At 50.6% G+C, this 144,179-nt stretch overlaps 1 protein-coding gene across 1 annotated transcript; it reads left to right on the top strand.

Annotated features, from left to right (window-relative positions):
• Nucleotides 1-66,351: 66,351 nt before the first annotated feature.
• naglu (N-acetylglucosaminidase, alpha) lies at nt 66,352-123,098 on the top strand. Its single transcript, XM_072249258.1, has 6 exons — nt 66,352-66,767; nt 83,552-83,699; nt 89,896-90,042; nt 105,736-105,821; nt 109,753-110,009; nt 118,365-123,098. Exons 1-6 carry the CDS (start codon nt 66,352-66,354, stop codon nt 119,567-119,569), a joined length of 2,259 nt encoding a protein of 752 aa, XP_072105359.1. The 3' UTR covers nt 119,570-123,098.
• Nucleotides 123,099-144,179: the final 21,081 nt, after the last annotated feature.

The raw sequence follows: 144,179 nt of genomic DNA, 5'->3' as shown, positions 1-144,179 counted from the left end.
ACCCTAATACCCCAACTCTCAGACCCTCACCCACCCCAATACCCCGACTCCCAGATCATCTCGCCCACCCCAATACCCAGACTCTCAGATCATCTCTTCCACCCTAATACCCCAACTCTCAGACCCTCACCCACCCCAATACCCGACTCCCAGATCATCTCGCCCACCCCAATACCCAGACTCTCAGATCATCGCCCACCCCCGAGACCCCGACTCCCAGATCATCTCACCCACCCCCGAGACCCCGACTCTCAGATCATCTCGCCCACCCCAATACCCAGACTCTCAGATCATCTCTTCCACCCTAATACCCCAACTCTCAGACCCTCACCCACCCCAATACCCCAACTCTCAGACCCTCACCCACCCCAATACCCCGACTCCCAGATCATCTCGCCCACCCCAATACCGACTCCCAGATCATCGCCCACCCCGAGACCCCGACTCCCAGATCATCTCGCCCACCCCCGAGACCCCGACTCTCAGATCATCTCGCCCACCCCAATACCCCAACTCCCAGACCCTCGCTCACCCAATACCCCGACTCCCAGATCATCTCGCCCACCCCAATACCCCGACTCCCAGATCATCTCCCCCACCCCAATACCCAGACTCTCAGATCATCGCCCACCCCGAGACCCTGACTCCCAGATCATCTCCCCCACCCCAATACCCAGACTCTCAGATCATCTCGCCCACCCCAATACCCCGACTCCCAGATCATCTCGCCCACCCCAATACCCCGACTCCCAGATCATCTCGCCCACCCCAATACCCCAACTCCCAGATCATCTCCGCCACCCCAATACCCCGACTCCCAGATCATCTCGCCCATCCCAATACCCCGACTCCCAGATCATCTCGTCCACCCCAATACGCCGACTCTCAGATCATCTCGTCCACCCCAATACCCCGACTCCCAGATCATCTCGCCCACCCCAATACCACGACTCCCAGATCATCTCGCCCACCCCAATACCCCGACTCCCAGATCATCTCGCCCACCCCAATACCCCGACTCCCAGATCATCGCCCACCCCCGAGACCCCGACTCCCAGATCATCTCCCCCACCCCAATACCCAGACTCTCCAGATCATCTCGCCCACCCCAATACCCAGACACTCAGATCATCGCCCACCCCAATACCCCGACTCCCAGATCATCTCGCCCACCCCAATACCCCGACTCCCAGATCATCTCCCCCACCCAATACCCCGACTCCCAGATCATCGCCCACCCCCGAGACCCCGACTCTCAGATCATCTCACCCATCCCAATACCCCGACTCCCAGATCATCTCCCCCACCCCAATACCCAGACTCTCAGATCATCGCCACCCCGAGACCCCGACTCCCAGATCATCTCCCCCACCCCAATACCCAGACTCTCAGATCATCTCGCCCACCCCAATACCCCGACTCCCAGATCATCTCGCCCACCCCAATACCCCGACTCCCAGATCATCTCGCCCACCCCAATACCCCGACTCCCAGATCATCTCCCCCACCCCAATACCCCAACTCCCAGATCATCTCGCCCATCCCAATACCCCGACTCCCCGATCATCTCGCCCACCCCGAGACCCCGACTCCCAGATCATCTCGTCCACCCGGATACCCCAACTCCCAGATGATCTCGCCCACTCCCGAGACACCCACTCCCAGATCACCTCGCGCACCTCCGAGACCCCGACTCCCAGATCATCTCGCCCACCCCAATACCCCGACTCCCAGATCATCTCGCTCACCCCAATATCCCAACTCCCAGATCATCGCCCACCCCCGAGACCCCGACTCCCAGATCATCTCGCCCACCCCAATACCCCGACTCCCAGATCATCTCGCCCACCCCAATACCCCGACTCTCAGATCATCTCGCCCACCCCAATACCCCGACTCTCAGATCATCTCGCCCACCCCAATACCGACTCCCAGATCATCGCCCACCCCCGAGACCCCGACTCCCAGATCATCTCGCTCACCCCAATACCCCGACTCCCAGATGATCTCGCCCACCCCCGAGACACCCACTCCCAGATCACCTCGCTCACCTCCGAGACCCCGACTCCCAGATCAGCTCATCCTCCCCAATACCCCGACTCACAGACCCTCGCTCACCCCAATACCCCGACTCCCAGATCATCTCGCCCACCCCAATACCCCGACTCCCAGATCATCTCGCTCACCCCAATACCCCGACTCCCAGATCATCGCCCACCCCCGAGACCCCGACTCCCAGATCATCTCGCCCACCCAATACCCTGACTCCCAGATCATCTCGCCCACCCCAATACCCCGACTCCCAGATCATCTCACCCACCCCCGAGACCCTGACTCCCAGATCTCGCCCATCCCAATACCCCAACCCCAGATCATCTCGCCCACCCCAATACCGACTCCCAGATCATCGCCCACCCCAGAGACCCCGACTCCCAGATCATCTCGCCCACCCCAATACCCCGACTCCCAGATCATCTCGTCCACCTGGATACCCCAACTCCCAGATGATCTCGCCCACCCCCGAGACACCCACTCCCAGATCACCTCGCTCACCTCCGAGACCCCGACTCCCAGATCAGCTCATCCTCCCCAATACCCCGACTCACAGACCCTCGCTCACCCCAATACCCCGACTCCCAGATCATCTCGCCCACCCCAATACCCCGACTCCCAGATCATCTCACCCACCCCAATACCCCGACTCCCAGATCATCTCGCTCACCCCAATACCCCGACTCCCAGATCATCGCCCACCCCCGAGACTCCGACTCCCAGATCATCTCGCCCACCCCAATACCCCGACTCCCAGATCATCTCGCCCACCCCAATACCCCGACTCTCAGATCATCTCGCCCACCCCAATACCCCGACTCTCAGATCACCGCCCACCCCCGAGACCCCGACTCCCAGATCATCTCTTCCACCCCAATACCCTGACTCCCAGATCATCTCGCCCACCCCAATACCCCGACTCCCAGATCATCTCGCCCACACCAATACCCCGACTCCCAGATCATCTCTTCCACCCCAATACCCCGACTCCCAGATCATCTCGCCCACCCCAATACCCCAACTCCCAGATCATCTCGCCCATCCCGAGACCCCGACTCCCAGATCTCGCCCATCCCAATACCCCAACCCCCAGATCATCTCGCCCACCCCAATACCTTGACTCCTAGATCATCACCCACACCAATACCCCAACTCCCAGATCATCTCGCCCACACCAATACCCCGACTCCCAGATCATCTCACCCACCCCAATACCCCGACTCTCAGATCATCTCGCCCACCCCAATACCCCGACTCCCAGATCATCTCACCCATCCCAATAGCCCGACTCTCAGATCATCGCCCACCCCCGAGACCCCGACTCCCAGATCATCTCTTCCACCCCAATACCCCGACTCCCAGATCATCTCGCCCACCCCAATACCCCGACTCCCAGATCATCTCGCCCACCCCAATACCCCGACTCTCAGATCATCTCGCCCATCCCAATACCCCGACTCCCAGATCATCTCTTCCACCCCAATACCCCGACTCCCAGATCATCTCGCCCACCCCAATACCCCAACTCCCAGATCATCTCGCCCATCCCGAGACCCCGACTCCCAGATCTCGCCCATCCCAATACCCCAACCCCCAGATCATCTCGCCCACTCCAATACCCTGACTCCTAGATCATCACCCACACCAATACCCCGACTCCCAGATCATCTCGCCCACACCAATACCCCGACTCCCAGATCATCTCGCCCACCCCAATACCCCGTCTCTCAGATCATCTCGCCCACCCCAATACCCCGACTCCCAGATCATCTCACCCATCCCAATAGCCCGACTCTCAGATCATCGCCCACCCCCGAGACCCCGACTCCCAGATCATCTCTTCCACCCCAATACCCCGACTCCCAGATCATCTCGCCCACCCCAATACCCCGACTCCCAGATCATCTCGCCCACCCCAATACCCCGACTCTCAGATCATCTCGCCCATCCCAATACCCCGACTCCCAGATCATCTCTTCCACCCTAATACCCCGTCTCCCAGATCATCTCACCCACACCAATACCCCGACTCCCAGATCATCTCTTCCACCCTAATACCCCGTCTCCCAGATCATCTCACCCACACCAATACCCCGACTCCCAGATCATCTCTTCCACCCCAATACCCCGACTCCCAGATCATCTCGCCCACCCCAATACCCCATCTCCCAGATCATCTCTTCCACCCTAATACCCCGACTCCCAGATCATCTCCCCCACACCAATACCCCGACTCCCAGATCATCTCTTCCACCCTAATAACCCGACTCCCAGATCATCTCCCCCACACCAATACCCCGACTCCCAGATCATCTCTTCCACCCTAATACCCCAACTCTCAGACCCTCACCCACCCCAATACCCCGACTCCCAGATCATCTCGCCCACCCCAATACCCAGACTCTCAGATCATCTCTTCCACCCTAATACCCCAACTCTCAGACCCTCACCCACCCCAATACCCCGACTCCCAGATCATCTCGCCCACCCCAATACCCAGACTCTCAGATCATCGCCCACCCCCGAGACCCCGACTCCCAGATCATCTCACCCACCCCCGAGACCCCGACTCTCAGATCATCTCGCCCACCCCAATACCCAGACTCTCAGATCATCTCTTCCACCCTAATACCCCAACTCTCAGACCCTCACCCACCCCAATACCCCAACTCTCAGACCCTCACCCACCCCAATACCCCGACTCCCAGATCATCTCGCCCACCCCAATACCGACTCCCAGATCATCGCCCACCCCGAGACCCCGACTCCCAGATCATCTCGCCCACCCCCGAGACCCCGACTCTCAGATCATCTCGCCCACCCCAATACCCCAACTCCCAGACCCTCGCTCACCCAATACCCCGACTCCCAGATCATCTCGCCCACCCCAATACCCCGACTCCCAGATCATCTCCCCCACCCCAATACCCAGACTCTCAGATCATCGCCCACCCCGAGACCCTGACTCCCAGATCATCTCCCCCACCCCAATACCCAGACTCTCAGATCATCTCGCCCACCCCAATACCCCGACTCCCAGATCATCTCGCCCACCCCAATACCCCGACTCCCAGATCATCTCGCCCACCCCAATACCCCAACTCCCAGATCATCTCCGCCACCCCAATACCCCGACTCCCAGATCATCTCGCCCATCCCAATACCCCGACTCCCAGATCATCTCGTCCACCCCAATACGCCGACTCTCAGATCATCTCGTCCACCCCAATACCCCGACTCCCAGATCATCTCGCCCACCCCAATACCACGACTCCCAGATCATCTCGCCCACCCCAATACCCCGACTCCCAGATCATCTCGCCCACCCCAATACCCCGACTCCCAGATCATCGCCCACCCCCGAGACCCCGACTCCCAGATCATCTCCCCCACCCCAATACCCAGACTCTCAGATCATCTCGCCCACCCCAATACCCAGACACTCAGATCATCGCCCACCCCAATACCCCGACTCCCAGATCATCTCGCCCACCCCAATACCCCGACTCCCAGATCATCTCCCCCACCCCAATACCCCGACTCCCAGATCATCGCCCACCCCCGAGACCCCGACTCTCAGATCATCTCACCCATCCCAATACCCCGACTCCCAGATCATCTCCCCCACCCCAATACCCAGACTCTCAGATCATCGCCCACCCCGAGACCCCGACTCCCAGATCATCTCCCCCACCCCAATACCCAGACTCTCAGATCATCTCGCCCACCCCAATACCCCGACTCCCAGATCATCTCGCCCACCCCAATACCCCGACTCCCAGATCATCTCGCCCACCCCAATACCCCGACTCCCAGATCATCTCCCCCACCCCAATACCCCAACTCCCAGATCATCTCGCCCATCCCAATACCCCGACTCCCAGATCATCTCGCCCACCCCAATACGCCGACTCTCAGATCATCTCGTCCACCCCGAGACCCCGACTCCCAGATCATCTCTTCCACCCTAATACCCCGACTCCCAGATCATCTCGCCCACCCCAATACCCCGACTCCCAGATCATCTCCCCCACCCCAATACCCAGACTCTCAGATCATCGCCCACCCCGAGACCCCGACTCCCAGATCATCTCGCCCACCCCAATACCCCGACTCCTAGATCATCTCGCCCACCCCAATACCCCGACTCCCAGATCATCGCCCACCCCCGAGACCCCGACTCCCAGATCATCTCTTCCACCCTAATACCCCGACTCCCAGATCATCTCGCCCACCCCAATACCCCGACTCCCAGATCATCTCCTCCACCCCAATACCCAGACTCTCAGATCATCGCCCACCCCGAGACCCCGACTCCCAGATCATCTCGCCCACCCCAATACCCCGACTCCCAGATCATCTCGCCCACCCCAATACCCCGACTCCCAGATCATCGCCCACCCCCGAGACCCCGACTCCCAGATCATCTCACCCACCCCAATACCCCGACTCCCAGATCATCTCGCCCACCCCAATACCCCGACTCCCAGATCATCTCACCCACCCCAATACCCAGACTCCCAGATCATCTCGCCCACCCCAATACCCCAACTCCCAGATCATCTCGCCCATCTCGAGACCCCGACTCCCAGATCTCGCCCATCCCAATACCCCAACCCCCAGATCATCTCGCCCACTCCAATACCCTGACTCCTAGATCATCACCCACACCAATACCCCGACTCCCAGATCATCTCGCCCACACCAATACCCCGACTCCCAGATCATCTCGCCCACCCCAATACCCCGTCTCTCAGATCATCTCGCCCACCCCAATACCCCGACTCCCAGATCATCTCACCCATTCCAATAGCCCGACTCTCAGATCATCGCCCACCCCCGAGACCCCGACTCCCAGATCATCTCTTCCACCCCAATACCCCGACTCCCAGATCATCTCGCCCACCCCAATACCCCGACTCCCAGATCATCTCGCCCACCCCAATACCCCGACTCTCAGATCATCTCGCCCATCCCAATACCCCGACTCCCAGATCATCTCTTCCACCCTAATACCCCGTCTCCCAGATCATCTCACCCACACCAATACCCCGACTCCCAGATCATCTCTTCCATCCCAATACCCCGACTCCCAGATCATCTCGTCCACCCCAATACCCCGACTCCCAGATCATCTCGCCCACCCCAATACCCCGACTCCCAGATCATCTCGCCCATCCCAATACCCCGACTCCCAGATCATCTCTTCCACCCTAATACCCCGTCTCCCAGATCATCTCACCCACACCAATACCCCGACTCCCAGATCATCTCTTCCACCCCAATACCCCGACTCCCAGATCATCTCGCCCACCCCAATACCCCATCTCCCAGATCATCTCTTCCACCCTAATACCCCGACTCCCAGATCATCTCCCCCACACCAATACCCCGACTCCCAGATCATCTCTTCCACCCTAATAACCCGACTCCCAGATCATCTCCCCCACACCAATACCCTGACTCCCAGATCATCTCTTCCACCCTAATACCCCAACTCTCAGACCCTCACCCACCCCAATACCCCGACTCCCAGATCATCTCGCCCACCCCAATACCCAGACTCTCAGATCATCTCTTCCACCCTAATACCCCAACTCTCAGACCCTCACCCACCCCAATACCCCGACTCCCAGATCATCTCGCCCACCCCAATACCCAGACTCTCAGATCATCGCCCACCCCCGAGACCCCGACTCCCAGATCATCTCACCCACCCCCGAGACCCCGACTCTCAGATCATCTCGCCCACCCCAATACCCAGACTCTCAGATCATCTCTTCCACCCTAATACCCCAACTCTCAGACCCTCACCCACCCCAATACCCCAACTCTCAGACCCTCACCCACCCCAATACCCCGACTCCCAGATCATCTCGCCCACCCCAATACCGACTCCCAGATCATCGCCCACCCCGAGACCCCGACTCCCAGATCATCTCGCCCACCCCCGAGACCCCGACTCTCAGATCATCTCGCCCACCCCAATACCCCAACTCCCAGACCCTCGCTCACCCAATACCCCGACTCCCAGATCATCTCGCCCACCCCAATACCCCGACTCCCAGATCATCTCCCCCACCCCAATACCCCAACTCCCAGATCATCTCGCCCACCCCAATACCCCGACTCCCAGATCATCTCGCCCACCCCAATACCCCGACTCCCAGATCATCTCCGCCACCCCAATACCCCAACTCCCAGATCATCTCGCCCATCCCAATACCCCGACTCCCAGATCATCTCGTCCACCCCAATACGCCGACTCTCAGATCATCTCGTCCACCCCAATACCCCGACTCCCAGATCATCTCGCCCACCCCAATACCACGACTCCCAGATCATCTCGCCCACCCCAATACCCCGACTCCCAGATCATCTCGCCCATCCCAATACCCCGACTCCCAGATCATCTCTTCCACCCTAATACCCCGTCTCCCAGATCATCTCACCCACACCAATACCCCGACTCCCAGATCATCTCTTCCACCCCAATACCCCGACTCCCAGATCATCTCGCCCACCCCAATACCCCATCTCCCAGATCATCTCTTCCACCCTAATACCCCGACTCCCAGATCATCTCCCCCACACCAATACCCCGACTCCCAGATCATCTCTTCCACCCTAATAACCCGACTCCCAGATCATCTCCCCCACACCAATACCCCGACTCCCAGATCATCTCTTCCACCCTAATACCCCAACTCTCAGACCCTCACCCACCCCAATACCCCGACTCCCAGATCATCTCGCCCACCCCAATACCCAGACTCTCAGATCATCGCCCACCCCCGAGACCCCGACTCTCAGATCATCTCACCCATCCCAATACCCCGACTCCCAGATCATCTCCCCCACCCCAATACCCAGACTCTCAGATCATCGCCCACCCCGAGACCCCGACTCCCAGATCATCTCCCCCACCCCAATACCCAGACTCTCAGATCATCTCGCCCACCCCAATACCCCGACTCCCAGATCATCTCGCCCACCCCAATACCCCGACTCCCAGATCATCTCGCCCACCCCAATACCCCGACTCCCAGATCATCTCCCCCACCCCAATACCCCAACTCCCAGATCATCTCGCCCATCCCAATACCCCGACTCCCAGATCATCTCGCCCACCCCAATACGCCGACTCTCAGATCATCTCGTCCACCCCGAGACCCCGACTCCCAGATCATCTCTTCCACCCTAATACCCCGACTCCCAGATCATCTCGCCCACCCCAATACCCCGACTCCCAGATCATCTCCCCCACCCCAATACCCAGACTCTCAGATCATCGCCCACCCCGAGACCCCGACTCCCAGATCATCTCGCCCACCCCAATACCCCGACTCCTAGATCATCTCGCCCACCCCAATACCCCGACTCCCAGATCATCGCCCACCCCCGAGACCCCGACTCCCAGATCATCTCTTCCACCCTAATACCCCGACTCCCAGATCATCTCGCCCACCCCAATACCCCGACTCCCAGATCATCTCCTCCACCCCAATACCCAGACTCTCAGATCATCGCCCACCCCGAGACCCCGACTCCCAGATCATCTCGCCCACCCCAATACCCCGACTCCCAGATCATCTCGCCCACCCCAATACCCCGACTCCCAGATCATCGCCCACCCCCGAGACCCCGACTCCCAGATCATCTCACCCACCCCAATACCCCGACTCCCAGATCATCTCGCCCACCCCAATACCCCGACTCCCAGATCATCTCACCCACCCCAATACCCCGACTCCCAGATCATCTCGCCCACCCCAATACCCCAACTCCCAGATCATCTCGCCCATCTCGAGACCCCGACTCCCAGATCTCGCCCATCCCAATACCCCAACCCCCAGATCATCTCGCCCACTCCAATACCCTGACTCCTAGATCATCACCCACACCAATACCCCGACTCCCAGATCATCTCGCCCACACCAATACCCCGACTCCCAGATCATCTCGCCCACCCCAATACCCCGTCTCTCAGATCATCTCGCCCACCCCAATACCCCGACTCCCAGATCATCTCACCCATCCCAATAGCCCGACTCTCAGATCATCGCCCACCCCCGAGACCCCGACTCCCAGATCATCTCTTCCACCCCAATACCCCGACTCCCAGATCATCTCGCCCACCCCAATACCCCGACTCCCAGATCATCTCGCCCACCCCAATACCCCGACTCTCAGATCATCTCGCCCATCCCAATACCCCGACTCCCAGATCATCTCTTCCACCCTAATACCCCGTCTCCCAGATCATCTCACCCACACCAATACCCCGACTCCCAGATCATCTCGTCCATCCCAATACCCCGACTCCCAGATCATCTCGTCCACCCCAATACCCCGACTCCCAGATCATCTCGCCCACCCCAATACCCAGACTCCCAGATCATCTCGCCCATCCCAATACCCCGACTCCCAGATCATCTCTTCCACCCTAATACCCCGTCTCCCAGATCATCTCACCCACACCAATACCCCGACTCCCAGATCATCTCTTCCACCCCAATACCCCGACTCCCAGATCATCTCGCCCACCCCAATACCCCATCTCCCAGATCATCTCTTCCACCCTAATACCCCGACTCCCAGATCATCTCCCCCACACCAATACCCCGACTCCCAGATCATCTCTTCCACCCTAATAACCCGACTCCCAGATCATCTCCCCCACACCAATACCCCGACTCCCAGATCATCTCTTCCACCCTAATACCCCAACTCTCAGACCCTCACCCACCCCAATACCCCGACTCCCAGATCATCTCGCCCACCCCAATACCCAGACTCTCAGATCATCTCTTCCACCCTAATACCCCAACTCTCAGACCCTCACCCACCCCAATACCCCGACTCCCAGATCATCTCGCCCACCCCAATACCCAGACTCTCAGATCATCGCCCACCCCCGAGACCCCGAGTCCCAGATCATCTCACCCACCCCCGAGACCCCGACTCTCAGATCATCTCGCCCACCCCAATACCCAGACTCTCAGATCATCTCTTCCACCCTAATACCCCAACTCTCAGACCCTCACCCACCCCAATACCCCAACTCTCAGACCCTCACCCACCCCAATACCCCGACTCCCAGATCATCTCGCCCACCCCAATACCGACTCCCAGATCATCGCCCACCCCGAGACCCCGACTCCCAGATCATCTCGCCCACCCCCGAGACCCCGACTCTCAGATCATCTCGCCCACCCCAATACCCCAACTCCCAGACCCTCGCTCACCCAATACCCCGACTCCCAGATCATCTCGCCCACCCCAATACCCCGACTCCCAGATCATCTCCCCCACCCCAATACCCAGACTCTCAGATCATCGCCCACCCCGAGACCCTGACTCCCAGATCATCTCCCCCACCCCAATACCCCAACTCCCAGATCATCTCGCCCACCCCAATACCCCGACTCCCAGATCATCTCGCCCACCCCAATACCCCGACTCCCAGATCATCTCCGCCACCCCAATACCCCAACTCCCAGATCATCTCGCCCATCCCAATACCCCGACTGCCAGATCATCTCGTCCACCCCAATACGCCGACTCTCAGATCATCTCGTCCACCCCAATACCCCGACTCCCAGATCATCTCGCCCACCCCAATACCACGACTCCCAGATCATCTCGCCCACCCCAATACCCCGACTCCCAGATCATCTCGCCCATCCCAATACCCCGACTCCCAGATCATCTCTTCCACCCTAATACCCCGTCTCCCAGATCATCTCACCCACACCAATACCCCGACTCCCAGATCATCTCTTCCACCCCAATACCCCGACTCCCAGATCATCTCGCCCACCCCAATACCCCATCTCCCAGATCATCTCTTCCACCCTAATACCCCGACTCCCAGATCATCTCCCCCACACCAATACCCCGACTCCCAGATCATCTCTTCCACCCTAATAACCCGACTCCCAGATCATCTCCCCCACACCAATACCCCGACTCCCAGATCATCTCTTCCACCCTAATACCCCAACTCTCAGACCCTCACCCACCCCAATACCCCGACTCCCAGATCATCTCGCCCACCCCAATACCCAGACTCTCAGATCATCTCTTCCACCCTAATACCCCAACTCTCAGACCCTCACCCACCCCAATACCCCGACTCCCAGATCATCTCGCCCACCCCAATACCCAGACTCTCAGATCATCGCCCACCCCCGAGACCCCGACTCCCAGATCAGCTCACCCACCCCCGAGACCCCGACTCTCAGATCATCTCGCCCACCCCAATACCCAGACTCTCAGATCATCTCTTCCACCCTAATACCCCAACTCTCAGACCCTCACCCACCCCAATACCCCAACTCTCAGACCCTCACCCACCCCAATACCCCGACTCCCAGATCATCTCGCCCACCCCAATACCGACTCCCAGATCATCGCCCACCCCGAGACCCCGACTCCCAGATCATCTCGCCCACCCCCGAGACCCCGACTCTCAGATCATCTCGCCCACCCCAATACCCCAACTCCCAGACCCTCGCTCACCCAATACCCCGACTCCCAGATCATCTCGCCCACCCCAATACCCCGACTCCCAGATCATCTCCCCCACCCCAATACCCAGACTCTCAGATCATCGCCCACCCCGAGACCCTGACTCCCAGATCATCTCCCCCACCCCAATACCCAGACTCTCAGATCATCTCGCCCACCCCAATACCCCGACTCCCAGATCATCTCGCCCACCCCAATACCCCGACTCCCAGATCATCTCGCCCACCCCAATACCCCGACTCCCAGATCATCTCCGCCACCCCAATACCCCAACTCCCAGATCATCTCGCCCATCCCAATACCCCGACTCCCAGATCATCTCGTCCACCCCAATACGCCGACTCTCAGATCATCTCGTCCACCCCAATACCCCGACTCCCAGATCATCTCGCCCACCCCAATACCACGACTCCCAGATCATCTCGCCCACCCCAATACCCCGACTCCCAGATCATCTCCCCCACCCCAATACCCAGACTCTCAGATCATCGCCCACCCCGAGACCCCGACTCCCAGATCATCTCGCCCACCCCGAGACCCCGACTCCCAGATCATCTCGCCCACCCCAATACCCCGACTCCCAGATCATCGCCCACCCCCGAGACCCCGACTCCCAGATCATCTCCCCCACCCCAATACCCAGACTCTCAGATCATCTCGCCCACCCCAATACCCAGACACTCAGATCATCGCCCACCCCAATACCCCGACTCCCAGATCATCTCGCCCACCCCAATACCCTGACTCCCAGATCATCTCCCCCACCCCAATACCCCGACTCCCAGATCATCGCCCACCCCCGAGACCCCGACTCCCAGATCATCTCGCCCACCCCAATACCCAGACTCTCAGATCATCGCCCACCCCAATACCCCAACTCCCAGATCATCTCCCCCACCCCAATACCCAGACTCTCAGATCATCGCCCACCCCAATACCCCGACTCCCAGATCATCTCGCCCACCCCAATACCCCGACTCACAGATCGCCCACCCCAATACCCCAACTCCCAGATCATCTCGCCCATCCCTGAGACCCCGACTCCCAGATCATCGCCCACCCCAATACCCCGACTCCCAGATCATCTCACCCACCCCAATACCCCAACTCCCAGATCATCTCGCCCACCCCAATACCCCGACTCCCAGATCATCTCACCCACCCCAATACCCCGACTCCCAGATCATCTCACCCATCCCAATACCCAGACTCTCAGATCATCGCCCACCCCAATACCCCGACTCACAGATCATCGCCCATCGCAATACCCCGACTCACAGATCATCGCCCACCCCAATACCCCGACTCTCAGATCATCTCACCCATCCCAATACCCCGACTCTCAGATCATCTCGTCCACCCCAATACCCCGACTCTCAGATCATCTCGCCCACCCCAATACCCCGACTCCCAGATCATCTCCCCCACCCCAATACCCAGACTCTCAGATCATCGCCCACCCCGAGACCCCGACTCCCAGATCATCTCGCCCACCCCAATACCCCGACTCCTAGATCATCTCGCCCACCCCAATACCCCGACTCCCAGATCATCGCCCACCCCCGAGACCCCGACTCCCAGATCATCTCTTCCACCCTAATACCCCGACTCCCAGATCATCTCGCCCACCCCAATACCCCGACTCCCAGATCATCTCCTCCACCCCAATACCCAGACTCTCAGATCATCGCCCACCCCGAGACCCCGACTCCCAGATCATCTCGCCCACCCCAATACCCCGACTCCCAGATCATCTCGCCCACCCCAATACCCCGACTCCCAGATCATCGCCCACCCCCGAGACCCCGACTCCCAGATCATCTCACCCACCCCAATACCCCGACTCCCAGATCATCTCGCCCACCCCAATACCCCGACTCCCAGATCATCTCACCCACCCCAATACCCCGACTCCCAGATCATCTCGCCCACCCCAATACCCCAACTCCCAGATCATCTCGCCCATCTCGAGACCCCGACTCCCAGATCTCGCCCATCCCAATACCCCAACCCCCAGATCATCTCGCCCACTCCAATACCCTGACTCCTAGATCATCACCCACACCAATACCCCGACTCCCAGATCATCTCGCCCACACCAATACCCCGACTCCCAGATCATCTCGCCCACCCCAATACCCCGTCTCTCAGATCATCTCGCCCACCCCAATACCCCGACTCCCAGATCATCTCACCCATCCCAATAGCCCGACTCTCAGATCATCGCCCACCCCCGAGACCCCGACTCCCAGATCATCTCTTCCACCCCAATACCCCGACTCCCAGATCATCTCGCCCACCCCAATACCCCGACTCCCAGATCATCTCGCCCACCCCAATACCCCGACTCTCAGATCATCTCGCCCATCCCAATACCCCGACTCCCAGATCATCTCTTCCACCCTAATACCCCGTCTCCCAGATCATCTCACCCACACCAATACCCCGACTCCCAGATCATCTCTTCCATCCCAATACCCCGACTCCCAGATCATCTCGTCCACCCCAATACCCCGACTCCCAGATCATCTCGCCCACCCCAATACCCCGACTCCCAGATCATCTCGCCCATCCCAATACCCCGACTCCCAGATCATCTCTTCCACCCTAATACCCCGTCTCCCAGATCATCTCACCCACACCAATACCCCGACTCCCAGATCATCTCTTCCACCCCAATACCCCGACTCCCAGATCATCTCGCCCACCCCAATACCCCATCTCCCAAGATCATCTCTTCCACCCTAATACCCCGACTCCCAGATCATCTCCCCCACACCAATACCCCGACTCCCAGATCATCTCTTCCACCCTAATAACCCGACTCCCAGATCATCTCCCCCACACCAATACCCTGACTCCCAGATCATCTCTTCCACCCTAATACCCCAACTCTCAGACCCTCACCCACCCCAATACCCCGACTCCCAGATCATCTCGCCCACCCCAATACCCAGACTCTCAGATCATCTCTTCCACCCTAATACCCCAACTCTCAGACCCTCACCCACCCCAATACCCCGACTCCCAGATCATCTCGCCCACCCCAATACCCAGACTCTCAGATCATCGCCCACCCCCGAGACCCCGACTCCCAGATCATCTCACCCACCCCCGAGACCCCGACTCTCAGATCATCTCGCCCACCCCAATACCCAGACTCTCAGATCATCTCTTCCACCCTAATACCCCAACTCTCAGACCCTCACCCACCCCAATACCCCAACTCTCAGACCCTCACCCACCCCAATACCCCGACTCCCAGATCATCTCGCCCACCCCAATACCGACTCCCAGATCATCGCCCACCCCGAGACCCCGACTCCCAGATCATCTCGCCCACCCCCGAGACCCCGACTCTCAGATCATCTCGCCCACCCCAATACCCCAACTCCCAGACCCTCGCTCACCCAATACCCCGACTCCCAGATCATCTCGCCCACCCCAATACCCCGACTCCCAGATCATCTCCCCCACCCCAATACCCAGACTCTCAGATCATCGCCCACCCCGAGACCCTGACTCCCAGATCATCTCCCCCACCCCAATACCCCAACTCCCAGATCATCTCGCCCACCCCAATACCCCGACTCCCAGATCATCTCGCCCACCCCAATACCCCGACTCCCAGATCATCTCCGCCACCCCAATACCCCAACTCCCAGATCATCTCGCCCATCCCAATACACCGACTCCCAGATCATCTCGTCCACCCCAATACGCCGACTCTCAGATCATCTCGTCCACCCCAATACCCCGACTCCCAGATCATCTCGCCCACCCCAATACCACGACTCCCAGATCATCTCGCCCACCCCAATACCCCGACTCCCAGATCATCTCGCCCATCCCAATACCCCGACTCCCAGATCATCTCTTCCACCCTAATACCCCGTCTCCCAGATCATCTCACCCACACCAATACCCCGACTCCCAGATCATCTCTTCCACCCCAATACCCCGACTCCCAGATCATCTCGCCCACCCCAATACCCCATCTCCCAGATCATCTCTTCCACCCTAATACCCCGACTCCCAGATCATCTCCCCCACACCAATACCCCGACTCCCAGATCATCTCTTCCACCCTAATAACCCGACTCCCAGATCATCTCCCCCACACCAATACCCCGACTCCCAGATCATCTCTTCCACCCTAATACCCCAACTCTCAGACCCTCACCCACCCCAATACCCCGACTCCCAGATCATCTCGCCCACCCCAATACCCAGACTCTCAGATCATCTCTTCCACCCTAATACCCCAACTCTCAGACCCTCACCCACCCCAATACCCCGACTCCCAGATCATCTCGCCCACCCCAATACCCAGACTCTCAGATCATCGCCCACCCCCGAGACCCCGACTCTCAGATCATCTCACCCATCCCAATACCCCGACTCCCAGATCATCTCCCCCACCCCAATACCCAGACTCTCAGATCATCGCCCACCCCGAGACCCCGACTCCCAGATCATCTCCCCCACCCCAATACCCAGACTCTCAGATCATCTCGCCCACCCCAATACCCCGACTCCCAGATCATCTCGCCCACCCCAATACCCCGACTCCCAGATCATCTCGCCCACCCCAATACCCCGACTCCCAGATCATCTCCCCCACCCCAATACCCCAACTCCCAGATCATCTCGCCCATCCCAATACCCCGACTCCCAGATCATCTCGCCCACCCCAATACGCCGACTCTCAGATCATCTCGTCCACCCCGAGACCCCGACTCCCAGATCATCTCTTCCACCCTAATACCCCGACTCCCAGATCATCTCGCCCACCCCAATACCCCGACTCCCAGATCATCTCCCCCACCACAATACCCAGACTCTCAGATCATCGCCCACCCCGAGACCCCGACTCCCAGATCATCTCGCCCACCCCAATACCCCGACTCCTAGATCATCTCGCCCACCCCAATACCCCGACTCCCAGATCATCGCCCACCCCCGAGACCCCGACTCCCAGATCATCTCTTCCACCCTAATACCCCGACTCCCAGATCATCTCGCCCACCCCAATACCCCGACTCCCAGATCATCTCCTCCACCCCAATACCCAGACTCTCAGATCATCGCCCACCCCGAGACCCCGACTCCCAGATCATCTCGCCCACCCCAATACCCCGACTCCCAGATCATCTCGCCCACCCCAATACCCCGACTCCCAGATCATCGCCCACCCCCGAGACCCCGACTCCCAGATCATCTCACCCACCCCAATACCCCGACTCCCAGATCATCTCGCCCACCCCAATACCCCGACTCCCAGATCATCTCACCCACCCCAATACCCCGACTCCCAGATCATCTCGCCCACCCCAATACCCCAACTCCCAGATCATCTCGCCCATCTCGAGACCCCGACTCCCAGATCTCGCCCATCCCAATACCCCAACCCCCAGATCATCTCGCCCACTCCAATACCCTGACTCCTAGATCATCACCCACACCAATACCCCGACTCCCAGATCATCTCGCCCACACCAATACCCCGACTCCCAGATCATCTCGCCCACCCCAATACCCCGTCTCTCAGATCATCTCGCCCACCCCAATACCCCGACTCCCAGATCATCTCACCCATCCCAATAGCCCGACTCTCAGATCATCGCCCACCCCCGAGACCCCGACTCCCAGATCATCTCTTCCACCCCAATACCCCGACTCCCAGATCATCTCGCCCACCCCAATACCCCGACTCCCAGATCATCTCGCCCACCCCAATACCCCGACTCTCAGATCATCTCGCCCATCCCAATACCCCGACTCCCAGATCATCTCTTCCACCCTAATACCCCGTCTCCCAGATCATCTCACCCACACCAATACCCCGACTCCCAGATCATCTCTTCCATCCCAATACCCCGACTCCCAGATCATCTCGTCCACCCCAATACCCCGACTCCCAGATCATCTCGCCCACCCCAATACCCCGACTCCCAGATCATCTCGCCCATCCCAATACCCCGACTCCCAGATCATCTCTTCCACCCTAATACCCCGTCTCCCAGATCATCTCACCCACACCAATACCCCGACTCCCAGATCATCTCTTCCACCCCAATACCCCGACTCCCAGATCATCTCGCCCACCCCAATACCCCATCTCCCAGATCATCTCTTCCACCCTAATACCCCGACTCCCAGATCATCTCCCCCACACCAATACCCCGACTCCCAGATCATCTCTTCCACCCTAATAACCCGACTCCCAGATCATCTCCCCCACACCAATACCCCGACTCCCAGATCATCTCTTCCACCCTAATACCCCAACTCTCAGACCCTCACCCACCCCAATACCCCGACTCCCAGATCATCTCGCCCACCCCAATACCCAGACTCTCAGATCATCTCTTCCACCCTAATACCCCAACTCTCAGACCCTCACCCACCCCAATACCCCGACTCCCAGATCATCTCACCCACCCCAATACCCAGACTCTCAGATCATCTCTTCCACCCTAATACCCCAACTCTCAGACCCTCACCCACCCCAATACCCCAACTCTCAGACCCTCACCCACCCCAATACCCCGACTCCCAGATCATCTCGCCCACCCCAATACCGACTCCCAGATCATCGCCCACCCCGAGACCCCGACTCCCAGATCATCTCGCCCACCCCCGAGACCCCGACTCTCAGATCATCTCGCCCACCCCAATACCCCAACTCCCAGACCCTCGCTCACCCAATACCCCGACTCCCAGATCATCTCGCCCACCCCAATACCCCGACTCCCAGATCATCTCCCCCACCCCAATACCCAGACTCTCAGATCATCGCCCACCCCGAGACCCTGACTCCCAGATCATCTCCCCCACCCCAATACCCCAACTCCCAGATCATCTCGCCCACCCCAATACCCCGACTCCCAGATCATCTCGCCCACCCCAATACCCCGACTCCCAGATCATCTCCGCCACCCCAATACCCCAACTCCCAGATCATCTCGCCCATCCCAATACCCCGACTCCCAGATCATCTCGTCCACCCCAATACGCCGACTCTCAGATCATCTCGTCCACCCCAATACCCCGACTCCCAGATCATCTCGCCCACCCCAATACCACGACTCCCAGATCATCTCGCCCACCCCAATACCCCGACTCCCAGATCATCTCGCCCATCCCAATACCCCGACTCCCAGATCATCTCTTCCACCCTAATACCCCGTCTCCCAGATCATCTCACCCACACCAATACCCCGACTCCCAGATCATCTCTTCCACCCCAATACCCCGACTCCCAGATCATCTCGCCCACCCCAATACCCCATCTCCCAGATCATCTCTTCCACCCTAATACCCCGACTCCCAGATCATCTCCCCCACACCAATACCCCGACTCCCAGATCATCTCTTCCACCCTAATAACCCGACTCCCAGATCATCTCCCCCAGACCAATACCCCGACTCCCAGATCATCTCTTCCACCCTAATACCCCAACTCTCAGACCCTCACCCACCCCAATACCCCGACTCCCAGATCATCTCGCCCACCCCAATACCCAGACTCTCAGATCATCTCTTCCACCCTAATACCCCAACTCTCAGACCCTCACCCACCCCAATACCCCGACTCCCAGATCATCTCGCCCACCCCAATACCCAGACTCTCAGATCATCGCCCACCCCCGAGACCCCGACTCCCAGATCATCTCACCCACCCCCGAGACCCCGACTCTCAGATCATCTCGCCCACCCCAATACCCAGACTCTCAGATCATCTCTTCCACCCTAATACCCCAACTCTCAGACCCTCACCCACCCCAATACCCCAACTCTCAGACCCTCACCCACCCCAATACCCCGACTCCCAGATCATCTCGCCCACCCCAATACCGACTCCCAGATCATCGCCCACCCCGAGACCCCGACTCCCAGATCATCTCGCCCACCCCCGAGACCCCGACTCTCAGATCATCTCGCCCACCCCAATACCCCAACTCCCAGACCCTCGCTCACCCAATACCCCGACTCCCAGATCATCTCGCCCACCCCAATACCCCGACTCCCAGATCATCTCCCCCACCCCAATACCCAGACTCTCAGATCATCGCCCACCCCGAGACCCTGACTCCCAGATCATCTCCCCCACCCCAATACCCAGACTCTCAGATCATCTCGCCCACCCCAATACCCCGACTCCCAGATCATCTCGCCCACCCCAATACCCCGACTCCCAGATCATCTCGCCCACCCCAATACCCCGACTCCCAGATCATCTCCGCCACCCCAATACCCCAACTCCCAGATCATCTCGCCCATCCCAATACCCCGACTCCCAGATCATCTCGTCCACCCCAATACGCCGACTCTCAGATCATCTCGTCCACCCCAATACCCCGACTCCCAGATCATCTCGCCCACCCCAATACCACGACTCCCAGATCATCTCGCCCACCCCAATACCCCGACTCCCAGATCATCTCCCCCACCCCAATACCCAGACTCTCAGATCATCGCCCACCCCGAGACCCCGACTCCCAGATCATCTCGCCCACCCCGAGACCCCGACTCCCAGATCATCTCGCCCACCCCAATACCCCGACTCCCAGATCATCGCCCACCCCCGAGACCCCGACTCCCAGATCATCTCCCCCACCCCAATACCCAGACTCTCAGATCATCTCGCCCACCCCAATACCCAGACACTCAGATCATCGCCCACCCCAATACCCCGACTCCCAGATCATCTCGCCCACCCCAATACCCTGACTCCCAGATCATCTCCCCCACCCCAATACCCCGACTCCCAGATCATCGCCCACCCCCGAGACCCCGACTCCCAGATCATCTCGCCCACCCCAATACCCAGACTCTCAGATCATCGCCCACCCCAATACCCCAACTCCCAGATCATCTCCCCCACCCCAATACCCAGACTCTCAGATCATCGCCCACCCCAATACCCCGACTCCCAGATCATCTCGCCCACCCCAATACCCCGACTCACAGATCGCCCACCCCAATACCCCAACTCCCAGATCATCTCGCCCATCCCTGAGACCCCGACTCCCAGATCATCGCCCACCCCAATACCCCGACTCCCAGATCATCTCACCCACCCCAATACCCCAACTCCCAGATCATCTCGCCCACCCCAATACCCCGACTCCCAGATCATCTCACCCACCCCAATACCCCGACTCCCAGATCATCTCACCCATCCCAATACCCAGACTCTCAGATCATCGCCCACCCCAATACCCCGACTCACAGATCATCGCCCATCGCAATACCCCGACTCACAGATCATCGCCCACCCCAATACCCCGACTCTCAGATCATCTCACCCATCCCAATACCCCGACTCTCAGATCATCTCGTCCACCCCAATACCCCGACTCTCAGATCATCTCGCCCACCCCAATACCCCGACTCCCAGATCATCTCGCCCACCCCCGAGACCCCGACTCTCAGATCATCGCCCACCCCCGAGACCCCGACTCCCAGATCACCGCCCACCCCCGAGACCCCGACTCCCAGATCATCTGGCCCACCCCAATACCCGAACTCCCAGATCATCTCTTCCACCCTATTACCCCGACTCCCAGATCATCTCCCCCACACCAATACCCCGACTCCCAGATCATCTCTTCCACCCTAATACCCCAACTCCCAGATCATCTCCCCCACACCAATACCCCGACTCCCAGATCATCTCTTCCACCCTAATACCCCAACTCTCAGACCCTCACCCACCCCAATACCCCGACTCCCAGATCATCTCCCCCACCCCAATACCCAGACTCTCAGATCATCTCTTCCACCCTAATACCCCAACTCTCAGACCCTCACCCACCCCAATACCCCGACTCCCAGATCATCTCGCCCACCCCAATACCCAGACTCTCAGATCATCGCCCACCCCCGAGACCCCGACTCCCAGATCATCTCACCCACCCCCGAGACCCCGACTCTCAGATCATCTCGCCCACCCCAATACCCAGACTCTCAGATCATCTCTTCCACCCTAATACCCCAACTCTCAGACCCTCACCCATCCCAATACCCCAACTCTCAGACCCTCACCCACCCCAATACCCCGACTCCCAGATCATCTCGCCCACCCCAATACCGACTCCCAGATCATCGCCCACCCCGAGATCCCGACTCCCAGATCATCTCGCCCACCCCCGAGACCCCGACTCTCAGATCATCTCGCCCACCCCAATACCCCAACTCCCAGACCCTCGCTCACCCAATACCCCGACTCCCAGATCATCTCGCCCACCCCAATACCCCGACTCCCAGATGATCGCCCACCCCCGAGACCCCGACTCTCAGATCATCTCACCCACCCCAATACCCAGACTCTCAGATCATCTCTTCCACCCTAATACCCCAACTCTCAGACCCTCACCCACCCCAATACCCCAACTCTCAGACCCTCACCCACCCCAATACCCCGACTCCCAGATCATCTCGCCCACCCCAATACCGACTCCCAGATCATCGCCCACCCCGAGACCCCGACTCCCAGATCATCTCGCCCACCCCCGAGACCCCGACTCTCAGATCATCTCGCCCACCCCAATACCCCAACTCCCAGACCCTCGCTCACCCAATACCCCGACTCCCAGATCATCTCGCCCACCCCAATACCCTGACTCCCAGATCATCTCCGCCACCCCAATACCCAGACTCTCAGATCATCGCCCACCCCGAGACCCTGACTCCCAGATCATCTCCCCCACCCCAATACCCAGACTCTCAGATCATCTCGCCCACCCCAATACCCCGACTCCCAGATCATCTCGCCCACCCCAATACCCCGACTCCCAGATCATCTCGCCCACCCCAATACCCCGACTCCCAGATCATCTCCGCCACCCCAATACCCCAACTCCCAGATCATCTCGCCCATCCCAATACCCCGACTCCCAGATCATCTCGTCCACCCCAATACGCCGACTCTCAGATCATCTCGTCCACCCCAATACCCCGACTCCCAGATCATCTCGCCCACCCCAATACCACGACTCCCAGATCATCTCGCCCACCCCAATACCCCGACTCCCAGATCATCTCCCCCACCCCAATACCCAGACTCTCAGATCATCGCCCACCCCGAGACCCCGACTCCCAGATCATCTCGCCCACCCCGAGACCCCGACTCCCAGATCATCTCGCCCACCCCAATACCCCGACTCCCAGATCATCGCCCACCCCCCGAGACCCCGACTCCCAGATCATCTCCCCCACCCCAATACCCAGACTCTCAGATCATCTCGCCCACCCCAATACCCAGACACTCAGATCATCGCCCACCCCAATACCCCGACTCCCAGATCATCTCGCCCACCCCAATACCCTGACTCCCAGATCATCTCCCCCACCCCAATACCCCGACTCCCAGATCATCGCCCACCCCCGAGACCCCGACTCCCAGATCATCTCGCCCACCCCAATACCCAGACTCTCAGATCATCGCCCACCCCAATACCCCAACTCCCAGATCATCTCCCCCACCCCAATACCCAGACTCTCAGATCATCGCCCACCCCAATACCCCGACTCCCAGATCATCTCGCCCACCCCAATACCCCGACTCACAGATCGCCCACCCCAATACCCCAACTCCCAGATCATCTCGCCCATCCCTGAGACCCCGACTCCCAGATCATCGCCCACCCCAATACCCCGACTCCCAGATCATCTCACCCACCCCAATACCCCAACTCCCAGATCATCTCGCCCACCCCAATACCCCGACTCCCAGATCATCTCACCCACCCCAATACCCCGACTCCCAGATCATCTCACCCATCCCAATACCCAGACTCTCAGATCATCGCCCACCCCAATACCCCGACTCCCAGATCATCTCGCCCACCCCAATACCCAGACTCTCAGATCATCGCCCACCCCCGAGACCCCGACTCCCAGATCATCTCACCCACCCCCGAGACCCCGACTCTCAGATCATCTCGCCCACCCCAATACCCAGACTCTCAGATCATCTCTTCCACCCTAATACCCCAACTCTCAGACCCTCACCCATCCCAATACCCCAACTCTCAGACCCTCACCCACCCCAATACCCCGACTCCCAGATCATCTCGCCCACCCCAATACCGACTCCCAGATCATCGCCCACCCCGAGATCCCGACTCCCAGATCATCTCGCCCACCCCCGAGACCCCGACTCTCAGATCATCTCGCCCACCCCAATACCCCAACTCCCAGACCCTCGCTCACCCAATACCCCGACTCCCAGATCATCTCGCCCACCCCAATACCCCGACTCCCAGATCATCGCCCACCCCCGAGACCCCGACTCTCAGATCATCTCACCCACCCCAATACCCAGACTCTCAGATCATCTCTTCCACCCTAATACCCCAACTCTCAGACCCTCACCCACCCCAATACCCCAACTCTCAGACCCTCACCCACCCCAATACCCCGACTCCCAGATCATCTCGCCCACCCCAATACCGACTCCCAGATCATCGCCCACCCCGAGACCCCGACTCCCAGATCATCTCGCCCACCCCCGAGACCCCGACTCTCAGATCATCTCGCCCACCCCCAATACCCCAACTCCCAGACCCTCGCTCACCCAATACCCCGACTCCCAGATCATCTCGCCCTCCCCATACCCCGACTCCCAGATCATCTCCCCCACCCCAATACCCAGACTCTCAGATCATCGCCCACCCGAGACCTGACTCCCAGATCATCTCCCCCACCCCAATACCCAGACTCTCAGATCATCTCGCCCACCCCAATACCCCGACTCCCAGATCATCTCGCCCACCCCAATACCCCGACTCCCAGATCATCTCGCCCACCCCAATACCCCGACTCCCAGATCATCTCCGCCACCCCAATACCCCAACTCCCAGATCATCTCGCCCATCCCAATACCCCGACTCCCAGATCATCTCGTCCACCCCAATACGCCGACTCTCAGATCATCTCGTCCACCCCAATACCCCGACTCCCAGATCATCTCGCCCACCCCAATACCACGACTCCCAGATCATCTCGCCCACCCCAATACCCCGACTCCCAGATCATCTCCCCCACCCCAATACCCAGACTCTCAGATCATCGCCCACCCCGAGACCCCGACTCCCAGATCATCTCGCCCACCCCGAGACCCCGACTCCCAGATCATCTCGCCCACCCCAATACCCCGACTCCCAGATCATCGCCCACCCCCGAGACCCCGACTCCCAGATCATCTCCCCCACCCCAATACCCAGACTCTCAGATCATCTCGCCCACCCCAATACCCAGACACTCAGATCATCGCCCACCCCAATACCCCGACTCCCAGATCATCTCGCCCACCCCAATACCCTGACTCCCAGATCATCTCCCCCACCCCAATACCCCGACTCCCAGATCATCGCCCACCCCCGAGACCCCGACTCCCAGATCATCTCGCCCACCCCAATACCCAGACTCTCAGATCATCTCTTCCACCCCAATACCCCAACTCTCAGACCCTCACCCACCCCAATACCCCAACTCTCAGACCCTCACCCACCCCAATACCCCGACTCCCAGATCATCTCGCCCACCCCAATACCGACTCCCAGATCATCGCCCACCCCGAGACCCCGACTCCCAGATCATCTCGCCCACCCCCGAGACCCCGACTCTCAGATCATCTCGCCCACCCCAATACCCCAACTCCCAGACCCTCGCTCACCGAATACCCCGACTCCCAGATCATCTCGCCCACCCCAATACCCCGACTCCCAGATCATCTCCGCCACCCCAATACCCAGACTCTCAGATCATCGCCCACCCCGAGACCCTGACTCCCAGATCATCTCCCCCACCCCAATACCCAGACTCTCAGATCATCTCGCCCACCCCAATACCCCGACTCCCAGATCATCTCGCCCACCCCAATACCCCGACTCCCAGATCATCTCGCCCACCCCAATACCCCGACTCCCAGATCATCTCCGCCACCCCAATACCCCAACTCCCAGATCATCTCGCCCATCCCAATACCCCGACTCCCAGATCATCTCGTCCACCCCAATACGCCGACTCTCAGATCATCTCGTCCACCCCAATACCCCGACTCCCAGATCATCTCGCCCACCCCAATACCACGACTCCCAGATCATCTCGCCCACCCCAATACCCCGACTCCCAGATCATCTCCCCCACCCCAATACCCAGACTCTCAGATCATCGCCCACCCCGAGACCCCGACTCCCAGATCATCTCGCCCACCCCGAGACCCCGACTCCCAGATCATCTCGCCCACCCCAATACCCCGACTCCCAGATCATCGCCCACCCCCGAGACCCCGACTCCCAGATCATCTCCCCCACCCCAATACCCAGACTCTCAGATCATCTCGCCCACCCCAATACCCAGACACTCAGATCATCGCCCACCCCAATACCCCGACTCCCAGATCATCTCGCCCACCCCAATACCCTGACTCCCAGATCATCTCGCCCACCCCAATACCCCGACTCCCAGATCATCGCCCACCCCCGAGACCCCGACTCCCAGATCATCTCGCCCACCCCAATACCCAGACTCTCAGATCATCGCCCACCCCAATACCCCAACTCCCAGATCATCTCCCCCACCCCAATACCCAGACTCTCAGATCATCGCCCACCCCAATACCCCGACTCCCAGATCATCTCGCCCACCCCAATACCCCGACTCACAGATCGCCCACCCCAATACCCCAACTCCCAGATCATCTCGCCCATCCCTGAGACCCCGACTCCCAGATCATCGCCCACCCCAATACCCCGACTCCCAGATCATCTCACCCACCCCAATACCCCAACTCCCAGATCATCTCGCCCACCCCAATACCCCGACTCCCAGATCATCTCACCCACCCCAATACCCCGACTCCCAGATCATCTCACCCATCCCAATACCCAGACTCTCAGATCATCGCCCACCCCAATACCCCGACTCACAGATCATCGCCCATCGCAATACCCCGACTCACAGATCATCGCCCACCCCAATACCCCGACTCTCAGATCATCTCACCCATCCCAATACCCCGACTCTCAGATCATCTCGTCCACCCCAATACCCCGACTCTCAGATCATCTCGCCCACCCCAATACCCCGACTCCCAGATCATCTCGCCCACCCCCGAGACCCCGACTCTCAGATCATCGCCCACCCCCGAGACCCCGACTCCCAGATCACCGCCCACCCCCGAGACCCCGACTCCCAGATCATCTGGCCCACCCCAATACCCGAACTCCCAGATCATCTCTTCCACCCTATTACCCCGACTCCCAGATCATCTCCCCCACACCAATACCCCGACTCCCAGATCATCTCTTCCACCCTAATACCCCAACTCCCAGATCATCTCCCCCACACCAATACCCCGACTCCCAGATCATCTCTTCCACCCTAATACCCCAACTCTCAGACCCTCACCCACCCCAATACCCCGACTCCCAGATCATCTCCCCCACCCCAATACCCAGACTCTCAGATCATCTCTTCCACCCTAATACCCCAACTCTCAGACCCTCACCCACCCCAATACCCCGACTCCCAGATCATCTCGCCCACCCCAATACCCAGACTCTCAGATCATCGCCCACCCCCGAGACCCCGACTCCCAGATCATCTCACCCACCCCCGAGACCCCGACTCTCAGATCATCTCGCCCACCCCAATACCCAGACTCTCAGATCATCTCTTCCACCCTAATACCCCAACTCTCAGACCCTCACCCATCCCAATACCCCAACTCTCAGACCCTCACCCACCCCAATACCCCGACTCCCAGATCATCTCGCCCACCCCAATACCGACTCCCAGATCATCGCCCACCCCGAGATCCCGACTCCCAGATCATCTCGCCCACCCCCGAGACCCCGACTCTCAGATCATCTCGCCCACCCCAATACCCCAACTCCCAGACCCTCGCTCACCCAATACCCCGACTCCCAGATCATCTCGCCCACCCCAATACCCCAACTCTCAGACCCTCACCCACCCCAATACCCCGACTCCCAGATCATCTCGCCCACCCCAATACCGACTCCCAGATCATCGCCCACCCCCGAGACCCCGACTCTCAGATCATCTCACCCACCCCAATACCCAGACTCTCAGATCATCTCTTCCACCCTAATACCCCAACTCTCAGACCCTCACCCACCCCAATACCCCAACTCTCAGACCCTCACCCACCCCAATACCCCGACTCCCAGATCATCTCGCCCACCCCAATACCGACTCCCAGATCATCGCCCACCCCGAGACCCCGACTCCCAGATCATCTCGCCCACCCCCGAGACCCCGACTCTCAGATCATCTCGCCCACCCCAATACCCCAACTCCCAGACCCTCGCTCACCCAATACCCCGACTCCCAGATCATCTCGCCCACCCCAATACCCCGACTCCCAGATCATCTCCCCCACCCCAATACCCAGACTCTCAGATCATCGCCCACCCCGAGACCCCGACTCCCAGATCATCTCGCCCACCCCGAGACCCCGACTCCCAGATCATCTCGCCCACCCCAATACCCCGACTCCCAGATCATCGCCCACCCCCGAGACCCCGACTCCCAGATCATCTCCCCCACCCCAATACCCAGACTCTCAGATCATCTCGCCCACCCCAATACCCAGACACTCAGATCATCGCCCACCCCAATACCCCGACTCCCAGATCATCTCGCCCACCCCAATACCCTGACTCCCAGATCATCTCGCCCACCCCAATACCCCGACTCCCAGATCATCGCCCACCCCCGAGACCCCGACTCCCAGATCATCTCGCCCACCCCAATACCCAGACTCTCAGATCATCGCCCACCCCAATACCCCAACTCCCAGATCATCTCCCCCACCCCAATACCCAGACTCTCAGATCATCGCCCACCCCAATACCCCGACTCCCAGATCATCTCGCCCACCCCAATACCCCGACTCACAGATCGCCCACCCCAATACCCCAACTCCCAGATCATCTCGCCCATCCCTGAGACCCCGACTCCCAGATCATCGCCCACCCCAATACCCCGACTCCCAGATCATCTCACCCACCCCAATACCCCAACTCCCAGATCATCTCGCCCACCCCAATACCCCGACTCCCAGATCATCTCACCCACCCCAATACCCCGACTCCCAGATCATCTCACCCATCCCAATACCCAGACTCTCAGATCATCGCCCACCCCAATACCCCGACTCACAGATCATCGCCCATCGCAATACCCCGACTCACAGATCATCGCCCACCCCAATACCCCGACTCTCAGATCATCTCACCCATCCCAATACCCCGACTCTCAGATCATCTCGTCCACCCCAATACCCCGACTCTCAGATCATCTCGCCCACCCCAATACCCCGACTCCCAGATCATCTCGCCCACCCCCGAGACCCCGACTCTCAGATCATCGCCCACCCCCGAGACCCCGACTCCCAGATCACCGCCCACCCCCGAGACCCCGACTCCCAGATCATCTGGCCCACCCCAATACCCGAACTCCCAGATCATCTCTTCCACCCTATTACCCCGACTCCCAGATCATCTCCCCCACACCAATACCCCGACTCCCAGATCATCTCTTCCACCCTAATACCCCAACTCCCAGATCATCTCCCCCACACCAATACCCCGACTCCCAGATCATCTCTTCCACCCTAATACCCCAACTCTCAGACCCTCACCCACCCCAATACCCCGACTCCCAGATCATCTCCCCCACCCCAATACCCAGACTCTCAGATCATCTCTTCCACCCTAATACCCCAACTCTCAGACCCTCACCCACCCCAATACCCCGACTCCCAGATCATCTCGCCCACCCCAATACCCAGACTCTCAGATCATCGCCCACCCCCGAGACCCCGACTCCCAGATCATCTCACCCACCCCCGAGACCCCGACTCTCAGATCATCTCGCCCACCCCAATACCCAGACTCTCAGATCATCTCTTCCACCCTAATACCCCAACTCTCAGACCCTCACCCATCCCAATACCCCAACTCTCAGACCCTCACCCACCCCAATACCCCGACTCCCAGATCATCTCGCCCACCCCAATACCGACTCCCAGATCATCGCCCACCCCGAGATCCCGACTCCCAGATCATCTCGCCCACCCCCGAGACCCCGACTCTCAGATCATCTCGCCCACCCCAATACCCCAACTCCCAGACCCTCGCTCACCCAATACCCCGACTCCCAGATCATCTCGCCCACCCCAATACCCCAACTCTCAGACCCTCACCCACCCCAATACCCCGACTCCCAGATCATCTCGCCCACCCCAATACCGACTCCCAGATCATCGCCCACCCCCGAGACCCCGACTCTCAGATCATCTCACCCACCCCAATACCCAGACTCTCAGATCATCTCTTCCACCCTAATACCCCAACTCTCAGACCCTCACCCACCCCAATACCCCAACTCTCAGACCCTCACCCACCCCAATACCCCGACTCCCAGATCATCTCGCCCACCCCAATACCGACTCCCAGATCATCGCCCACCCCGAGACCCCGACTCCCAGATCATCTCGCCCACCCCCGAGACCCCGACTCTCAGATCATCTCGCCCACCCCAATACCCCAACTCCCAGACCCTCGCTCACCCAATACCCCGACTCCCAGATCATCTCGCCCACCCCAATACCCCGACTCCCAGATCATCTCCCCCACCCCAATACCCAGACTCTCAGATCATCGCCCACCCCGAGACCCTGACTCCCAGATCATCTCCCCCACCCCAATACCCAGACTCTCAGATCATCTCGCCCACCCCAATACCCCGACTCCCAGATCATCTCGCCCACCCCAATACCCCGACTCTCAGATCATCTCGTCCACCCCAATACCCCGACTCTCAGATCATCTCGCCCACCCCAATACCCCGACTCCCAGATCATCTCGCCCACCCCCGAGACCCCGACTCTCAGATCATCGCCCACCCCCGAGACCCCGACTCCCAGATCACCGCCCACCCCCGAGACCCCGACTCCCAGATCATCTGGCCCACCCCAATACCCGAACTCCCAGATCATCTCTTCCACCCTATTACCCCGACTCCCAGATCATCTCCCCCACACCAATACCCCGACTCCCAGATCATCTCTTCCACCCTAATACCCCAACTCCCAGATCATCTCCCCCACACCAATACCCCGACTCCCAGATCATCTCTTCCACCCTAATACCCCAACTCTCAGACCCTCACCCACCCCAATACCCCGACTCCCAGATCATCTCCCCCACCCCAATACCCAGACTCTCAGATCATCTCTTCCACCCTAATACCCCAACTCTCAGACCCTCACCCACCCCAATACCCCGACTCCCAGATCATCTCGCCCACCCCAATACCCAGACTCTCAGATCATCGCCCACCCCCGAGACCCCGACTCCCAGATCATCTCACCCACCCCCGAGACCCCGACTCTCAGATCATCTCGCCCACCCCAATACCCAGACTCTCAGATCATCTCTTCCACCCTAATACCCCAACTCTCAGACCCTCACCCATCCCAATACCCCAACTCTCAGACCCTCACCCACCCCAATACCCCGACTCCCAGATCATCTCGCCCACCCCAATACCGACTCCCAGATCATCGCCCACCCCGAGATCCCGACTCCCAGATCATCTCGCCCACCCCCGAGACCCCGACTCTCAGATCATCTCGCCCACCCCAATACCCCAACTCCCAGACCCTCGCTCACCCAATACCCCGACTCCCAGATCATCTCGCCCACCCCAATACCCCAACTCTCAGACCCTCACCCACCCCAATACCCCGACTCCCAGATCATCTCGCCCACCCCAATACCGACTCCCAGATCATCGCCCACCCCCGAGACCCCGACTCTCAGATCATCTCACCCACCCCAATACCCAGACTCTCAGATCATCTCTTCCACCCTAATACCCCAACTCTCAGACCCTCACCCACCCCAATACCCCAACTCTCAGACCCTCACCCACCCCAATACCCCGACTCCCAGATCATCTCGCCCACCCCAATACCGACTCCCAGATCATCGCCCACCCCGAGACCCCGACTCCCAGATCATCTCGCCCACCCCCGAGACCCCGACTCTCAGATCATCTCGCCCACCCCAATACCCCAACTCCCAGACCCTCACTCACCCAATACCCCGACTCCCAGATCATCTCGCCCACCCCAATACCCCGACTCCCAGATCATCTCCCCCACCCCAATACCCAGACTCTCAGATCATCGCCCACCCCGAGACCCTGACTCCCAGATCATCTCCCCCACCCCAATACCCAGACTCTCAGATCATCTCGCCCACCCCAATACCCCGACTCCCAGATCATCTCGCCCACCCCAATACCCCGACTCCCAGATCATCTCGCCCACCCCAATACCCCGACTCCCAGATCATCTCCGCCACCCCAATACCCCAACTCCCAGATCATCTCGCCCATCCCAATACCCCGACTCCCAGATCATCTCGTCCACCCCAATACGCCGACTCTCAGATCATCTCGTCCACCCCAATACCCCGACTCCCAGATCATCTCGCCCACCCCAATACCACGACTCCCAGATCATCTCGCCCACCCCAATACCCCGACTCCCAGATCATCTCCCCCACCCCAATACCCAGACTCTCAGATCATCGCCCACCCCGAGACCCCGACTCCCAGATCATCTCGCCCACCCCGAGACCCCGACTCCCAGATCATCTCGCCCACCCCAATACCCCGACTCCCAGATCATCGCCCACCCCCGAGACCCCGACTCCCAGATCATCTCCCCCACCCCAATACCCAGACTCTCAGATCATCTCGCCCACCCCAATACCCAGACACTCAGATCATCGCCCACCCCAATACCCCGACTCCCAGATCATCTCGCCCACCCCAATACCCTGACTCCCAGATCATCTCCCCCACCCCAATACCCCGACTCCCAGATCATCGCCCACCCCCGAGACCCCGACTCCCAGATCATCTCGCCCACCCCAATACCCAGACTCTCAGATCATCACCCACCCCAATACCCCAACTCCCAGATCATCTCCCCCACCCCAATACCCAGACTCTCAGATCATCGCCCACCCCAATACCCCGACTCCCAGATCATCTCGCCCACCCCAATACCCCGACTCACAGATCGCCCACCCCAATACCCCAACTCCCAGATCATCTCGCCCATCCCTGAGACCCCGACTCCCAGATCATCGCCCACCCCAATACCCCGACTCCCAGATCATCTCACCCACCCCAATACCCCAACTCCCAGATCATCTCGCCCACCCCAATACCCCGACTCCCAGATCATCTCACCCACCCCAATACCCCGACTCCCAGATCATCTCACCCATCCCAATACCCAGACTCTCAGATCATCGCCCACCCCAATACCCCGACTCACAGATCATCGCCCATCGCAATACCCCGACTCACAGATCATCGCCCACCCCAATACCCCGACTCTCAGATCATCTCACCCATCCCAATACCCCGACTCTCAGATCATCTCGTCCACCCCAATACCCCGACTCTCAGATCATCTCGCCCACCCCAATACCCCGACTCCCAGATCATCTCGCCCACCCCCGAGACCCCGACTCTCAGATCATCGCCCACCCCCGAGACCCCGACTCCCAGATCACCGCCCACCCCCGAGACCCCGACTCCCAGATCATCTGGCCCACCCCAATACCCGAACTCCCAGATCATCTCTTCCACCCTATTACCCCGACTCCCAGATCATCTCCCCCACACCAATACCCCGACTCCCAGATCATCTCTTCCACCCTAATACCCCAACTCCCAGATCATCTCCCCCACACCAATACCCCGACTCCCAGATCATCTCTTCCACCCTAATACCCCAACTCTCAGACCCTCACCCACCCCAATACCCCGACTCCCAGATCATCTCCCCCACCCCAATACCCAGACTCTCAGATCATCTCTTCCACCCTAATACCCCAACTCTCAGACCCTCACCCACCCCAATACCCCGACTCCCAGATCATCTCGCCCACCCCAATACCCAGACTCTCAGATCATCGCCCACCCCCGAGACCCCGACTCCCAGATCATCTCACCCACCCCCGAGACCCCGACTCTCAGATCATCTCGCCCACCCCAATACCCAGACTCTCAGATCATCTCTTCCACCCTAATACCCCAACTCTCAGACCCTCACCCATCCCAATACCCCAACTCTCAGACCCTCACCCACCCCAATACCCCGACTCCCAGATCATCTCGCCCACCCCAATACCGACTCCCAGATCATCGCCCACCCCGAGATCCCGACTCCCAGATCATCTCGCCCACCCCCGAGACCCCGACTCTCAGATCATCTCGCCCACCCCAATACCCCAACTCCCAGACCCTCGCTCACCCAATACCCCGACTCCCAGATCATCTCGCCCACCCCAATACCCCGACTCCCAGATCATCGCCCACCCCCGAGACCCCGACTCTCAGATCATCTCACCCATCCCAATACCCCGACTCCCAGATCATCTCCCCCACCCCAATACCCAGACTCTCAGATCATCGCCCACCCCGAGACCCCGACTCCCAGATCATCTCCCCCACCCCAATACCCAGACTCTCAGATCATCTCGCCCACCCCAATACCCCGACTCCCAGATCATCTCGCCCACCCCAATACCCCGACTCCCAGATCATCTCGCCCACCCCAATACCCCGACTCCCAGATCATCTCCCCCACCCCAATACCCCAACTCCCAGATCATCTCGCCCACCCCAATACCCCGACTCCCAGATCATCTCGCCCACCCCAATACCCCGACTCCCAGATCATCTCCCCCATCCCAATACCCCGACTCCCAGATCATCTCGCCCACCCCAATACGCCGACTCTCAGATCATCTCGTCCACCCCGAGACCCCGACTCCCAGATCATCTCTTCCACCCTAATACCCCGACTCCCAGATCATCTCGCCCACCCCAATACCCCGACTCCCAGATCATCTCCCCCACCCCAATACCCAGACTCTCAGATCATCGCCCACCCCGAGACCCCGACTCCCAGATCATCTCGCCCACCCCAATACCCCGACTCCTAGATCATCTCGCCCACCCCAATACCCCGACTCCCAGATCATCGCCCACCCCCGAGACCCCGACTCCCAGATCATCTCTTCCACCCTAATACCCCGACTCCCAGATCATCTCGCCCACCCCAATACCCCGACTCCCAGATCATCTCCCCCACCCCAATACCCAGACTCTCAGATCATCGCCCACCCCGAGACCCCGACTCCCAGATCATCTCGCCCACCCCAATACCCCGACTCCCAGATCATCTCGCCCACCCCAATACCCCGACTCCCAGATCATCGCCAACCCCCGAGACCCCGACTCCCAGATCATCTCACCCACCCCAATACCCCGACTCCCAGATCATCTCGCCCACCCCAATACCCCGACTCTCAGATCATCTCGCCCACCCCAATACCCCGACTCACAGATTATCTCGCCCACCCCAATACCCCGACTCCCAGATCATCTCGCCCACCCCAATACCCCGACTCCCAGATCATCGCCCACCCCCGAGACCCCGACTCCCAGATCATCTCGCCCACCCCAATACCCCGACTCCTAGATCATCTCGCCCACCCCAATACCCCGACTCCCAGATCATCGCCCACCCCCGAGACCCCGACTCCCAGATCATCTCTTCCACCCTAATACCCCGACTCCCAGATCATCTCGCCCACCCCAATACCCCGACTCCCAGATCATCTCCCCCACCCCAATACCCAGACTCTCAGATCATCGCCCACCCCGAGACCCCGACTCCCAGATCATCTCGCCCACCCCAATACCCCGACTCCCAGATCATCTCGCCCACCCCAATACCCCGACTCCCAGATCATCGCCCACCCCCGAGACCCCGACTCCCAGATCATCTCACCCACCCCAATACCCCGACTCCCAGATCATCTCGCCCACCCCAATACCCCGACTCTCAGATCATCTCGCCCACCCCAATACCCCGACTCACAGATTATCTCGCCCACCCCAATACCCCGACTCCCAGATCATCTCGCCCACCCCAATACCCCGACTCCCAGATCATCGCCCACCCCCGAGACCCCGACTCACAGATCATCTCCCCCACCCCAATACCCCAACTCCCAGATCATCTCGCCCACCCCAATACCCCGACTCACAGATTATCTCGCCCACCCCAATACCCCGACTCACAGATCATCTCGTCCACCCCAATACCCAGACTCTCAGATCATCTCGCCCACCCCAATACCCCGACTCCCAGATCATCTCCCCCACCCCAATACCCAGACTCTCAGATCATCGCCCACCCCAATACCCCGACTCCCAGATCATCTCCCCCACCCCAATACCCCGACTCCCAGATCATCTCGCCCACCCCAATACCACGACTCCCAGATCATCTCGCCCACCCCAATACCCCGACTCCCAGATCATCTCCCCCACCCCAATACCCAGACTCTCAGATCATCGCCCACCCCGAGACCCCGACTCCCAGATCATCTCGCCCACCCCGAGACCCCGACTCCCAGATCATCTCGCCCACCCCAATACCCCGACTCCCAGATCATCGCCCACCCCCGAGACCCCGACTCCCAGATCATCTCCCCCACCCCAATACCCAGACTCTCAGATCATCTCGCCCACCCCAATACCCAGACACTCAGATCATCGCCCACCCCAATACCCCGACTCCCAGATCATCTCGCCCACCCCAATACCCTGACTCCCAGATCATCTCGCCCACCCCAATACCCCGACTCCCAGATCATCGCCCACCCCCGAGACCCCGACTCCCAGATCATCTCGCCCACCCCAATACCCAGACTCTCAGATCATCGCCCACCCCAATACCCCAACTCCCAGATCATCTCCCCCACCCCAATACCCAGACTCTCAGATCATCGCCCACCCCAATACCCCGACTCCCAGATCATCTCGCCCACCCCAATACCCCGACTCACAGATCGCCCACCCCAATACCCCAACTCCCAGATCATCTCGCCCATCCCTGAGACCCCGACTCCCAGATCATCGCCCACCCCAATACCCCGACTCCCAGATCATCTCACCCACCCCAATACCCCAACTCCCAGATCATCTCGCCCACCCCAATACCCCGACTCCCAGATCATCTCACCCACCCCAATACCCCGACTCCCAGATCATCTCACCCATCCCAATACCCAGACTCTCAGATCATCGCCCACCCCAATACCCCGACTCACAGATCATCGCCCATCGCAATACCCCGACTCACAGATCATCGCCCACCCCAATACCCCGACTCTCAGATCATCTCACCCATCCCAATACCCCGACTCTCAGATCATCTCGTCCACCCCAATACCCCGACTCTCAGATCATCTCGCCCACCCCAATACCCCGACTCCCAGATCATCTCGCCCACCCCCGAGACCCCGACTCTCAGATCATCGCCCACCCCCGAGACCCCGACTCCCAGATCACCGCCCACCCCCGAGACCCCGACTCCCAGATCATCTGGCCCACCCCAATACCCGAACTCCCAGATCATCTCTTCCACCCTATTACCCCGACTCCCAGATCATCTCCCCCACACCAATACCCCGACTCCCAGATCATCTCTTCCACCCTAATACCCCAACTCCCAGATCATCTCCCCCACACCAATACCCCGACTCCCAGATCATCTCTTCCACCCTAATACCCCAACTCTCAGACCCTCACCCACCCCAATACCCCGACTCCCAGATCATCTCCCCCACCCCAATACCCAGACTCTCAGATCATCTCTTCCACCCTAATACCCCAACTCTCAGACCCTCACCCACCCCAATACCCCGACTCCCAGATCATCTCGCCCACCCCAATACCCAGACTCTCAGATCATCGCCCACCCCCGAGACCCCGACTCCCAGATCATCTCACCCACCCCCGAGACCCCGACTCTCAGATCATCTCGCCCACCCCAATACCCAGACTCTCAGATCATCTCTTCCACCCTAATACCCCAACTCTCAGACCCTCACCCATCCCAATACCCCAACTCTCAGACCCTCACCCACCCCAATACCCCGACTCCCAGATCATCTCGCCCACCCCAATACCGACTCCCAGATCATCGCCCACCCCGAGATCCCGACTCCCAGATCATCTCGCCCACCCCCGAGACCCCGACTCTCAGATCATCTCGCCCACCCCAATACCCCAACTCCCAGACCCTCGCTCACCCAATACCCCGACTCCCAGATCATCTCGCCCACCCCAATACCCCAACTCTCAGACCCTCACCCACCCCAATACCCCGACTCCCAGATCATCTCGCCCACCCCAATACCGACTCCCAGATCATCGCCCACCCCCGAGACCCCGACTCTCAGATCATCTCACCCACCCCAATACCCAGACTCTCAGATCATCTCTTCCACCCTAATACCCCAACTCTCAGACCCTCACCCACCCCAATACCCCAACTCTCAGACCCTCACCCACCCCAATACCCCGACTCCCAGATCATCTCGCCCACCCCAATACCGACTCCCAGATCATCGCCCACCCCGAGACCCCGACTCCCAGATCATCTCGCCCACCCCCGAGACCCCGACTCTCAGATCATCTCGCCCACCCCAATACCCCAACTCCCAGACCCTCGCTCACCCAATACCCCGACTCCCAGATCATCTCGCCCACCCCAATACCCCGACTCCCAGATCATCTCCCCCACCCCAATACCCAGACTCTCAGATCATTGCCCACCCCGAGACCCTGACTCCCAGATCATCTCCCCCACCCCAATACCCAGACTCTCAGATCATCTCGCCCACCCCAATACCCCGACTCCCAGATCATCTCGCCCACCCCAATACCCCGACTCTCAGATCATCTCGTCCACCCCAATACCCCGACTCTCAGATCATCTCGCCCACCCCAATACCCCGACTCCCAGATCATCTCGCCCACCCCCGAGACCCCGACTCTCAGATCATCGCCCACCCCCGAGACCCCGACTCCCAGATCACCGCCCACCCCCGAGACCCCGACTCCCAGATCATCTGGCCCACCCCAATACCCGAACTCCCAGATCATCTCTTCCACCCTATTACCCCGACTCCCAGATCATCTCCCCCACACCAATACCCCGACTCCCAGATCATCTCTTCCACCCTAATACCCCAACTCCCAGATCATCTCCCCCACACCAATACCCCGACTCCCAGATCATCTCTTCCACCCTAATACCCCAACTCTCAGACCCTCACCCACCCCAATACCCCGACTCCCAGATCATCTCCCCCACCCCAATACCCAGACTCTCAGATCATCTCTTCCACCCTAATACCCCAACTCTCAGACCCTCACCCACCCCAATACCCCGACTCCCAGATCATCTCGCCCACCCCAATACCCAGACTCTCAGATCATCGCCCACCCCCGAGACCCCGACTCCCAGATCATCTCACCCACCCCCGAGACCCCGACTCTCAGATCATCTCGCCCACCCCAATACCCAGACTCTCAGATCATCTCTTCCACCCTAATACCCCAACTCTCAGACCCTCACCCATCCCAATACCCCAACTCTCAGACCCTCACCCACCCCAATACCCCGACTCCCAGATCATCTCGCCCACCCCAATACCGACTCCCAGATCATCGCCCACCCCGAGATCCCGACTCCCAGATCATCTCGCCCACCCCCGAGACCCCGACTCTCAGATCATCTCGCCCACCCCAATACCCCAACTCCCAGACCCTCGCTCACCCAATACCCCGACTCCCAGATCATCTCGCCCACCCCAATACCCCAACTCTCAGACCCTCACCCACCCCAATACCCCGACTCCCAGATCATCTCGCCCACCCCAATACCGACTCCCAGATCATCGCCCACCCCCGAGACCCCGACTCTCAGATCATCTCACCCACCCCAATACCCAGACTCTCAGATCATCTCTTCCACCCTAATACCCCAACTCTCAGACCCTCACCCACCCCAATACCCCAACTCTCAGACCCTCACCCACCCCAATACCCCGACTCCCAGATCATCTCGCCCACCCCAATACCGACTCCCAGATCATCGCCCACCCCGAGACCCCGACTCCCAGATCATCTCGCCCACCCCCGAGACCCCGACTCTCAGATCATCTCGCCCACCCCAATACCCCAACTCCCAGACCCTCACTCACCCAATACCCCGACTCCCAGATCATCTCGCCCACCCCAATACCCCGACTCCCAGATCATCTCCCCCACCCCAATACCCAGACTCTCAGATCATCGCCCACCCCGAGACCCTGACTCCCAGATCATCTCCCCCACCCCAATACCCAGACTCTCAGATCATCTCGCCCACCCCAATACCCCGACTCCCAGATCATCTCGCCCACCCCAATACCCCGACTCCCAGATCATCTCGCCCACCCCAATACCCCGACTCCCAGATCATCTCCGCCACCCCAATACCCCAACTCCCAGATCATCTCGCCCATCCCAATACCCCGACTCCCAGATCATCTCGTCCACCCCAATACGCCGACTCTCAGATCATCTCGTCCACCCCAATACCCCGACTCCCAGATCATCTCGCCCACCCCAATACCACGACTCCCAGATCATCTCGCCCACCCCAATACCCCGACTCCCAGATCATCTCCCCCACCCCAATACCCAGACTCTCAGATCATCGCCCACCCCGAGACCCCGACTCCCAGATCATCTCGCCCACCCCGAGACCCCGACTCCCAGATCATCTCGCCCACCCCAATACCCCGACTCCCAGATCATCGCCCACCCCCGAGACCCCGACTCCCAGATCATCTCCCCCACCCCAATACCCAGACTCTCAGATCATCTCGCCCACCCCAATACCCAGACACTCAGATCATCGCCCACCCCAATACCCCGACTCCCAGATCATCTCGCCCACCCCAATACCCTGACTCCCAGATCATCTCCCCCACCCCAATACCCCGACTCCCAGATCATCGCCCACCCCCGAGACCCCGACTCCCAGATCATCTCGCCCACCCCAATACCCAGACTCTCAGATCATCACCCACCCCAATACCCCAACTCCCAGATCATCTCCCCCACCCCAATACCCAGACTCTCAGATCATCGCCCACCCCAATACCCCGACTCCCAGATCATCTCGCCCACCCCAATACCCCGACTCACAGATCGCCCACCCCAATACCCCAACTCCCAGATCATCTCGCCCATCCCTGAGACCCCGACTCCCAGATCATCGCCCACCCCAATACCCCGACTCCCAGATCATCTCACCCACCCCAATACCCCAACTCCCAGATCATCTCGCCCACCCCAATACCCCGACTCCCAGATCATCTCACCCACCCCAATACCCCGACTCCCAGATCATCTCACCCATCCCAATACCCAGACTCTCAGATCATCGCCCACCCCAATACCCCGACTCACAGATCATCGCCCATCGCAATACCCCGACTCACAGATCATCGCCCACCCCAATACCCCGACTCTCAGATCATCTCACCCATCCCAATACCCCGACTCTCAGATCATCTCGTCCACCCCAATACCCCGACTCTCAGATCATCTCGCCCACCCCAATACCCCGACTCCCAGATCATCTCGCCCACCCCCGAGACCCCGACTCTCAGATCATCGCCCACCCCCGAGACCCCGACTCCCAGATCACCGCCCACCCCCGAGACCCCGACTCCCAGATCATCTGGCCCACCCCAATACCCGAACTCCCAGATCATCTCTTCCACCCTATTACCCCGACTCCCAGATCATCTCCCCCACACCAATACCCCGACTCCCAGATCATCTCTTCCACCCTAATACCCCAACTCCCAGATCATCTCCCCCACACCAATACCCCGACTCCCAGATCATCTCTTCCACCCTAATACCCCAACTCTCAGACCCTCACCCACCCCAATACCCCGACTCCCAGATCATCTCCCCCACCCCAATACCCAGACTCTCAGATCATCTCTTCCACCCTAATACCCCAACTCTCAGACCCTCACCCACCCCAATACCCCGACTCCCAGATCATCTCGCCCACCCCAATACCCAGACTCTCAGATCATCGCCCACCCCCGAGACCCCGACTCCCAGATCATCTCACCCACCCCCGAGACCCCGACTCTCAGATCATCTCGCCCACCCCAATACCCAGACTCTCAGATCATCTCTTCCACCCTAATACCCCAACTCTCAGACCCTCACCCATCCCAATACCCCAACTCTCAGACCCTCACCCACCCCAATACCCCGACTCCCAGATCATCTCGCCCACCCCAATACCGACTCCCAGATCATCGCCCACCCCGAGATCCCGACTCCCAGATCATCTCGCCCACCCCCGAGACCCCGACTCTCAGATCATCTCGCCCACCCCAATACCCCAACTCCCAGACCCTCGCTCACCCAATACCCCGACTCCCAGATCATCTCGCCCACCCCAATACCCCGACTCCCAGATCATCGCCCACCCCCGAGACCCCGACTCTCAGATCATCTCACCCATCCCAATACCCCGACTCCCAGATCATCTCCCCCACCCCAATACCCAGACTCTCAGATCATCGCCCACCCCGAGACCCCGACTCCCAGATCATCTCCCCCACCCCAATACCCAGACTCTCAGATCATCTCGCCCACCCCAATACCCCGACTCCCAGATCATCTCGCCCACCCCAATACCCCGACTCCCAGATCATCTCGCCCACCCCAATACCCCGACTCCCAGATCATCTCCCCCACCCCAATACCCCAACTCCCAGATCATCTCGCCCACCCCAATACCCCGACTCCCAGATCATCTCGCCCACCCCAATACCCCGACTCCCAGATCATCTCCCCCATCCCAATACCCCGACTCCCAGATCATCTCGCCCACCCCAATACGCCGACTCTCAGATCATCTCGTCCACCCCGAGACCCCGACTCCCAGATCATCTCTTCCACCCTAATACCCCGACTCCCAGATCATCTCGCCCACCCCAATACCCCGACTCCCAGATCATCTCCCCCACCCCAATACCCAGACTCTCAGATCATCGCCCACCCCGAGACCCCGACTCCCAGATCATCTCGCCCACCCCAATACCCCGACTCCTAGATCATCTCGCCCACCCCAATACCCCGACTCCCAGATCATCGCCCACCCCCGAGACCCCGACTCCCAGATCATCTCTTCCACCCTAATACCCCGACTCCCAGATCATCTCGCCCACCCCAATACCCCGACTCCCAGATCATCTCCCCCACCCCAATACCCAGACTCTCAGATCATCGCCCACCCCGAGACCCCGACTCCCAGATCATCTCGCCCACCCCAATACCCCGACTCCCAGATCATCTCGCCCACCCCAATACCCCGACTCCCAGATCATCGCCAACCCCCGAGACCCCGACTCCCAGATCATCTCACCCACCCCAATACCCCGACTCCCAGATCATCTCGCCCACCCCAATACCCCGACTCTCAGATCATCTCGCCCACCCCAATACCCCGACTCACAGATTATCTCGCCCACCCCAATACCCCGACTCCCAGATCATCTCGCCCACCCCAATACCCCGACTCCCAGATCATCGCCCACCCCCGAGACCCCGACTCCCAGATCATCTCGCCCACCCCAATACCCCGACTCCTAGATCATCTCGCCCACCCCAATACCCCGACTCCCAGATCATCGCCCACCCCCGAGACCCCGACTCCCAGATCATCTCTTCCACCCTAATACCCCGACTCCCAGATCATCTCGCCCACCCCAATACCCCGACTCCCAGATCATCTCCCCCACCCCAATACCCAGACTCTCAGATCATCGCCCACCCCGAGACCCCGACTCCCAGATCATCTCGCCCACCCCAATACCCCGACTCCCAGATCATCTCGCCCACCCCAATACCCCGACTCCCAGATCATCGCCCACCCCCGAGACCCCGACTCCCAGATCATCTCACCCACCCCAATACCCCGACTCCCAGATCATCTCGCCCACCCCAATACCCCGACTCTCAGATCATCTCGCCCACCCCAATACCCCGACTCACAGATTATCTCGCCCACCCCAATACCCCGACTCCCAGATCATCTCGCCCACCCCAATACCCCGACTCCCAGATCATCGCCCACCCCCGAGACCCCGACTCACAGATCATCTCCCCCACCCCAATACCCCAACTCCCAGATCATCTCGCCCACCCCAATACCCCGACTCACAGATTATCTCGCCCACCCCAATACCCCGACTCACAGATCATCTCGTCCACCCCAATACCCAGACTCTCAGATCATCTCGCCCACCCCAATACCCCGACTCCCAGATCATCTCCCCCACCCCAATACCCAGACTCTCAGATCATCGCCCACCCCAATACCCCGACTCCCAGATCATCTCCCCCACCCCAATACCCCAACTCCCAGATCATCTCGCCCATCCCAATACCCCGACTCCCAGATCATCGCCCACCCCCGAGACCCCGACTCCCAGATCATCTCCACCACCCCGAGACCCCGACTCACAGATTATCTCGCCCACCCCAATACCCAGACTCTCAGATCATCTCGCCCACCCCAATACCCCGACTCCCAGATCATCTCGCCCACCCCAATACCCCGACTCCCAGATCATCTCGCCCACCCCAATACCCCGACTCCCAGATCATCTCCCCCACCCCAATACCCCAACTCCCAGATCATCTCGCTCATCCCAATACCCCGACTCCCAGATCATCTCGCCCACCCCAATACGCTGACTCTCAGATCATCTCGTCCACCCCGAGACCCCGACTCCCAGATCATCTCTTCCACCCTAATACCCCGACTCCCAGATCATCTCGCCCACCCCAATACCCCGACTCCCAGATCATCTCCCCCACCCCAATACCCAGACTCTCAGATCATCGCCCACCCCGAGACCCCGACTCCCAGATCATCTCGCCCACCCCAATACCCCGACTCCCAGATCATCTCGCCCACCCCAATACCCCGACTCCCAGATCATCGCCCACCCCCGAGACCCCGACTCCCAGATCATCTCTTCCACCCTAATACCCCGACTCCCAGATCATCTCGCCCACCCCAATACCCCGACTCCCAGATCATCTCCCCCACCCCAATACCCAGACTCTCAGATCATCGCCCACCCTGAGACCCCGACTCCCAGATCATCTCGCCCACCCCAATACCCCGACTCCCAGATCTTCTCGCCCACCCCAATACCCCGACTCCCAGATCATCGCCCACCCCCGAGACCCCGACTCCCAGATCATCTCACCCACCCCAATACCCCGACTCCCAGATCATCTCGCCCACCCCAATACCCCAACTCTCAGATCATCTCGCCCACCCCAATACCCCGACTCTCAGATCATCTCGCCCACCCCAATACCCCGACTCACAGATTATCTCGCCCACCCCAATACCCCGACTCCCAGATCATCTCGCCCACCCCAATACCCCGACTCCCAGATCATCGCCCACCCCCGAGACCCCGACTCCCAGATCATCTCCCCCACCCCAATACCCCGACTCCCAGATCATCTCGCCCACCCCAATACCCCGACTCCCAGATCATCGCCCACCCCAATACCCAGACTCCCAGATCATCTCCCCCACACCAATACCCCGACTCCCAGATCATCTCGCCCACCCCAATACCCCGACTCCCAGATCATCTCGCCCACCCCAATACCCCGACTCCCAGATCATCGCCCACCCCAATACCCAGACTCCCAGATCATCTCCCCCACACCAATACCCCGACTCCCAGATCATCTCGCCCACCCCAATACCCAGACTCTCAGATCATCTCCCCCACCCCAATACCCCGACTCCCAGATCATCAATCCCACCCCAATACCCCGACTCCCAGATCATCTCGCCCACCCCAATACCCCGACTCTCAGATCATCGCCCACCCCAATACCCCGACTCCCAGATCATCAATCCCACCCCAATACCCAGACTCTCAGATCATCGCCCCCACCCCAATACCCCGACTCTCAGACCCTCACCCACCCCAATACCCAGACTCTCAGATCATCGCCCACCCCAATACCCCAACTCCCAGATCATCTCGCCCACCCCGAGACCCCGACTCCCAGATCATCTCTTCCACCCCGAGACCCCGACTCCCAGATCATCTCGCCCACCCCAATACCCAGACTCTCAGATCATCGCCCACCCCCGAGAGCCCGGTTCGCCAGACTCGTCACTGCTCCCTCCGGGCTCCAGAGTCACCGGCTCGGTTCCGAAGTCCAGCCCACCTCCCTCACCCCTCTCACCCCCGGGCTTGGAGACACCTACCCCAGCTCGGTTTGACTGCGGCGCTGCTCGTCACTTCCGGGGTGGGGAGGATGTCACGTGCTTTCCGTCGTTTGCCCGTAGAACCAGGATAAACTGCCGCTGCTCTGATTGGTTGGACGGTGGGGGCGTGCCTATTGCTCTGCAGGAGCCCCTCGTGGATTGGCTGTGAGCGTCAGTCGTCACTTCCGGCGCAGAGCGCCGTTTGTGTGGGGGGGGGTTAGGGTGCTGCTCACCCGGTAGATCTGTTTTAATGTAAATATTATTTAAGCACTCTGTCATTAAATGTGATAACAAACTCCGCTTTTTGCTTCATTGACATGTCAGATGTCTTCTGCAGAACATTGTTTCCCCCAAATGAAAGTACACGGAACCCCTGAGATGCTGCACAACACTCACCTGGTCCAGCAGCAGTTCAATGCAATGCATAATCCAGCAGAGAGAAAAAAATAATAATAATAAATAAAATATACTAAGTAAACAAGTCAATCAATTGCGTATATTGAGTACATTTTTTAAAACGTGCAAAAACAGAAATACTGTATATTTTAAAAAAGTGAGGTGCCCAAAAATTCAATGTCCATTCAGGAATCGGATGGCAGAGCGGAAGAAACTGTTCCCGAATCTCTCCTACCTGAGATCAGGACTAAAGAATGAAATGGGATGAAAAGATAGGGCAAGGAGAGATTTTTCTAGAGATTTTGCTTCTTGGCCTGATTCATCTGTGTTCCACTCTACGAGTCTCTTAAATGTCCCTAATGTACCCGCGTCTACTACCATCCCCAGTAGTGAATTCCATTCACTTACCACACACAGCAACAAGAACTACCTCTGAGATTACACCCCTCCAAATACCTTAAAGTTATGAGCCCCCCGTATTAGGCATTTCCACCATGGGGAAAAGAAAGTCTCTGGCTGTCTACTCTTTCTATGCCTCTTATTCTGTATGTTTCTATGAAGTCACCTGGCCAAGTGGTTAAGGCATTGGACTAGCGACCTGAAGGTCGTGAGTTCGAGCCCCAGCCGAGGGAACGTGTTGTGTCCTTGAGCAAGGCACTTAACCACACATTGCTCTGCAACGACACTGGTGCCAAGCTGTATGGGTCCTAATGCCCTTCCCTTGGACAACATCGATGTTGTGGAGAGGGGAGACTTGCAGCATGGGCAACTGCTGGTCTTACATTCAACCTTGCCCAGGCCTGCGCCCTGGAGAGTGAAGACTTTCCAGGCGCAGATCCATGGTCTCACAAGACTAACAGATGCCTCTACCCACCTGATGGTGCCCTGGGTGCTGGAGGCCCTTAATAATGGACGCTGCCTTTCTGAGACACTGCTTCCTCAAGATCTCCTGTACTTTGTAGACTAGTACCCAAGATGGAGCTGACTAGATTTACAACCACCTGGTCCTGTGCAGTAGCCCCTCTATACCAGTCAGTGATGCAGCCTGTCGGAATGCTCTCCACAGTACATCTATAGAAGTTTTTCAGTGTATTTGTTGATATGCCAAATTGCTTCAAACTCCTAATGAAGTATAGCCGTTGTCTTGCTTTTTTAATAACTACAACTTTCAAATGACATACTGACAACACTCACCTGGTCTGACATTGTACTTTGCATCAGTCTTCACTGTGGAAGGCACTAGCAGTGTGCCAGATGTTGTATTGTGTGAAGGAAGAGAAGTGAGTGCAGTTACTGTTACAAGGGAGAAGATGCTCAAAAAGCTGAAAGATCGAAGGGTACATATGTCAACCAAACCAGATGAGCTGCACCCTAGGCTTCTGAAAGAGGTAGCATTATGAGATTATGGAGGCATTTATAATGTTATTTCAAAAGTCATTGGACTCTGGCAAATTTGTAAATTTGGAAAATTGCAAATGTCACTCCACTCTTTAAAAGAGGAAGGCAGTAGAAAGTAAATTCTAGACCAGTTAGCCTGATCTCAGTGGCTGAGATGATGTTGGAGTCATTTGATTAGGACGATATTATGGAGTACTTGGTGACACAGGACAAGATAGGACAACCTCTCCCTCAATGTCACAAAAACAAAGGAGCTGGTTGTGGATTACAGGAGGAATGGAGACAGGCTAACCCCTATTGACATCAATGGATCTGGGGTTGAGAGGGTGAACAGCTTTAGGTTCTTCAGCATAAACATCACCGTGGATCTCACATGGTCTGCATGTCGCAATGGGGGAGTGCTGGGAGCAAAGGTGGACCCAAATGCAAGACACATCTTGAGGTTAACGTAATTGAGTTTATTGCTCGATACAAGGAGAGCAAAGCAGAAGCAGAAATAGCATACTGGACAAGGACTCAGGGCTAGGATTAGGCTGGGACTAAGGGTCTGAGCTAGGACTCGGAATCACGGACCGCCGAGGCCAGGACGTGGTCCTTGGACACCGCCGGGGCCAGGAACTCTTCTTATTCACAGGACAGACACAGAACATAAAACATACACCCGGGAATCCTCCTTAGACACAGGACGGAGTGGGGACTCTTCTTAACACAAGGTCAGGACCCTTCCAGGGTACAGGGCTGGGGCCCCTTTTAGACGCACATCATGGATACAGAGACCACGCAACGATGGACAGAACTATAACTGGGCTCAAGTCCGCTCCAAGCCGCGGCGAGCTCCTGACTCACCCTCAGCGGGTTAACTTTGACTGACCCGTACTGATAAGGGAAGGCGGCTTGCTGGCACTCGCTCCGGGAGGAGACTAGGCTTACTCCAGCCAGAAAACATTAGCTCGTAGTACCTTTGGTGACTTTACAAACGCTCTCACGCCAAACGGCTGAAAGCCGGAGACTATAGACGGCCGGTTCAGTCGAGAGTAAATTGCCTCCAATCACCAAGCCCGAGGGACACGGGAAAACAGGGAACCAAAGGGAAGCAGGGAGTCAACGGTTCCGATCGCAACGTAAATAAAGTAAATTTAAAGGAACCCCGATCTGGACCATGACACTGTACACACCAGCTGTGTGGTGACAAAGGCACAACAGCGCCTCTTTCACCTCAGGCGGTTGAAGAAGATTGTTATGGCCCCACAAATCCTTAAAAACTTTCTACAGGGGCACAATTGAGAGCATCCTGACTGGCTGCATCACTGCCGGGTATGGGAACTGTACCTCCCTCAATCGCAGGACTCTGCAGAGAGTGGTACGGACAGCCCAGCACATCTGTAGATGTGAACTTCCCACTATTCAGGACATTTTCAGAGACAGGTGTGTAAAAAGGGCCTGAAGGATCATTGGGGACCCGAGTCACCCCAACCACAAACTGTTCCAGCTGCTACCATCCGGAAACGGTACCGCAGCATAAAAGCCAGGACCAACAGGCTCCGGGACAGCTTCTTCCACCAGGCCATCAGACTGATTAATTCACGCTGCATCAGTGTATTTCTATGTTATATTGACTATCCTGTTGTACATATTATTTATTATAAATTACTATAAATTGCACATTGCACATTTAGACGGAAACGTAACATAAAGATTTTTACTCCTCATGTATGTAAAGTAATAAAGTCAATTCAATTCCATTCAAGTCAGCATGGTTTCCTTTAGGGAAAATCCTGCCTGATGAACCTGTTGGAATTCTTTGAGGAAATTACGAGTAGGATAGATAAAGGGGATGCAATGGATCCTCGGATGCAGTTGTATATCTGGACTTTCAGAAGGTCTTTGACAAGGTGCCACACATGAGGCTGCTTACCAGGTTAAGAGCCCCTGGTATTACAGGAAAGTTACTGGCATGGTTAGAGCATTGGCTGATTGGTAGGAGGCAGTGAGTGGGAATAAAAGGATCCTTTTCTGGTTGGCTGCCAGTGACTAGTGGTGTTCCACAGGGGTCAGTGTAGGGACCACTTTTTTCTATGCTGAGTATCAATGATTTAGATGATGGAATAGATGGTTTTGTTGCCAGGTTTGCAGACGATACGAAGATTGGTGGAGGGGCAGGTGGTGTTGAGGAAGCAGGTATTGTAAAGAGTTTTGGGTTCCTCATCTAAGAAAAGATGTGCTGGCATTGGAGAGGGTTCAGAGGAGATTCACAGGGATGATTCTGGGAATGACAGAGTTACCATATGAGGAAATTTTGATGGCTCTGCATCTGTACTCACTGGAATTTAGAAGGATGGGGGGGGGGGATTTCAGTAAAACCTTTTGAAAGTTGAAAGGTCTAGACAGAGTGGATGTGGAAAGGATGTTTCCCATGGCTGGAGAGTCCAGGACAAGAGGGCACAGCCTCCAGATAGAGGGGTACCCTTTCAAAACAGAGATAGAGAGAAATTTCTTCAGCCAGAGGGTGGTAAATTTGTGGAATATATTACCCCAGGTAGCTGTGAAGCACAGGTGATTGTGTGACAGGTTCTTGATTGGACTCAACAACAAATTTGCAGATGATACCACAGTGGTGGGGCTCATCAGAAAAAAATGATGAAACAATGTACAGGGAGGAGGTCAAACACCTAGAGAGCTGGTGCAGGGATAACAACATGATGCTTAATGTCACCAAAACCAAGGAGATGATCGTCGATTTCAGACGGTCTCAGCCTGAGCACGCATCCCTCAGCATCAGCAGCTCCACAGTGGAGAGAGTGGAAAACATCAAGTTCCTTGGGATGCAGATCTCGGACAATCTCACCTGGTCCAGGAACACACTGGGATTATGAAACGGGCCCAGCAGAAGTTGCACTTTCTGAGGAAGCTTAAACAAGCATCACCCCCCACTAACATCTTAACTACATTCTACAGAGGCGTGGTTGAGAGTGTGCTGACCTTTTGCATCACAACCTGGTACTCCAGCTGCAGTGCTGTTGACAAAAAAGCCTTGAAGAGGGTGGTTAGGGGAGCAGAGAAGGTTATTAGGGTCTCCCTACCTTCTGTCCAAGACCTCTTTCAGAGTCGATGCCTCCAGAAGACACGGTACATCATTAAAGACCCCTCACACCCTTTCCATGAACTGTTTGTTCTTCTGCCATCAGGCAAACGTTACAGGAGCATCAAAACTAAAACCACAAGGCTACTAAACAGCTTCCTCCCACAGGCAGTCAGACTGCTAAATAGCTGCTCTACCTGACTCTGCTTTGGACATTTTTAACTTGCACTGGACACTTATAACTTGATTTTAACTGACATGTGGCTGTTGTGTTTTACTATTTATTGTTATGTTTATTATTTAGTGTTGTGTTTGTTATGTTATGATTGCACTGCCCCTGAGGAACACTGCCTCGTTCTGCCCTGCAGAGCTGATGTACAGTTAGAATGACAATAAAGTTTTTTGAATCTTGAATCTTTGAAATGTTATGGGGAGAAGGTTGGGGAGTGGGGCTGAGGAGGGAAAAAAGAATCAGTCATGATGAAATGGTGGAGCAGACTCATTGGGCCAAAGGGGCTAATTCTGCTCCTATGCCTAATGGTCTTATCTCAGATGAAATACTGGCAACTCTCACCTCGTCAGACATTTCAAATGAAATACCAGCGACACTCTTGGTCTCCCGGTGGCACCAATATCTACGGTGATGAAATGCTCAGAGCAGTTGGTCATGGTCAGAATGAACCCTTTCCTTGGCAAGGAGCTGGACCCACTACAATTTGCCTATCACCACAATAGGTATGACAGACGCGAGGATTTCACCTGGTCCCTGAGCTCCTCCATCCTGATCAAAAAGGCGCAAAAGTGCCGTTATTTCCTGCGGAGCATCAAGAAAGCTCACCTCTGTCCTAGGATACAGACGGACTTTTACCGCTGTACCATTGAGAGCATACTCACCAACTGCATCTCAGTGTGGTATGGCAATTGTCCCGTATCAGACCGCAAAGCACTCCAGCGTATGGTGAAAACTGCCCAGCGGATTATCGGCACCCAATTGCCCACCATTGAGAACATCTACCATAAACGCTGCCTGGGCAGGGTGAAAAGCAATATCAAGGATGCATCTCACCCTAACCATGGACTTTTTACTCTCCTCCCATCTGGTAGGCACTACAGGAGCCTCCGCTCCCGTACCAGCAGGCACAGGAAGAGCTTCTTCCCTGAGGCTGTGACCCTGCTGAACCTCACATCACAGCCCTAAGCAGTATTGCACCCATATTGTACTGTCTCAGTACTTTTATATTTGTGTGCTGCAGCACTTACTTCTTATTCGCAGTTATTTTGTAAATAACACTATTCTTTGCATTTCTGGTTAGATGCTAACTGCATTTCATTGGCTTTGTATCTGTACTCGGCACAATGACAATAAAGTTGAATCTAATCTAATCTAATCTCAATGGCTCTTCCCCTGGCCTTAGATCACCTGGACAATACAAAGACTGATGTGAGGATGCTGTTCGTTGACTATAGCTCAGCATTTAACACCATCATTCCCACAATCCTGATTGAGAAGTTACAGAACCTGGGCCTCTGTACCTCCCTCTGCAATTGGATCCTCGACTTCCTAAGCGATAGACCACAATCTGTGCAGATTGGTGACAACATCTCCTTCTCACTGACCATCAACACTGGTGCATCTCAGGGGTGTGTGCTTAGCCCACTGCTCTACTCTGTCTATACCCATGACTGTATGGGCTAGGTATTGTTCAAATACCATCTGTAAATTTGCTGATGATACAACCATTGTAGGTAGAACCTCAGATGGAGACGAGAGGGTGTACTGGTGCGGGATATATCAGCTAGTTGAGTGGTATTGCAGCAACAACCTGGCATCGGAAAGACCAAAGAACTGATGGTGGACTTCAAAAAGTGTAAAATGAGGGAACAAGGACCAAAGTATCAAAGAAGAGATGAAAAGCTTTTTAAAGCATATAAGGGGTAAAAGAGAGTTGAAGGTAGATATAGGACCGATAGAAAATGGTGCTGGAGGTGTTGTAATGGGAGACATTAATGCTGACAACACTTACCTGGTCAGGTATTTCAAATGAAATACTGACAACTCTCAGCTGGTCAGAGAGTTCAAATGAAATACTGAAAACACTCACAAACAACAGGAATTCTGCAGATGCTGGAAATTCAAGCAACTTTTATGTGTGTTACTGAAAACACTCACCTGGTCTGGTCAGGTATTTCAGGTTAAATACTGGGAATACTCACTTGTACAGAGAAACACTTCTAGAACAGTGTTGTCCATTGTCTGTGCTGAACACAATGCTGAAGTCATGTAAATGTGGTTCATTCCCCGCAGATTCCTGTGCTCTGCTCTCACTCCACCATCCTTTCCGCTCTCCCACACCCCCTCCCTTAACGTCACGAAGTTCCCCCGTCGAAGCTCCTCACTCAGAACCGACATGACCCGGCTGATTCCAGAGATTTGGGTTTAGATTTACAACATGAGTCTGGATCATTTGAATCTCTTTCAGAGAAGGTATGACCTGTACAAACAGGTAGAGTTACACTTCAACTTGGGGGCGGGGGGAGGGCAATATTCTCACAGGCAGGTTAGCAGGAGTTGTTTGCGAGGGTTTACCCTGATTTGGCAGAGGGCTGGGAACAGGAGTGACGGTGCTGAGGATGAGTTACTTGGTTTGCAAACAGAGGCAGTATGTAGCGAGACCCCTAGCAAGGAGAGGCTGATGACAGGGCAAAATTGCAGTCAACAGATGAGTTGTAACGTAAAAGGTGGCAAAATTGAAAAGGGTGAATACAGGACTAAAGTTGTTACTGTGTATTGAATGGCTGCAGTACAATGAATAAGGTAGGTAAACTTGCAGCACAGTTACAGATTGGCATGAATGACATCGTGGGCTTCACTGACTTGTGGCTAAAGAAAAGCAAAACTCACATGTGTCATTATCGCAGTCAAATAAAGGGAATTGCAAAGGCATGAGAGAGAAGTTTGCCTGGGTGGATTGGAGGAGGGTACTGTCTGAGAGGACGGCAGAGCCAAGGTGGCTGAAGTTTCTGGGAATGTTCTCAGATGACAGGGGTAGGCAACCGTGGCTGGCGAGAAAAGACAAGGAAAGGGCATATAAGGTAGCAAAAGTGAGTGGGAAGTTTTGAAAATCTGATAAAAAGTAACTAAAATGCCTGAACAGATTAGATGTGACAAAGTTATTTCCCATGGTAGGGGAGTCTAGGACAAGAGGACATGACTTCAGGATTGAAGGACGTCCATTTAGAACAGAGATGCGGAGAAGTTACTTTAGTCAGAGGGTGGTAAACCTATGGAATTTGTTGCCACGAGTGGCTGTGGAGGCCAAGTTATTGGGTGCATTTAAGGCAGAGATAGATAGGTTCTTGATTAGCCAGGGCATCAAAAGGTATGCAGAGAAGGCAGGGGAGTTGTGATGACTGGAAGAATTGGATCAGCCATGAATGAATGATGGGGCAGACTCAATGGGCCAAATGGCCTACTTCTTCTCCTATATTTTATGGTCTTATGGTCTTAACAAAGCTATAAGAAGGGAAAAGATGAAGTATGAGGGAAAACTAGCAGGATGTGAAAAGTATTTTCAGTTACATAAAGAGCAAAAGGGAGGTAAGAGTTGATATTTTGGCCACTGGAAAATGTCGCTGGTGAGGTAGTAATGAGGGACAAAGAAATGGCAGATGAACTTAACGGGTACTTTGCATCAGGCTTCACTGTGGAAGACACCAGCAGTGTACCAGAGGTCCGTGAGTGTCAGGGAGCCGGGGTGAGCGCCATTTCTATTACAAAGGAAAAAGTGCTAGGCAAACTCAAAGGTCTTAAGGTGGAGAGGTCACCGGGGCCAGATGAACCACATCCCAAAGTCCTGAGAGAGGTTGCAGAAGAGATAACAGATGCTTTGGTCATTATCTTTCAAGAATCACTTGATTCTGGCATGGCCCCTGGAGGACTGGAAGATTACAAATGTCACTTCATTCTTCAGGAAGGGAGGAAGGCAAAAGAAAGGAAACTACAGGACAGCTAGCTTAATCTCGGTGGCTGGGAAAGTGTTGGAGTCAATTATTAAGGATGAATTTTTTGGGATACTTGGAGACTAATGATAAAATAAGTCAAAGTTAGCATGGTTTCTGGAAAGGAAAATCTTCAAGGAAGTAGCAAGCAGTGTGGATAAAGGAGGGGCAGTGGATGTCATTTACTTGGATTTTCAGAAGGCATTTGATGAGGTGCCACACATGAGGCTGCTTAACCAGATAAAATCCTATGGTGTTACAGGAAAGATACTGGCATGAGTAGAGGAATGGCTGACAGGCAGGAGGCAGCAAGTGGGAGTGAAAGGGGCCTTTTCTAGTTGGCTGTTAGTGTCTGGTGGTGTCCTCAGGAGTCAGTATTGGGACCGCTACTTTTCACTTTGTCAGTGATTTAGATAAAGGATTTGATAGTTCCGTGGCAAAGTTTGCGGATGATACAAAGATAGGTGGAGGGGTAGGTAGAGCTGAGGAAGCAATGTGATTGCAGCAGGACTTAGACAAATTGGAAGAATGGGCAAAAAAGTGACAGATGGAGTACAGTTTTGGTAAATGTACAATAATGCATTTTGGTAAAAGGATCAATGGTGTGGACTATTATCTAAATGGGGAGAAGGTTCAAACATCAGAGGTGCAGAGGGACTTAGGAGTCCTCATGCAAGACTCACAGAAGGTTAATTTACAGGTTGAGTCAGTGGTAAAGAAGGCAAATGCAATGTTGGCATTTATTTCAAGGGGAATAGAATTTCAAAGCAAGGAGATAATGCAGCTGCTTTATAAGACACTAGGCGTATTGTCAACAGTTGTGGGCCCCACATCTCAGAAAGGATGTGTTGTCATTGGAGAGAGTCCAGAGGAGGTTCACGAGGATGATTCCAGGAATGAAGGGGTTAACGTATGAGAAACATTTGGCAGCTTTGGATCAGTACTCACTGGAACTGAGAAGAATGTGGGGGGAACTTACTGAAACCTACTGAATGTTGGAAGGACCAGATAGTGTGGATGTGAAGAGGATGTTTCCTATGGTGGGGGTATTCAGGACTAGAGGGCACAGCCTCAAAATTGAGGGGTGACCTTTTAGAACAGAGGTAAGGAGAATTTTTTTTCACCAAAGAGTAGTGAATTTGTGGAATACCCTGCCACAGATGGTAGTGGAGTCCAAGTCTGTGGGTATATTTAAAGTGGAAGTTGATTATTTCCTGACCGGTCCGGCCATCAAAAGATATGGCGAGAAGGCAGGTGTATGGGGTTGAGTGGGATCCGGGATGATGGACTGGCGGTGCAGACTTGTTGGCTGAATGGGCTAATTCTGCTCCTATGTCTTATGGGATGAATTGGATCCAATATTCTCAGCATGTCTCTTGTGTTTGTGGAGGATAAATGTGTGGCTGAAGGATTGGAGCAGGAGGCAGGGATATTTTCTACATCCTTTGTACACCATGATTCTTTAACCCTACCATCCTTTCCCTGCCTCAGTGGAAGATACCAGTGCAGATCGCCATACGAATGTTCCCTGAACATTTGCCACATTCTGCCATGCACTTTCCAGAGAACATTGCTCCTAATTTATGTCCCCAAGTTTCTGTCCAATAGCATCATATTTCCCCCTACCCCAATTAAATACTTCCCCAAATTTTCTGCTCCTATCCCTTTCCAGCACTCTGGTGAAAGAGATAGAGTTGTGGTCACTACCTCCAAAATGCTCTCCCGCCAAGAGATCTCACATCTGACCAGGTTCATTTCCCAACACCAGATCAAGTACAGCCTCTCCTCTGATTGGCTTATCTACATATTGTGTCAGAAAACCTTCCTGAAATTACCTAACAAACTCCACCCCTTCTAAACCCCTTGCACTAAGGAAATGCCTATCAATATTTGGAAAGTTTAAATCTTCCATCACAACAACCCTATTATTATTTCCTGAGGAGACTGAGGTCCTTTAACATCTGTCAGACGATGCTGAGGATGTTCTACGAGTCTGTGGTGGCCAGTGCGATCATGTTTGCTGTTGTGTGCTGGGGCAGCAGGCTGAGGGTAGCAGACACCAACAGAATCAACAAACTCATTCGTAAGGCCAGTGATGTTTAAGAAGAAAAGAAAAGTTTACGAGAGGTTCAAGAAACTACATACTGTTAAAGCTGCAGAAAATTACAAGGTTGCTAGGAAGGAGCTTAAGAATGGAAATAGGAGAGCCAGAAGGGGCCATGAGAAGGATTAAGGACAACCCAAGCATTCTACAAGTATATGAAGAGCAAGAAGATGAGCTGGCTGAGAATAGGACTCATCAGGTGTGATAATGGAGTCGGAGGAGGTAGCTGAGGTACTTAATGAATATTTTATTTCATCATTTACCAGGGAAAAAGTCCTTGGCAATTGTGGGGAAGACTTACAGCAGACTGAAATGCTTGAGCATATAACATTAAGACAGAGGATGTGCTGGAGCTTCTGGAAAGCATTAAGTTAGGTAAGTCACCGGGATCCGGGTGAGATATACCCCAGGCTGCTGTGGGAAGTAGGGAAGAGATTGCCGAGCCTCTAGCAATGATCTCAGCCTCCCAGATGGCCAAATCTGTGCCAGGTGCATCGAGCTGCAGCTCCTTCGGGACCGTGTCAGGAAACAGGAGGCGCAGCTCGATGACCTTCGTCTGGTCCGGGAGAGTGAGGAGGTGATAGAGAGGAGCGATAGGCAAGTAGTCACACCGGGGCCTCAGGAGACAGAGAAGTGGGTAAAGGTCAGGAGAGGGAAGGGCAAGAAGCAGATGCTAGAGAGTACCCCTGTGGCTGTCCCCCTTAACAATAAGTACTCCTATTTGAGTACTTTTGAGGGGGGATGACCTACCTGGGGGAAGCAACAGTGGCCGTGCCTCTGGCACAGAGTCTGGCCCTGTGGCTCAGAAGGGTCGGGAAAGGAAGAAGGCAGCAGTAATAGGAAACTGTATAGTGAGGGGGTCAGACAGGAGATTTTGTGGACGCAGGAAAGAAACACGGATGGTAGTTTGTCTCCCAGGTGCCAGGGTCTAGGACGTTTCTGATCGCATCCACGATATCCTGAAGTGGAAAGGTGAACAGCCAGAGGTTGTGGTACATATTGGTACCAATGACATAGGCAGGAAAAGGGAGGAGGTCCTGAAAACAGACTGCAGGGAGTTAAGAAGGAAGTTGAGAAGCAGCACCACAAAGGTAGTAATCTCAATATTGCTGCCTGTGTCACGCGACAGTGAGTATAGGAATAGAGTGAAGCGGAGTATAAATGCGTGTCTGCGGGATTGGAGCAGGGGGCAGAGATTCAGATTTCTGGATCATTGGGACATCTTTTGGAACAGGCGTGACATGTACAAAAAGGACAGATTCCACTTGAATCCGAGGGGGACCAAGGTTTGCTAAGGCTATTGGGGAGAGTTTAAACTAGAATTGCTGGGAAGTGGGAACCGATCTGAAGAGACTGGGGAAGAGGAAGTCGGCTCACAAATAGAGAAAACTTAGAGACGGTGTGTGAGGGAGGATAGGCAAGTGATAGAGAAGGGACGCTCTCAGACCAATGGCTTGAGATGTGTCTACTTTAACGCAAGAAACATCATGAACAAAGCAGATGAGCTTAGAGCGTGGATCAGTACTTGGAGCTATGATGTTGTGGCCATTACAGAGACTTGGATGGCTCAGGGGCAGGAATGTTACCCAGAGTGCCAGGCTTTAGATGTTTCAGAAAGGACAGGGAGGGAGGCAAAAGAGGTGGGTCGTGGCACTGCTGATCAGAGATAGTGTCACGGCCGCAGAAAAGGAGGAAGTCATGGAGGGATTGTCTACTGAGTCTCTGTGGGTGGAAGTTAGAAACAGGAAGAGGTCAATAACTCTACTGGGTGAGTTTTATAGACCACCCAATAGTAACAGGGACATCGAGGAGCAGATACGGAGACAGATTCTGGAAAGGTGTAATAATAACAGGGTTTGCTGTGGTGGGAGATCTTAATTTCCCAAATATTGATTGGCATCTTCCTAGAGTAAGGGGTTTAGATCGGGCGGAGTTTGTTAGGTGTGTTCCGGAAGGTTTCATGACACAATATGTAGATAAGCCTACAAGAGGAGAGATTGTACTTGATCTGGTATTGGGAAACGAACCTGGTCAGGGGTCAGATCTCTCAGTGGGAGAGTATTTTGGAGATAGTGATCACAATTCTATCTCCTTTACTGGAGTATTGGAGAGGGATAGGAACAGACAAATCAGGAAAACCTTTAATTGGATGAAGGGGAAACATGAGGCTATCAGGCAGGAATTTGGAAGTATAAATTGGGAGCAGACGTTCTCAGGGAAATGTACAGAAGAAATGTGGCAAATGTTCAGGGGATATTTGCGTGGCGTTCTGCATAGGTACGTTCCAATGTGACAGGGAAATGATGTAGGGTACAGGAACCGTAGTTTACAAAGGCTGTTGTAAATCTAGTCAAGAAGAAAAGAAGAACTTACAAAAGGTTCAAAAAACTAGGTAATGATAGAGATCTAGAAGATTATAAGGCTAGCAGGAAGGAGTTTAAGAATGAAATTAGGAGCGCCAGAAGGGGCCATGAGAAGGCCTTGGCGAGCAGGATTAAAGAAAACCCCAAGGCATTCTACAAGTATGTGAAGAGCAGGAGAATAAGACGTGAGAGAATAAGACCAATCAAGTGTGACAGTGGAAAACTGTGTATGGAACCGGAGGAGTTATCAGAGTTACTTAATTAATACTTTGCTTCAGTATTCACTACAGAAAAGGATCTTGCCGATTGAAGATTTACAGCCGACTGAAAAGCTTGAGTATATAGACATTAAGAAAGAGGATGTGCTGGAGCTTTTGGAAAGCATTAAGTTGAATAAGTCTCTGGGACCAGACAAGATGTACCCCAGGCTACTGTAGGAGGCGAGGTAGGAGACTGCAGAGCCTCTGGCAATGATCTTTGCATCATCAATAGGTACGGGAGAGGTTCCAAAGGATTGGAGGGTTGCAGATATGGTTCCCTCGTTCAAGAAAATGAGTAGAGATAACCCAGGAAATTATTGACCAGTGAGTCTTACTTCAGTGGTTGGTAAGTTGATGGAAAAGATCCAGAGAGGCAGAATTTATGAACATTTCAAGAGGCATAATATGATTAGGAATAGTCAGCATGGTTTTGTCAAAGGCAGGTCGTGCCTTATGAGCCTGAGGATGTGACTAAACACATTGATGAAGGTAGAGTAGTTGATGTAGTGCATATGGATTTCAGCAAGGCATTTGATAAGGTACCCCTTGCAAGGCTTATTGAGAAAGTGAGGAGGCATGGGATCCAAGGGGACTTTGCTTTGTGGATCCAGAACTGGCTTGCCCACAGAAGGCAAAGAGTGATTGTAGACAGGTCACATTCTGCATGGAGGTTGGTGACCAGTGGTGGGTCTCAGGGATCTGTTCTGGGACCCCTTCTCTTTGTCATTTTTATAAATGACCTTGATGAGGAAGTGGAGGGGTGGGTTAGTAAATTTGCTAATGACACAAAGGTTGGGGGTGTTGTGGATAGTGTGGAGGACTGTCAGAGGTTACAGTGGGACATTGATAGGATGCAAAAATGGGCTGAGAAGTGGCAGATGGAGTTCAACCCAGATAAGTGTGAGGTGGTTCATTATGGTAGGTCAAATATGATGGCAGAATATAGTATTAACAATAAGACTCTTGGCAGTGTGGAGGATCAGAGGGATCTTGGGGTCGAAGTCCATAGGACACTCAAAGCTGCTGCGCACGTTCATTCCGTGGTTAAGAAAGCATACAGTGCATTGGCCTTCATCAACTCTGGGATTGAGTTTTAAGAGCCTAGAGGTAACGTTACAGATCTGTAGGACCCTGGTTAGACCCCACTTGGAGCACTGTGCTCAATTCTTGTCGCCTCACTACAGGAAGAATGTGGAAACTATAGAAAGGGTGCAGAGGAAATTTAGAAGGATGTTGCCTGGATTGGCAAGTATGCCTTATGAGAATAGGTTGAGTGAACTTGGCCATTTCTCCTTAGAGCGATGGAGGATGAGAGGTGACCTGATAGAGGTGTATAAGATGATGAGAGGCATTGATCATGTGGATAGTCAGAAGCTTTTTCCCAGGGCTGAAATGGCTAGCATGAGAGGGCACAGTTTTAAGCTGCTTGGAAGTAGGTATAGAGGAGATGTCAGGGATAAGTTTTTTACACAGAGAGTGGTGAGTGCGTTGAATGGGCTGCCAGCAGCAGTGGTGGAGGCGGATACGATAGGGTCTTTTAAGAGACTCCTGGATAGGTACATGGAGCTCAGAAAAATAGAGCGCTATGGGTAACCCTAGGTAATTTCTAAGGTAAGTACATGTTTAGCACAGCATTGTGGGTCGAAGGGCCTGTATTGTGCTGTAGTTTTTCTAAGTTTCTACATCTGAATGCATCTTCTCCCTCTCAAACTGCAGGGCAAATTCTATCATATATATCACCACTGTCTCCTTAGGGTTCCTTTACCTTAAGCTCTAACATTAAGCTCCTGAATCAAAAGTGGTTTATTGCACAAAACCCAATCCAGGATCATCTTTCCCCCAGTGGACTCAACTACAAGCTGCACTAAAAAGCCATCTCATAGGTACTCTACAAATTCCCTCTCTCCAACTGGATTTTCCCAATCTACCTGCATATTGAAATCCCTCATGATGATCACAAGATTGCGTCTTTTATGTGCTTTTTCCATCTCCCATTTTAATTTATAGCCCATGTCCTGGCTACTGTTTGGAGGTCTGCACATAATTCCCATTAGGGTCTTTTTACCCTTGTATTTTCTTAACTCTATCACAAGGATACTACAACTTCTGACCCTATTTCACTTCTTTCTAAGGATTTAATTTCATTTTTTACCAATACAGCCACCCCACCCGCTCTGCCGACCTGCCTGTCTTTTTGATAAATGTGTACCCTCTGATGTTAAGGATCATTTCCAGCTCCTTATCATGGTCTCTAAGGAGCTGCAGCTTGAAACACTTCGTGCAGATGCAGTTATCAGAGAGACTGGAGATCTCCCAGATTTCCCACATCTTACACAAGGAACATATCACTACTCGTTGATATGTTCTCAGCGGACTCACTCTGTGTCAACAGGACAAAAATCTCACCAGAAGCTTTCTTAGAACTTCTGCCTGTGATTGCCCAAGCCTATTCTCACCTAAGCCTGTTAAGCCAAAGACGGACCACTCTAACAGTGGCTGCTCCACTTACACCTCCTTTCTTTTTATTGGCCCCGCAGTGATGGCAGCCCGCGGAAAAGCACCTGAGCTCTTCTTAAACCTTGCGTTGTGTCACCAATGAACGACCTCTCCGAGCTGATTGCCACCCGCTGAGAAAAGTGGTATTTTAGTATAGATCTTCCTTGAGTCATTTATTATCCAATAACCAGGGAGGAGGTACAGGAGGCTCAGGACTCACAACACCAAGTTCAGGAACAGTTATTACCCCCTCAACCATCAGGAAGGAGGTACAGGAGCCTCAGGACCCACACCACCAGGTTCAGGAACAGTTATTACCCCTCAACCATCAGGAAGGAGGTACAGGAGCCTCAGGTCCCACACCACCAGGTTCAGGAACAGTTATTACCCCTCAACCATCAGGAAGGAGGTACAGGAGCCTCAGGTCCCACACCACCAGGTTCAGGAACAGTTATTACCCCTCAACCATCAGGAAGGAGGTACGGGAGGCTCAGGACTCACAACACCAGGTTCAGGAACAGTTATTACCCCTCAGCCATCAAACTCTTGAACCAAAGGGGATAACTTCACTCGACTTCACTTGCCCCATCACCAAAATGTTCCCACAGAATCAGAATCAGGTTTATTATCACCGGCAGGTGACGTGAAATTTGTCAACTTAGCAGCAGCTGTTCAATGCAATATATAATATAGAAGAAACAAACAAACAAACAAACAAATAAATAAATAAATCTTATTCAGTATACTTTATATGTCCTGGGTGCTGGAGGTCCTTAATAATGGCCACTGCCTTTCTGAAACACCACTCCTTGAAGATGTCCTGGGTACTTTGTAGGCTAGTACCCAAGATGGAGCTGACTAGATTTACAACCCTCTACAGTTTCTTTCGGTCCTGTGCAATAGCCTCCTCCCCTATACCAGACAGTGGTGCAGCCTGTCAGAATGCTCTCCATGGTACATCTATAGAAATTCTTGAGTGTATTTGTTGAAATGCCAAATCTCCAAATGAAGTATAGCTGCTGTCTTGCCTTCTTTATAACTACATCACTATGTTGGGACCTGGTTAGATCCTCAGAGATCGTGACACCCAGGAACTTGAAACTGCTCACTCTCTCCACTTCTGATGCCTCTATGAGGATTGGTATGTGTTCCTTCGTCTTACCCTTCCTTAAGTCCACAATCAGCTCCTTCATCTTACTGACGTTGAGTGCCAGGTTGTTGCTGTGGCACCACTCCACTAGTTGGCATATCTCACTCTTGTACGCCCTCTCATCACCACCTGAGATTCTACCAACAATGGTTGTAACATCAGCAAATGTATAGATGGTACTTGAGCTGTGCCTAACCGCACAGTCATGCATATGTAGAGAGTAGAGCAGTGGGCTAAGCACGCACCCGACGTGCACCAGTGTTGATCATCAGCAAGGAGGAGATATTATCACCAAACCATACAGATTATGCTCTTCCGGTTAGGAATTCCGGGATATAATTGCAGAGGGAGGTACAGAGGCCCAGGTTCTGCAACTTCTCAATCAGGATTGTGGGAATGATGGTATTAAATCCTGAGCTATAGTCGATGAAGCGGCATCCTGACGTAGATGTTTGTGTTGTCCAATGCTGTAAAGCCATGGGGAGAGCCATTGAGATTGCATCTGCCATTGACCTATTGAAGCTTTAAGTTCCTCGGGGTCAATATCACAAATGACCTGACTTCCAACCAAGCAGAGTTCACTGCCAAGAAGGCCCACCAGCGTCTTTACTTCCTGAGAAAGCTAAAGAAATTTGGCCTGTCCCCTAAAACCCTCACTAATTTTTATAGATGCACCGTAGAAAGCATTCTTCTAGGGTGCATCACAACCTGGTATGGAAGCTGTCCTGTCCAAGACCGAAAGAAGCTGCAGAAGATCGTAAACATGGCCCAGCACATCACACAAACCAGTCTTCTGTCCTTGGACTCACTTTACACTGCACGCTGTCGGAGCAGTGCTGCCAGGATAATCAAGGACATGACCCACCCAGCCAACACACTTTTTGTCCCTCTTCTCTCCGGGACAAGGCTCAGGAGCTTGAAGACTCGTACAGCCAGATTTGGGAACAGCTTCTTTCCAACTGTGATAAGACTGCTGAACGGATCCTGACCCGGATCTGGGCCGTAACCTCCAAATATCCGGACCTGGCTCTCGTTTTTTTTTGCACTACCTTACTTTCCCTTTTCTATTTTCTTTTTATGATTTATAATTTAAAATTTTAATATTTTCTATCGATTTGTACTCCAGGGAGCGCGAAGTGCAGAATCAAATATCGCTGTGATGATTGTATGTTCCAGTATCAATTGTTTGGCGGCAATAACGTATAAAGTATTGTGGCAATAGGCAAATTGCAATGGGTCCTGGTCCTTGCTGAGGCAGGAGTTCAGTCTACTGACAACCAACCTCTCAAAGCATTTCATCTTTATGGATGTGAGTGATACCGGCCAATAGTCAATAAGGCAGCTCACGTTATTCTTCACAAGCAATGAACTCTATAAGGAACACACATCAGGGTCTCGGCCCGAAACGTCGACTGTACCTCTTCCTAGAGATGCTGCCTGGCCTGCTGCGTTCACCAGCAACTTTGATGTGTGTTGCTTGAATTTCCAGCATCTGCAGAATTCCTCGTGTTTAACTCTCTATAAGGGCTCTTTATGTCATGTTCTCACTATTTAATGCTATTTATTTATATCTGCATGTACGCAGTTTGCTGATTTCTGTACTCTGGTTGATCTTTCCTTGACAAACAAGAGGAAATCTGCAGATGCTGGCAATCCAAGCAACCAGCACAAAATTACGGAGGAACTCAGCAGGCCAGGTAGCATCTATGGAAATGAGCGCAGTCGACTTTTCAGGCCGAGACCCCTCAGCAGGATATGGTGGCATAGTGCACTTTGATAATGAAAGTTATTTTGAGGTTTGAATTTCCCACAAAATAAGAAAGCCGGGCTGCTGCCAAATCAGCTGCTGGCTGTGCTTTTTAATTGCTGATGGTAGCCGCGGATCAGACTGGGGACGCGGGGATTGGCCGAGCAGCTGTCTAGCAACTGCGGCGGCTCGGAGAGCGGGCACTGGATTGGTCGAGCCGCTGACAGTCAACTGCGGCGGCTCGGAGAGCGGGCACTGGATTGGTTGATCCGCTGACAGTCAACGGTGGCGGCTCGGAGAGCGGAGACATGATTGGCCGAATCGCAGTCCGGCTGCTCGGAGAGCGGACGCATGATTGGCCGAGCCGTTGTCCATCAACTGCGTGTGCTTGGAGAGCGGGGGAGTGATTGGCCGAGCCGCTGGCTGTTAACAGCAGTGGCAGCGATGGCGCGGCCGGGCGGGGTGGCCGTCCTTCTCCTGCTGATGGTACCGGGTTTGTCCGCGGTTGGCTTCCCCGGACTGTCGCACCTGGTGCCGGCCGCGAGTGACGAGGTGCAGTCGGAGGCGGTGCAGCAGCTGTGCCGCCGGCTGCTCGGGCCCCGTGCGAATGACTTCGTGCTGACGGTGAGGCAGCAGCGGCCGGCGGGAGCTGGGGCCCCGGCCCCGGCCTTCGAGTTGAGCTCTCTGCCCGACGGCCGGGTACAGGTGCTGGGCACCACGGGAGTGGCGGCAGCCGGCGGGCTGTACTGGTACCTGCGCACTTTCTGTGGCTGCCACATCTCCTGGTCCGGGCGGCAGCTCCAGCTGCCCACACCGCTGCCGCGGCTCCGCCGGGTGTTACAAATCACCGCGCCCGACAGGTGAAGTCGACTCGGCCCCCCCTCCTCGCCCGCTCCCTCGTCGGGTCGGGTGGCCCCCCCCCCTCGCCCGCTCCCTCGTCGGGTCGGGTGGCTCCCCCCCTCGCCCGCTCCCTCGTCGGGTCGGGTGGCTCCCCCCCTCGCCCGCTCCCTCGTCGGGTCGGGTGGCTCCCCCCCTCGCCCGCTCCCTCGTCGGGTCGGGTGGCTCCCCCCCTCGCCCGCTCCCTCGTCGGGTCGGGTGGCTCCCCCCCTCGCCCGCTCCCTCGTCGGGTCGGGTGGCTCCCCCCCTCGCCCGCTCCCTCGTCGGGTCGGGTGGCTCCCCCCCTCGCCCGCTCCCTCGTCGGGTCGGGTGGCTCCCCCCCTCGCCCGCTCCCTCGTCGGGTCGGGTGGCTCCCCCCCTCGCCCGCTCCCTCGTCGGGTCGGGTGGCTCCCCCCCTCGCCCGCTCCCTCGTCGGGTGGCTCCCCCCCTCGCCCGCTCCCTCGTCGGGTGGCTCCCCCCCTCGCCCGCTCCCTCGTCGGGTCGTCCCCCCCTCGCCCGCTCCCTCGTCGGGTCGTCCCCCCCTCGCCCGCTCCCTCGTCGGGTCGTCCCCCCCTCGCCCGCTCCCTCGTCGGGTCGTCCCCCCCTCGCCCGCTCCCTCGTCGGGTCGTCCCCCCCTCGCCCGCTCCCTCGTCGGGTCGTCCCCCCCTCGCCCGCTCCCTCGTCGGGTCGTCCCCCCCTCGCCCGCTCCCTCGTCGGGTCGTCCCCCCCTCGCCCGCTCCCTCGTCGGGTCGTCCCCCCCTCGCCCGCTCCCTCGTCGGGTCGTCCCCCCCTCGCCCGCTCCCTCGTCGGGTCGTCCCCCCCTCGCCCGCTCCCTCGTCGGGTCGTCCCCCCCTCGCCCGCTCCCTCGTCGGGTCGTCCCCCCCCTCGCCCGCTCCCTCGTCGGGTCGTCCCCCCCTCGCCCGCTCCCTCGTCGGGTCGTCCCCCCCTCGCCCGCTCCCTCGTCGGGTCGTCCCCCCCCTCGCCCGCTCCCTCGTCGGGTCGTCCCCCCCCTCGCCCGCTCCCTCGTCGGGTCGTCCCCCCCCTCGCCCGCTCCCTCGTCGGGTCGTCCCCCCCCCTCGCCCGCTCCCTCGTCGGGTCGTCCCCCCCCTCGCCCGCTCCCTCGTCGGGTCGTCCCCCCCTCGCCCGCTCCCTCGTCGGGTCGTCCCCCCCTCGCCCGCTCCCTCGTCGGGTCGTCCCCCCCTCGCCCGCTCCCTCGTCGGGTCGTCCCCCCCTCGCCCGCTCCCTCGTCGGGTCGTCCCCCCCTCGCCCGCTCCCTCGTCGGGTCGTCCCCCCCTCGCCCGCTCCCTCGTCGGGTCGTCCCCCCTCGCCCGCTCCCTCGTCGGGTCGTCCCCCCCTCGCCCGCTCCCTCGTCGGGTCGTCCCCCCTCGCCCGCTCCCTCGTCGGGTCGTCCCCCCCTCGCCCGCTCCCTCGTCGGGTCGTCCCCCCCCCCTCCCACTCACCCGCTCCCTCGTCGGGTCGTGTGTCCTCCCTCCTCCCCCCCCCCCCCCCCGTCACCCGCTCCCTCGTCGGGCCGGGTGTCCTCCCTCCCCCCCCCTCACCCGCTCCCTCGTCCCCTCCCTCGCTCCCTCGTCCCCTCCCCCCGCCCCCCGCCCCTGTTGTGAGCAGATCCAATCCCAAAAGTTCTTCTCCAATGTTTTCCAAAGGAATGGCCCCAAACAATAAAAATCTGGGAGCTCTACACTGGTGAATCTGGTACCTGCGGTCGGTCAGTTCCTGCTAGAAAATGTGAGGGTTGAGAAATGCACACGTTTGGGGGAGAAAAAAACAGAAGCTGATTAGTAAGCCTAGTTTTGTTTTGTATGGCAGGTCATGTGTAACCAATTTTATGGAGTTTCTCTGCAGAAGGAGCCCTGTAATCAGGGCAATAAACCTGGTGTCTACCAGGTTCTGCTGAGCAGCGTTCAGATTGCGCGACCTAAGACCACAAGACAAGGAGCAGAGTATTTTTTATTTGGTGTAGGTCTGCTCAGTCATTCAGTCGTAATTGATGCATTATGCCCTGTCAGCTGCCTCCTCTGGAGAGAATTGGGTTGATGGTCAGTCCAGAGATTCAGGGAGTCAAGTCAAGTTTATTGTTATTTAACGATATACTGTCAAACCAGACAGCGTTTTCCTGACCAGGGTGTAAAACAGAATGCTTGTGTAACACACTATAAAGTTAGGGAAGCTAGAATAAAATCCACAAGTGAATTATACATAAATGAACAAAACTAAAGTGTATAACTTAATTATTGTCAGGTACAGAACAGATTAACCGGTGAGGTAATTGGAAACAAAATTCCACAACCTATGGAACTTCTCTTACTTCCGCTAAGGCCCCACCTCCCCCTCGTACCCCATCCTTTACTCATTTTTATACACACATTCTTTCTCTCACTCTCCTTTTTCTCCCTCTGTCCCTCTGAATATACCTCTTGCCCATCCTCTGGGACCCCCCCCCCCCCCCCCCCCCCCCCCCCCCGTCTTTGTTTCCGGACCTCCTGTCCATGATCCTCTCGTATCCCTTTTGCCTATCACCTGCCCAGTTCTTGGCTCCATTCCTCCCCCTCCCCTGCTCTTCTCTCCTATCATTTTGGATCTCCCACTCTCCTTCCAACTTTCAAATCCCTTACTCACTCTTCCTTCAGTTAGTCCTGAGGAAGGGTCTCGGCCTGAAACGTCGACTGTACCTCTTCCTAGAGATGCTGCCTGGCCTGCTGCGTTCACCAGCAACTTTGATGTGTGTTGCTTGAATTTCCAGCATCTGCAGAATTCCTGTTGTCCACAACCTATGGGCTCACTTTCAAGGACTCTTCATCCCATGGTCTCCATATTTATTGTATCTTATTATTTATTTTGTATTTGCACAGTCTGTTGCCTTTTGCACACTGGTTGAACTCCCAAGTTGGGGCGGTGTTTCACTGATTCTGTTACGGTTATTGTTGTGCCGACTGTGCCCCTCCAGGGCTGTATCTGGTGAGGTGTATGTACTTTGGTAATGAATTTAGTTTCAACTTTCACTGCATGGGTTTTTCCCCAGTTGCTGTGGTTTCATCCCAGTTGGGCGTTAACCTGTCCAGTACTCTGTGGTTAGGTTCGGATTAAATCAGGGTTGTCGGGACAGCATGCTCAAAGGGCCAGAAGGGTCTATTCTGCTTTATCTCTTTAAGTAAATAAAATCGCTGGTTCCATAGACGATGAAGATAATTAGGAAATGCAGAGGAAATTTGATTTCAGGTAAATGCAAAATGCTGCATTTTGAAAAGACCAGTGTGGGGTTAAAGCATTGAGTCAGTGTTAGCATCCTGGAGAGTGTTGTCGAACAGAGGGACCTCGGAGTGGTCCCAGGAAAGGGCGCCACAGGTAGACTGTGTGCTGAAGATGGCTTCTGGCATGCTGCCCTCATCAGTCAGGGCGTTGAGTACAGAAATCAGATAACACACATCAAAGTTGCTGGTGAACGCAGCAGGCCAGGCAGCATCTATTGGAAGAGGTACAGCTGACGTTTCGGGCTGAGACCCTTCGTCAGGACAGAAATCAGATGTGTTGCAGTTGCGAAAAGGCCGCAGCGGATTGCGGCAGATTATTTGGGCTCTGACCAGCGACCAGTTGGGACGTTTGAGAGGAGAGGATTCCACTGACTGAGTAGAAAAAGTCAGCGGCAGCTTGCGGCCGGTTAGTTTGCAGCTCTGACCAGTGACCAGTCGGTGTCTGGGATTGATTAGCAGCAGCATATTAAAGGAAGGCAGGGGGGCAAGCGCGGCGGCCATCATGGGAGTAGACAGAGGTAGAGTGGTGAGGCTGCAGAGCTTTAAGGCTTTGGCAAGGAGCGGCTTCAGTCAGAGAGGCAAAAAAGAAAAACTCCAGGCAAAGATTGTTTTCCCTTCTGTTCTGTACATTTGCTCAGTCAGGACAGTAGAGATACCAGGCAGGATAGATGGATGCTGCTCTTGAAGGAGGTGGGAAGGCAGGGAGGCGTCCAGTGTCCCTGACTACTACAACTGCGAGAGGTGCATCCAGCTGCAGCTTCTGACAATCTGCGTTGAGGAGCTGGAACTGGATGAACTCCAGATCATTTGGGAGGCTGAGCGGGTGATAGACAGGACATACAGAGAGGTCGTTACACCCAAGGTGCAGGACAGCCAGGAAGGATAAAGGGGTTAAGTAGACAGTGCAGAGTACCCCTGTGGTCATCCCCCTCAACAGCATGTATATCACTTTGGATACCGTTGGGAGGGGTGACCTAGCAAAGGTGGGTCACTGGCTCTGTGGCTCAGAAGGGAGAAGAAGCGAGCTGTGGTGATGGGGATTTGTCAGTCAGGAGGACAAGCATTGAGTGGAAAAGCAGATTGTGCAGAGGATATGAGAGTCTGCAGAGAGATGTAGATAGGTTAAGTGAGTGGGCAAGGGTCTGGCAGTTGGAGTACAGTGTTGGTAAGTGCGAGGTCATCCACTTTGGAAGGAAAAATGGATCCGATTATTTAAATGGTAAAAGATTGTAGCATGCTGCTGTGCAGAGGGACTTGGGAGTTTGTGCATGAATCACAAAAGATTGGTTTGCAGGTGCAGCAGGCTATCAAGAAGGCAAATGAAATAATGGCCTTCATTGCTAGAGGGATTGAATTTAGGAGCAGGGAGGTAATGCTGCACCTGTGCAGGGTACCGGTGAGGCCGCACCTGGAGTACTGCGTGCAGTTCTGGTCTCCTTACTTGAGGAAGGATATACTGGCTTTGGAGGTGGTGCGGAGGGGGTTCACCAGGTTGATTCCGGAGATGAGGGGGTTAGACCATGAGGAGAGATTGAGTACTTGCTGGAATTCAGAAGGATGAGAGAAGATCTGATAGAAAGGGATAGATAAGACAGAGGCAGGGAAGTTTCCACTGGTGAGTGAGACCAGAACTTGGGGACATTGTCTTAAGATTCAGGGGAGTGAGTTTAGGATGGAGATGAAGAACTGCTTTTCCCAGGGAGTGTTGGATCTGTGGAATTCTCTGCCCAATGAAGCAGTGGAGGCTACCTCAGTAAATATACTTAAGACCAGGTTGGATAGATTTTTGCATAGTAGGGGAATTAAGGGTTATGGGAAAAAAGGCAGGTAAGGTGGAGATGAGTCCATGGTCAGATCAGCCATGATCTTATTGAATGGCGGAGCAGGCTCGACGGGACAGATGGCCTACTTTTGCTCCTATTTCTTATGTTCTTGTGTAGGCAGGGGGTTCTGTGGGCGAGAGCGAGATTCCCGGATGGTGTGTTGCCTCTGGAATATCTCAGATTGATTCCTCAGCATCCTGAGGTGGGAGGGTGAGCAGCCAGAGGTTGTGATCCATGTAGGTACCAGTGATATGGGTAGGATCAGTGCCACGTGCTCGTGAGGCCAGAACTAGGGAGGTTATACAGTTTAACGTGTGGCTAAGGATTTGGTGCTGGAGGGAGGGTCTCAGAGTTTAGGATGATTGGGCTCCCTTCAGGAGACGGTCGTAGGGACAGTTTGTACCTGACATGGAGCAGTATCCAAGCGGGAAGGTTTATTAATGCTGCACGGTGAGGTTTCAACCAAAGCTGCGGGGGAATGGGAACCAGAGTGCCAGAACAGTTAGTGGAGAGCTCATAGAGGCAGATGTTGGTAAGACCTTAGACAAAGTCAGGAATCAAAGGTTGAGCGTGGTGCAACTCGTGTCCTGAGCTGTGATGTAATAAGTGTCACAGGAAAGGCTGATGACCTCAGGGCATGGGTCAACACCTGGAATTGTGCTGTTAGTCATAGTCATACTTTATTGATCCCGGGGGAAACTGGTTTTCGTTACAGTTGCACCATAAATAATAAGTAGTAATAAAACAATAAATAGTTAAATAGTAATATGTAAATTATGCCAGGAAAATAAGTCCAGGACCAGCCTGTTGGCTCAGGGTGTCTGACCCTCCAAGGGAGGAGTTGTAAAGTTTGATGGCCACAGGCAGGAATGACTTCCTATGATGCTCTGTGTTGCATCTTGGTGGAATGAGTCTCTGGCTGAATGTACTCCCGTGCCCACCCAGTACATTATGTAGTGGATGGGAGACATTGTCCAAGATGGCATGCAACTTGGACAGCATTCTCTTTTCAGACACCACTGTCAGAGAGTCCAGTTCCATCCCCACAACATCACTGGCCTTACGAATGAGTTTGTTGATTCTGTTGGTGTCTGCTACCCTCAGCCTGCTGCCCCAGCACACAACAAGCAAACATGATAGCACTGGCCACCACAGACTCGTAGAACATCCTCAGCATCGTCCGGCAGATGTTAAAGGACCTCAGTCTCCTCAGGAAATAGAGACGGGTCTGACCCTTCTTGTAGACAGCCTCAGTGTTCTTTGACCAGTCCAGTTTATTGTAGCCCAGTTGTAGCCCTTAGTGAGACTTGGCTGCAGGAGGGGCAGGACTGGCAGCTTAGTGATCTGTGGTTCCATTGTTTTTGACATGACAGAGTGGGAGGGGTGATGTTACTAGTAAGGGAAGATGTCACAGCAGTGCTCAGTCAGGACAGACCGGAGAACCCATCTAGTGAGGGCTTACAGGTGGAAAGATATGACCATGTGAATGGGGCTATATTGCAGACCACCCAACAGTCCAAGGGGTTTAGAGGAATAAATTTGTAAAGAGATCGCAGACAGTTGCGAGAAACATAAGGTTGTTATAGTTGGTGATTTTAACTTTCCACATATTGACTGGAAATCCAATACTCTAAAACGACTAGTTGGGATAGAGTTTGTCATGTGTGTTCAGGAAAGTTTTCTTCATCAGCACATGGAAGTCCCAACAAGAGAGCATGTGATACTTGATCTGCTATTCAGGAATAGCAGATATGCTAAGAGACTAGATTCAGTGGGTAAACATGTTTTTTCATCCCATTATTAGATTCCACGGCTCCATTTTGTTCCATAACAATTCTTCCAGGTGCCATTCTAGCAAACAAATGTTTTACTTTAATTCAGCCATTCTGTAAACTTTCTTTTGCAAGGTCACAAATCTTATTAAATATTTCATTCCTGCTATTCCTGCTATGCTGATTCCTGCTAGACAGGGCAGATGACAGAGGTTTGTGTGGGGGAGCACTTTGCATCTAGTGATCAATGCCATTAGTTTCAAAGTAAATATGCAAAAAGATAGGTCTGGTCCTTGAGATTTTTAAATAGGAGAAAGGCCAATTTTGATGGTATCAGAAATGATCTGGCAAGTGTGGATTGGGGCAGGTTGTTTTCTGGCAAAGGTGTACTTGGTAAGTGGGTAGCTTTCAAAAGTGAAATTTTGAGAGTACAAAGCCTGTCAGAATAAAAGTGTAAGGAACCCTGGTTATGAAGAGATATGGAGGCGCCGGTTAAGAAAATAAAGGAGGTTTATAGCAAGTAGGAACAAATGAGGTGTTTATGGAGTATAAGAAATGTAGGAGAACACTTCAGAAAGAAATCGGGAAGGCAAGACAAGGTGAAGGAAGATCCTATGGGGTTCTACAGATATGTTAAAAAAACAAAAGGAATGCAAGGGACAAAATTGGTCCTCTGGAAGATGCGAATGGTAATCCATGTGTGGAGCCAAAACAGGTGGGGGAAGATCTTAAATAAATTCTTTACAGCTGTTTTTACTTTGGAGAAGGACACAGAGTCTATAGAAGTGAGGCAAAGCAGCATTGACTTCATGAACCTTGTACAGATTATAGAGGGAGAGGAGTTTGTTACCCTGAGGCAAATCCCCAGGACCTGACAAGGTGTTCCCTTGGACCCGACCGGAGACAAGTGCAGAAATTGCAGGGGCCCTAGCAGGGATAGTTAAATCCTCGTTAGCGAATGGGGAATTGGAGGATAGTCAATGCTGTTTAAAAAAGGCCCTAAACTAAGCCAGGAAGTTATAGGCTGGTGAGTCTGACGTCAGTTGTAGGAAAGTTATCGGAAGGTATTTGAAGGGATCGGATATGCAAGTCTTTGGACAGTATGGGTTCATGCATGGTAGGTCCTGTCTAACCAATCTTATAGATTTTCCCAGAGAAAGTGGATGAAGGCAAAGCAGTGGATATTGTCTACGTGCATTTGACAAGGTCCCGCATGGGAGGCTGGTCAAAAAAGTTCAGTCGCTCGGCATTCAATATGAGGTAATAAATTGAATTAGACATTGGCTTTGTGGGAGAAGCCAGAGAGTGGTATTAGAGGGTTGCCTTTCTGACTGGAGGCCGGTGACTCGCTGGGTGCTGCAGGGATCGATGCTGGGTCTGTTGTTGTTTGTTATCTATATCAACAATCTGGATGATAATGTGGCTCTGATGAAGGGTTTCAACCCGAAACATTGACTGTACCCTTTTTCCATTGAAGCTGCCTGGCCTGCTGAGTCCCTCCAGCATTTTGTGTGTGTTGCTTTGATTTCCAGCATCTGCAGACTTTCCCTTGTTTGTGATAGTGGATAACTGGATCAGTAAATTTGTGGATTACACCACAGAGAAAATTTGCAAGGATGTTGCTGGACCTGGAGGATGTGAATTAGAAGGAAAGGTTGAATAGGTTAGGACTTTATTCCTTGGAATGTAGAAGATTAGGGGGAGATTAGATAGAGGTATACAAAATTATGTGGTATAGATAGGGTAAATGCAAGCAGGCTTTTTCCATTGAGGTTGGGTGGGACTATAACCAGATGTCATGGTTAAGAGTGAAAGGTGAGGAGTTTAAGGGGAACATGAGGGGCAACTTCTTCACTCAGAGGGTCGTGAGGGTGTGGAACGAGCTGCCAGCACAAGTGGCAGCAGTTCGTTGCAAGATAACGCTAAAAACTGAATTACTTTTGGGATATATCAACAAATGACTTCTAATGTTGCATTTGCCTTCCTCACCTCAGACCGAATCTGCAAATTAACCTTTAGGGAATCCTGCACAAGGACTCCCAAATCCCTCAGATTTTTGTACTTCCTCTCCATTTAGAAAATAGTCAACCCTTTCATTCCTTCTACCAAAGCGCGTGACCATACACTTCCTGACACTGTATTTCATCTGCCATTTCTTTGCCCATTCTCCTAATCCAAGTCCTTCTGTAGCCTCTCTACTTCCTCAGAACTACCTCCCTCTCCACCTATCTTTTTTATTGTTTGCGAACTTTGCAGCAAAACCATCAATTTTATCACCCAAATCACTGACATACAATGGAAAAAGAATTGGTCCCAACACAGATCCCAGTGGAACACCACTAGTCACTGGCAGCCAACCAGAAAAGGCTCCCTTTATTCCCTCTCTTTGCCTCCTGCCAAGCAGCCGTTGCTTTATCCACGCTGGAATGCTTCCTGTAATACATGGGGTCTTAGCTTCTTAAGCAGCCTCATGATTGGCACCTTGTCAAAGCCTTCTGGAAATCCAAGTATACAACATCAACAGATTCTCCTTTGGCTCTACCTTGTTATTTCTTCCCTTGAGGAAACCATGCTGACTGTAGCATATTTTATCATGTTCCTCCAAGTACTCTGAAGCCACATCCTGGACGATCGACTACAATATTTTCCCAGCCACTGAGATCAGACTAACTGGCCTATAATTTCCTTTTTTTCTGTCTCTCTCCCTTCTTGAAGAGTGCAGTGACATTTGCAATTCTTCAGTCTTCTGGAACGATTCCAGAATCCAGTGATTCCTGAAAGATCAGTACTATTGCCTCCACAGTCTCTTCAGCCACCTCCTTCTGAACCTAGGGATGTAGACCACATGCCCAATGTGACTTATCTGCCTTCGGACCTCTCAGTTTCTGCAGACCATTCTCCTTACTAATGATAACTTCACACACTTCATAATCCTTACACCCAGAACTTCCAGCATACTGCTGATGTCTTCCACAGTGAAGACTGATGCCAAATACTTGTTCAGTTTGTCTGCCATTTCCTTGTTCCCCTTTACTACATCTAAGGCACCCATTAGTCTTATGAGACCATCGATCTGCGCCTGGAAAGCCTTCACTGTCCAGGGCGCAGGCCTGGGCAAGGTTGTATGGAAGATCAGCAGTTGCCCATGCTGCAAATCTCCCCTCTCCACGACACCGATGTTGTCCAAGGGAAGGGCAAGGGCTGATACAGCTTGGCACCGGTGTTGTCGCAGAGCACTGTGTGGTTAAGTGCCTTGCTCAAGGACACAGCATGCTGCCTGGGGCTTGAACTCATGACCTTCAGGTTGCTAGTCGAATGCCTTAACTACTTGGCCACGTGCCCAGATCTACAGCATTGTTTTCCAGTGGTCGGATATCCACTCTTGCCTCTGTTACAATTTATGCATCTGAAGAAACTTTTGATAACCTGGTTAATATCACCGGCCAGCTTACTTTTGTATTCAATCTCTACCTTAATTACTTTTTAGTTGCCTTCTATTGTTTTTTAAAAGATTCCCAGTCCCCTAATTATTGCTGTATTATATGCTCTCTCTCGGGCTTTTATGTCGGCTTTGACTTGTTAACCATGGTTGTGTCATCTTGCATTTAGAGTAGTTCCTCTTTGGGATGTATATATCCTGAGCCTTCCAAATTGCTTCCGGAAATTCCAGCCATGGCTGCTCTGCCATCATCCTTACTGGTGTTCCCTTCAAATCAATTCTGGCCAACTCCTCTTTCATGCCTCTGTGATTCCCTTTACTCCACTGTAATACTGATACATCTGACTTTAGTGCCACTTTCTGAAATTTCAGAGTGAATTCTATCATATTATGATCATTGCCTGTAAGGGTTCTTTTACCTTAATCTCTCTAATCAATCCCTGTTCATTGCACAATACTCAATCCAGAATAGCTGGACTCAGCCACAAGCTGCTCTTAAAAAGCCATCTTGCAGGCATTCTAGAAATTCCCCCGTTGGAATCCCGCACCAACCTGATTTTCCCAATCTACCAGTATGTTGAAGTCTCCCATGATACTATTGTAACATTGCCCTTTTGGCATGCATTTTCTATCTCCTGTTGTAACTTGTAGACCACATCCTTACTACTGTTTGGGGATCTGTATATAACTCCCATCAGGGTCTTTTTACCTTTGCAATTCTTTGGCTCTATCCACAATGTTTCAATGCCTTACAACCCTATGTCACCTCTGTAATGATTTAATTTCATCACTTACTAACAGAGCCATGCCACCCCTTCTGCCTTCCTGACTGTCCTTTCGATACAGTGTGTATCCTTGGGCATTAAGCTCTCAGATATAATCTTCAGCCACGATTCAGTGGCTTACAACATCATACATGCTGATCTGTAACTGTGCTGCAAATTCATCAACCTTATTTCATATACTGTGCGCATTCAAACAAGCCCGATAGAGTTCTTTGAGGAAGTGACCAGGCATATAGATGAGGGTAGTGCAGTGGATGTGACCTATATGGATTTTAGTAAGGCATTTGACAAGGTTCCACATGGTAGGCTTATTCAGAAAGTCAGAAGGCATGGGATCCAGGGAAGTTTGGCCAGGTGGATTCAGAATTGGCTTGCCTGCAGAAAGTAAAGGGTGGTGGTGGAGGGAGTTCATTCAGATTGGAGGGTTGTGACTATTGGTGTCCCACAAGGATCGGTTCTGGGACCTCTACCTTTCATGATTTTTATTAATGACCTGGATGTGGGGGTAGAAGGGTGGGTTGGCAAGTTTGCAGACGACACGAAGGTTGGTGGTGTTGTGGATAGTGTAGAGGATGTGTAGAGGATTTGTCGAAGATTGCAGAGAGACATTGATAGGTTGCAGAAGTGGGCTGAGAAGTGGCAGATGAAGTTCAACCCGGAGAAGTGTGAGGTGGTACTCTTTGGAAGGACAAACTCCAAGGCAGAGTTTAAAGTAAATGGCAGGACACTTGGTAGTGTGGAGGAGCAGAGGGATCTGGGGGTACATGTCCACAGATCCCTGAAAGTTGCCTCACAGGTGGATAGGGTAGTTAAGAAAGCTTATGGGGTGTTAGCTTTCATAAGTCGAGGGATAGAGTTTAAGAGTCGTGAGGTAATGGTGCAGCTCTATAAAACCCTGGTTAGCCCACACTTGGAGTATTGTGTCCAGTTCTGGTCACCTCACTATAGGAAGAATGTGGAAGCATTGGAAAGGGTACAGAGGAGATTTACCAGGATGCTGCCTGGTTTAGAGAGTATGCATTATGATCAATGATTAAGGGAGCTGGGGCTTTACTCTTTGGAGAGAAGGAGGATGAGAGGAGACATGATAGAGGTATACAAGACATTAAGAGGAATAAATAGAGTGGACAGCCAGCGCCTCTTCCCCAAGGCACCACTGCTCAATACAAGAGGACATGGCTTTAAGGTAAGGGGTGGGAATTTCAAGGGGGATATTAGAGGAAGATTTTTTACTCAGAGAGTGGTTGGTGCGTGGCATGGACTGCCTAAATCAGTGGTGGAGGCAGATACACTAGTGAAATTTAAGAGACTACTAGACAGGTATATGGAGGAATTTAAGGTGGGGGCTTATATGGGAGGCAGGGTTTGAGGGTCAGCACAACATTGTGGGCTGAAGGGCCTGTATTGTTCTATACTATTCTATGTTCTATGTATGTTAAATATAACACCTTTAATTGTGTATTCACCTTCGTCGATTTTGTCTGCCTTTTACTTTTTTGTAAAAGTAAAGACCCCTCCTTTGTGATTTTTTTTTTTTTTTTTTACAAATGACCTGGATGAAGAAGTGGGTTAGTAAGTTTGCTGATGACACGAAGGTTGGGGTGTTGTGGATAGTCTGGAGGGTAGAGAAGTGGCAGATGAAGTTCAACCCAGATTAGTGTGATGTTCATTTTGGTAGGTCGAGTTGAAGCACAGATTGATGGTAGGACTCTTAGCAGTGTGGAGGATCAGATGGATCTTGGTGTCTGTGATCATAGGGCACTCAAAGCTGCTGGTTGACAGTGTTGTTAAGAAGGTATGTGGTGTGTTGGCATTCATCAACCGTGGGATTGAGTTCAAGAGCCGAGAGGTAATTTTACAGCTATACAAGATCTTGGTCAGACCCCACTTGGAGTACATTCTTCCGTTCTGGTCACCTTACTACAGGAAGGATGTGGATACTACAGAGAGAGTGCAGAGGAGATTTAAAAGGATGTTGCCTGGATTGGGGAGCATGCCCTATGGGAATAGGTTGAGTGAACTTGGTCTTTTCTCCTTGGAGCGATGGAGGATGAGAGGTGACCTGATAGAGGTGTATAAGATGAGAGGCATTGATCGTGTGGGTAGCCAGAGGCCTTTTCCCAGGGCTGAAATGGCTAACATGAGGGGGCATAGTTTTAAGGTGCTTGGAAGTAGGTATAAGGGGGATGTCAGAGGTAAGTTTTTCCACAGAGTGGTAGGTACGTGGAGTGCACTGCCAGTGACGGTGGTGGAGACGGAAACATTGAAGGGACTCCTGGATAGGTACATGGAGCTTAGAAAAATAGAGGTAAGGAAATTCTAGGCAGTTTTTAAAGTACGTTACATGGTTGTCACAACATTGTGGGCTGAAGGGCCTGTAATATGCTATAAAATTCTGTTTGTGTTGCAACTCATCCTGTTGACTGCAATTTTGCCCTATCATCAACCGGTCCTTGCTAGGAGTCTCACTATACATTGCCCCTGTTATAGAGGCTTATAAAATCACGAGGGGTGTAGATAGGTTCATGAGTCACACTTTTTTCCTACATTGTGGAGTCTAAAATGTGGTCTTAAGGTGTGAGTGGAAAGATTTAAAGCAGATGTGGCAGGCGTGGATTGGGATGGGTTGTTTTATGGCAAAGAGATGTTTGGTTGGTGGGTGCTTTTCAAAAGTGAAATGTTGAATGCACAGAATTTGTATGTTCCTTTGGAGTAAAAGGCAAGGCTAATAGGATTAAGGGACTTTGGTTATCAAGCGATACTGAGGTCCTGGTTATCGAGGGATATTGAGGTCCTGGTTAAGAAAAGGAAGGATAATTAGGTGCTTGAGCGTGGTCATCTACGAATGGATCTTAAAGAGGGGAGAGATGCATCTTTTTACATCAGCGTTTACTTGGGAAACAGACATAGATTGTAGAATTGAGGCAAAAGCGCATTGAGCTTGTGGCAACACACACAAAATGCTGGGGAAACTCAGCAGGTCAGGCAGCATCTATGGAAATGAATAAACAGGTGACGTTTTGGCCTGAGACCATTCTTCAAGACATGGACTGTGTCTGGATTGCGGAAGAGGGGGCGCTGGCTGTTTTGAGGCAAGTTCGGGTGGGTATATCACCAGGGCCTGACAAGATGTCCCCCTTAGACTTTGTGGCAAGCTTAATGCAGAAACTCCAGAGGCCCTGGTAGAAAGTGTTAAAACATCTTTAGTCATGGATGAGGTGCCAGAGGACTGGAGAATAGCTGACCCCGGTCCATTATTCAAGTAAGGTTCTAAGAAATAGCCTGGGAGCCTGATATCAGTCATGGGTAAATTATGGGAAGGTATTCTAGAGAACAGGATTAATAAATAATTAATTGAGGCAGCCGCTTATTTGGGATAACTTTTAAAGAGCAGAAACTAACGGAGAAAATAGCTGGGATTTCCTTTGTTTATTTGGGACACAATGCCTCTTAATTGGGACAGGAGACTGTCACAGGACAGTTTCTAACTTGCCTCAGTCGCGTGCACTTCTGTGGCTGTTAGACTCTACACCATGCATAGAGCAAACATTTAAAAACAAGAAAATCATCAGTGTACAGAAGTTACCGCTGAGGTCTCTTTTAAATCTCTGCCCTCTTTTCTTGTATCTGTGTCCTGTAGGTTTGGGCAACCCAGCCCTGGGAAAAATTTTCAAGTTTAATTATCATTCAACCATAAGTCAATACAGCGTTCTCTCAGGGTCAAGGTGTAAGTACACAGCACAGCAAGCATAGTCCAATTCTCTCAGTGACACATCCCGCAGTGATGAACTGGGCTGACTCTGTTACCTTCTGTAGGATTTTCCATACCAGGCAGTGATGCAGCCAGTCAGTATACTCAACACAACACACGTATTGAAGTTTGTCAAACTTAACATTTTTAGCTTGGGAGAATCCACCTAATAATTATATTGGGTGTGTTCATTAAAAATGTACACCCAATTCAAATAGTAATTGTAAAACCAAAGCAATTCAGATAACAGAAGTGTAGGCTTGATTCTGCTGGAGAAAGCAGCTTCAGTTCACGTACACTACAGGCAAGTTTGCTAAATACTTGGGTATTTAGTCATTTTTCCCCATATGGGTTTATCCCATCATGACCTTCGATGCCTTGCCTATTTACGAGCCTGTTAAATGTACTAATTGTACCTGCCTCATCCACCACCAACTCTGCTAGTGCACTGTTTTTTTAAGAAAAAGAGAATTCTGCTGCACAGAGAACATGGTGTCACAATACTCATCGCAGTTCCTTTCTTCAGATCCTAATGCGAGGATCTCACCTGGTCCCTGAACTCCTCCATCCTGATCTAAAAGGCGCAAAAGTGCCTTTATTTCCTGCGGAGCATCAAGAAAGCTCACCTCTGTCCTAGGATACTGACGGACTTTTACCGCTGTACCATTGAGAGCATACTCACCAACTGCATCTCAGTGTGGTATGGCAATTGTCCCGTATCGGACCGCAAAGCACTCCAGTGTGTGGTGAAAACTGCCCAGCGGATTATTGGCACCCAATTGCCCACCATTGAGAACATCTACCATAAACGCTGTCTGGGCAGGGCGAAAAGCATTATCAAGGATGCATCTCACCCTTCATGGACTTTTTTACTCTCCTCCCATCCGGTAGGAGCTGCAGGAGCCTCCGCTCCCGCACCAGCAGGCACAGGAAGAGCTTCTTCCCTGAGGCCGTGACCCTGCTGAACCTCACATCACAGCCCTAAGCAGTATTGCACCCATATTGTACTGTCTCAGTACTTTTATATTTGTGTACTGTAACACTTTTTATTCGCAGTTATTTTGTAAATAACAGTATTCTTTGCATTTCTGGTTGGATGCTAACCGCATTTCATTGGCTTTGTATCTGGACTCGGCACAATGACAATAAAGTTGAATCTGTCTATCTATTGAATCTACCTATCGGTATCCTTGTATTTTCAAATCAGAATCAGGTTTAATATCACTGGTATGTGTCATGAAATTTTCAGTAGTACAGTGCAATACATTGTATTTACTGTGAATTACACTAAATATATAAAATAGTTAAATAAGTAGTGCAAAAATAGAGATAAAAGTAGTAGTGAGTTAGTGTCCATTCAGAAATCGGATGGCAGAGAGGAAGAAGCTGTTCCTGAATCGTTGAGTGTGAGCCTTCAGGCTTCTCGTTGGTAGCAATGAGAAGAGGGCATGACCTTGGGTGGTGGAGGTCGTTAATGATGGATGCAGCCTTTTTTGAGACATCACTCCTTGAAGATGTATTGAAGGCGGGCTGTATTGTGGTTGACTATGGATTGATGGCCCAAGGTTTTGACTTTGCGTGATTGTGATACTATTTGTGCTGGCTACCTAGTGTATGCTTGGTGCTGTGTGTGACTGCTGATGCTGTGTTTTGCACCCTGACCCCATAGTAACGATGTTTCGTTTGGCTGCATGGTTGAATGACAATTAAACTTCAATATTACAGAGGCTAGTGCCCATGATGGAGCTAACTGAGTTTACAACTCTCTGCATCTAACTTTGATCCTGTGCAATAGCCCCTCACCACCCTCCCCAAATACCAGATGGTGATGCAGCCAGTTAGAATGCTCTCCACAGTCCATCTGCAGAAATTTGCGAGTGTTTTTGACAATTGATCCAATGTGTGAAATGCTTTCTGTTTCTGTTTTAGGTTCCATTATTACCAGAATGTTTGTTCGTACAGTTATTCCTTTGTTTGGTGGGACTGGGATCGATGGGAGAGAGAGATTGACTGGATGGCGTTAAGTGGCATTAATCTCGCTTTGGCGTTTACCGGCCAAGAAGCCATATGGCAAAGAGTAAGGCATTTCTGACTGCTGTCATGTACTGTTCAGCAAGATCTTCTAACAAACTACAACAAATTCAGAGTGGATTAAATTATAGGCACGTTTATCACATGCAAGGGAAGTCTACCTCCATACGTTAAGTTGTGAGGTAACTTCAATCTTACAACTCAAAACAGACCATATTTATACTTTTAAAGAGACCAGGTTGTTCCATTTCATTGCATAATGTTCTTCATTCAGTCCATTTGTCTTTAGAGGCTTTTCCCCCACATGACAACTGTGTCCTGTTTTTCTGTTGTCAAAACATTCTTGCCATAAACACCCTCCTTCTCTCCCCCCCCCCCCCCAATCATAAAACACACACAGACTTCCGGTAAGCCTCCATCCAAACCAGCAAAGCACTCTGGGGTCACACAGGTTCCATTTTGTCAGATAACATTTCACAAAAGTTATAAATTCATAAAGACTTCAGGGTTGCAAATAAATTTCCACACTGCCGGCTAATTGAGAAAAATTCAGAATCCTTGTTGAAAGTATTAATACTAAATTATTTCCTTAAGATTGCCGGTCCAATTCCCTTTTGAAATCCCTGAGCTGACCATTTTCTTTTAGTTCTTGTTCCCTGCTACTGATCCATCTATCAGTGTAGACATTTTGCCTGTATCTGTCCCATTGTGATGCTTTACTCTTCAATATCTGTTTCTCTCTGAAAGGAAATCGGCCCTAGTTTCTCCAACAAGGCCCTATTTCTGAAGTTTATTCACTCTTGAAATTTACGTACAAAGGGAATTAGGAAGGTCAGAAGGGGTCATGAAAAGTCTTACATTGCTCCGTCCTCAGTGATCACCTTGGTCAGCACCTCAAAACTCAACCAAGTTAATAAGGCATGACTTACCCCAGCACAAAACCATTCTGACTGTCCCGAATTAGACCATGCTTTTCCAAATGCTCATAAATCCTGCTGCTCCAGTAACTTCCCTAACACTGGAGTGAGGCCCACTAGTTTATAATTTCCAATCTAAACTGCTTTCAGTCAGATGTGCCAAATAAATGAAACGTTTTGACGTTTTCCTCTCCGGCCATTCTTTCATTAATTTGGTTGAATCCTTCGTGGCACCAGGCCACGTTTATGTTGTGTGCTGAATAATTGTTGACTTGGACGTGCCACTCAAGCTGTCCAAGGCTTTTGTGACCGTGGTAGATTTCAGTCTGTTCACAACACCTCGGATACTGAAGTAGTTTGTTCCCACTGCAGAGTTTGGGATTTAGTGGAGCGGCCATTGTGTGAGTGGACCAGTGTTGGAGTGGGTGTTGAGGCTTTGGCTCATCGATGCTTTAGCGAGGAGAGGCTAGGCCTTGGGTAGATTTAAAAAAAAAATGATTTATTTCTTTTATTTCTTATTCCACATTTAGAGACGAGCACGATAGTGGACTGCTCCTCTTGTGGGATGTGGGCATGCAGGGAGACCTCCAGTGTCCCTGATAACTACAACTGCGAGAAGTGCATCCAGCTGCAGCTTCTAACATTCCATGTTAAGGAATTGGAGCTGGAACTGGATGAACTCCAGATCATTTGGGAGGCTGTGTGGGTGATAGACAGGGCATACAGGTAGGTAGTTATTCCCAACGTGCAGGATACAGGCAATCGGGTGACTGTTAGGAGGGAGAAAGGGGATAGGCAGCCAGTCGAGAGTACCCCTGTGGCTGTTCCCCTCAATAAAAGGTTCACCAGATTGGATACTGTTTTGTGGTGGGGGGGGGGAATGATCCCGAAGAGCCTGGCTCAGTGGTTCAGAAGGGAAGGGGGAGAAGGGACAAGCTGTAGCGATAGGGGAGTCATTAGTTAGGGGAACAGAAAGGAGGTTCTGTGGAAGAGAGCGAGATTCCCAGATGGTATGTTGCCTCTTGGGTACCAGGGTCAGGGACATCTCTGACCGAGTCCACAATGTTCTTAAGTGAAAGGGTGAGCAGCCAGATGTCGTGGTCCATGGTGGTACCAATGACAGGTGGGACGATTGACCAGCTTCTGCAGAGTGAGTTTAGGGAGTTAGGTGCTAAGTTAAAGGTCAGGACCTCCAGGGTTGTGATCTCAGGATTGCTACCTGTGCGATATGCTGGAGGGGCCAGAGATAGGAAGATCATACAGTTTAACATGTGGCTAAGGAGTTGGTGTTGGAGGAAAGGCTTCAGATGTTTGGATCATTGGTTTGTCTCTTCCAGGGAAGGTACAGAAGGAATGGTTTGCTCCTGAACTGGACGGGGTCTTGTATCCCAGCAGGAAGGTTTATTAGTGCTTCACGGGGCTTGTGGAACGGCGGGTGTTGTATGAAAGTTGCAGAGAGATGGGAACCAGGGTGCCAGAACAGATAGTGGAGAGGTTGTGTAGACATGCTGTTAAGTCATGAGTTGAAAGGTTTAGCATTGTGGGACTAAAGTTCTGTGCGTGTATATTTCAGTGTAAGGAGTATTGTAGGAAATACAGGAGTAACATGTAAGAATACAAAGTAGGGAAGGCAGATGAGCTCAGGGCATGGATCAATGCCTGGAATTATGATATTGTACGCATTAGTGAGACTTGGTTGCAGCAGGGGCAGAACTGGCAGGAGGGATTAAAGGAGGGGGATGACATTACTAGTCAGGGAAAATGACACGGCAGTCTGGAGAGCCCGTCTAGTGAGTCTTTATGGGTAGAGTTGAGGAGTAAGAAAGGTATGACCACGTTAACTGGGCTATGTTATAGACCACCCAACAGTCCACAGAATTTAGAGGAGCAAATTTGTAAAGAGATCGCAGACTGTTGGAAGAAACATAAGGTTGTTATAGAAGGTGATTTTAACTTTACACATATTGATTGGGATTCCCATACTGCAAAAGGGCAGAATGGGAATGATTTTGTCAAATGTGTTCAGGAAAGTTTCTTTCATCGGTACATAGAAGTCCCAACTAGAGAGTGCGATACTAGATCTCCTATTGCAGAATGAGACAGATGTTTGTATTGGGGACCACTTTGCATCTAGTGATCATAATGCCATTAGTTTCAAGGTAATTAAGTAAAAAGACAGGTCTGGTCCACGATTTGAGATTCTAAATTGGAGAAAGGTCAATTTTGTTGGTATCAGAAAGTACCTGGCAAATGTGGATTGGGACAGTCTGTTTTCTGCAAATGGTGTTCTTGGTAAGTGGGAAGCCTTCAAACGTGACATTTCAAGAGTACAGAGTTTGTAAGTTCCTGTCAGAAAAAAGGTAAAGATAACAAATGTAGGGAGCCCTGGGTTTTGAGGGATATTGAGGGAATACAAGGTGTACAGCAGGTATAGGCAGGTAGGAACAAATGAGGTACTTACGGAGTACAAGAAATGCAAGAGAAGGGCTAAAAGAAGACACGAGGATGTTCCAGCAGACAAGGCGAAGGAGAATCTGAAGGGCTTCTACAGATCTATTAAGAGCAAATGGATAGTAGTGGACAAAATTAGTCCTCGAAGATCAGAGGTAATTCGTGTGCGGAGCCAAGAGATGGGGAGAGATCTTAAAGGGATTTTTTCCACCTGCATTTAGATTCAAGATTCAAAAGACTTTATTGTCATTCTAACCATACATCAGCTCTGCAGGGCAGAATGAGACCGTGTTCCTCAGGGGCAGTGCAATCATAATATAACAAACGCAACACTAAATAATAAACATAACAATAAATAGTAAAACACAACAGCCACATGTCAGTTAAAATCAGTTATAAGTGTCCAGTGCAAGTTAAAAGTGCCCAAAGCAGAGTCAGGTGGAGCAGCTACTTAGCAGTCTGACTGCCTGTGCGAGGAAGCTGTTTAGTAGCCTTGTGGTTTTAGTTTTGATGCTCCTGAAACGTTTGCCTGATGGCAGAAGAACAAACAGTTCATGGAGAGGGTGTGAGGGGTCTTTAATGATGTACCGTGTCTTCTGGAAGCATCGACTCTGAAAGAGGTCTTGGACAGAAGGTAGGGAGACCCCAGTAACCTTCTCTGCTCCCCTAACCACCCTCTGCAAGGCTTTTTTGTCAACAGCACTGCAGCTGGAGTACCAGCTTGTGATGCAAAAGGTCAGCACACTCTCAACCACGCCTCTAGAATGTAGTTAAGATGTTAGTGGGGAGTGTTTTACTCGTGAAACACACAGTCTATAGAAGTGAGATAAAGTATCTGCGAGGTCATGGACCCTGTACATATTACAGAGGAGGTGTTTGCTGCCCTGGGCCAAATTAGGGTGGGTAAATCTCCAGACCAGTGTGTTCCCTTGGACCCTCTGGGAGGCTAGTGCAGAAATTGCAGGCGCCCTAGCAGAGATATTTAAAACATCCTTTGCCATAGGTGAGGTGCTGGATTGGAAGATTGCTAATGTTGTTGAGCTATTTTTAAAAAAAAGGTTGAAAACATAAAGCAGGATATTATAGGCTGTTGAGCCTGACATCATTGGTGGGAAAATTATTGGAGTTCTAAAGAACTGGATATATATGTATTTGGATAGACGGGCTGATTAGGAAATCTTAACATGGCTTTGCGCATGGTAAGTTGTGTCTAACCAATCTGAGAGTTGCAGGGAAGTTGACGAAGGCAAGGCAGTGGATGTTGCCTGCATGGACTTTGACGAGGTCTTGCATGTGAGGTTGGTCAAAGAGATTCAGTTACTTGGCATTCAAGATGAGGTAGTAAATTGGATTAGACGTTTGTCTGGTGGAAGAAGTCAGAAAGTGGTCACAGATGGTTGCCTGTCTGACTGGAAGCCTATGATTAGTGGAGTGCCCTACGGATCGGTGCTGGGTCCTTTATCGTTTGATATCTAAAGTAACAATCTGGATGATAATGTAAACTGGGTCAGCAGATTTGCAGATGATGCCACAATTGGGCGTGAGGTGGGCAGTGAGGAAGTCTATCAAAGCTTGCAGTGGGATCTGGATCGGGGGAATTTAATGCAGACAAGTGTGAAGGTGTTGCATTTTGGGAGAACCAACCAGGGTAAGTCTAACACTGTGAATGGTGGGGCCGTGAGGAGTGCAGTGGAACAAGGGGACCTGGGAATACAGGCCCATAATTCATTGAAAGTGTTGTTACAGGTCGATAGGGTTGTATAGAAAGCTTTTGGCACTCTGGCCTTCATAAATCAATGTATTGAGGACAGGAGTTGGGATGTTATGTTGAAATTGTATAAAATGTTGTTGAGGCCTAATTTGGAGTATTGTCTAGTTTTGGTCACCTACCCACAGGAAAGATATCAATAAGGTTGAAAGAGTACAGAGAAAATTTACAAGGATGTTGCCAGGACTTGTGGACCTGAATTACAGGGAAAGGTTGAATAGGTTCGGACCTTATTCCTTGGAACGTGGAAGATGGAGAGGATTTGATAGAGGTATACATGCTTTTTCCACTGAGATTGGGTGGGACTAGAGCTGGAGGTCATGGCTTAAGGGTGAAATGTTTAAGGGGAACATGAGGGGGACTCGGGGTGGTGAGAGTGTGGAACGAGCTGACTGCTGTGCAAGTCGTACATTCAAGGTACATTTCAATATTTAAGAGAAATTTGGATAAGTACGTGGTTGGGGCGGTATGAGGGCTATGATCTGTATACAGATCGATGGGACGAGGCAGTTTAAATGGTTCGGCACATACTAGTGCCTGTTTCTGTACTGTAGTGTTCTATGACTCTCTGATCAGCCCCACTCCTCAAACTACAACTATAGAAATAGATCCGGCGCTATGAGGCCCTTTGTTGGTTGGTTTTGACCACGGGCGTTGTGTCCTAGCTGTCATACACAAGCTAGGTCATCCTGCTCTGAATGAAACTCGGAAAGCTATTCTACCACCCGTAATTCAGCAGCATGAGGTAACACTTGTGTCAGTGGAGATCCGACACTGGAGAAGGACGGTCCCAGCCAGGACAGGGAGACCGGATGAATTTGCATCCCACCCTCTGCTCTGTTTATTAGTGCTTCACAGCACCAGTCACCTGGGTTCATTTCCGTAAGGAGTTTATATGTTCCTCCCTGTGACGGCATGGGCTTTCTCTGTCTGCTCCGGTCGATAGATTAATTGGTCATCGTAAATTGTCCCGTGGTTGGGCTGGGGTTAAATCGGGGATTGCTGGGCCATGTGGCTCGAAGGGCCGGAGGGGCCAATTCTCAGTAAACAAATAACTGTAAAGTTGCTGTTGATTCAAAGTGTTCTTTTTCTTACTTTTCTTTCAGGTATATCTTTCACTTGGACTCACACAAGCTGAAATCAATGACTACTTTGTTGGACCTGCATTCCTTGCGTGGGCCCGGATGGGCAATATGCACAGCTGGGCGGGGCCGTTGTCAGATTCCTGGCATAAAAATCAGTTAAATCTCCAGGTAATTATTGATCAGCCTTGGACAATCAATTATTTTATGTTTAAAGCACCAGACATCTCACATTGAAGTATCCATCACCAGCAGCATAGAGTACAGCACCGAAGCAGGCCATTTGGCCCATCTAGTCTGTGCTGACCCATTTAAGTGTCTGCTCCCATCGACCTGCACCCAGACCATATCCCCGCTAAACAGATTTCTCTTGCATGTTGAAATCAACCGTGCATCCACCACTTGCGCTGGCAGCTCGTTCCACACTCGCACCACCCTCAGAGGGAAGAAATTTCCCCTTAAACACTTCACCTTTCACCCTTAACCCATGACCTCTAGTTCTAGTCTCATCCAAACTCGGTGGAACAAGCCTGCTTGCATTTGCCCTGTCTAAGTTAATACCTAGCACTCAGTTAATAGTTCCAAACGACTGTATACCCTGCACGGCAACCCCTGACAAACTGTAGCTGCAAGTTTGAACATCCAGGAGGCAGAACAATGGAAAGTGCATTTTGTTGAACGGAAACAAAAGACAATTAAGATTGACTGACAAGGCTGGAATCCAACCAGGGAATTTTGGGAAGACTTTGCCTCTGATTCCACTGCCTTCCAGTGTGACTCTATGTATTACAACTGTTTGTGTAAAAACTGGGGGTAGAAGGGTGGGTTGGCAAGTTTGCAGACGACACAAAGGTTGGTGGTGGTGTTGATAGTGTAGAGGATTGTCGAAGATTGCAGAGAGACATTGATAGGATGCAGATGTGGGCTGAGAAGTGGCAGACGGACTTCAGCCCGGAGAAGTGTGAGGTGATACACTTTGGAAGGACAAACTCCAAGGCAGAGTACAAAGTAAATGGCAGGATACTTGGTAGTGTGGAGGAGCAGAGGGATCTGGGGGTACATGTCCACAGATCCCTGAAAGTTGCCTCACAGGTGGATAGGGTAGTTAAGAAACCTTATGGGGTGTTAGCTTTCATAAGTTGAGGGTTAGAGTTTAAGAGTCGCGATGTAATGATGCAGCTCTATAAAACTCTGCTTAGGCCACAATTGGAGTACTGTGTCCATTTCTGGTCGCCTCACTATAGGAAGGATGTGGAAGCATTGGAAAGGGTACAGAGGAGATTTACCAGGATGCTGCCTGTTTTAGAGAGTGTGCATTATGATCAGAGATTAAGGGAGCTAGGGCTTTACTCTTTGGAGAGGAGGAGGATGAGAGGAGACATGATAGAGGTGTACAAGATATTAAGAGGAATAGATAGTGGATAGCCAGCGCCTCTTCCCCAGGGCACCACTGCTCAATACAAGAGGACATGGCTTTAAGGTAAGGGGTGGGAAGTTCAAGGAGGATATTAGAGGAAGGTTTTTTACTCAGAGAGTGGTTGGTGCATGGAATGCACTGCCTGAGTCAGTGGTGGAGGCAGATACACTAGTGAAGTTTAAGAAACTACAAGACAGGTATATGGAGGAATTTAAGGTGGGGGGTTATATGGGAGGCAGGGTTTGAGGGTCAGCACAACATTGTGGGCCGAAGGGCCTGTACTGTTCTATGTTCTATATCTTTCTTTCAAAGCCATGCATATTTTAACTAACACAGAGTTGGGCAGACATTTATAATTCATGATGGTAGATGATTAGACTGGTTTGCGAACTGTGGCTTTCTTTGCACAATCATTCAGGGATTTTAGGATTTTTATAGCAAGGTCTCTTCATTCTTTGGTACTCTGTCATACCCTGAGGAGTACTAAGGAACATTCAGTCATAAATGTCTGCTCAAATCTGTCTGATTTCAAAATATGCATGTCTGTGGAAGACATAGCACGAAAAATGTTGTACGTCCTATGCTTAATTAGAACCCCCTCCCCACCCCTGCAGAAGTCGTAAACTCAGTCAGCTCCATTGTGAGCACTAACCCTTCCCCGCATCCAGGCCATCTTCACAGAGCGATGCCTCAGGAAGGCAGCACCCACCATTAAGGTCCCCCATCACCCAGGACAGGCCATCTTCTCATTGCTACCATCAGGGAGCAGGTACATGGGTCTGACGGTACAGGAACAGCTTCTTCCTCTCTGCCATCCGATTTCTGAATGGACTTTGAACCCATGAATACCACCTCACTACTTTTTGTGCTAACATATATTTATATATTTGCGTATGTATATGTTTGTGTGTGTGTGTATATATAATTTTTTAAAAGTTAAATGATAAAAATGATAACTTGTAACTATGTATTTTTTAACTGTAATTTGCAGTTTCTGTTATTACGGTTTGCAGTGTACTACAGCAGCATAACAAGCTTCAAGACCCTTCACCAGTGATATTATACCTGATTCTGATAATGTATTGCCACGAGATATCTCTGCATCCACTCTATCCGGGCCCTTCACCATTCTATAGGTTTCAATGAGGTCAGCCCTCATCCGGCTGAATTCCAGTGCATACAGGCCCAGAGCCATCAAACGCTCTTCATAAGACAAGCCATTCAAAGCTGGAATCATTTTCGTGAACCTCTTTTGAATCCTTTCCGGTTTCAGCACATCCTTTATAAGATGAGGTGCCTAAAACTCTTCACAATACTCCAAGTGAGGCCTCATCGGCGATTAATAAGTCCTTGCTTTTATATTCTTGTCCTCTTGAAATGAATGGTGATGTTGCATTTGTCTTCCTCACCACAGACTCAACCTGCAAATTAACCTTTAGGGAATCCTGCACAAGGACTCCCAAATCCCTTTGTGCCTCAGTTATTTTGCATTTTCTCTCCATTCAGAGAATAATGTACTCTTTTATTTCTTCTACCAAAGTGCATGACCATACACTTCCTGACATTGTATTCCATCTATTTCTTTGCCCATTCGCCTAATCTGTCCCAAATCCTCTCTACTTCCTCAAAACTATCTATCCCTCCACCTATCTTAATATAGTCCGTAAACTTTGCAACAAAGCCATCAATTCCATTATCCAAATCATTGACATATAACATAGAAAGGAATCGGTCCCAACACAGACCACTGTGGAACAACACTAGTCACTGGCAGCCAACCAGAAAAGTCTCCCTTTATTCCCGTTCTCTGCCTCCTACCAATCAGCCACTGCTTTATCCAGTATGATATGGAGAGCAAGCTGTTGCCCATGTAGCAGGCTGCCCCTCTCTACGCAGATGATGAATCCAAAGGAACCGTGGAGACTGGTGCAGTTTGACTAGTAACCTGCCTTTGCCCCTTCTGTCAGTAGAAACGGTTCCACTGGGCTTAGTAACTAAACCACACATGAAGGCCAGAAGCTATTTGAGACACACACCATTGGGAGCATTTAATAGGTAGTGGGAGCTTATGCCCACAACCACACCTGGCTCTAACAACATTAAGAACTCTAATCTTTATAAACTTATGAACCTTTGACAAGTCACCTCTCATCCCTCACTGCTCCAAAGAAAAAAGGCCCTAGCTCAGTCAGTCATTCCTGAAAAAAACATTTTCTCTAATCCAGGCAGCATCCTGGTAAATCTCCTCTGTTCTCTCTCCAGCTTTAACATCCTTCCTTTCATGAGGCGACCAGAACTGAACACACTATTCCTAAGTGTGGTGTCACCAGAGTTTCATGGAGCTGCAATATAACCTTGCAGCTCTTGAACTCATTCTCGTGACTAATGAGGGCCAGCACACCACCTGCCATCTTAAGTGCCCTGTCAGCCTGGAGTGATTTGTGGGCTTGGACCCCAAGATTCCTCCCCTTGCTGAGGATCCTGCCTTTAGGTTTGAACTTCCAAAGTGAATCACTTCACACTTTTCCGGATTGAACTCCATCTGCCACTTCTCAGCCCAGCTCTGAATCCTGTCTATGTCCCGCTGTAACCTGCGACAACCTTCTGCACTCTCCACAACACCTCCAACCTTCACGTCACCTGGGGAAGTCCTGGGGACGGTGTTGGTTGTATGAAGATAGATAAGCCTGGGGCTTTGTTAGGTTCAGATAAGTCTGGGGCCTTACCAAGAACACAATGGGAATCTAGAGAGGAAATTGCAGAAGCCCTGGTTGAGATTTCTTCATTGTCAATGGATTAGCAATGGATGAAATGCCAGGAGACTGGAGGGTGGAGCCTTTTCAGCCTTGCTTTAAAAAAAAATCTGGGAAATATAAATACAGTACAAAAGATTCTGCAGTTGCTGGAAGTCTTGAGCGACACATGCAAAACGCTGGAGGAACTCAACAGTTCAGGCAGCGACTATGGAAATGAATGAACAGTCAGTGTTTCAGGCCGAGACTCTTCTTCAGGACTGGAGAGGAAGGGGGCAGAAACCAGAATAAGAAGTTAGGGGGAGAAGAAGAATCAGGCAGGTGACAGGGCAGGTGGGTGAGTTGGGGAGGAATATAAACTGACAGGTGATGAGTGAGACCAGGTGAGGGGGAAGGTAGGTGGAGGAGGGGGATGATAAGTGGAAAAGGTAAAGGGCTGAAGGAAGAGTCTTAAATGAAGGAGGAGGTTTGAATTGGCTTGCTCCTTATTCTGAAGTGAAAAAAAAAAAGGGAAGTGATGGGCAGGCAAGGAGCAGAGAAAGGGGTGAGAGATTGAGGAAGGGTAAAGGAGGTAAAGGATAGCGGCAGGAATACTGAAAGAGGAAGTTGATGTTTAGGTCTTGAGATTGGAGGCAGTCCAGATGGGATATGAGGTGTAGCTCCTCAGCCTGAGAGTGGCCTCATTATGGCAGTAGAGGATGCCAATATCAGAATGGGAATGGAAGCAGAGTTGAAATGGGTGGCCACCGGGATGTCCGGTATTTTGTGGTGGACAAAAAGAAGGTGCTTGATAAAATGGTCGCCTGATCTGTGTTGCGTCTCACTGAGATAGAGGAAGCCTGAGAACTATAAACCAGCAAACCGAATATTTGTGGTAGGAGAAAGGGCAAAGAAGTAGCAGATGGAATTCAGTGTCGGGAGGTGTATGGTCATGCACTTTGGAAGAAGAAATAAAAGGGTAGACTTATTTTCTAAATGGAGAGAAAATTCAAAAATCCGAAGTGCAAGGGGACTTGGGAGTTGCTGTGCAGGATTCCCTAAAGGTTAATTTGCAGGTTGAGTCAGTGATGAGGAAGGTAAATGCAATATTGAGGCTTTATAAAGCACTGGTGAGGCCTCACTTGGAGTATTGTGAGGAGTTTTTGGGCCCCTTATCTTAGAAAGGATGTGTTGGCATTGGGCAGGGTTCATAGGAGGTTCACGAACATGATTCCAGGATTGAACAGCTTGTCATGAAGAGTATTTGATGGCTCTGGGCCTGTATTTACCGCAATTCAGAAGAATGAGTGGGGAATCTCATTGAAACCTATTGAATGTTCAAAGACCTTGACAGGGTGGGTGTAGAGAGGATGTTTTCTGTGGTGTCGGAGTCTTGGACCAGAGGGCACAGCCTCAGAATAGAGGGACGTCCATTTAGAACAGAGATGAGAAAGTTCTTCAGCCAGAGAGTGGTGATTGTGGAATTTGTTGCCAAAGGTGGCTGTAGAAGCCAAATCGTTGGGTATATTTAATGCAGAGGTTGATAGATTATTAATTATTTAGGTCATGAAGGGTTATAGGGAGAAGGAAGGAGATTGGGGCTGAGGGAAATGGATCAGTCATGACAAAATGGGCCAAATGGCCTAATGCTGCTCCTAAATCACATAGAGAGTTTCTGAGCACTAGGCCTCATGCATTCGGAAAGGCAAGTTGATGAGGGGTAAGTAGCACGACTTTGTGAGTGGGAGATCATGTCTCATGAATTTGAGGAAGTAATCAAGAAGATCGATGAATGTAGAGCATTAAACGTGGTCTCTGTGGTCTTCAGTAAGACCCTTGATAAAGGTTTCACATAGTAGGAAGGTCAATGAGTGTAGAACGTTCAATGCGGCCTCTGTGAAACTCAGTAAGAAGGAAGGTCGATGAGTATAAAGTATTAGACATGGTCTCTTTGGACTTCAGTAAAACCTGTGATAAAGGTGCCACAGGCCAAAAGCAGATGTAGCAAGTTGGCGAATTGGATCCATTGCTGAGGGTGATGGTGGTAGATTGTTTCTCGGACTGGAGCTTGGTGACTAGTGTTTCCTGTAGACCACAGTATTGTGTGATGTCTGTACCTACAACTGTGATGAGAATGTATGAGGCATGGTTAGTAAGTTAGCAGATTGTAATGTTGGCAGTGAAGGTGGTTTTCAGGAGTGAAGGCAGTGGGGGGGGTGGAATCTTGATCAGCTGGGTAAGCCAAGTAATGGTAATTAGAATTTAATATAGCTTTGTGCAGTATTACATTTCGGGCAAAAATGAGGGTTGGGCTTTCACTGTGAACAGTAGGGGAGCCTAGAGTGTTGCAAGATAGAGGGACCGATGTGTACAAGTTCCCTGAATTTGCTGTCATGGGTAAGCAGGGTGGTGAAGTACTGGCCTTCATCAGTCAGAGAACTGAGTATAGGAGATGGGATGTTACGTTGTGAGGTTGCACATGGAATATTCTGTTCAGTCTTCGTATTAGGAAATATCACGCTGGAAAGAATAGAGTTGAGATTTAAGAGGACATTGTTGGGCTTCAAGGGACTGAGTGCAGGAGGTGTGATCAAGTCAAGTTTAACGATATGCATATATATAATGTATATAAAAATTCGACAACGTTTCTTGGAACCAGAGTGTAAAGCACAGCAGTACGTATAATGCACAATGACTTATGAAGGTACAGACAAAATCTACAGATGAATCACACATAAATAACATACTAAAGTGCATAAATTAAATTCTATAAGGTATGGAACAGGTTAACTAGTGACACTTTGAATATGATGTGGCAGGGAGTTTAGAAGCCTAATGGCCTGAGGGAAGAAACTGTTTCCCACCCTGACTGTTCTTGGAGTCTGCTGCCGGATGGTAGAAAGTCAAAGAGGATGCTGGATGGATGAGTGGGATTCTTAATAATGCTGAGGGTCCTGCTTCTGATAAATGTCCCCGATTGATGGCAGGGAGACCCCTGTGATTCTCTCAACTGTTCTTGCGGTCCTCTGTGGGGACTTTTGGTCTGAAGCTCTGCTGCTCCCATATCAGATGGAGATGCAACTTGCTCTCCTGTAAAATTAATTTAAGACGGGTGGGGGGAGCCTTGCCTGCTTCAATCTCTTCGATGACAAAGATTGGGCACTTTGGGACATTTTCTCATTGGACCATAGGAGAATGAGGACTGATCTTGTAGAAATGTATACAATTCCGAGAAGCATTTCAACCTGGTGGCAAGAATATCAGTAAAAAAAATCCTGTCCCCCCCTTCCTCTATTCCCCACTCGGATCTCCTGACTCTCCTCACCTGCTTATTGCCTTTCCCTGAGTTCCCTCCTCCTACCCTTTCTTCCATTGTCTGCTCTCCTCTCCTATCAGATTCCTCCTTTTGCAGCCCTTGACCTTTCCCACCCACCTGGCTTCACCTATTACAGTGTTTCACAATCTTTTTTTTAGCCCAAAGCCCCCTAAAGCACCTTCATCCTTGCCAATGCCACCCCACCCCTCCCCCAAGCACTTTCATACTTGCCAATGCCCCTCTTAGGCACAATATACTTTCCAGTACCCCCATCATGTCTACCGTATGCTAACATGAAAAAAGATGATTGTGCCTTAAATTTTTATGTCTTTAAGCCTAGCTTGCACAGTACCTGTGTGCTGTACAGGAGCTTTGATATCAGTGTGATTCTTGAGCTTGATGGATTTTAGCAAGAGTTGAAATATCTGGTTCAAGTTGTGACAACAAAAGCCTTAAGTCCTCATGTGTAACAGTGTCCAAGCGATTTCTGTTTTTCATGAGTATGTGGTTCACTGTACTGAAGCCTCTTTCAATGAGGTAGGAGGATGGAAATCCAATGAAGAGCAGTTTGGCTCTTCCTCAAAGACCAGGAAACTTCATATGACAGTGTAGCCACATACCACAAAAGCTGATTTTTTTTTTTTTTTTTGAAAAGCTTTTTTGCTTCTTCATCGTTCTGAATTTCGATAATTCCTTCTTGCAAGCACTCTTTGTGTTCTTCCACCTTGCAAAGAATTGGGTGAATTATTTAGCCTGGAATTTCCAGATCGTTCAAATGCTTGAATCAATTCAGAAAATCCTTCTTCAGTGACTGCAGGTGTAAGTAGTACTCTTGCAAATCACTGTCTGTGAAAGAGAGTGTCTTACTTTCCATGCAGGAAAAGTGAGAACATTCTTTTCCCAATGTTTTGCTTATATATTTCCAATTTTCCAATAAAAGTGGACAAGGCATTTTTTTGTGGATTAAATTTGAAACTCTCACCTGCAGTTTCATATTTAGACTGTTCATTTTGTCATACAGATTGGTTAGGTATGCCACATCTCCATGCAGAAATTTAATCTTGTTCCCCAAACGCTTGTCAACTTCGAGCAAAAATTCAACCACTGTGTTAAAAAGATCAAGGAAACATTTTAAGCAGCAGCCTTTTGACAGCCAACACACTTCAGTGTGAAGAAGCAAGCGTTCAAACTCTTCAATGTTATCTTGGCATAACTGGTGAAATATTCTGCTATTTAATGGATGAGCTTTAATTTTGTTGACAGCAGATATTACAAGTCATGTTTGAAAAAAGTCCCTGGCTGAGGTTTTTGGCTGCGAGGTGTTGATGATGAATTGCAAACAGACTTGGAATTTCTTTTTTCATAAATACTGCTAAACCAGAGTGGTGACCTGTCACATACAGTGGTAGGCAAAAGTTTGGGCACCCCTAGTCAAAATTTCTCTTACTGTGAATAGTTAAGTGAGTAGAAGATGAACTGATCTCCGAAGGTCATAAAGTTAAAGATGAAACATTCTTTTCAACATTTTAAGCAAGATTAGTGTATTATTTTTGTTTTGTACAATTTTAGAACCAGCTGGTGGTGTAGTGGCGGCATAAGCGCTGGACTTTGGGACGAGAGGTCCCGAGTTCGAATCCGGCTGGCTCCCTTCCATGCTCTCTATCTGTGCTGGGTTAAAGGCTGGTGATCTCTTTTTTTTAAAAAAAAAACAACTCACCTGGCAGAAGGCAATGGCAAACTACTGCCGTAACTTGCCACGTATCTGCCAACTGGAAATTTCAGGTCAATTTTGGAGTGAGAAAAGGAAAGGAGCACCATGCAAAAGTTTGGACACCTCAACTTTTGAGCTTTCAGATAACTTTTACCAAGGTCTCAGACCTTAATTAGCTTGTTAGGGCTATAGGCTGATTTATACTTCTGCGTAAACTTGACGCCGTTGGTACGGTGTCGCCGCAAACCCTATGCAGTGCCCTACACGGATCCCTATGCCGTAGCCTGATGCGCACCTCTCCCAAAATGGAACTACGCGTCGCGGCAACGCAGACCACAACAACTGTGATTGGTCCGCTTGGTAGCATCGCATTTCCTGCTACGCTGCAATAGCTTCCTGTTGGGCGACTGAAGGGCAGGGAAGGAACTCTGGCTGCAATGCTTTCCATAAAGCTTTACAGACCTCCGAAATTATGGAGGACGCATTTCGCTTTTAGGAAAAAAGACGCTCGCTTTAAATTTGTTTACCCCGAGAAAGACTACCATGACCATGAAGCCTTGCACAGGCAGGTGTGTGCGCATGCGCGACGTGCCTGAGTTACAGAGTGATGCAGACACACCGACGCACAAGTATAAATGCTCTCAACACGCGTAGGCCACTTGCGTAGGTTACGGCATCCATTTGACGCCCAAGTATAAGTCAGCCTTAAGTCTTGTTAGGAAAGGCCAGGTTATGCAAATTTCAAAGCTTTATAAATACCCTGACTCCTCAAACCTTGTCCCAACGATTAGCAGCCATGGGCTCCTCTAAGCAGCTGCCTAGTACTCTGAAAATTAAAATAAATGATGCCCACAAAGCAGGAGAAGGCTGTAAGAAGATAGCAAAGCATTTTCAGGTAGCCGTTTCCTCAGTTCGTAATGTAATTAAGAAATGGCAGTTAACAGGAACGGTGGAGGTCAAGTTGAGGTCTGGAAGACCAAGAAAACTTTCCCAGAGAACTGCTCGTAGAATTGCTAGAAAGGCAAATCAACACCCCTGTTTGACTGCAAAAGACCTTCAGGAAGATTTAGCAGACTCTGGAGTGGTGGTGCACTGTTCTACTGTGCAGCGACACCTGCACAAATATGACCTTCATGGAACAGTCACCAGAAGAAAACCTTTCCTGTGTCCTCACCACAAAATTCAGCATCAGAAGTTTGCAAAGGAACATCTAAACAAGCCTGATGCATTTTGGAAACAAGTCCTGTGGACTGATAAAGTCAAAATAGAACTTTTTGGCCACAATGAGCAAAGGTATGTTTGGAGAAAAAAGGGTACAGGGTTTCATGAAAAGAACACCTCTCCAACTGTTAAGCACAGGGGTGGATCGATCATGCTTTGAGCTTGTGTTGCAGCCAGTGGCACGGGGAACATTTCACTGGTAGAGGGAAGAAAGAATTCAATTAAATACCAGCAAATTCTGGAAGCAAACATCACACCGTTTGTTTTAAAAAAAAAAAAAAAAGCCGGAGATGAAGAGGATGGCTTCTACAACAGGATAATGATCCTAAACACACCTCAAAATCCACGATGAACTTCCTCAAGAGGCGCAAGCTGAAGGTTTTGCCATGGCCCTCACAGTCCCCTGATCTAAACATCATCGAAAATCTCTGGATAGACATCAAAAGAGCAGTGCATGCAAGACGGCCCAAGAATCTCACAGAACTTAGAAGCCTTTTGCAAGGAAGAAAGGGCGAAAATCCCCCTAACAAGAATTGGAAGACACTTAACTGGCTATAGAAAGCGTTTACAAACTGTGATACTTGCCAAAGGGAGTGTTACTAAGTACTGACCATGCAGGGTGCCCAAACTTTTGCTTCGGGCCCTTTTCCTTTTTTGTTATTTTAAAAGGTGGAAATAAAAAGTAATCTTGCTTCAAATATTAAAGAAATGTGTCATCTTTAACTTTATGCCTTTTGGAAATCAGGTCATCTTTTACTTAACTATTCACAGTAACAGAAATTTTGACCAGGGGTGCCCAAACTTTTGCATCCCACTGTATGGTGCTGCATCTATTGTACAAGAAATAATGTTCCTAATCAGAATGCTTTTATCCTCAACATACATTTTGAGCTTGTTGATTGATATTCCATTGTTATTTGTTTTAACTTTTTACAAAAGAGAATCTCTTCATAAACTTTTCCATTTTTGATAAACCATACATATGCCATTAGGAAAGCATCGTTGTCTCGCACAGTTGACTCATCCAGTAATATCCCAAATTCTGATTTTTGTTATCTCTGCACAGTTGAAACTCAGTGTCTTCACTCATTTCATCAATATGAGCTGCAGGGTTATTTCTCAGGAACTGATTTAAAAATACTGGTATCCATTTTGAGAACACTGGTGAGCACTTCTGATACAGCAGGCATTATTAATCTTTCACCAATTGTATAAGATTTTCCACACTTTGCTATCATTTTGGAAATGTTATAAGAAGCAATGAGACCACGATCAAGGTCACTTCTACCTTTCTTGGCAAATAACTCAAGTGTGCAATGCTTTTCAAATGCTTCTTTCATCTTCTGGAAGTGAGTAATACCATAAGTGACCTTTCAGGGTGCCTTGTATGGCAGTGTTCCTGCAATTTTGATGCTCTCATTGCTTCATTAGACAGTATGGCATTACAAATTAGACACATGGGTGTCACTGATCTGATGGGAAAGGAATAAAGCCACACTCCAGGTTCGTAACACTGTATTGACGCACTTTCTGTAGTTTCTGTTTCTTAGCAGGGTTAGAATTCAAGTCTTCACTGAATTCGGACTCAGAGATTGGGGCATATATATTTATCCATCATTAACGGGGCTAAATTTAAATTAAAAAGATAACACAACCTGGGAATGCCTTTCGGGTGTGGCGACGGCAGTGGGTTGACACGGCCAGTCAGGTCTCGTGCCTCGAGTTAGTGTGCCACTTACCACACCCCTTCAAGAATCTTGAATGCCCCTCCCCCCTGACAATTTCTGTATCCCCTAACCCCTCCTAGGACATGCAACTGCCCTCTTGGGGGCAGTGCCACTCCATTGGGAATCACAACCTATCACCTAGCTAGCCTCTACTCCACCCACCTTTATTAAAATTCTGGTATCTTCCCCCTTCCTTTCCCGTTCTGAGAGGGGGTTTCGGCCTGATACGTTGATTGTTCATTCATTTCCCTGGACAATGCCTGACCTGAGTTCCTCCAGTATTTTCATGTGTTGCTTTGGATTTCTAGTAACTGCAGACTTTCTCGTGTTTGTGATTTCTCACTGCTCTAATTTGCCACCCAACATTCTCCTTGGCAATCCTCTGCTTACTTCAAAAATGTGTTCTTTTATTCATTACAGATTGTTTTATTTTCCAGGTTGAGCTTTTCTGTTTCTCTCTTGCTGTCCGGGTGATTCATGAAATTGGATTTCCACGCTGATCATCTTCAATTCTGTCGCAGACTTTGTTAGCTTCTCTGACACAGTTCTTTTGATCGCTTTGGTTCCCCTTTTGTTCTCTCTGTCTTTTGATTAGTATCCATGACGTTTACTCTGTGTTGAACTGGGGCTGTGGCCTGCACCGGTTTCAGTGATGCCCGGCTTTGTGTCTGTGTGGTCCTGTGATGTTTGCTTGGCTCTGCATTGAACTGGGGCTGTGGCCTGCTCTGGTTTCAGTGATGCCCGGCTTTGTGTCTGTGTGGTCCTGTGATGTTTGCTTGGCTCTGCATTGAACTGGGGCTGTGGCCTGCTCTGGTTTCAGTGATGCCCGGCTTCGTGTCTGTGTGGTCCTGTGATGTTTGCTTGGCTCTGCATTGAACTGGGGCTGTGGCCTGCTCTGGTTTCAGTGATGCCCGGCTTCGTGTCTGTGTGGTCTCGTGACAGTTGCTGGGCTCTGTGTTGAACTGGGGCTGTGGCCTGCTCTGGTTTCAGTGATGCCCGGCTTCGTGTCTGTGTGGTCCTGTGATGTTTGCTTGGCTCTGCATTGAACTGGGGCTGTGGCCTGCTCTGGTTTCAGTGATGGCTGGCTTCATGTCTTCCATAAAACTCAAGTTCTGAATGGTGTTTGCTTATATTGTTTGCACAATTTGTGTTTTATTTCTCTCTCTGTGCTTTGAGTGTTTGACAGTTTTTTTTTCTTGGGTTCTTTTGGGGTTTCTTTGTTTTGTGGCCATCTGTAAGGAGATGAATTTCAAAGTTGTATGTAGTATACTTTGATAATATGGCAATAGTTCAAATTTCTAACTTTTTTTGTTTTGAAGTCTAGATCTTGGTAGATAGAAAATACTTATTGTGTTGTTGCTGTTTGCTTCTAGCATAACACCACAGTTCGAACGTTGAAATGGCTCAATTTAATCTCAGGGAATGTATACCCTATGCAACCTAATATTCTTACTTTTCACAAAGACGTCCACAAAGGATGAAAGTTAGTAACATCAGAACCCCACAGGCCCCCCTCCCCCCTCCCCCCTCCCCCCCACGCACAAGCAGCTGCAGAAATGTCAACCCTCCATCTCTCCCTCTCCCCTCCATCTCTCCCTCTCCCCTCCATCTCTCCCTCTCCCCTCCATCTCTCCCTCTCCCCTCCACCTCTCCCTCTCCCCTCCGCCTCTCCCTCTTCCCTCCACCTCTCCCTCTCCCCTCCACCTCTCCCTCTCCCCTCCACCTCTCCCTCTCCCCTCCGCCTCTCCCTCTCCCCTCCACCTCTCCCTCTCCCCTCCATCTCTCCCTCTCCCCTCCATCTCTCCCTCTCCCCTCCACCTCTCCCTCTCCCCTCCGCCTCTCCCTCTTCCCTCCACCTCTCCCTCTCCCCTCCACCTCTCCCTCTCCCCTCCACCTCTCCCTCTCCCCTCCGCCTCTCCCTCTCCCCTCCGCCTCTCCCTCTCCCCTCCGCCTCTCCCTCTCCCCTCCACCTCTCCCTCTCCCCTCCACCTCTCCCTCTCCCCTCCGCCTCTCCCTCTCCCCTCCGCCTCTCCCTCTCCCCTCCGCCTCTCCCTCTCCCCTCCGCCTCTCCCTCTTCCCTCCACCTCTCCCTCTCCCCTCCACCTCTCCCTCTCCCCTCCGCCTCTCCCTCTCCCCTCCACCTCTCCCTCTCCCCTCCATCTCTCCCTCTCCCCTCCACCTCTCCCTCTCCCCTCCATCTCTCCCTCTCCCCTCCACCTCTCCCTCTCCCCTCCACCTCTCCCTCTCCCCTCCACCTCTCCCTCTCCCCTCCACCTCTCCCTCTCCCCTCCACCTCTCCCTCTCCCCTCCGCCTCTCCCTCTCCCCTCCACCTCTCCCTCTCCCCTCCGCCTCTCCCTCTCCCCTCCGCCTCTCCCTCTCCCCTCCACCTCTCCCTCTCCCCTCCGCCTCTCCCTCTCCCCTCCGCCTCTCCCTCTTCCCTCCGCCTCTCCCTCTCCCCTCCACCTCTCCCTCTCCCCTCCACCTCTCCCTCTCCCCTCCACCTCTCCCTCTCCCCTCCACCTCTCCCTCTTCCCTCCACCTCTCCCTCTTCCCTCCACCTCTCCCTCTTCCCTCCACCTCTCCCTCTTCCCTCCACCTCTCCCTCTTCCCTCCACCTCTCCCTCTTCCCTCCCCTCCACTTGCACCAGAAAAAGCCCCCCAGAGACCTTGATCTAGAGGCCGTCAAAAACGATCATCCATAACCCAGCACTCGGTATCCCAGATGGGCTCTCTCTCCATTGAGGGGAGAGAGAGAGAGATCCCTCTTACAAGAACAAGGAGAGGGAGACCAGCAGCTTGCAAGAACGAAGACACAGAGAAAATGTGTTTGTCTCCCACGATGCTTCAATCAGCGAGGAACCTAGTTGTCTACGGGGCTGCTCCCCGAAGGCGCACCTTTTACAGACTGTGAAAACCTACCGCTTGCATAGAACGGCAGATTGAGCTGTAGCTGTAGAATCACAGCCACCCTGAAAGGGAAAGAAAGGCACGAGAAAGGAGGAATAAACTGTTTTGTGGACCATCTGCAAGAAGTCGCCTGAGTCTACAAAACTGTCTGGCGCCGTCTTTACTAGCTCTTTCCCCCTCCCACATCAGACAGAGTTAATTTCACTGCCTGCAAGTTTCAGAGCAGCAAGTCAAGCAGCATCTGTGGGTGGGCGAAAGGAATTGTTGATGTATTGGGTTGAAACCCTACCTCTGAACCAGAGACATTGGAAATTCCTTCTCTCCCTTCCCTTCTCCCTCCGACAGGTGTTGCTTGAGTTCCTCCAGCAGGTTTAAACATGGCCCCATTTACACTTTGGACTGTTTTGCCTGGACTGAGCAGTGTGGGTTTGTTCTCTCTACCTTACACCACTTCAGCAATCTCTGCAACACTTCTTTAACACCAAGATCGCAAGCACTTTGCAATAGGCTTATTAGATAAAAGTCTCTATTTCGTTTAGCCGTCTCTTACAATATGTTCTCTTGATAATGCCACAGGAAAGGAGACAGAATTTAAATGCCTAGTGGAATATATCTCACCCCTGTAATTGGGATAGAAACAGTGCATTTGCCCTTTTCAAAGAGTCTGACTCAGAGGAGATAGTGCTTATTGATAGTGCTTAGATTCTTGCCTATCCTAACTTGTATTTTTATGTAACTTGTTGCTTCAAAGTGTTTAAAAATAATTATGTATGGAATTTGCTGACTGAAGCACAAATCTGCTCTGATTTTATTGGCTTTTCTCCCTCAACAGCACCGGATTCTCCAGCGAATGAGATCATTGGGCATGTTGCCAGTACTTCCTGCCTTTGCTGGGTTCGTTCCTGCTTCCTTCACCAGGTAGATAGCAATTTGTTCTTTTGAAAATGTCACTCGTAATATTGATTTTGGAAGCTCTACATTACAACGTTTCTACAGAAGGAATCGGTAAATAGCTGAGAGCATTGGGATTCATTCATATAAATACTTTAAAATTTGTGAAAGCACTGTTTTAAATAGTTGTGGATAGTTCAGAAACAGGGGCCATGGTTAGTACAGGGGGGAATGATGGGAAGGTACAGGAAGATGTTTTTCCTGAAAGTGGTGTCATAGGTACTGTATATTCCCTGAGAGTGAACAGATGGAGGCCGGTCAGGCCAGGGAAGAATACAGGATTGAGTAGTGGAGTTGTTGCAGGAAATTGTTGAGGCCACATTTGAAGTACTGTGTACAGTTTTGGACACCCTGTACTGGAAAAGATGTTGTTAAACTCTAATGTGTGCAGAAAATAATCAACAGGACATTGCCTGGATTCGGGGAATCTGAGTCACAAGGCGAGGTTGTGCAGATTAGGAGCTTATTCTCTGGAATGTAGGCAATTAAGAGAGGGCCTGATGAATGTATTCAAGGTGATGGGCACAGACCGGGTGAAAGCACGTCGCCTTCTTCCTGGTCGGTGGGGGAGACTGCTTAAAAACAGGAAGGGTGTAGATTTAAGACCAGCGACGAGAGACTTGAAAGAAACATCGGGGCAGCCTCTTCATTCAAATGGTGCTGGTGTTTATTTTGAGTAAGCTGCCTGAACTGATGGCTGAGCGGTGAAGATCGAGAGGGCGGTGAACAGTGGTGAGTTTACATCAACTCACCTGCATACATCAACTCACCTGCATACAGCTCCGAGGGGGGGGGATTCATCATATAATTCCTGTTTAGGACACCTACAGCTGAAATCTGCAGTCACAGCCATGTACGAAACATCATTTTTAAGATTAGTAACGTTTAAAAATAGTCTCTTTATGGATAGAGGAGGTTTAATGTTGAAAAGCATGGACAGAGTGGATGTGGCAAAGTTGTTTCCCATGATGGGGGAGTCTAGTACGAGAGGGCATGACTTAAGGATTGAAGGGCGCCCATTCAGAACAGAAATGCGAAGAAATTTTTTTAGTCAGAGGGTGGTGAAACTATGGAATTTGTTGCCATGGGCAGCAGTGGAGACCAAGTCATTGGGTGTATTTAAGGCAGAGATTGATAGGTATCTGAGTAGCCAGGGCATCAAAGGTTATGGTGAGAAGGCAGGGGAGTGGGACTAAATGGGAGAATGGATCAGCTCATGATAAAATGGCGGAGCAGACTCGATGGGCCGAATGGCCGACTTCTGCTCTTTTGTCTTGTGGTCTTATGGTCTAATGGTTTAGAGGGCTATGGGTCAGAAGGCAGAGGTGGTGGGGGGGGGGGGTCAGGGACTAGCTTGCTGGGAAACGCAGTCAGCACCGACAATTTGGACTGAACTGCTCGTGTCCCTGCTCTGTGACTCTTTCTACCTCTTGTGACCCTGATGTCTACCTGAACTGCACGTTCATCTGTTGTTTTCTGCATTCTGTTATTTTAGTTTGTTCTATCTAACGATCTGATCTGTATGCACAGTATACAAGATGAGCATTTCACTGCTACCTCAGTACGTGTGACGGTAAAAAACCCATTCCTTACTTGCTGCCTGTTACGCTGCTGGTGTTTAGGGTGGCGATGAAGGGCCTCCATCTCCAGTGGTGTTCAGGGCTTCCTTCATCGTGTCAGTAGCTTCTTCACTGCTGTCAGTTGAACAATTCCCGGGTGGAGACTCAGGAACACTGTCACACTCAGGTGTAGAAGGATTCTTCACTGCTGTTTCTGTAACAATTTTGTTTGACCAGTCAGGGTTGTTGGCCCAGAGCTGAACCCCCAAACCAGGAGGACCGGTGGACCACTCAGTCTGGCCTCTAACCTTTGACCTGTTTGGCATAGGTGACACTCCCAAGAGCCAAAGCCCTGACTCCAGCCGGCACAGCTCTCCCAGTCACTGAGGCACGCATGCCTCTGAACCCTACAACGAGGTTGTGGTTCTCTTGGACAGGGGTCCCCAACCTTTTTTGCACCGCGGACCAGTTTAGTATTGACAATATTCTTGCGGACCGGCCGACTGGGTGGGGGTTGGGGGGGTGTTCAAGTAGGGTTAAACTCACCTGAACGTATCTTTTACAGTTAGGGTTGCCAACTTTCTCTCACCCAAATAAGGGACAAAAGTAGCAGTCAAATCCTGGGATACTTTACCCCAGGAAACACTACCATGACCGTGAAGCCTTGCGCGGGCACCTGTGTGCGCATGCGCCCACGTGCTGATTTTTTCCCCACAAATCGGTTTTGCCTTCATCTTCTCGACTACATTGTACATACATTATTTCTACTTTATATAGGCTGTGTATTTATCATATCATTCCTGCTTTTACTATACGTTAGTGTTATTTTTGGTTTTATGTGTTATTTGGTATGATTTGTTACGTTATTTTTTGGGTCTGGGAACGCTCAAAAAATTTTTCCATATAAATTAATGATAATTGCTTCTTCGCTTTACACCATTTCAGCACGAAAGGCTTCATAGGAACACTGTACCTTAGCAGGGGAAATACAGGACAAGGGCGGTCCCGTATGTTGGCAACCCTATGTTCAAGTTCAACAGAGGGCGTGACAGGGAATGAGGAAAGGTGCAGCTGACTCATATCGTTTCCTCGTGGCCCAGTAGCACATGCTTTGTGGCCCGGTGGTTGGGGACCGCTGCTCTTTGAGGTCTCTTTTCATCTAAGTATCCCTCATCTTGCTGTCACCCTTAGTCTTTGTGTTGGAAGATACCTGCAAGTGGTTGAAGCAGGTATAACAACCTTTTGGACAGGTGCATGTGGAGGACAGATTTATACCAGGACTTCCCAACCCGGGGTCCGAAGACCCTCCATTAATGGTAGGGGTCCGTGCCATCTTTTAAAAAAAAAAAGGTTGGGAACTTGTGGCTTACAGGAATATGGGACAAATACGGGGAAATGTGAGTAGCTGAGGTGGGCTTTTTTTTTGGTGGTCGTGGGCCAGTTCAGCTGAGGGCCAGTTTCTGAGCTCTTTGAGTAGCCTTGTAATTGTCAAATAAATTTGAAAACGACTGGGGTCAGAAGGATACAGAAGGTAGGAGTTTGAATCTAAAGATTGTTCTATTTGAATTTTTACCATTTTCTTTTGGATGACTTTTCATTATATTAGTGATTATAAAAGAGTAGGAGATGACTTGGTGGTCACAGTGTCATTCTGGTATTGCCTTTATAAAGCTTTTCGTCCTCTCCATCGCTTCTAGGTCATTGCCAAGTTGGCTTTTGTTATCAGATTGCATATATGTCACCATACACAACCCTGAGAGTCATTCTTTTGTGGCCACACTCAGCAAATCTCTCGAACAGTGACTGTAACAGGATCAATGAAAGATCAACCAGAGTGCAGAAAGCAACAAACTGTGCAAATATAACTAAATACCAATAAATAATGAGAACATGAGCTAATGAGATAGAGTCCTGAAAGTGAGCTTGTTGGTTGTAGGAATATTTCAGTGACGGGGTGAGTAAGGGATAATAACTGTTCTTGAACCTGGTGGTGAGAGTCCTGCGGCTCCTGTACCACCTTCCTGATGGCGACAATGAGAAGAGAGCATGGCCTGGGTGGTGGGCGTCTCCGCTGCTTTCCTATGACAGCGTTCCGTGCGCAGTGGTGAGGAGGGTTTTACCTGTGCTGGAGTGGGCCAATTCCGTTACATTTTGCAAGATTTTCCTTTCAAGGGGATTGGTGTTTCCATACCGGACTGTGATGCAGCCAGTCAACACACTCTCAGCGACGCAACAACAGAAGTTTGTCGAAGTTTTAGAAGTCACGCTGGAAGGAATTAAAGGTGGTGCCGTGCTGATTTCGTGTGCAATAACCTTTTCTTTCCCATCTGTACTTCCAGATTGTTTCCAAAGGAAAACTTCACAAGGCTCGGGAGCTGGGGGCACTTGAACTGTACGTACTCCTGCTCCTATCTGCTGGACCCAGAGTCAGCAGTTTTCCAGCAAGTCGGCAAGATGTTTCTGTTGGAGCTGATTAAGGAGTTTGATACCGACCATATTTACAGCGCGGATGCGTTCAATGAAATGACTCCACGATCATCAGACCCTCGATATTTATCTTCCATCAGCAATGCAATCTTCAAGTCAATGACACAAGGTAAGATCTATACTAAAATACCACTTTTCTCGGCGGGCGGCAATCAGCTCGGAGAGGTCGTTCATTGGTGATGCAGCGCGAGGTTTAAGAAGAGCTCAGGTGCTTTTCCGCGGGCTGCCGTCACTACGGGGCCAATAAAAAGAAAGGAGGTGTAAGTGGAGCAGCCACTGTTGGAGTGGGACATTGTTAGTGTGGTCAGCCTTTGGCTCAACAGGCTTAGACAAGACCATACACAGGAGCGGAATTATGCCATTCGGCCTGTCGAGACTGCTCTACTGTTCAATCATGGCTGATCCTCTTTCCCCTCCTCATCCCCGTTCCCCGGCCTTCTCCCCGTAACCTTTCATGCCGTGTCCAATCAAACTCCTTTCAATCTCTGCCTTAAATGCACCCAAAGATCTGACCTGCACGGCAGCCTGTGGTAATAAATTCCACAAATTCATGACCCTCTGGCTAAGGGAATTTCCCTGCATCTCTGTTTTAAGTGGATGCCCCTCTATCCTGAAGCTGTGCCCTCTTGTCCTAGATGCCGCCTCCATGGGAAATATCCTTTCCACATCTACTCCATCTTGGCCTTTCAACATTTGAAAGGTTTCAATGCGATCCCTTCTCATCCGTCTAAATTCCAGTGAGTACAGACCCGCAGCCATCAAACGTTCCTTGTATGATAACCCTTTTATTCCCGGAATCATCATTGTGAACCTCCTCTGGACCCTCTCCAATGCCAGCACAACTTTTCTTAGCTGAGCCCAAAACTATTCACAATACTCAAGGTGAGGCCTCACCAGTATCTTATAAAGCCTCAGCATCACATCCCTGCCCTTGTGTTCTAGACCCCTTCAAATGAATGCTAACATTACATTTGCCTTCCTCACCACCAACTCCACTGGCAAGTTAACCTTTAGGTTGTTCTGCACAAGGACTCCCAAGTCCCTTTTCATCTCAGATTTTTGCATTTTCTCCCCATTTAGAAAACAGTCTGCACGTTCATTTTAAGTACCAAAGTTCATGACCATGCATTTTCTAACGTTGTATTTCATTTGCCACTCTCTTGTCCATTCTCCTAATCTAAGTCCTTCTGCAGCCTACTTGTTTCTTCTGCACTACCTGCCCCTCTGCATCATCTGCAAGCTTGGCAACATCTGAATCATAGATATGCAGCATAAAAAAGTACTCCCAACACCGATCCTGGCAGAACACCACTAATCACTGGCAGTCAACCAGAAAAGGATACTCTTATTCCCACTTGCTGCCTCCTCCAATCAGCCAATGCTCTAACTATGCCACTAACTTTCCTGTAATACCATGGGCCCTTAACATGGTAAGCAGCCTCATGTGTGGCATCTTGTTAAAGGCCTTCTGAAAGTCCAAATATACAACATCTACTACATCCCCTTTATCTATCCTACTTGTAATTTCCTCAAAGAATTCAAACAGGTACATCAGGCAAAATTTTCCTTTAAGGAAACCATGCTGACTTTGTCCTATCTTCTCCTGTGTCACCAAGACTTCCATAACCTCATCCTTAAAAATTGACTCCAACATCTTCCTAACCACTGAAGTCAGGCTAACTATTCTATATGATTTCCTTTCTTAAAGGGTGGAGTAACATTTGCAATTTTCCAGTCCTCTGGCACTCTGCCAGAGACCAGTGAAGTTTGAAAGATCATTACACGTGCCTTCACAATCCCTACTGCTGTATTTTTCAGAACCTTAGGATGTGGTTCATCTGGTCTGTGTGACTTATGTACCCTTAGATCTTTCAGCTTCTCTCTTGTAATAGTGACTGCACTCACTTCTCTTCCCTCAAACCCTTCAACATCTGGCACATTGCTAGTGTCTTCCATAGAAACATAGAAAATAGGTGCAGGAGTAGGCCATTCAGCCCTTCGAGCCTGCACCGCCATTTATTATGATCATGGCTGATCATCCAACTCAGAACACTGCCCCAGCCTTCCCTCCATACCCCCTGACCCCCGTAGCCACAAGGGCCATATCTAACTCCCTCTTAAATATAGCCAATGAACTGGCCTCAACTGTTTCCTGTGGCAGAGAATTCCACAGATTCACCACTCTCTGTGTGAAGAAGTTTTTCCTAATCTCAGTCCTAAAAGGCTTCCCCTCTATCCTCAAACTGTGACCCCTCGTTCTGGACTTCCCCAACATCGGGAACAATCTTCCTGCATCTAGCCTGTCCAATCCCTTTAGGATCTTATACGTTTCAATCAGATCCCCCCTCAATCTTCTAAATTCCAACGAGTACAAGCCCAGTTCATCCAGTCTTTCTTCATATGAAAGTCCTGCCATCCCAGGAATCAATCTGGTGAACCTTCTCTGTACTCCCTCTATGGCAAGGATGTCTTTCCTCAGATTAGGGGACCAAAACTGCACACAATACTCCAGGTGTGGTCTCACCGAGGCCTTGACTAACTGCAGTAGTACCTCCCTGCTCCTGTACTCAAATCCTCTTGCTATAAATGCCAGCATACCATTCGCCTTTTTCACCGCCTGCTGTACCTGCATGCCCACTTTCAATGACTGGTGTATAATGACATCCAGGTCTCGTTGCACCTCCCCCTTTCCTAATCGGCCACCATTCAGATAATAATCTGTTTTCCTATTTTTGCCACCAAAGTGGATAACTTCACATTTATCCACATTAAATTGCATCTGCCATGAATTTGCCCACTCACCCAACCTATCCAAGTCACCCTGCATCCTCTTAGCATCCTCCTCACAGCTAACACTGCCACCCAGCTTCGTGTCATCCGCAAACTTGGAGATGCTGCATTTAATTCCCTCATCCAAGTCATTAATATATATTGTAAACAACTGGGGTCCCAGCACTGAGCCTTGCGGTACCCCACTAGTCACCGCCTGCCATTCTGAAAAGGTCCCGTTTATTCCCACTCTTTGCTTCCTGTCTGCTAACCAACTCTCCACCCACACCAATACCTTACCCCCAATACCGTGTGCTTTAAGTTTGCACACTAATCTCCTGTGTGGGACCTTGTCAAAAGCCTTCTGAAAATCCAAATATACCACATCCACTGGTTCTCCCCTATCCACTCTACTAGTTACATCCTCAAAAAATTCTGAGATTCGTCAGACATGATTTTCCTTTCACAAATCCATGCTGACTTTGTCCAATCATTTCACCGCTTTCCAAATGTGCTGTTATCACATCCTTGATAACTGACTCCTGCAGTTTCCCCACCACCGACGTTAGACTAACCGGTCTATAATTCCCTGGTTTCTCTCTCCCTCCTTTTTTAAAAAGTGGAGTTACATTACCCACCCTCCAATCCTCAGGAACTAGTCCAGAATCTAATGAGTTTTGAAAAATTATCACTAATGCATCCACTATTTCTTGGGCTACTTCCTTAAGCACCCTGGAATGCAGACCATCTGGCCCTGGGGATTTATCTGCCTTCAATCCCTTCAATTTACCTAACACCACTTCCCTACTAACATGTATTTCGCTCAGTTCCTCCATCTAACTGGACCCTCTGTCCCCTACTATTTCTGGAAGATTATTTATGTCCTCCTTAGTGAAGACAGAACCAAAGTAATTATTCAATTGGTCTGCCATGTCCTTGCTCCCCATAATCAATTCACCTGTTTCTGTCTGCAGGGGACCTACATTTGTCTTTACCAGTCTTTTCCTTTTTACATATCTATAACAGCTTTTACAGTCTGTTTTTATGTTGCCTGCCAGTTTTCTCTCATAATCTTTTTTCCCCTTCCTAATTAAGCCCTTTGTCCTCCTCTGCTGAACTCTGAATTTCTCCCAGTCCTCAGGTGAGCCACTTTCTCTGGCTAATTTGTATGCTTCTTCTTTGGAATTGATACTATCCCTAATTTCTCTTGTCAGCCATGGGTGCACTACCTTCCTTGATTTATTCTTTTGCCAAACTGGGATGAACATTTGTTGCAGTTCATCCATGCAACCTTTAAGTGCTTGCCATTGCATATCCACCGTCAATCCTTTAAGTGTCATTTGCCAGTCTATCTTAGCTAATTCATGTCTCATACCTTCAAAGTTACCCCTCTAAGTTCAGAACCTTTGTTTCTGAATTAACTATGTCACTCTCCATCTTAATGAAGAATTCCACCATATTATGGTCACTCTTACCCAAGGGGCCACAGTCTTCCACAGTGAAGACTGATGCAAAATTCTCACTTAGTTCATCTGCCACCTCCTTGTCCCGTTATTATTTCTCCGGCCTTGTTTTCTAGCGGTCCTGTACCCACTCTCATCTCATTTATTTTTTACATACATCAAAAAAGCTGTTGCTATCCACTTTGATATTTGCTAGCTTGCTTTCATATTTCATCTTTACCTCCTAATGATTCTTATAGTTGCTGTCTGTAAGGTTTTAAAAGCTTCCCAATCCTCTGTCTTCCCACTAATTTTGGCTTTGTTGTATGTCCTCTCTTTTGTGTTTACATTAGCTTTGACTTCCCTTGTCAGCCACAGTTTACTATTTTACCATTTGAGTATTTCTTCACTTTTGGAATACATCTGTCCTGCACCTTCCTCATTTTTCCCAGAAACACACACCATTGCTGCTCTGCTGTCATCCCTGCCAGCATCTACTTCCAATTTACCTTGGCCAACTCCTCTCTCATACCACTGTAATTTCCTTTACTCCACTGAAATACTGCTACATCAGATTTACTTACTCTTTCAAATTTCAGATTGAACACAATCATATTGTGATCACTGGTTCCTAAGGGTTCTTTTACCTTAAGCTCCCTAATCGCCTCCGGTTAATTACATAACACCCAATCCAGTATAGCTGATCCCCTAGTGGGCTCAACGACAAACTGCTCTAAAAAGCCATCTCAGGCATTCAACAAACTCACTGTCATGGGATCCATTACCAACCTGATTTTCCCAGTCGACCTGTATGTTAAATTTCCCATGACTATCATAACATTGCCTTTCTGACATGCCTTCTCTATTTCCTGTTGTAATCTGTGGTTTACATCCCAGCTACTGTTAGGAGGCCTTTATATAACTGCCATCAGGGTCCTTTTACATTTACAGTTTCTTAACTCAACCCACAGGGATTCAACATCTTCTGATCCTATGTCTTCTGATTCTACTGATTTGATGCCATTCTTTCCCAGAAGAGCTACACCACCCCCTCTGCCTACCTTCCTATCCGTCCGATACAACCTTGGAACCTTGGACTGCAATTGTCCTTTAGCCGTGATTCAGTGATAGCCACAACATCATAACTGACAATTTATAAAAGTGCAACAAGATCATCCCCCTTGTATCTTATACTCTGTGCATTGAGATATAACACTTTGAGTACTGCACTTGCTACTCCTTTTGTTTCTGCATCTGTAATGCTCTGATACTCACCCTGCTGGCTGCAATTATGTCCTATCACCAGCCTGCCTTTCTTGATAGTCTGACTGCACGCTATCTTTTCGCTACCCGTCCTGTTGATTCCCTTCACACCAGTTCCCACTCCCCTGCCAAATAAGTTTAAACCCCCCAGAACAGCTCTAACAGACCTACCCCTGAGAATATTGATCCCCCTCGGGTTCAAGTGCAACCCGTCACTTTTGAACAGGCCATACCTCCCCCAGAAGAGATCCCAGTGATCCAAGAACATGGCCCCTGCACTGGTTTCTCAGCTGCACATTAATCTGCCAAATCATCCTGTTTGTACCCTCACTGGCACGTGGCACAGGCAGCAATCCAGAAATCGCTACCAGAGAATAGGCTTGGGCAAGCACAGGCGGAAGTCCAAAGTAAGAAAGTTTCTGCAAAGTATTTTTTTTTCCCCCTGTTTGTACATCACGAGTCCGCTGAGTAAAGATCCAGAAGTAGTGATATGTTCCTTGGGTGAGATGTGGGAAATTTGGGAGACCTCCAGCCTGTCTGATAACTGCATCTGCACGATGTGTTTCAAGCTGCAGCTCCTTAGAGACCGTGATAAGGAACTGGAATTGATCCTTAACATCAGAGGGTACACATTTATCAAAAAGAGAGGCAGGTAGGCAGAGGGGGTGGGGTGGCTGTATTGGTAAAGAATGAAATTAAATCCTTAAACATATTTTTCTTCTTTCTTTCCTCTCCTTTCTGTAAGTGTATACCTCAGATAGTGGGCACGTGGCCAAGTGGTTAAGGCATTGGACTAGCGACCTGAAGATCGTGAGTTCGAGCCCCAGCCCAGGCAACATGTTGTGTCCTTGAGCAAGGCACGTAATTGCACATTGCTCTGCGACGACACTGGTGCCAAGCTGTCTGGGTCCTCATGCCCTTCCCTTGGACAACATCGGTGTCGTGGAGAGGAGAGACTTGCAGCATGGGCAACTGCTGGTCCATGCAACCTTGCCCAGGCCTGCGCCCTGGAGAGTGAAGACTTTCCAGGCGCAGATCCATGGTCTCGCAAGACTAACGGATGCCTTTATATACCTCGGATAAATATTATGTGGAGATTTGTGACAAATATGATTATAAGGAGGGTATGGAACTGAGGTGGGTGTATCTGGGACGTCAGGTAGCACCGTTGAGCCCTGTGGAGACATCGTGGGCTTATCAACGAAATGTCAAAGGAGGAGGATGCCCACCTGATGACCCCGATGACGTACCTACCCCCCCCCTCCTTGTCACCACTCCAAGCCCACTGCCAACATCGAGAGTGCTGACTTACCATAGGGACTGAAACATCAAGTCCTGGTAGCTCTACATATAATATATATGTTCAGTATCTGAAATACATCTTATGGAAATGTTTGTTTGATGATAAACTTCAATAAAAAAAATAAATTACAAAAAAAAATTAGGTAATGTAGGATCAGAAGCTATAGAATCCTCGTGGTAGAGTTAAGAAACTACAAGGGTAGTAGTTTCCTAATGGGAGTTGTATACAGACCTCTGGACAGTAGCCGGGATGTGGGCTACAAATTACAATGGGAGATGGGAAAAGCATGTAAAAAAGGCAGTCTTGCAGTCGCCAAAGGGGGATTTCAATATGCTGGTAGATTGGGAAAATCCGGTCGGAGTTGGATCCCGAGAGAGGGAATTTGTAGAATGTCTATGAGATGGCTTTTTAGTGCAGCTTGTGGTTGAGTCCACTGGGGGAAAGACTATTCTGGATTGGGTTTTGTGCAATAAACCAGTTTTGATTCGGGAGTTGAATGTTTCTGCTTAAAGTAAAGGAACCCTAAGAAGGCAGTGATGATAATTTGATAGAATTTACCCTGCAGTTTGAGAGGGAGAAGATGCAGTCAGATGCATTAATATTACTGTGGAGTAAAGGGAATTACAGAGGCCTGAGAGTATGCCAAAGGGAGGATGAGACAACCGTGGCTGACAAGGGAAGTCAGACAACATAAAGAGAGCAATAAAGTTAGTGGGAATGTAGAGGATTATGAAGGGCAGGTAGTGTTGAGGAAGCAGGTTGTCTGCAGAAGGACTTGGATTGGGGAAGGGGCAAAGAAGTACAGTGTCATGAAATGTATGGTCATGCAGTTTGGTAGAAGGAATAAAGATGTGAATTGTTCTGTAAATGGGAAAAAATTCAACAAATGGTTGCAGAGGATCTTGGAGTCCACATGCAGTATTCCCAATAGGTTAACTTGCAGGTTGAGTCAGTGGTGAGGAAGGCATTAGTATTCATTTCAAGAGCACTAGAATACAAAAGTAAGGATGTAATGCTGAGGCTTTATAAGACATTGGTCAGACCGCACTTGCAGTATTATGAACAGTTTTGGGCCCCTTGTCTAAGAAATAATGTGCTGGCACTGGAGATGGTTCAGAGAAGGTTCCTGAGAATAATCTCAGGAATGAAAGGGTTAACATATGCGGAGCGTTTGATGGCTCTGGACCTGTACTCACTAGAGTTTAGAAGAATGTGGGGGGATCTCGTTGAAACCTATTGGATATTGAAGGGATTAGTTAGAGTGGATGTTTCCACTAGTGGGGGAGTCTAGGACAAGAGGGCAGAGCCTCAATTGAGGGATGTCCATTTAGAAGAGAAATGATGAATTTCTTTAGCCAGAGGGAGGTGAATCTGTGGAGGCCAAGACATTGGGAATATTTAAAGCGAAAGTTGATTGGTACTTGATTTGTCAGGGTGTCAGAGGTTACAGGAAGGAGGAGGAGAATGGGGTTGAGAGGGATAGTAAGTCAGCCATGAAGTAATGGCGAGTGGATTTGATGGGCTGAATGGCCTAATGTCTAATGGTCGTACAGTCTTATTTATATCAACCTGACTGTGGTGTCATTAATTTAAAAAAATCCTCTTTATATGAACAATTAGTTTAACACTGTGTAAATAAGTATTTTGCAGGGATCTACACAGTTATAACGTGTTTCTTTTTTCACAGTGGACCCTTTGGCAATATGGCTTATGCAAGGATGGCTTTTTCTGAACAAGCCGTGGTTTTGGAGGCCGACCCAGGTGAAGGCTTTGTTGCACGGAGTGCCCTTGGGACGGATGATTATTCTGGATTTGTTTGCCGAGAGCAGGCCAGCCTATTCACTCACTGAGTCGTTCTACGGGCAGCCGTTCATCTGGTGCATGCTGCACAACTTCGGCGGCAACACGGGGATGTACGGAACGGTGGAAAGCATCAACAGAGGCCCTTTCAAAGCCAGGGCTTTTCCAAATTCCACCATGGTGGGGACCGGAATAACTCCGGAGGGAATCGAACAGAACGATGTGGTGTACGAGCTGATGAATGAAATCAGCTGGTGTCAAAAGCCGTTAAATCTCACCGAGTGGGCTGTGTCCTACGCTCAGAGACGGTACGGAAAGAGGAATGACGCTGCGGCAACTGCCTGGCTGCTTTTATTCCGAAGTGTTTACAATAACACTTCCTACATGCAAAACCACAACAGGAGCCCATTAGTTCACAGGCCCTCTCTGAAATTGGGTACGGCGTTGTGGTACAACAAGACTGATGTTTACGAAGCATGGAATCGAATGCAAAAGGCTGTTTCTGAGCTGAACTCTAGTGATACCTTCAGATATGACCTCGTTGATCTAACGAGGCAGTCAGTGCAACTTCTAGCGTCAGAGTTTTACGAAGATATCAAGACGGCTTTCTTGCAACATTCGATTGTGGGGCTGTGGACTTCGGGCGACACTTTAGTTCATAACCTGCTCCGTGACCTTGACAGCCTCTTGTCCAGTGATGGCCACTTTTTACTGGGCCATTGGTTAGGAACAGCTCGGTCCCTGGCAACAACTGAAAAGGAAGCGAACCTGTACGAATTTAATGCCCGCAGTCAGGTTACTCTTTGGGGGCCAGATGGGAATCTTTTGGATTATGCTAACAAGCAGTGGGGAGGTTTGGTTAAGGACTACTACGCAGCCCGCTGGGAACTCTTTGTGTCAACACTGATCAGGTGTCTTGAAATGAAAATTCCATTCCGTCAAGCCCATTTTAACCAAGAGGTCTTTGAAGTAGAACAAAACTTTATTGTAAATAGAGTGAAATACCCCGATAAACCCATAGGAAATACCGTCGAGATCGCAAAGAAAATCTTCCTGCAATATTATCCCCAAGCAATGAAGAGGAATAATTAACAACAAATTTGATTTTTGACCACAGTAATGTTCAGTAAGGATTAACCTGAAAGTGATTTCTTTGCTTGACTGTAATCTGATTGACAGGATATACAGAGCAACTTGCGGCTAAAATGGATGTCAGATGGAAATGTCCATAAACCCAGTGTATAATAGATAAATTTTGTAATCTTCTTTCTTCAAAGGGTTAGCACTTCAGTTCTATTTCCATGAAATGGCTCCATGTCCCGTGCTCTTTATAGAATCTATTGCTCCCTTCTAAGTACTGTCATTGTTGGAGAGGCTTTCTCCAACAAAGGTTTCTTGTCGCGCTTCTCGGATCATTACTGTCTCCCTCAAACCCTGGAATAAGTGAGCCATGACTTAGCAGAAGAGACACGCTCAGAATGTTGGAACCATTTCATACCATCCAAGTACACAACGCAGAAAGCTAAGATGAAATAGGCCCCATCAAAACTGATTTTCATCAAGGTATAGTCCTTCACGCTAACTCTCCGAGGTGTTAGATCAGCAGACGTTGACAGCCTGGGAGACAGAACCCGCATGCAGAGTCCATTTGCTTCACGGTCATTTAATCCATTGATTACTCTTCGTGTATCTAAAATACATGGAATGGTCCTTGTTCACTGTACTGCAGAGCAGTGATCAGTCTCGGGGAACAACAGCCACAGTTCATCTGTAAGTATCATATATAGAAATTCCACTGGAGGTAAAATTACAAAGTACCGCAGACAACAGCCATCAGAACTAAGAATTCAATCGAATTCTCCTGAAATTCAGCTTCTTGATGAACTTGTTTTAACCATCTGGGGCAAACTCGGTGTTTGGATCGAAAACCTGCTGTTTGCTTAGAGACTTGGGTCAATCATCTCCAGTTTGGGTCTGGTCGATGGAGTCTTAACCCGTTAATGCTGGAGAACGATATTGAACACTCTCCAAACTACTGTATGCAAGTCATTGATTACCCGAATGACGAGGGGGAAAGCACCTTTTAGGTGTAGCTTTCTGAAAGGTGAACTGTTCCATTCAGTGTTTGCTCCTGTACCGAATGTCGAGGGAGAAAGCAACTTTCCTTTTTGGTGTAGCTTTTTGTTAGTGTTTACTTCTGTATCGAATAGAAATGGTATTGGGGCTGCTGAAGATAAACTGGTTTACAAACACAATATAATCCCCTGACAATATGTAGCTGGCCTTGTATTCTTTCTAGCCTGCCTTTGAATTTGGGCATTGGTTGAGAATGTACAAGGTGTGGTTGGTAAGTCTGCAGATAAAGCTGAAATTGATGGTGTCATAAGATGGTGAAGGAAATTTATCAGAATTACTGGACAATCTTGACCAGATGGGGAAGTGGACTGAGGAATCGTAAATGGTGTGCAATCCAGATAAGTACAAGAAGCTCTCTCTGGCTCCTCTTCTCCTTTCTCCATTCTTCCTGTGTCCACTGTTCTCTCCTATGAGATTTCCCTCGGGAAGAGGTTCCCTGTGAAGGTGTGTAGAATCAGGAGGGGCTTGGACAGAGATTTCCCCAGGGAAGAGGAGTGAACAGTGAGGGCAGGGGTTTAAGGTGCGAAGGGAAAGATTTAGAAGGGACTCGAGGGGCAGCTTCTTCATACAGAGGGCACTCCATGTTAGAAAGAAACTTGCCAGACAAAATGGTTGAAGCAGGTGCAATAACAATTTTTAAAAAGGCACAGGGACAGTTGTATGGCCAGGAACAGTCCGGCAGGATATGGGCCAAAAGTGGCCAAGTGGGACTAATTTAGATAAGTATCTCGGTCTGTGTGGGCAGTTTAACCCAAGGAACTGTTTCCAAACGGGATGAGCCTACAGGAACATCTTGGTCATTGTGGACAAATTGGCCCTAGGACGTGTTGTATCTTCCTACAGAACATTCACAGTAAACATGTCTACCTCAATCAGAAAGGCAATCCTTATTTAGATTTCCTTTGAAGTGTGTCACTCAAACTGTTCAAGTCCACCCTATCTCACTAGACAACCCAAGGAGGATATCGAGTTGAGTGACTGCTACTAACAGCACTTTCTCCAGACTGCCCTTCAGAGATCCTCTTTGATCTTGCTGCCTTAACTGATCATATCGAAGCCTTGTGCATACCAGCGAAGCGTTGTTTAAAAAAAGGTGATGATTTATTTTGAAATGAATGCAGATGTATTTGAATAATGTCCTTTTAGGATATGCTGAACTGCAGCCAATAAAATAGCAGGAATCTTTTAAATCTGTTGTTTTATATGGTGCTGGTCTCTTTCCCAGAATTACGCCATGTTCAAAGTAAATTTATTTTCAAAGTCCATACATGTCACAATCTCCAACCTTGAGTTCAATTTTCTTGTGGGCATACTCAACCCATTGAATAAAAACCATAACAGAATCAATGACACACCACACCATCTGGCACATTCAACCGGGGTGCACAAGACAGCAACCTGTACAAATACAAAAAAGAAAGAAATAATAATTGTTAATTGTTTCAAGGAATGCAAGCTACCAGCACCATCACTGGACAATACGGTAGATAGGGAATAATGATGGGAAGGCCATTTTCAATAAATAACCATGTCCAGGGGAAACGCAAAAGATAAAGGTTTGAATGTTCCTTTAAGGGGAGGTAGGAATGTTATTTGTATGAACACTAATGATGCAAATTTACTGTTCACCAGAAAGCAATAATATATCTCACACAGTTTAAAGTTGTATTAACAAAATATTTTGAACTATAGTAAACAAAAATAAATAAGTGACAATACACATCTATTAGTTAGCCCATAGTGGACATGTAATCACTGGAGCTCATTATTGTGTAATCAATCTGGTTTGCTTCACATCGTTTTCTCACCATACTGAACATTTCTGCTTGAAAACCAGTCCAAGTGAAATATAAATGATATCCAAGAACAAGGTATCCTGAACTTTCTCCAAGGTCGTGTGCTAACTAGCTTATTACAAGTTATCTACATTCTCTGTGAGACTATTGTCTGGATGAGGATTTTCCGACAGCAGTATCTGTCTTTCCAAATGATTTCACGTTTGCTTTACATTTTCCTCCTTTCTCCTCCTCCCAGAACCCCTGCATTTTCTCTCAAAAAAAAGGCTACCCCTCCCCACCCCCACCCCAATCCCTCTAGAATGTTCCAGCACATCTTATTGGACAAAATGTTAACAAGACAAATCCTATTGGCTATTACAACAAGCCTAACTAAATCAACTGAATTATTATTTTAAACAGCCAAAAAATGAAAGACTTGATAGTACAATGTAATTAAAGGAACACGTTGCATTTTGAGAAAATTGCAGAAAATAGAATACCCAAACAGCATAACTGTATTAATACAATAAAGCATAGTCTAAATCAGGGTATTACAAAAGTAACTTTATTATCAAAGTACATAAGTACAACCCTGAGATTCAATTTGCTGTGGGCATACAACCTCATAAATCCTCAGCATCACATCCTTGCTCTTGTATTCTAGACCTCTTGAAATGAATGTTAACATTGCATTTGCCTTCCTCTCCACCAACTCTACCTGCAAGTTAACCTTTAGAGTGTTCTGCACTAGTCCCTTTTCACCTCAGGTTTTTGGATTACTTCCTCTTTGGAAAATAGTCCACACATTTATTTCTATTACCAAAGTGCGTAACCATGCATTTTCCAATATTGTATTACATTTGCCATTTTCTTGTCCATCTCCTAATCTAAGTCCTTCTACTACTTTCGTCAACACTACCTGCCCCTCCACCAGTCTTCGTATCATCTGCAAACTTGGCAACAAAGCCATCTATTCCATCATTTAAATCATTGATATACAGCAGAAAAGGAATCGGTCCCAACACCGACCCCTGTGGAACACCGGTAATCACTGGCAGCCAACCAAAAAAGAATCCTTTTTATTCCCACTCGCTGCCTCCTACCAATCAGCCAATGCTCTAACCACGCCAGTGTAGCCCCCCTGGCCAACCTCAGGGTCGCTCGGCTTGCTGTTGTCTAGGGAAACAGCCCTCAGCCCCGGCATACTGGGTAATTAGTTTCTGTGGATGCTGTGTGATGTACCCCACCCCGCCCAAATAACAGACAATACACCAGATACAATTAAATGACTTACAGTTTATAGATATTACTGGAACTATATAATTAATAGAGATAAAATATAAAAGGAAAATAAAAGGTGCCACATTTATCAAAGTTCAATCTCTTCGTGCACAAACAGTTGGAGCTCAGGACCCTCCTTCACCCTGCGACCCCTCGGACCACCTCGACCGGCCGCCTGGGACCAACAACGGTGGTTGACCAGACGCTCCACACGAGTCCACCTCTGTCTCCTCTCCTCGCCGAATGCCCTGCTTGGGGTCCGACCCCGTTAGCGGACTCACAGCACCTGCTCCATCCTCTGTGTGTGTCTCTCTCTCTCTCTCTCTCTCTTTCCCACCTTCTGCCTCAAAACCCTGCGCATATGAATCTTCCAGATACACCAAAGTCATAACAACTATCCCAATTGGTTCGTAACATCCTCTTATCACCCCCAACCCACAAGAAGCTGCTAATGCAAAACTTTCTCAGTGTTTAACATAACAAAGAAGCATTCCCAAGTATAACATAAAAGACAAAACCCCCTTACACCAGTAACTTTCCTGTAATACCAAGGGCTCTTAACTTGGTAAGCAGCCTTCTGCATGGCACCTTGTCAAAGGCCTTCTGAAATATACAACATCCACTACATCCCCTTTATCTATTCTACTTGTAATCTCCTCAAAGAATTCCAACAGGTTCATCAGGCAGGATTTTCCGTTAAGGAAACCATGCTGACTTTGTCCTATCTTGTCCTGTGTCACCAAATACTTCATAACCTCATCCTTAATAATTAACTCCAACATCTTCCCAACCACTGAGATCAGGCTAACTGGTCTATAATTTCCCTTCTGTTGCCTTCCTTGTTTTTTTAAAGAGTGGAGTGACATTTGGAATTTTCCAGTCGTCTGGCACCGTGTCAAAGTCCACTGATTTTTGAAAGTTCATTACTAATGCCTCCACAAGCTTTACTGCTATCTCTTTCAGAACCCTTGTGTGCAGTTCATCTGGCCTGGGTGACTTATGCACCCTGAGGCCTTTCAGCTTTTTGAGCACCTTCTCCCTTGCAATACCTGCACCCACCTCTCTTCCTTCACACCCCTGTGAACCTTGTATGGCATAAATCATACTTCGCTAAAATAAAAACTGACTGTATACCAGTTATTCCTGGCTCCATTTCTGTTCTTTCAACCAGTTTTATGTTTTGGTGTTACTAAGCACAACAGTGGTGAGAAGTGTCGGCTGGGGTCGGCTGCTTCCAAGGTATCGGCAAGTTGACAGTGCCGGGAGGTTTATGGCAGGGAGTTTCTCCCTTTTGCCGCCTGCTATTGGGGACTCGGGAGTCGATCGACTTGGGACTTTGAGACTTTTTTTTTTACTGTGCCCATGGTCCGTTCTTTATCAAATTATGGTATTGCTGTAACTGTATGTTATAATTATGTGGTCTGTCATTGTTAGTCTTTGGTCTGTCTTGTTTTCTGTGATATCACTCCTGAGAAACATTGTATCATTTCTTAATGCATGTATGCATTTCTAAATGACAATGAAAGAGGACTGAGTGTTCTCATAAGCTAAATCAAAGCTGAGGTGACGACCCACCTGTTGAAGCGGAGCGAGTCATTTTGCTTTCGCAAGAGGAGAGCGATGTTCAAGTTAAAACAAAAAGCACAGTTCGTATCTCTTTGGAAAAGGCAAGAGGAGGTCAAATTAAAAATAAAGGTAGAAAACAGACGGAAATCACGGGTTAGTAAACAATAAATACCGGTATTGTTCCTCTCTCCTCTTTCTCCCCCCTCTTCTTTAGCCCCACCATCACCCTATTATTTCTCCCCCGCTTCTCCTGCCCTCATTCTCTACACTACCCCCCCCCCCCCACCCCAAATGTGTTCAGGAAATTTTCACTAATCCGTAGATAGAAGTCCCTACGAGAGAGAGTGTGCAATACCTGATCTGTTCTCAGGGAATGTGACAGGGCAGGTGACAGAAGTTTGTGCAGGGGAACACTTTGCATCTGGTGATCAGAATGCCATCAGTTTCAATGTGATTATGTAAATAACTAGGTGTGGCCTGCGGGTTGGGATGGCAAACTGGAGAAAGGCCAAGTGTGGCTGTTCCTTGGCAAAGGTGTACCTGGTAAGTGAAATTTTGAGCCTTTAATAAGTGAAATTTTGAGAGTACAAAGCTTGTACGTGCCTGTCAGAATAGAAGCAGGATAATAGATTTAGGGGACCTTGGTTTTCCACAGATACTGAGGCCCTGGTTAAGAGAATAAAGCAGCTGCATTGTAGGTGCAGGCAGGTGGGACCAAGCAAGGTGCTTATGGAGCATAAGAAATGCAAGGGAACACTGAAGGAAGAAATGGGAAGGGCTAAAAGAAGCAGAAGGTTACCCTAGCAGATAAAGTGAAGGAAAATCTTCAGGGATGCTACAGATGCGAAGAGCAGAAGGATTGCAAGAGGCAAGATTGGCCCTCTGGAAGGTCAGAATGGTAATCTGTGTGTGGAGCCAAAAGAGACAGGGGAGAACTTAAACAGGTTTATCACATCTGTATTTACTCTGGAGAACGACACAGAGTCTATAGATCTGAGGGGAAAAAGCAGCGATTTCACGGACCTTGTACAGATTACAGAGAAGGAGGTGTTTGTTACCCTGAGGCAAATCAGGGTGGATAAATCCCCAGGGCCTGACAAGGTGTTCCCTTGGACCCTGCGGGAGGCAAATGCAGAAATTGCAGTGTCCCTAGCAGAGATATTTAAACCACAGCATAGTGACAGGTGAGGTACCGGAGGATTGGAGTATAGCTAATGTGGTTCCGCTGTTTAAAGAAGTCTCTCAGAATAATTGAGCATTGGAAGGTATTTTGAGGGACCAGATAGATGAGTATTGGAATGGACATAGACTGATTTTGGACAGTCAGCATAGCTTCGTGCACGGTAGATCTTGTCTAAACAATCCGATAGATTTTTTTGAGGATGTTGATGGGGAAGTTGATGAAGCCAAGGCAGTGGATGTGTTCTACATGGATTTAGTAAGGCATGTGACAATGGGAGATTGGTCAATAAGGTTCTGATGGTTTGCAGTCAGAATGAAGATATTGGCTTTGCAGGAGAAACAGAGTGGTAGGAGAGGGCTGCCCCTCTGTCTGGAGACCTGTGACTAGTGGAGTGCCGCAGAGATCAGCACTGGGTCTGTTGTTGTTTGTCATCGATCTGGATGATAATGTGGTCAACTGGATCAGCAAATTTGCAGAAGACACCAAGATTATGCATGTAGAGGTCAGCGCGGAGGACCATTGAAGATTGCACCAGCGGGAAAAACGGCCAGTTGGAATTTAATGCAGGCAGGTGTGAGGAGCTGAATGTCGGTAGGACCAACCAGGGTAGGTGTTACACAATGAGCTGTAGGGCACTGAGGGGTGTGGTAGAACAGAGGGGTCTGGGAATACAGGTCCATAATTCATTGAAGGTGGTGTCACTAGTAGATAACGTTGTAAGGAAAGTTTTTGGCACATTCGCCTTCATAAATCAAACTACTGAGTACAGGAGATGGGATGTTATTTTAAAGTTGTATAAGTTGTTGGTGAGGCCCAGTCGGATTATTGTGAGTAGTTTTCGTCACGTACCTACGGGAAAGATGTAAGTAAGGCTGAACGAGTGCCGAGAAAATTTACAAGGAAGTTCCCAAGACTGTAGGATCTAAGTTATCGAGGAAGGTTGAATAGGTTAGCATTTTATTCCCTAGAACGTAAAAGACTGAGGGGAGATTTGATGGAGGTATACAACATTATGAGGGATATGGACAGGGCAAACGCAAGCAGGATTTTTCCACTGGGACTACAACCAGATATAATAGGCTAAGGGTGAAACGTGAGAACTTTAAGGGGAACATGAGGGGAAACTTCTTCACTCTGAGGGCTGTGAGGGTGTGGAACGAGCTGCCAGTGCAAGTGGCGCATGTGAGATTGACTTTAATGTTTAAGAGAAGTTCGGATAGACACCTGGATGGGACGGGTATGGAGGGCTGTGGCCCCGGTGGAGGCTGGTGGGAGCGGGCAGTTTAAGAGACTACTAGACAGGTATATGGAGGAATTTATAGTGGGGGGTTATATGGGAGGCAGGGTTTGAGGGTCGGCACAACATTGTGGGCCGAAGGGCCTGTAATGTGCTGTACTATTCTATGTTCTATAAACGGTTCGGCACTGAGTGGAGGGGAGTGGGGTCTGTGTTGTAGTTTTCTGTGATTCTAGGACTCTAAACAGAGAGAGAAAGAGGGGAGAGAAGCAGGGACGTGGAGAAAGAAGGCAGAAAAACAAGGGGGGTGGAGGAAGGAAGGGGATGGAGACTCACTGGGGGGAAAAGGTGGGTGTGAAACGGAGATTAACGGGTGAGAAATGGAGGAAAGAAAGAGGTGGTGAGAAACAGGGAGGAGGTGGTGAGAGGAGCTGTGGGAGAGAAGGAGTAGGGATAGGAGAAAAGGGGCTGGAGAAAGGGGTAGAAGAAACAGGGATAATGAGTGGGGTGGAAAAGAGGGATAAACAGGGAGGGAGAAAGATGGGGAGAGATGGGCAAAACAAGGGGCTGAAGAAAGGCGAAGCATTAGGAGGAAAATGAGGGAGGAGAAAGAGGGGGAGGAACAGGGGTGAATAACACATGGGGAGAAAAAAGAGGAGAACTTGTAGGGGTGAAAGAGGGAGGTGGACACAGGGTGAGGAAAAATTTGGGGCAGAAACACGGGAGAAGATGGGAAGAAAGTGGGGTAAGTAAGGTGGAGAATGGGGTGAGAAAGAGGGACAAAAATGGGGTGAGGAGAAATGGGGGCAACAGGGTGGATGGAGAAAGAGGGAGAGGTAGAAAGGGGAATTAACAGGGTGGGAGAGGAGACAGGGGAACAGGAAGAGAGGGGTGAAATGGGAGGGACAGAAATGAGGGACAAGAAAGGGGGTGGGGAGAAGTGGGCGAGAGATTGTGGGGAGAAAGAAAGCAGAGAAACAGGAACCTCAAAGCATGTATCACCAGGTTTCCCACCTGTTACAGTATAAGATTATTGAATGGTCCTCTGAAACAACCAGATGGACTCTCCTCACGTTCCACCTCGCCCAGGCCCTTGCACCTTATTGTATACCCGCACTGCATTTTCTCTGTGAATACAACACCATATTCCGCATTCTGTTATTGTCTTAGACCATGAGACCATAATATGTAGGAACAGAATTAGGCCATTTGGCCCATCAAGTCTGCCCCGCCATTTTACCATGCTGATCCATTTTACCTCTCAGTCCCAATCTCCTGCCTTCTCCCCGTATCCCTTCATGCCCTGACCAATCAAGAATCCATCAACCTCCACCTTAAGTATACTCAATGACTTGCCCGTCACAGCTGTATGTGGCAAAGGATTACACAGATTCACCACCCTCTGGTGAAAGAAATTCCTCCTCATCTCCGTTTTAAACGGACACCCCTCTATTCGGTGGCTATATCTCCCGGTCTTAGATCCCCCCACTATCCTCTCCACACCCACTCCATTGAGGCCTTTCAACGCTCAATTGGTTTCAATGAGGTCACCCCTCATTCTTCTGAATTCCAGAGAATAGAGGCCCAAAGCCATCAAACGCTCCTCACATGACAAGCCTTTCAATCCCGAAATCATTTCCATGAACCTCTTCTGAACCCTCTCCAGTTTCAACGCATCCTTTCTGAGATAAGGGGCCCAAACCTGCTCACAATACCCCGAGTGAGGCATCAGCAGTTCTTTATAAAGCCACAGCCTTAAATCCTTGCTTTTATACTCTAGTCCTCTTGAAATTAATGCTGATGTTGCATTTGCCTTCCTCACCACCACCTCAACCTGGAAACAAACCCTCTTCCCTCGTTATACTTCAAGGTGCTGAAATGCCCTGAGCAGACAGTATGAAATAAGTGTTTCTGCTGTACCCAGTGATTGTAGGAACACAAATATTTCAGATGGCCAAACTCAGGTTGGAGGAGTAATACTTGGTATTGTGTTTGGGCAACCTGGTGGAATGAACATTGATTTCTCCAACTTCCATTAATCTCTCATCCCTTCTTCCTCTCTATATCCATTTCCCATTCTTGTTAACCTCTCATCCCTTGCCCTCTCACCTGTCTATCACCTCCCTCTGACTTCAGTTATCCTTCCTTTCTTCCATGTTCCACTGTTTTCCTATCAGATTCGTTCTTCTGCAGGACTTTACCTCTTCCACCTCTCACCTCCCAGCTTCTTCCCTACCGCCAACCTTACCCCTCACCTACTACCTGCCAGCTTGTATTCCTATCACTCTCGCAAACTCCTTCTGCTTATTTTCTGTCCCCTTCCTTTCCAGTCCCGATGCAGGGCCTTGGCGCAAGACGTTGATTGTTGTCTGTTAACGTGGACAGCTGTCCCCAGCAGACCTGTCATTGCCGCAGGACACCAACAGGTGGGAGTGTTGTCCACAGGCGACACCTCCTTGCGGCAGGACACCACCCAGTGGGAACCTCACACACACACACACTCAATCCGCTAGTGGACCTCAGCAGGTCAGGCAGCATCTATGAAAATGAAGAAACAGTCGACGTTTCGGTCTGAGACCCTTGTTCAAGACTGGAAAGGAAGGGGGAAGAATACAGAATAAAAAAGGGAGTGGAGGGGATAGCTGGAAGGTGATTGGCGAAGCCAGGTGGGTGGGAAAGGCTGGAGAGGAAGGAATCTGATAGGAGTGGAGAGTGGACCATGGGAGAAAAGGAGGGATGGGTACCAAGAGTAGGTGATAGGGAGGTGAGGAGAAGAGGTAAGAGCCAAGAGTGGGGAAAAGAAGAACTTTACCTGAAGGAGAAATCGATGTTTTAGTCACCTACCTGCAGGAAAGATGTAAACCAGGTTGACGGAGCACAGAGAAAATTTACCTGGAGTTTGCCGGGCCTGGAGGGCAGGAGTTATTAGGAAAGATTGAATAGGTTAGGATTTAATAAAAAAATAGCCAGAGGGTGGTTAATCTATGGAATTTGTTGCCACGGGCAGCAGTGGAGGCCAAGTCATTGGGTGTGTTTAAGGCAGAGATTGATAGGTATCTGAGTAGCCAGGGCATCAAAGGTTATGGTGAGAAGGCGGGGGAGTGGGACTAAATGGGAGAATGGATCAGCTCATGATAAAATGGCGGAGCAGACTCGATGGGCCGAATGGCCGACTTCTGGTCCTTTGTCTTATGGACTTTGTTCCTTGCAACGTAGGAGATTGAGGGGAGATCTGATGGAGGTAGCTGAGGGATGTGGCCTCGGTAAATGCAAGCAGAGTTTTTCCACTGAGGTTTAACATTAGAGGTCATGGGTTAAAGGTGAAAGATAAAAAGTTTAAGGGGATCATAAGCGAGAACCTCTTCACTCGGAGGCACATCAGATTGTGGAATGAGCTCCCAGCACAAGTGGTGCATACGAGCTCGATTTGAACGTTTAAGAAAAGTCTGGATGAGAACATGGATTTTAGGGGCATGGAAGGCTGTGGTCCCGGCGCAGGACGCTGGGAGTCGGCAGTTTAAATGGTTCAGCAAGGAGTTGTTGGGCCGAAAAGCCTGGTTGTATTACAGCCTGGTACAGAGGATCAAGACAATGCAGAGCAACGTGGACTCCATCACAGACACAAGCCTCCCCACCATCGAACACAGCTTCCGTGCTGTACTTTTCCAGACCAGTGATCCAACTGCGACGAAAAGAAAAGAGTAAAGTCTGTAACGACGCTGTTGTCGTTATTCGGGTCCTTAGATGAGTTCTTGAAGACGGCCAGGTCTATTGACTCAAGGCAATCTGCCACCTGTCCCCAGCCTCCCGTGACCACCTCTTAGTTGCCTTGATTTATTAGTCGTCAATAATGGATAAGAGAAGCCTCGCCCCCTTTACACTTATCACAAACGGGACTGATGTCAGGGTAAAACCGCGATATGTAATTTGGTTTTAGACATACGAGTCCCATGTACAACCTTAAACTGCAAAAGGCAGCGGCGAGCACATAGAGAGGTTGAGTTAACTGACTTAAGAATTGAATCGCAAACCACATCAGATAAGGAAATATTGAAATCATGCTCCCAGGCAGTTCTAATTTTATCAAAAGGGGCACGCCTCAAAATCATTAACTTATCCCGAATAGCAGATATTAAACCTTTACCCAATGGATTGATACAAAGAAACAGGTCCACAACGTTTTTCTCAGGCATCTCAGGAAAGTCTGATACTAAAGGGTTAATGAAATGTCTAATTTGAAGATATCTAAAGAAATGAATATTAGGTAGGTTTTAAAAACTTTACAGACAGTTGTTGAAAATTTGCAAAACGATTACCTATGAAGAGATCTTCAGAACGCCTAATACACTTTCTATATCAATCGTGAAATGTTGAATCCCGCGTAGAAGGTAGGAAAAGATGATTGTTTAAAACAGGGCTAGAAAGAGAAAAACCATGAAGGCCATTATAAGGAAGTGACTTTAATTTAGTGCACAATATCCTGTTTCATTGCCAATAATCTATAGAGCTTTTTCGGATAATTTAGCTTTCATTTGAGCAAAGAAGTAGTAAGGGTTTCCAATTTTCCAGTTCTTTACTCCAGATCAGTTGGTGGCGGGAATGTGCCTTTAAATTGGAGTGTCAACCACTATTCAGCCAAAACCGCGCTGGCCAATCATTCTAGCGGGAGGCGGGGTCTAGTGCGATTGACATTGGATTAGCCAACCAGCATCAGACTAGCCCCCCCGCCCCCACTGGTCTGTGCGAAGGTCGGACTGTGAGGATAGTGAGCGTGAATGGGAATGCTTGGACACATCAGGACACCAATAGAACATAGAATAGTACAGCACAGTACAGGCCCTTCGGCCCACAATGTTGTGCCGACCCTCAAACCCTGCCTCCCATATAACTCCGCACCTTAAATTCCTCCATATACCTGTCTAGTAGTCTCTTAAATTTCACTAGTGTATCTGCCTCCACCACTGACTCAGGCAGTGCATTCCACGCACCAACCACTCTCTGAGTGAAGAACCTTCCTCTAATATCCCCCTTGAACTTTCCACCCCTTACCTTAAAGCCATGATCTCTTGTATCGAGCAGTGGTGCCCTGGCTATCCACTCTATCTATTCCTCTTATTAACTTGTACACCTCTATCATGACTCCTCTCATCCTCCTTCTCTCCGAAGAGTAAAGCCTTAGCTCCCTTAATCTCTGATCATAATGCATACTCTCTAAACCAGGCAGCATCCTGGTAAATCTCCTCTGTACCCTTTCCAATGCTTCCACATTCTTCGTATAGTGAGGTGACCAGAACTGGACACAATACTCCAAGTGTGGGCTAACCAGGGTTTTATAGATCTGCATCATTACCTCGCGACTCTTAAACTCTATCCCTCGACTTATGAAAGCTAACACCCCATAAGCTTTCTTAACTACCCTATCCACCTGTGAGGCAACTTTCAGGGATCTGTGGACGTGTACCCCGAGATCCCTCTGCTCCTCCACACTACCAATTATCCTGCCATTTACTTTGTACTCTGCCTTGGAGTTTGTCCTTCCAAAGTGTACCACCTCACACTTCTCCGGGTTGAACTCCATAGGCCACTTCTCAGCCCACTTCTGCATCCTGTCAATGTCACTCTGCAATCTTCGACAATCCTCTACACTATCTACACCACCACCAAACTTTGTGTCGTCTGGAAACTTGCCAACCCATCCTTCTACCCCGATATCCAGGCCATTAATAAAAATCACGAAAAGTAGAGGTCCCAGAACAGATCCTTGTGGGACACCACTAGTCACAATCCTCCAATCTGAATGTACTCCCTCCACCACCACCCTCTGCCTTCTGCAGGCAAGCCAATTCTGAATCCACGTGGCCAAACTTCCCTGGATCCTATGCCTTCTGACTTTCTGAACAAGCCTACCATGTGGAACCTTGTCAAATGCCTTACTAAAATCCATGTAGATCACACCCACTACAATACCCTCATCTATATGCCTGGTCACCTCCTCAAAGAACTCTATCAGGCTTGTTAGACACGATCTGCCCTTCACAAAGCCATGCTGACTGTCCCTGATCAGACCATGATTCTCTAAATGCCCAGAGATCCTATCTCTAAGAATCTTTTCCAACAGCTTTCCCACCACAGACGTAAGGCTCACTGGTCTATAATTACCCGGACTATCCCTACTACCTTTTTTGAACAAGGGAACAACATTCGCCTCCCTCCAATCCTCCCGTACCATTCCCGTGGACAACGAGGACACTAAAATCCTAGCCAGAGGCTCAGCAATCTCTTCCCTCACCTCGTGGAGCAGCCTGGGGAATATTCCCACAGGCCCCGGGGTCTTATCCGTCCTAATGTGGGTGGGTGGCATTCCTTCACTGACATCTGGCAAGCTCCCCTCCCCGTACACGTTATTCTAATGTCCCGGAGCAGCAGGTCGATGCAGTGCGTCCGGGAAAAGCACCTGGGAGATCAGGCAGTGAATGCAAGGGGTTGGAGCCCGGACTGGAGACACTGCGGCCGCCTCTGGCGTACGCTCAGGACGGGGCTTTATTAATGAACGGAAGCACCGATGTGACCGGATATTTCACCGCGGTGATCAGCTGCTCCCTGAATTTCGACGGAGTCACCACGTAAACAAATGTGTTCGTGCAGCAGCTAAAATCCCTCAGCAAAATCCCGGCATAGTGAAATATCCATTCAGAATCACTGAAATCGAATCCCATATTAAAAGGACCTGATCATATATGAACTTTACAACTAGTGTTAACAACAAGAAGATGAAGCTGACGGAGAGGGTGAAGAGTAAAACCAAGACCTCCTCCTGCTCTTCATCTGCGGGTCACTGCGGAGAGATAGATAGATAGAGAGAGAAAGATAGACAGAGAGAGAGAGAGAGAGACAGAGAGAGAGAGAGAGAGAGAGATAGAGATAGATGGAGAGCAAGTGAGAGAGAGAGAAAGAGAGAGAGAGTGACAGAGAGGTGAGAGGGGAGGGGAGGGGGTGGGTGGGAGAGGGAGAACCTAGCAATAACTTAGTAACCAAAGGCTGAGTAGCTCCGTTTGTGGATTAATTCTACAGCGCAGTTCAGTTCGATAACACACGTCAGCAGATCCGCAAACACTGGTTCAAACGACCAGACCCAATGATCGCCCATCAGTATCCGACCCTGACAGACTGCACAGGGAGACGTGAAACACAGGACCAGGGATTCACTCAGACCAATAACCTCAGAAATAGCGAACTTGACACTGTCACCTCTTCCCGGAGTGTTTGTATCGGAGAGCAGCTAGCAGACAGCACTCGGTCTTTGTCAAGACGGCGTGGCCATTGAGAACACTTGGTTAGTGGGGAGGAAACGATTCAGGACACCAGAGGGATGTGTGCACACTGGTTCGGGGAACTTGCAGTATTTGTAAGGGATACAGAAATATCATGGGCTTAATGCTGAAGAGAGGAAATTCTCAACTCAGTACATTTGAGGAGGTTCAACAGGGACTGAGAGAGTGGAGTTTTGAGGATGGGTTTGAGCTGGAACTCGTTGAGTTTAGCAAAATGAGGCGGAAATTACGTTGAAGCACGTCGCATACTGAAAGCGCACAGAGCACAGAGGAGAGCTGGGAAGGGAGATGGGAAAGATCTGATTGCACCCCACATATCTGCGCACCCCAACCCACACGCCTCCACATGCAAATTAGATGATCCCAGAGTAAGAATTATTTGAAACAGTTCACTAAATGGCTGCCCGAACCATAAAGAATCTCAAGAACAGAGGTCGGAGCTCATGCTACATTTATCATTAAACTATCTAGAAAGGAAACAACACTGAGACTCGGCACACCTGCAAATCGGCAGGCACCCCAAATCCGCGTGAACCCCGAAATCCGTGCGCACCCCAAATCCGTGTAAACCCGGAAATCAGTGCGCACCTCAAATCTATGCGCAACCCCAACTCCGCTGGCACCCCAACATGCACATTAAATTATCCCAGAGCGAGAATCATTTCAAACAGTTCACGAAATAGCTGCATCCACCTTGAAAAACTGCAAGAACAAAGTTCAAAGTCCAAATTACATTTATTTGTAATTTGAATCTCAACAGCCTTGAGGTTTATCACGCCCCAAATCTGCCGACACCCCAAATCCGCGAGTCCTTCCACATGTGCCAATTCCTCGAAAATCAAAGTGCACCCCCAAAACCCGCCGAGACTCTCAAATCTCTGTGCAGCCCGAAATCCGTGAGAACTCGTAAATCCATATGCGCCCCTAAATCATCGTTCAACTGCCAAGCAACTGACACTATCAGATCCGTGTGTACCCACGTATTTGCAGACACCCCCAAAATCTGTGCAAACCCTAATCCGTGTGAACCCTCAAATAAGTGGCGCTCCTCAAACCTGCTTAAACTGGCCACGTGCACATTAGATTAATTGGCAACAGCCTTGAGATTTATCAGACCTCCAAATACACAGACACCTCAAATCCGTGTATAAATGAAACAACCTTGAGATTTGTCAGACCTCGAAATCCGCAGACGTCCCAAGTCCATGTACACCCCTTACTTGCTGAACACCTCTAAATCTGCCCACATCCCCAAATCCGTGCGCACCCCTAAATCTATGCGCAACCCAGAATCCGCTGAGACCTCCACATGCACATCAGATTACCCCAGAGAAAGAATCATTTCAAAGAGTTCACAGATGTCTGCACCTTAAAACATCAAGAACAAAGTTCAAAGTGCATTTATTATTAAAGTACCTACAAATGGAACATCCTCGGGATTCGACACACCTCCCAATCCACAGACACCCGACATCTGTGTGCGCCACCAAATCCGCCGACTCTCCCAAATATGTGTGCGCAACGCCAAATCCGCACGCCACCCCACATCCACCTTAAATCTGCGCACATCCCCAAATCAGTGTGTGCTCACAAATTAGACGACACCCCAACCCGCGTGCACCCCTCATTCGCTGACAAATTCCTAGATCTGCGCACACCCCTAAATCCGTGTGCAGCCCGATATTCTTTAATATCCCTTAAATCAGCGCACATCCTCATATTTGTGTGCACCCCCAAATCGCTGTGCACCTCAAACCTGTCGGCACTCCGAACTCCACCGACATACCATATCTATGCGCAACCCAAATCTGCGCGCACCCCAAAGCCACTGACACCCCCACATACATATCATAGTATCCCAGAGCAAGAAACATTCCAAACAGTTCACAAAATGGCCGCTTCCATCGTTTAAAAAAAAAGCAAGAATAGAGGTCAAATTTCAAAGTGTATTTGTTATTAAACATCTATAAATGAAAGAACCTTGAGCAACACACATCAAAGTTGCTGGTGAACGCAGCAGGTCAGGCAGCATCTCTAGGAAGAGGTACAGTCGACGTTTCGGGCTGAGACCCTTCGTCAGGACTAACTGAACGAAGAGCTAGTAAGAAATTTGAAAGTGGGAGGGGGAGGGGGAGATTCGAAATGATAGGAGAAGACAGGAGGGGGGGGGGGGGGATGGAGCCAAGAGCTGGACAGGTGATTGGCAAAACGGATAGGAGGTTGGAGAAGGGAGAGGATCATGGGGTGGGAGGCCTAGGGGGAAAGAAAGGGGGAGGGGTAGACCAGAGGATGGGTAGCGAGTTAGAGTGAGAGGAACAGAGGGAGAAAAAAGGGAGAAAATATAGGGGAGAAAAAAATAAATATATAAGGGATAGGGAAAGAAGGGGAGGTGAGGCATTAACGGAAGTTAGAGAAGTCAATATTCATACCATCAGGTTGGAGGCTACCCAGACGGAATATAAGGTGTTGTTCCTCCAACCTGAGTGTGGCTTCATCTTTACAGTAGAGGAGGCTGTGGATAGACATATCAGAATGGGAATGGGACGTGGAATTAAAATGTGTGGCCACTGGGAGATCCTGCTTTCTCTGGCGGACAGAGCGTAGGTGTTCAGCGAAACAATCTCCCAGTCTGCGTCGGGTCTCGCCAATATATAAAGGGCCGCACCTCTGGATCTCCCAGTGGCCACACATTTTAATGCCACGTCCCATTCCCATTCTGATATGTCTATCCACGGCCTCCGTGGATAGAACACACTGACTTCTCTAACTTCCGTTAATGCCCCACCTCCCTTCGTAACCCATGCCTTATATATTTCTGTATTTATTTATTTATCCATTTATTTATTTAGTTATTCATTCATCCAATCATCTATCTATCCATTTATTATTATTATTTTTTTCTCCCTTTCTCTCTCTCTCCTTTCTCTCCCTCTGTCCCTTTCACTATAACTCCTTGCCTATCCTCCGGGCTCCCCTCCCCCTTTCTTTCCCCCTAGGCCTCCCGTCCCATGATCCTCTCCCTTCTCCAGCCTCCTATCCCTTTTGCCAATCACCTGTCCAGCTCTTGGATCCATCCCTCCCCCTCCTGTCTTCTCCTATCATTTCTGATCTCCCCCTCCCCTCCCACTTTCAAATCTCTTACTGTCTCTTCTTTCAGTTTGTCCTGACGAAGGGTCTCGGCCCGAAACGTCGACTGTACCTCTTCCTATAGATGCTGCTTGGCCTGCTGCGTTCACCAGCAGTTTTTGTGTGTGTTGCTCGAATTTGAAGCATCTGCAGATTTCCTCGTGTTTGCGTTTTTAAAAGAGCCTTGAGATTCGTCACATTTCCAAATCCACCGACACCCCCAAATCCGCATGCCTCCCCAACTCCTATGTATCCAGATATTCATTGACATCCCAATTAATCAGCGCAATCCCCAAATACACATGCGCCCCAAATCAGACCGCAATCACAAAACTGTACGCACGCCAAATCCGTGCGCACCACAAACCTGCTGACACCTTCACAAGCACATCAAATTATCCCAGTGCAAGGAGCATTTCAAATACTTCAAATACATAGAAACATAGAAACATAGAAAATAGGTGCAGGAGTAGGCCATTCGGCCCTTCGAGCCTGCACCGCCATTTATTATGATCATGGCTGATCATCCAACTCAGAACCCTGCACCAGCCTTCCCTCGATACCCCCTGATCCCTTTAGCCACAAGGGCCATATCTAACTCCCTCTTAAATATAGCCAATGAACTGGCCTCAACTGTTTCCTGTGGCAGAGAATTCCACAGATTCACCACTCTCTGTGTGAAAATAGTTTTTCCTAATCTCGGTCCTAAAAGGCTTCCCCTCTATCCTCAAACTGTGACCCCTCGTTCTGGACTTCTCCAACATCGGGAACAATCTTCCCGCATCTAGCCTGTCCAATCCCTTCAGGATTTTATACATTTCAATCAGATCCCCCCTCAATCTTCTAAATTCCAATAAGTATAAGCCTAGTTCATCCAGTCTTTCATCATATGAAATGCCTGCCATCCCAGGAATCAATCTGGTGAACCTTCTTTGTACTCCCTCTATGGCAAGGATGTCTTTCCTCAGATTAGGGGACCAAAACTGCACACAATACTCCAGGTGTGGTCTCACCAAGGCCTTGTACAACTGCAGTAGTACCTCCCTGCTCCTGTACTCGAATCCTCTTGCTATAAATGCCAACATACCATTCGCCTTTTTCACCGCCTGCTGTACCTGCATGCCCACTTTCAATGACTGGTGTATAATGACACCCAGGTCTCGTTGCACCTCCCCTTTTCCTAATCGGCCACCATTCAGATAATAATCTGTTTTCCTGTTTTTGCCACCAAAGTGGATAACTTCACATTTATCCACATTAAATTGCATCTGCCATGAATTTGCCCACTCACCTAACCTATCCAAGTCACCCTGCATCCTCTTAGCATCCTCCTCACAGCTAACACTGTCGCCTAGCTTCGTGTCATCTGCAAACTTGGAGATGCTGCATTTAATTCCCTCATCCAAGTCATTAATATATATTGTAAACAACTGGGGTCCCAGCACTGAGCCTTGCGGTACCCCACTAGTCACTGCCTGCCATTCTGAAAAGATCCCGTTTATTCCCACTCTTTGCTTCCTGTCTGCCAACCAATTCTCTATCCACATCAATACCTTACCCCCAATACCGTGTGCTTTAAGTTTGCACACTAATCTCCTGTGTGGGACCTTGTCAAAAGCCTTTTGAAAATCCAAATATACCACATCCACTGGTTCTCCCCTATCCACTCTACTAGTTACATCCTCAAAAAATTCTGTGAGATTCGTCAGACATGATTTTCCTTTCACAAATCCATGCTGACTTTGTCCGATGATTTCACCGCTTTCCAAATGTGCAGTTATAGAAAATAGGTGCAGGAGTAGGCCATTCCGCCCTTCGAGCCTGCACCGCCATTTATTATGATCATGGCTGATCATCCAACTCAGAACCCCGCCCCAGCCTTCCCTCCATACCCCCTGACCCCCGTAGCCACAAGGGCCATATCTAACTCCCTCTGAAATATAGCCAATGAACTGGCCTCAACTGTTTCCTGTGGCAGAGAATTCCACAGATTCACCACTCTCTGTGTGAAGAAGTTTTTCCTAATCTCGGTCTTAAAAGGCTTCCCCTCTATCCTCAAACTGTGGCCCCTCGTTCTGGACTTCCCCAACATCGGGAACAATCTTCCTGCATCTAGCCTGTCCAATCCCTTTAGGATCTTATACGTTTCAATCAGATCCCCCCTCAATCTTCTAAATTCCAACGAGTACAAGCCCAGTTCATCCAGTCTTTCTTCATATGAAAGTCCTGCCATCCCAGGAATCAATCTGGTGAACCTTCTTTGTACTCCCTCAATGGCAAGGATGTCTTTCCTCAGATTAGGGGACCAAAACTGCACACAATACTCCGGGTGTGGTCTCACCAAGGCCTTGTACAACTGCAGTAGTACCTCCCTGCTCCTGTACTCGAATCCTCTCGCTATAAATGCCAGCATACCATTCGCCTTTTTCACCGCCTGCTGTACCTGCATGCCCACTTTCAATGACTGGTGTATAATGACACCCAGGTCTCGTTGCACCTCCCCTTTTCCTAATCGGCCACCATTCAGATAATAATCTGTTTTCCTATTTTTGCCACCAAAGTGGATAACTTCACATTTATCCACATTAAATTGCATCTGCCATGAATTTGCCCACTCACCCAACCTATCCAAGTCACCCTGCATCCTCTTAGCATCCTCCTCACAGCTAACACTGCCACCCAGCTTCGTGTCATCCGCAAAGTTGGAGATGCTGCATTTAATTCCCTCATCCAAGTCATTAATATATATTGTAAACAACTGAGGTCCCAGCACTGAGCCTTGCGGTACCCCACTAGTCACTGCCTGCCATTCTGAAAAGGTCCCGTTTATTCCCACTCTTTGCTTCCTGTCTGCTAACCAACTCTCCACCCACACCAATACCTTACCCGCAATACCGTGTGCTTTAAGTTTGCACACTAATCTCCTGTGTGGGACCTTGTCAAAAGCCTTCTGAAAATCCAAATATACCACATCCACTGGTTCTCCCCTATCCACTCTACTAGTTACATCCTCAAAAATTTCTATGAGATTCGTCAGACATGATTTTCCTTTCACAAATCCATGCTGACTTTGTCCGATCATTTCACCGCTTTCCAAATGTGCTGTTATCACATTTTTGATAACTGACTCCAGCAGTTTCCCCACCACCGACGTTAGGCTAACCGGTCTATAATTCCCCGGTTTCTCTCTCACTCCTTTTTTAAAAAGTGGGGTTACATTAGCCACCCTCCAATCCTCAGGAACTAGTCCAGAATCTAACGAATTTTGAAAAATTATCACTAATGCATCCACTATTTCTTGGGCTACTTCCTTAAGCACTCTAGGATGCAGACCATCTGGCCCTGGGGATTTATCTGCCTTCAATCCCTTCAATTTACCTAACACCACTTCCCTACTAACAAGTATTTCGCTCAGTTCCTCCATCTCACTGGACCCTCTGTCCCCTACTATTTCTGGAAGATTATTTATGTCCTCCTTAGTGAAGACAGAACCAAAGTAATTATTCAATTGGTCTGCCATGTCCTTGCTCCCCATAATCAATTCACCTGTTTCTGTCTGTAGGGGACCTACATTTGTCTTTACCAGTCTTTTCCTTTTTACATATCTATAAAAGCTTTTACAGTCAGTTTTTATGTTCCCTGCTAGTTTTCTCTCATAATCTTTTTTCCCCTTCCTAATTAAGCCCTTTGTCCTCCTCTGCTGAACTCTGAATTTCTCCCAGTCCTCAGGTGAGCCACTTATTCTGGCTAATTTGTATGCTGCTTCTTTGGAATTGATACTATCCCTAATTTCTCTTGTCAGCCACGGGTGCACTACCTTCCTTGATTTATTCTTTTGCCAAACTGGGATGAACAATTGTTGTAGTTCATCCATGCGATCTTTAAATGCTTGCCATTGCGTATCCACCGTCAACCCTTTAAGTGTCATTTGCCAGTCTATCTTAGCTAATTCACGTCTCATACCTTCAAAGTTACCCCTCTTTAAGTTCAGAACCTTTGTTTCTGAATTAACTATGTCACTCTCGATCTTAATGAAGAATTCCACTATATTATGGTCACTCTTACCCAAGGGGCCTCTCACGACAAGATTGCTAATTAACCCTTCCTCATTGCTCAATACCCAGTCTAGAATAGCCTGCTCTCTAGTTGGTTCCTTGACATGTTGGTTCAAAAAACCATCCCGCATACATTCCAAGAAATCCTCTTCCTCAGCACCCTTACCAATTTAGTTCACCCAATCTGCATGTAGATTGAAGTCACCCATTATAACTGCTGTTCCTTTATTGCACACATTTCTAATTTTCTGTTTAATACCATCCCCAACCCCAACCTCAAATACGTGGAGCTTAGGAGACAATGGCGCCTAACGGCGACTCCTTTGCCTGCATCTTCGGAAGCAGCTCTATTTCCAGCTGTAATATCTCTATTTTTCCCTTTCAGGGTTCTTTTGAAGACCCTGGCTTGGAGTTCTTTGTGGGAATGGGACCCGCTCTCGGGGTCTCTCGCCAGGCCGTTATTCGATATACCAAGGACGCAGCCGAGAAGATTAGCTCGCCTTCGGAGTTTCGGGATTTTGTGGCTACGGAGGCGGGTGGACTCATAGAAAACCTACAGCATAATACAGGCCCTTCGGCCCACAATGCTGTGCTGAACATGCACTTCTTTTAGAAATTACCTAGGGTTACCCATAGCCCTATGTTCTGCATGAAAATGGTGTGTCATAGTAGACGGAAGATCTCTGGTTGTGTGGCCAGTTCTTTGGGCACAGAGCTCAGAAAAGCGACGCAACGGACTTTTAACGTCGTAAGTCAGCGAGCTGTTTGTTATGTCTCACCACTCGCTGTGAAACTGAGACACCCCTTTCCCCCTTATTAGGGAGAGAGAAAGCCTGAGGTATGTCCAATTCCCAGGCGAATGAGTAGTTTCTGGGGTATTAAAAGTCTATGTCTTTATTGAGGCTTTGCTGCACGCATGTGTGCCGAGGCTTTGTTTATTTTTTGCTGGTGGGGGAGGGGGAGCGTTGCTTTGCTACTGTTTACACTGGGAGGGGGCGCTGGGGGTGTGTTTGGGGTTATAACATTTAACTGTCTTTCATTCTTTGGAACACTGTTCGTAAATGGCTGCGAAGAAAAAGAATTTCAGGATGTACATTGTATACATTTCTTTGACATTAAAATTACCTTTGAAACCTTTAAAAATAACTGCCTCCACCTTAAAACAGCAAGGATAAATGTCAAAGTTCAAAGTGCACAGTTTATTAAAGTATCTATCAATGAAACAACTTTGAGATTCGACACACCCGGACACCGAAAATACGTGTGCATCCCTAAACCTGTTGGCATTTCCAAATCTGTGCGCACCCCAAACACACTGACACCTCCCACATGGACATCAGGTCATCCCAGAGCAAGAATCATGTGAAGCAGTTCACTAAATGGCTGCATCCATCCTGAAAAAATAGCAAGAACAAAGGTCAAAGTTCACAGCGTATTTATGATCAAACTAAATATTTTAACACAGGCATAAACACAAACCTGCTTAATCTATGCTCAGGGCAATCACACAGCATCCAACGAACGCAATTCCAGGATGATACCCGGCACAATGAAAGCCTCCCCCCCCCGCCCCACCTTTTCTCCGGGCGTCTCTAGCAACGGCTCGTTAGCTCCTCGCTAACAAGCTCCTGATTCAGCGCCAAGAAAACCCACCGTTCTCTGGCCTCGCACGTTTAGGGTATACACGCTCCGGTCCCGCCAAATCTGTGAGATTGCGGTGCCCCGCCCACCCAAGCCCCAGTCTGTGTGATGCCGTGTGATTTACTGCCGTGTTACAACTCATCAGCAGGAAATAACAGATCGCACTCGGCATACGAGTAAAGGAAGTGTATTTATGAATATGAACTTAACTAAGTAGTCAGTAAAGAGAAGAAAGAAAAAAAAATAAAACGGGCCGTTATAATTAAACAGTCACATGTGCGCAGGTTGGAGCTCAAAACTTCCGAAAGTGATATTCACCGATCGTCAGTAGACTCCCTATCCTTTCTCCACCGGATCACCATCCCCAC

Source organism: Mobula birostris, chromosome X (assembly GCF_030028105.1).
Source record: "Mobula birostris isolate sMobBir1 chromosome X, sMobBir1.hap1, whole genome shotgun sequence".
Taxonomy (NCBI): Eukaryota; Metazoa; Chordata; class Chondrichthyes; order Myliobatiformes; family Myliobatidae; genus Mobula; species Mobula birostris.
The sequence above is the reverse complement of the archived record's forward strand: the minus strand, read 5'-3'. Positions and strand labels throughout refer to the sequence as shown.

What these genes read in the sequence shown, in the direction of transcription:
- naglu (XM_072249258.1), top strand. Translation starts at nt 66,352, where the DNA reads ATGGCGCGGCCGGGCGGGGTGGCCGTCCTTCTCCTGCTGATGGTACCG. An exon ending in AAGAAGCCATATGGCAAAGA is followed by an intron (nt 83,700 to 89,895) that starts GTAAGGCATTTC and finishes CTTTTCTTTCAG; the next exon opens with GTATATCTTTCACTTGGACT. An exon ending in CTTCAAGTCAATGACACAAG is followed by an intron (nt 110,010 to 118,364) that starts GTAAGATCTATA and finishes CTTTTTTCACAG; the next exon opens with TGGACCCTTTGGCAATATGG.